The sequence below is a fragment of the Lytechinus variegatus genome, chromosome 1, assembly GCF_018143015.1.
Source record: "Lytechinus variegatus isolate NC3 chromosome 1, Lvar_3.0, whole genome shotgun sequence".
NCBI lineage: Eukaryota > Metazoa > Echinodermata > Echinoidea > Temnopleuroida > Toxopneustidae > Lytechinus > Lytechinus variegatus.
In genome coordinates this window covers 24,182,085-24,312,496 of record NC_054740.1, presented here as the reverse complement: position 1 = coordinate 24,312,496, position 130,412 = coordinate 24,182,085, and the positions used below count along the sequence as shown (strand labels likewise).

General features: G+C 36.6%; 4 protein-coding genes across 4 annotated transcripts; 2 read left to right on the top strand and 2 right to left on the bottom strand.

Moving 5' to 3' along the window:
• Positions 1-900: 900 nt before the first annotated feature.
• Positions 901-7,663, top strand: LOC121406309 (coelenterazine h 2-monooxygenase-like). The gene is made up of 3 exons (XM_041597325.1): positions 901-1,332; positions 1,994-2,069; positions 6,622-7,663. Exons 1-3 carry the CDS (start codon positions 901-903, stop codon positions 7,134-7,136), a joined length of 1,023 nt encoding a protein of 340 aa, XP_041453259.1. The 3' UTR covers positions 7,137-7,663.
• Positions 7,664-15,297: 7,634 nt separating this feature from the next.
• On the top strand, positions 15,298-20,533 carry LOC121409688 (5-hydroxytryptamine receptor 1F-like). The gene is made up of 2 exons (XM_041601598.1): positions 15,298-15,373; positions 18,793-20,533. Exon 2 carries the CDS (start codon positions 18,813-18,815, stop codon positions 20,043-20,045), a length of 1,233 nt encoding a protein of 410 aa, XP_041457532.1. The 5' UTR covers positions 15,298-15,373; positions 18,793-18,812; the 3' UTR covers positions 20,046-20,533.
• Positions 20,534-24,956: 4,423 nt separating this feature from the next.
• On the bottom strand, positions 24,957-50,178 carry LOC121429917 (acid-sensing ion channel 2-like). Its single transcript, XM_041627182.1, has 11 exons — positions 49,966-50,178; positions 38,825-39,048; positions 38,356-38,523; positions 37,215-37,376; positions 35,696-35,820; positions 34,171-34,358; positions 31,897-32,041; positions 30,641-30,697; positions 29,874-30,036; positions 28,815-28,906; positions 24,957-25,174 (listed from the first exon to the last, which is right to left on the bottom strand). The coding sequence occupies exons 1-11, from the start codon at positions 50,176-50,178 to the stop codon at positions 24,957-24,959; spliced, it is 1,755 nt and encodes a 584-aa protein (XP_041483116.1).
• Positions 50,179-63,664: 13,486 nt separating this feature from the next.
• On the bottom strand, positions 63,665-130,082 carry LOC121409677 (cholecystokinin receptor type A-like). Its single transcript, XM_041601589.1, has 7 exons — positions 130,017-130,082; positions 100,625-101,963; positions 81,729-81,985; positions 77,517-77,634; positions 73,729-74,045; positions 73,014-73,226; positions 63,665-65,874 (listed from the first exon to the last, which is right to left on the bottom strand). The coding sequence occupies exons 2-7, from the start codon at positions 100,986-100,988 to the stop codon at positions 65,785-65,787; spliced, it is 1,359 nt and encodes a 452-aa protein (XP_041457523.1). The 5' UTR covers positions 100,989-101,963; positions 130,017-130,082; the 3' UTR covers positions 63,665-65,784.
• Between the last annotated feature and the right edge of the window lie 330 nt (positions 130,083-130,412).

Genomic DNA, 130,412 nt, shown 5'->3' with positions numbered 1-130,412 from the left:
AACAAGAAAACAATATCTTATCAAGAAAAAAAATGTGAAAATAATCCTACGTGCCTTAAGTTTCATGAGTCATGTGAGTGGGGTAGCTATAAGCAGTGACATACTGATGGGGGGGGTTATAGCCCCCTCCCCCGAAAAATATTACGACCCCCCAAAAAAAAACAAAGGAAGAAAAGGAAGGAGAGAAGGGTGAAATACGATATTTTTAAAATTACATTTTCATTTTAAGAATGTCAAAATTTTTGCTCGCTCGCAGCTTCTTTTAATTTTACGTGATATTTCGAAAAGGACACTATCTTAAAAAAAGAAAAAAAAAATGACTTATCTACAATAGTGAACCAAAATTTTGAGGAGGCTAGATGACATCTAGCCTCCTCAAAATTTTGGTTCACTACCGTAGATAAGTCATTTTTTTTTCTTTTTTTAAGATAGTGTCCTTTTCGAAATAAAAAATGCCCTTTTTTCCTCTCTGCCCACCCTCACTTCTAAATTCACTCCGCCGCCCCTTGCTCCCTCCCTAACTAGACGGTAACTAGAACAGGTTATAATTCGATGTTATCAAGCTACCTCCATCCGCCCTCTCACCTAAACACCCTTCTCCTGGTAGCCACCCCCGTAGCCACCTCTCTTGAATACATCGCCCCCACGCGCTATCTCGAGCTCCCTCTCGTAATACTGTCATTGAAATATAAACATGTCATTACATCATTGCCATTTTCCCGATTACCTCAGTTATACCGTTTTATTCTACAATAGATGCAAATATTGATACGGCAACATTCACGCCCCATATGATAATATTTATATATATGGAAACCAAACGTACTAGAAAGGTCTAAAGGTCCCAATACCCTTGACGCCGGGAAATAAGTATGATCTGTTCTAGATTAAATTGCTAAGATGGCGGTCCGTTGTGCAGTAAGTCGTCTGCAAACCTTGTTTGGATACAAGAATGTGGCTACCAGGGTAAAGAGAGTTGCCAGAGTTGTCTCATCACGGTCTCAGTCCACCTTACCACCGCTTGTAACGGCCGACGAGTGGTGGGGAAAATGTCAGACAGCCGAGGTCTTGGGTGAGAAGATGTCGTATTACGACTCGGATGCTGTAAAAACCAGTGGCAATAAACACGCAGTTATATTCCTTCATGGTAACCCGACGTCTTCATACCTGTGGAGGAATATTATACCTCGCGTGGAACCCGTCGCTCGGTGTCTTGCGCCTGATCTTATTGGTCAGGGACGCTCGAACAAGCTCGCCAACCATTCCTACCGTTTTGTTGATCACTACCGATATCTATCTGCTTGGTTTGATACCGTCAACTTACCAGAAAAGGTACTTCACGCGACTTTTTAAAGGGGGTAGATTTAACACCCTGCTATGGCTTTAAGAAATAGGGGTGGGGAAGAAATAGTTTTGTCCTCATAAATTTAAAAAACAAAGGGGACTGTGGGGACAATATTCCATTGCTATTACAAGATTAAAATGTTGTTTTTAACAAATAAGTACATAACCATCTTCCTTTTACTATTTATCTAATTTACTCTATTCATACAGTTGCTAAAATGAACGCATGCGTTTGAACTGTCATTTAAACGAGTAATGAGTTTCCTTATAGGAAGGAAGTACAAAAGGTCAATAGTACATGCACTTCGCTCCCTTCGCTCCCTTTGCACGCTGAATTAAATATAATGGTATAAAAATGCAACTCTTATTTTTCATATTTTCTGCTATGGATGCTACACTAGCATTTAAGCCGATGTTGTAGATTTTCTGTAGATTGTGTGACGGGGAAACTAATTACTATGATTGCTGTTTGTGATGATTTTATTTAAAACATGCAAATAATTATATAACACAACTTTTATGACTAATGAACATGGGGGAAAGTTTTAGCACTCGCCTACGAAAAGTTTATGACACCAATTGTTGGCAATCAGAAAAAAAACGAGAGTAGTTCACCTATATAAAATAATTAATCTCTTTCTTTTTTCAGGTAAGCATAGTGTGCCATGACTGGGGTTCAGGCCTGGGATTTCACTGGTCCAATGAACACAGGAATAGACTAGAAGGTCAGCAAATTACACTTATTTTCAGTTCTATACAATTCAATTTAATTTAAATTCTTTCTTAGTGAATTAATTAAAAATCACTACACAAATACATATTTTAAAATATCTATCATTATAATAAATGATTTGGGTGCCCCGAAATGCAGAGGCATGGGGGGGACCCAACATATAATCATAAAAGTGTAAAGTGCCTAATATATAGCTAAAGCTCTTTTTTATAGCTCTTTTTAAATCCAACGCATATTCATGGAGTCATGGACATTATTTCTAACTTAGGCAACAAGAAAAGCTCTGGAGATGACTATAGTAATAATATTATAGTAAAAGCAATTATTCCATTCATTGTTATTCCCCTAGTTCATATTTTTAATTCATATTTAACTAACGGGCAAGTTCCTGATTCTATGAAAATCGCTAAAGTTATCCCATTGTATAAAAAGGGGGACAGGCTGAGTGTTAATAATTATCGTCCAATCTCTTTTTACTACCGTGTTTTTCAAAAATTTTAGAAAAATCATATATTTTCGAACTTTTACTTTCATATATTATCAAATTTTCAATTCGGCTTTAAAGAAAAACACAGTACCGTTCATGCTCTTTTGTCATTCATTGAAAAGGTAGCTCATGTCTTAGATAAATCTTCTCATATGGTTGGCATATTCCTTGACCTATCCAAGGCCTTTGCTACAATCAACCACGAAATATTACTTAGCAAACTTTTTCATTATGGTATACGTGGCAAGGCTTTGGAGTGGTTCAGGAATTACCTTTCCAATCGAAAACAATTTGTTTCACTGAATGACCATTCTTCCAACTTATAGGACATTAATTGCGGTGTGCCACAAGGAAGCCTTTTGGGACCTATTCTTTTCACAATATATATTAACGATTTTTGCAGATCATCTGATATGTTGTCTTTCATAATCTTTGCTGATGACACCGATTTATTTTTTTCTGATAAAGACCCACACTCTCTTGTTCAAACAATCAATCAAGAACTGCCTAAAATTACTCGAATGAATTAGAAGTAACAAACTTTCTCTTAATGTTGAAGAAAAAAACAAAATACATGTTGTATAGTAACATCTTAAATTCATTACCTAATAGTATTAAGTTTGATAATTTTCAATGGGAATGTGTATCGAATATTGATTTTTTAGGTGTCACTGTAGACAATAAACTTTCTTGGAAGTGTCATATTGACAATATTTGCAAACCAATTTCTCGTAATATTGTGTCATGAATAAATTAAGAATGTTCCTCCCGTCGACTAGCTTCCTTACTCACACTATACTCTTCTTTAGTATTACCATATCTTCTTTACGGTTTTCTTATATTGGGAAGCACTCATCAAACTTTACTTACCAGGATTTTATTGCTGCAAAAGAAAGCACTTCGACTTGTTTTTTCTTCCCATGTATGTTTCCACACTGATCCTATTTTTTACGAAAACAAAATTTTGAAGATCGGTGATCTTTACCTACTCTAGCTTGGACAATTTATGTACCAATACAATAATAATATGCTTCGTCTTATTTTTCATGACATGTTCTTAAAAAACAGCTCCTCACAAAATTACTCTTACTATTAGACGTCGCGATGATCTTTATTTGCCTATGCTTAGCATGCTGTTCGCTCAAAATACATTTATATATATATAGGGGCCCAAAATTTTGGAACTCTCTTCACTCAGATATCAAGTTTTTCCTTCTCTTAATCCATTTAAAAGAAAATTAAATTTCATTTTGTTACAGTCTTACAATACCTCACATTGATTCCTTTACCTCTATAATTTGTTTGTTCATTTAATTTTTACCTGTTTAGAGATTACCCTCGGTGATTGTGTTAGATTGACTACACTTCTCTCATCCTCTCTTCCTCTCTCTCTCTCTCTCTCTCTCTCACTCACTCTCTTTGCCTTTCTCTTTCTCCATTTCTCACTTCTTCTGATTTTAGCAGTTTGTGCAGCAATGTTTGTTTATTTTTACTCTGTTGTTTTGTTTTGTCTTCGTGTCTTTTTTGTCTCTGCTCACCTTTTGATATTAATTTCCTTTACTGTAATAATTTTTTATATCTTTATTTCATTATCTATTTTGTATTGCTGCTTCCTTTGGCCCATATAGATTAAGTGATATACTTTTTTTTCTTCTTGAGTGGTCCACACTTTACAAGCTTTGCTTTTCAGTGGGCCACTCCATTTTCCCAACATATCTTGCATATTGTTATTATAAAATTGGAAATATCATCTTCTGTATCAGAGGTATATTCTTTATATTTGATTCATTTGAATATTTACGTCATTTATATTTCTGATGTTATGTTTTATTTATTGTAATTATTGCATTATAAATTTTGTTGGATAAATGAATAAATAAATAAATAAATGAAATTAATTAAATTGAATAAATGAAATGAATAAAGACACCACCCCAAACGAACATTGTAAGGACTATTTTTTCGGAATTCATGACGAGCATGCGAGTTCATTTTTCACCATAGTCATCTAATGCGAGTGTTAATCGCGTGCGGATATATATATTTTTTAGAATACACATTAACACATGAAGAACTTTTTGTAGCCATGAACATGATACGCATCTCACTAAGACATTGAAGTGAGCTTAACATTTTATTTTGATATTCAAACATGAAGAGATGCATTGTAATGCTTGTTTTTGAAATTCATGAAGACCACACGTATTTTATTAACCGAAATGATGCGAGAGCGAAGCGCGAGCTGAAAATTGTTGATATTCAGACCCGAAAAGGGGACACTTTAAGAACCAGGGGCCGCGGAACGGTTTTCAAATTTCGGGGGGGGGGGGGGCTGACCATGTAAAAATCACAATCATATGGTCATTTATACGTTTTTTGAAAAAAAAATTGAAAGGGGGGGGGGGGTCTGAAGCCAACTCCCCCCCCCCCCCCGCTCCCGCGGCCCCTGAAAACTGTTTTATTCAAGAATTCATGAAGAGCATAAATATCTCAGCAATTCACTGCTGCAAACGTAAGCACGGACTGGAAATGTTTTACATTCATACCTAAAATGGAGGCAACCACTTTACGTGGTCATAAAAAAACATATGCAACTACATTTAATAATAAGCTAGAAGTATGAAAACGGGCTGTTTTAGTGCCATTCTATCCCCTTGAACATGATTATTTATCTCATTTAACAGACAATGCGAGCACCAGGAGTGTAAACACATAAGCCCTATTTTTATTGATTTCAAATCCAAACATAAAGGATTGCAACCAAAAAATGAAATGCACAGTTTTTTTAAAAATAAAGTTATGACATTCTTGGCTGTCTATAATTTCAGCACAGAGTTAGACCATTACCTAAGTTAACCGGGCTTCAAAACACGACCAGTTTGTTCCGCCGGCGATTCTTGGCACTTTATTGGGGAGATAATTCGCAAAAATACACGGCACTCTCTCTAATACAAATATACAACTTCTCAATTGCGGGGAAATCCCTTTTTGCTGAATGGCAATATATAACGTAATATCCTGGTCACATCTCGAACAGGAAAGGGTTAGCCAGTCGCCAGACTGTGGTAGACGTCTGGTTTCCCGGGAGGGGGGGGGGCAGTAGCGGACCGTGACCCGGAGGAGACAAAGCATTGGGGGGCACTGCATTGTGTGTGAACAATGCCGTGCCCCCCCCCAATGCTTTGTCTCCTCGGGGTCACGGTCCGCCACTGGGGGGGGGGGTACACATGGGCTTTTCAAGTTCCATATCAAATTAAAATATCTAAAAGAGGATGTTTATTTCTTGATTCGGTCCTTTTTCTACCTCCGGAGCGTATTAGCAGCAACACAAAAGCCCAATTACATACGCTTATTCTATACTTCTTACGCAACCTCCACACAACTCGTCAAAACTTACTCAGTACTTCATGATTGCATCAATGAGAGCCTTAAATGAATAGCGGCCCTTCGAACGGCGCCGTTGATCTCCGACCTTAGCGGAGGAAGAATACAGAAGAGAGATTCACATAAAAAGATAATTTACTCATGGCCGTATATGCAGATCTTTTTTTAGAGGAGGGGGGGGGGGGAGACGTGTAACTTTTTTTTAAAGAAACTCTAAATTGAGGGAGCGAACAAACTGAGTTTGTCATTGGAACACTTTTTCATTTTTTAAGGGAAGTTGAAGAATTTCGTACACAATTTTGGTGAGATTTGTGAACATTTTTTATTTTAAAAATATAACTTTTCACATTTGTTATGGGTACCAAGTGCGTATATTAACCACCAAGAGTCAAAATATGAATTTACAGCCCGGGTTCACAACCAACTTTATTAACATAAATTTATAATAAATAAAAAATGAAATAAAATAACATGTGAATAACGGACATTTTAATGAAGTTTTTATGGACACTACATTTAGTCAGTTATGTCAGAACATACAGTATTTCTATACCAATTATTCTGATGGACTTTATTATATCCAGGGATCGAGGGGTTGTCTTTGAGCAAAGTCACCGCCAAACTATGAGTAGTAATATCCGATTGTAATTGTGAACATTGTCCTTTCCTTTAGGTCTGGTGCATATGGAGAGTCTCATACAAGCCCTTCCAGGGTGGGAGCTCTTCGACGACAGCTTGCGGGAAACCTTCCAGGGTATCCGCTCCGAGGCCGGTGAAGAGATGGTCCTGAAGCAGAACATGTTTGTGGAACAGCTCCTCCCTTTCGCCGTCATCCGGAAGCTGCGGGTTGAGGAGATGGATGCCTACCGCCAGCCCTTCAAGAACCCCGGGGAGGACCGACGTCCGACCCTGACATGGTTTCGCGAGATCCCCATCTTGGGTGATGGCCCGGACGAAATGATCGTCAGAGCTACGGCCTACAACGCTTTCCTCAAGGACTCGGCGGATCTACCCAAACTCTGCATCCTGGCCACTCCTGGAATCTTCAGTGACTGGATCGAAAGGATCACCGAAGATTGGCCCAACCAGAAGAAGGTCAGGTGCGAGGGCCACCATTTCCTCCAAGAAGACTCTCCCATCCAGATAGGGGATCACATCAAGGAATTCTTATCAGAAATTTATGAATAGACTTATAGCTTGGAAATGAATTAAAGAATGTAGCAAACTTACATACATCCCCCCTAAAAAACTGGGCTATTTTATATCTATGCTTGATAACGCTACCACCATACCAATAATATCGACTCCAGACCGACTATGCTAAATTGCGTAATTTCCAATGGCATGCCATCAGTCGGTTTGGAGTAGGTTCGTCGGTGGGACTGTACATAGCATAAAACAATTTTTGAAGTGTGTTCAATCTAAGAAAGGACTATGTAGATGTCGCCTCATATAGCCTATGAAACTCTTCTTTTTTTCTGAACCATGATTCCAGCTACACTGTTCAAAGAAACCCTGATTTTACAGGAAAAAAAATAAGATTTTGCAGAAAGCAATATTAAACAGAATCATTCTGTAAATTCATAAAACAGGAATCTTTGTGCAATTTACCTGAACAGGTTTGTTAAAAAGTGGGAAAAGAATGTTTTCTTACAGGAAATTTGTAAGTTTCCATACACAAAATACCAATTTCCTTTAAGATTACGCAATCTGGTATGATTACAGGTGTTCTCGAGACACTGCTGCAGGAACTTCTTTTATTTTAAGGATAAATTTTCTACAGTGTATATAAAAATAATTTCCTCTGTATAAAAATGTTCAGCTAGCTAGATGTCATGCAAGCTTCTAATATGTATGCATACTGAGGTGGTATGATTCAAACACATTACCTTTCATTTGATAGATCAATCCCATCCCCTTTTCGTAGTGTCGAAGACGTACTTGAATTTAGATACACCTAGAATAAAACTTTTTACTTGTGGAACGGGATTGATCATATTCCAAGTCAAATTGATAAAGAATCTTAAACACATGCAAAGCAATATCGTGAGAATCTGGTTCACCATGTTGGACTGGCGACTCCTCCTAAGTCGAATCTCTTTGGCACCACAGATTTGTTATTTTATTTTACTTACCAATATAAAAAACAATACATATAAAATCACAACATAATATAATACATGATAAAATAACATTGGATGGATCGCCCTACTCAGCTGAGCCATTGCAGCACAACTGTTCTGCCGAGTGGTCCAGCTTTATATATTTTTTGACACATTTTTTTTAATAATCTAGTCTCAAATATTGCTTAAAGTTCGGCGATTATTCGACTTGTGAAAAACCGACTTCGACGTGTTAGACAGAATCTCTTGTAACTTTAACATAATTATGTGAACTAAACATAATGAATCTGAAGTGGAATTTACGGGGGCATCTTCTAGTAGATATTCCAAAGAACTTTCTTCATTGATGTATTTGATTCCCTATATCTACAAGGTTTAGGTATCTCGTCTTTATTTTCTATTAAGTGCCTAGCACACAAACCGTAACTATGTAAGTTTTGACATATAGGACGAGTCTAGTCATGCACATATATTTTTGATTGGAACAACAAGGGACTGAGGTATTGATGACATTACTTACACGCATTTTATAAGAAATCAATATCGGATGTAAAATCAAAGTTCTCAGTTTAATTTTAAAAGAATGATTTGCAGAAGTCTTGTCGATGCAAGTTTGGCATAAACTGTAATATATTTGCGTTTTTTAATGTTAAAATATGAAATATTATTGTCGATCCCAGATATTTGACTATGCACAGCGTCAGAGATAAGAATCAACTCGATTCTGAGTCAGAGTGATATATTTCCTATTTACTTTGACTGTATATACTCAATTCTCAATTGATCATTTCTAGTCATATTCATGCATTTTTAGCCGGTCATTTTACCTCTGCAAATAAGAGCTGACACGTGCACCAGCTAACGCCATTCCGAGTCATCTCTGACCCACTGACATAAATGTGTGGAATTTATCCCAAGTGCTGTTTTTGTAATTTTTAAATTACTAGCATATGTTTTTGTACATTTTCAGCTTTTTTGAAATACATTTTAATAAGACATAAGCAGTTGCACTTCAACAAATTTTATATCCAAACATAAATATAGGCCTATTAAATAAAAAAAATGTATTCACTGCCAATCAGTCCTAAATGCTCTGTTATACTTATTCGAAATGAAAAGGGATAGAAAAGAGAAACGAGAAAAAGAGACATTTGAAGAAAGGAGAGGGATCGAAAAGACAAGAAAAAAGGAATAAATAAATAAATACAGAAATAAAGAAAGAAAGAAAGAAAGAAAGGAAAGAAAGAAAGACAACGGATCAAAAGAGAGAGAGAGAGAGAGAGAGAGTAATAGGGAAAAAATATCTGTTGCGATTTCTTCTGCAACCTCAATGCCCTAGTCTGCAATAGCACTTCTCTTCTCTCCAGGTACGCATCCTGCTAAGTTTGACACAAAAAAGTTCAATAATTATTGGGAGCTCTGCCAAATTGACTTGAAACCTGACTGTATTATCTCCGTATTTCTGGCTTATAATACATAAGGGTGCATTTGTTTTGCTTGGACTTGATTTGTTTACATAGATTCCACCCGAGGAAAATATATATATATACAGTAGGCATCTTGCCAAGATGTTTATATTCATAAGTGAAATAGATTATTTTAGGCCTACATAATGATAATGATAATGATAATAATAGCTGGATTTATATAGCGCTTTTTGCCCGATGATACAAAGCGTTTGCTAATATTATCCCGGCTTTAGCTCGAGCTACCATCACCGGCGCTCAATGCATGCAAGGAATTAATCCTACCGGGTACCCATTCACCTCACCTGGGTCGAGTGCAGCACAGTGTGGATAACTTTCTTGCTGAAGGAAAACGCGTCATGACTACGATTCGAACCCATGACCCTCTGTTTGACAAAAAGAGTCAGAACCACTAGACCACGTCATGCCCACATGAAGAGATTATTTTTTTAGCAACATACCCCGGTTTCTTAATTGAAATAGAACGGTTTGAAATTCAGGGAGTGAGATTAGTCAGATAATCACTGTGTGATGAAGTTACGAAAAAATAAGCCTTAAGTAATAAGTTCTTTTATAACCTCCTCAAGACCCACCCTTGATCAAAGCCTCAGTTAGGGATTGTGCCTAGAGAGTATGAAAATGGGTTACAATCTTCTGGCAAACACGACACACTTACATTAACGAATCACGGTTTTGTTTTCAATCAAAATAGGCTGTCATATAAAAAAAAGCGAATGATACCATGGTCACATTTGCTCTATGGCTATCGAACGGCAAGTCGAAAACAGCCGTTTCAACATTTTTTCGTACCAACTACATATAGGTGGTTTGAATTGAAACTAATTAAACGGCTGTTTTAGACTCGCCGTACAGCCGCCGTAAAGCAAATGTGACCAAGGTATAGGAAAGAAAATGAACGGAGAGACATAAAAGAGAGAGAAAAGAAGGAGGATGGGAGGTGCGGATAGGAGGAGGGATGGGAATCGGAAATATTGGTGGTGGTGATGGGGGGGGGTGTGAATACATAAAAGTGAATAACAGGTTACCTATATTACCATCAGTGTTGTAGTGCCTTGATGCTCGGCCTTGGCCTTAAGGCGCCTTAAGGCCTATTTTTTCAAAGCCTTGGCCTTGAACATTCAAGCCTTGGCCTTGAGAGGGCCTTGGCCTTGGCCTTGAGGATTTTGAGCCTTGAAATTTCAAGGCATTTTCAAGGCATTTTCAAGGCTTTTTCAAGGCATTTTGTATTTTGTACTTTCATTTGTTTTATAAAAGTAATTATAAATGTTTCAATTGTTCTGTATATCTAATGACACTAAATACTACCAGTCAGCAGCAGCAGAAGCAGTATGTGTACTTAGCAGTGCCATCAATTGCAATTATCATCACATAATTATGTAACAAAGAGAAGTGATGAAAATTAATATTATTTATTGGTAATATGATGTAATCATGACTAATAAGGATAATGACAATATCAATAATAATGATAATAATTATGATAAGGATTATAGTCAGTGGCGTAACTACAGGGGGGGCATGGGGGCACGTGCCCCCCCCCCAATCGGCTGACTAAAAAAAGGAGGAAAAGAGGGAGAAAGGAAGAGAAACGTAGTGGGAAAGAAGACATTAATGTTCATTATAATGTTTATGTTATGTTACATTACATAAGAAACATTTTTTTCATATAAATGAAACATAATTGGCTCAGGGCATATATGTCTTCATTGTTCCTGGTTCTCCCATTATCTGTTTACCGAGATATATAATCCTGTTATACTAAAACCTCCCGTTTTCAAGTCAATATACACCAAACTACCAAATATATTTCCTCGCACTTCGAGTTATTCTTTTACATGTACAATAGTATGCTTCTTTTTCATGAATACTTTAAGTGATTGTCCCATTTTAAGGTCTTAATATAAAACATTTCCTGTCTGTGCTTACGTTCGCAGTAGTGGATTGGTGAAAGATGTCTGCTCTCCATCAATTCCTAGAATGAGTCCTTAAAATGTCCCTTTTTCTGTTTTCTGATCTGAATATCAAAAATTTTCAGCTCGCGCTTCGCGCTCGCATAATTTGGTTAGTGAACTACGTAAGGTCTTCTTGAATTCCTACAACAAGCCTTAAAATGCCCCTCTTCAGGTCTGAATTTCCTAAATTTTCAGCTCGCGCTTCGCGCTCGCATAATTTGATTAGTGAGATGGGTATGTTAATCATGATTACAAGTAATGTAATTCTAACAAAATCAGCAAGCGCTTATTGGCACTCCCATTAAATGACCGGTGGGATGTGTATAATCTTAATAGATAAAAGATTCCTAAAATATAGTCCTTTAAATCTTCCTGTTTGGGGTCAATATTTACAAAAATTTCAGTTCGCGCTTCGCACTCGCATTATTTAGCGAGACAGGTACGTATCATAATTACAAAAGATTGTAATGTCCCTTTTTAGGTTTGAATATCAAAAATTTTAAGCTCGCGCTTCGCGCTCGCATTATTTGACTAGTGAGATACATGTCCATTTATTGGCACTGTCCTTATAAAAATATGTCTATTAGGTCAGTATACCTGGCAACTGGGCGCGCTTCGCGAGCTCACTAGGCAGTTCCAAGTTTTTGCTGGTGCCCCCCAATGCCGTGAACCACGTTACGCCACTGATTATAGTGATTTTATGACAGGAATAAATCTGACAGATCTGACTGCAATTTTGACAACAATTTTCATACTTTAAATATAGCTTACTCTAAAGAATGATAACAAGGTTGATTTCTATTCCATTAGGTTTTCCTTGTATTATTTTCTTTGACCAACGAGAATGTTTTAAGTCTTAATGATATTCTGGAAAGATTCGGTAAACTTGAACACAAACTTCAATTTCGTCATATTTCCAAATGGGCTATGGCATCAATGGCATGATGAGCCAAAAAAAATTTGAGGGACCAAGTATGGCATACAGAGCAAAATTTTAGGTTTCAAAATCAACAAATTTTTTTATTGTGCTTGCATAAATTATTGTTAAGTAAGGTTCGCATTCAATTTACACAAAAAAATGCTTAGAATGTCTACATGTAGTTATTAGGTCGGAATATTACAAATTTTTGAGCTTGCGCTTTGCGCTCGCATTATTTGATTGGTGAGTTATGTATCCTATCTATGAGTCACTAAATGCAGTCCAGAACAGCTTCCTTTTGTGGTCAGTAAAAATTTCAGCTCGTGTTTGTGCTCGCGTTAATTTGTTTAGTAAGATGCACACCTTTTTCATGATTACAAAAACAGCTCGAAATATTTAAATTTCATTTCTCATTACATCTTATTACAACATCTCGCAAGGATGCCCTTTTAACAGTGATTAGCACCATAATTGACCCAAAATCGAGTTTTACAACTTCAAAATTGATCTTTTTTTAAAACCACTTTCTCGCTATGCTTTCTATAGCGGGAAATTAAAGCCTAAATCAAAATATCTGTGTTATCAATTAGAAATCACTTAAAAAGCTTTGCTGAACTGCACCAAAATTCTCATTTTGACTTTGTAAATGCATTTTTGGCTTTGACCTCCTCCCCCCAAAAAAAATACATTCTGCTTCCCCTGTACCAGATAGAGGAGAAAGACATATGTTGAGAATGGGCATGCAAGGATCAGATCACCTTGGTAATAATAATTATTGCAATGTGAATCGCATAGAACAATAATTTTTATGTCTAAATCTACATGATCTATCATGAAATTATTTTCGTTTTAAAATATACAAGGTTCAAAAATTTTGCTCGCTCACACCTTTTATACATTTGGTCCTGCGTGTCATGTATGCCGCCTAAGCATTGTTGTCTATTTTTTTCCCATATATTGTACAATTGAAATGCCTTGGCCTTGGCCTTGGCCTTGAGGTTTTCAGGCCTTGGCCTTGGCCTTGGGTTTCCATGCCTTGGCCTCAGCCTTGGTTATTAGAGCCTTGGCCTTGGGTATTAAAGCCTTGGCCTTGGCCTTGGAGGTTTGAGCCTTGACTACAACACTGATTACCATGCGCATTTTAACATTAATGGAAGGATCCTGATGCGGCCTATGTATGATTTCCGGTGCCTTAATACAAGAGCGATGGCAGCAGCCACGAGAAGCTCGATATTTATCGCTGACATAATAAAGGGGGAACTTTCGCATGAAATACATTCGAGAGGTAAACAAACAGGGATTTTCAGCCAAAAACAAAGTGTTCTGTTAGGCCTGCATAATGAAACCTTGGTGAAATACAGATCCTCGAGATTAACCGAGCTTATGCAGGATTTCAGAGTGAATACAGGAACCTGCGACTTCAAATCAACATTTGAAACGTAAAAAATACTTCCGGAAAAAACCACCGCCATGGCCACTAAGACGAAAGAGGTAGTTTGAAAGGGGAAGAGAAAAAGGGAATATAGATGGGAATATACCAGGAAGGAAAGAGGTCATGATCATGTTTGATTCTAAACTTGTATGTTGCGAGACTATTCGTCAACATGAACGTTTAAATGCATAACTACCCAGGCGTCTAGAATCTGACGCGCTCTAAAGAGGAAATTATTCATCATTTTTGTTTCTTTATCTAGTTTATGCAACATTATCATTATGTTATTGTTCATAATATCATTATTTTTTCTTAAGATAGAATGATGATTTTAGGATCATAACTTCCCCTTTTTGTATTTTATGTTTCATTAAAATTCGGATCGAAATACACTAATTACAGTTTATTCAAGAAGATTAAGGAATTGGATTACATGTGATCACAACATTTTCAAAGATCAGGAACGATTAGGAGAGAAAATGGGGCAGAAAATAAGGTTACAACTTTTCTGGTTGTATTTGGCACTTTGAAGGTAAATATAATTCTATGCAGCGCCGTAATAAACCAAACAATTTTGAGGGGGGCAAATATATTCCTTATGGAGCAAAATTTCTAAGATGCTACGAGCGAGATTTGAATTTTTATACAAAGATCTAATTTTGTGCTAAATTTTTACATGATATTCAGAAAAAAAATAGTTTACCCCTTTTCCTTTCCCTTTCTTCCTTTTTTTCCTTGGTCGCAATGTGGCCGCATTGCGAGACAATATTCTCTCTGCAGCCCACATATTTAACCACACTGCAAAAACTCCGGTGTTGATTTAACACCAACACCAATGCAGTGCATTGGCGGATCCAGGGAGTGAGGCCAGCCCCTCCCCCACCGCCAAAAAATGTAGAAAACAGGAAGGAGGGCGAAGGGGGAGAAAGGGAGGGAAATAAGAAGAAGAAGATAGAAGATGATGATGATGAGAAACAGGAGGAGAAGAATAGGAGGAGGAGGAAGAAGAATTTCAGATACAGGATGGATAAAAAAAAACGATTACCGCCGCGATCATAGTGACGTACCTAATACCAAAGCCTAACATTATCAAAAGTGTGATTTCCTCCCACGCGCTCGACTCGCTCACATCACAATCATGACAATTATGTACGTATAATGACATCAAGACTGTTTTTGATAAACAAGAATGCCAAGTCTACTTTAAAAACTAAAATCAATAAATGTTCATAATAACAAGAAAAATCACCCTCGAAAATGCATCCACCGCTGACTCCCACCCCTTCCCCACTCTTTCCTCCACTCTCTCTCTCTTCTTTTTCCTCTCTCCCCCTCTCTCTCTCTTGTCTCCCCATGTCCGCTTCCTTTTGGCATCCGTTAATCAGCACCCACAAGAAACACAAATGTATAAAGTTCAGCCTCATCTTGTCAGTTCCATTCAATTCAAATTCGGCTTCGGTGTGAATTGCATCTGATTTCGTCCTGGCTAATTTCTTTTTTCTTTTATCTCTGGTATGTATGATTTACCGTTTTCATACGCATTTCTATATTTAATAACAATAGGTGACATGACATTTGCTCCTGATCGAATGCCCCTGGCCTGGCTTTACATGTATTTCGTTTAACTTTTTCACTCTAAAAACAGAGATTAAAAATGTAACCAAAATTGGGTGGAAAGGGAACGTGCATGTTTGCTTGGTATTTTTTCCCCAATATTGGGTAAAATGAATATTTGAAGGGTGGATTTCATCGCATGATTGCGTACAATTTACACAATATTTGGTATCTTTTTACACAACAAACATGCATGTTCCCATTATACACAATATTGGGTAATTTTTTTAGAGTGTATGGTTTTGGTTGCAATAGCGCTTTATGTTGATATTATGGGTAGGGTATATCATTATATCCAATGTTGAAGTTAATTACTCAGTTAGTATGTGAAATTTATTGCGGAGCAATTGTCACCGGAGCACAATGTAATTGAACCTAACAATTACTACTCGACTAGTATTTACACCGGAGACATAATACAAATTTCGATCGAATCTGCTTGTATTCAACTATCATAATTATTTGTCACGACACTATATATCTCTTTTCATTTTTAAAAGTGAGTATAATTTCTTGATGTTTCCAGTCTATGTGTATAGTATCACAGAAGCCTTTTCTTGTTACCTTACCTATAAGTGTAGGTCCGAACGGTAATCTAAAAAAATTCCTTTTCAAGTAATCTTCTACAAATAATGTGATCATGTGTTAATCCAATACTTTTATCTTAATGAAAGGTACAAGATAATTATGAACAATCTTTAAAAGCGCTTGATAAGAAATCCTAATTTTGAATACAATATATTTTGCAATTTAATGTAATTTTATAGTACAAATTTGAAGAGACACATTATCAAGCGGGCACGACCATTGTTTTTAGCTTAATACTGCTAAGAACCGCATGTAAAGAGTATTCATGTTGGATTATACAGACTTTGGCTTAATAGAATAGACTTTAAAAAGTAAGTGACTTATGCCCTAGAAAAAAAATCCTGAAAAGTGGTTTGATTTACTGTTAATTAGTTTCATTTCAAAGTGATGACATCTTCTTCCTAATTGAATGTCTTATTCATTCATTCATTTGTTCATTCATACATTAATTCATTCATTCAATTTCATAAATTCGGAATACAATTATACAAAAAAATATCAAATGTAGTTGCTAGAGATCGTTTTTAATAAGAATCGTCCCATAGAATGGACCCAGATCAATACATGACGTTACATAGCAAAGAAGGCCCATAAATAGCGTACAAGGAAAAGTAGTGTTTGAGAGATGAATATCACAATCATTTAATAGACCTATATTTTAATTAAGGATTAGACGTATCACACGCCAGTTTTGTGAATACAATCTCTATTGTTATGTGTTTAATTCTTTTTCTTTCACCGCTATTTATTAATCAATTAATTTATTCATTCATTTATTTATTTCACATTATCCCAACAGCACAAAACTCTGATTTCATTTGGGCCCTCTGAAAAGAAGAAAAGTAAATATACAGATATATGCAAAGAGAGCAAATTTAAGCCACAATATGTACACAATAGACCGCTTCAAATTCTTACAGAATAAAATAGGCCAATATGTAGATACATTAACATAATAGCCATGTGAAACATAGTTTAAAGTATGTCTTTCCTACTTTTCAATTCATTAATGTTAAAATGAACTCTTCTGCATTTAGTCTCAATTGAATCTCAATCCAAGTTTTACCTAATAGGTTAAGATGAAATATTATGCTTAATGACGCTATAAGTAAAATACACACGTAGGCCTACCATGCTTTTTACGCAATATTTTCCTTGACAAAAAGTATCTGTCAACTTTTTTGTGGAATATGAAGAGGATGTGGCAATCGGATGCCCTTTTCCATATGGTCATTAAGGATGTGTCTCTTTTCATCTTTTACGATGAATCACGATACATATCGGATTTTTTTTAATTTGAAGCAGACAAAATACGTTTTTGAGTAAATATTATGCTGTATTCTCTTTGGAGAGACAGCATCAAAATGATTCCATTCATTACGTAGAAAGGCAATGATTTGGACTGATTGATTGCCTATTACGTGCCTACAGTCTATACACCAAACTCTTTGCCCCTAATATAAACATGCCAAAGGTGTTCTGTTAAATAACTTAATTCACAATATTCAGTGCTAATACAGGTCTATAGATGGGCTCCTTTCGAATTCGCAGGGACCAATCTTGAATACAAAATGGTTTATGTCAAAGGAGATAAATACTAATTAACTAATTTACTACAAAAAAATAACAGAATAGTGAAAAATTGATAGAAATCAAGCAGTTAATGAGAAAGTTAATGCTATTATTAAATTGGTATTAAGTTGAAATATAATGCTTGACTTGTTTATATCAAGCGACATGCATGTGTATATATTATAAAACAAAGTGTTTCACAAATAATATTCTTTAGGTCAACCAAAGCTTGTGTAAAATTGGGCTCCTATTGTGAGAAAAAACCATTAGATTTAATAATACTATAAATCTGAAATTTACTATTTGTGAGTAGAATGTGTCAGAATACATGAACAACGACCCCATTTGTAATGTTGTTAATCATCAGGAGCTTGATGTTTTCTCCTAAACACATTTTCCCCAGAAATATGAGAAAACGAAAGAAAAGAAAACAGAGAAGGGTGAAGTATGATATCGTTTTCTTAATATAATAAGAAAATTTATCACAAAGTTGGATTTTTGTAATGACAATGTCGAAATTCCTGCACGCACGCTCGCTCACTCGCTTGCAACTTTTTTTTCACATTTTAACCCATAAGCCATATCAGGCCACCTCAAATTTTTGGCTCATACACGAAAAATATCATCCTGAGTGAGAAAAAAATATGAAAGCGATGGCAATTTTGTGGGAAAAAATGTGGACAGGTTCATAAATAAAATCTGAAAGACATTACAATGCCACTAATATATAACCCTTATTATTCAACTTTTAAAATGAATAAACTGTTATTGTTCTTTGTCGAATTTTGCTCCTTTTTTATGACTATGCAAATTTCTTCCATTGTGAAAGTCTCCACTAAAAGGGGAGCTGATGATCAGTGACTTTGCCAGAGAAGTTTTTCTAAGCAAACGACGGTTTCCTTATGACATCTCATTCAAACTGCATAGAAATTACTAGAAATGACTAGAAAAGAATACACAATTTAGAACAGTGGAGACAGCCGTTTACCTGGGCAAGCCACTTCGATTTAGCCTCCATTTGTTTGGGTGATAAGTCCAATCATTCTTGAATATTGACGACTTATATTTCCTCAAGTATATCAAGGACATTTCTGAATGAATCGCTTGTTTCAATTCTATCTCAACAATCATCATTTCTCTCTTCTCTTTATTTCCAGAGAAAGAACTATACTAAAGAATGGACACAATGGAAGGCAACAGCTCTACCAAATCGTTCTCGTTTGATAATTACGACCAGCGAATCACCATAGCTACAGCCATGATCATCTTCACAATCATTGGTACTATTGGCAACACACTGGTAATCGTCGCTGTCATCCTATCCCGACGACTCCGCTCCCCAACCAACTGGTTCATCGTCAACTTGGCCTTTGCTGATTTCTTCGCATGCCTCACTTATCCTTTCAATGCCGTTGCAATGCTGAGTCGTACTGGCTGGCCACTCCCGGACTGGATCTGCACCCTCTGCGCCGCAATGTTTTACATCTGCCTTGGTGCCAGCGTCCTGACGTTGGTCGCCATCGCCTTCAATCGTTATTACCTGCTGACGAAACCGATCGCACAGTTCAGGAAATTATTCATACCGAGGAACATTGTCTTCATGATGACTGCTTCTTGGGCGTATCCTTCGATATTGGTCTTGGTGCCATACTCTGCTGGTGTGGTAAAATTGGGCTACTCTGAAAAGTACAAGACCTGCTCGCAAGATAATCTATTTCTTTCCAAGATCCCAGGCTTTCACAGTCTACTCACCGGAGCTGGCGTACTCTTCCCCGCCTCTTTTGTTATTGTTGTCATCTATGCCAGAATTTACTTCTTCGTATCCAAACACGCGTCGGCCATGTCAAAAACCCGTCGAAGTGCAAAGATCAACCTGGAGATGAGTTCCTCCAAGTTTTCTTCTATCAAACCAACCAGTACGACCGATGCCTTGAGCCATTCCACTTGGGAATCTAGTACAAGCCAGGCAATCGAAGCAAGTAATGCCACTGCTGGCGACATCGAAAGTTCTGGAAAGGTCCCAAATGAATCGAAATCTGAGAACGGGTCCAAGATCCCATACAAACCTGGCGCTGATCTACCGAGAGCTCCAAGCAAAATCCCACGAAAAAGTGAAAGAGTCAAGAAAGAAAGCCGCATCGACCGTTACCAAGTAACCGTCATCAACAGACTGGCCGTTGTAATCATAGCCTTCTTCATCTGCGTGCTACCGTGTGCCATCAGTTGCATACTTCCCCATACCGATCCGGCTGCACCTTGGACCTCGCTACTCAAGACTTTCAACAGCTGTATAAATCCACTCATCTACGCCAGGACAATGCCGGAGTTCCGCAGGGTGATGAGAGCCATCGTCCGTTGTCGCTTTCACGAGATTCCAGAGCCAATTTCATGCATTCGTCGTCAGAATTAGGTCGGCGTTACTGCAAATTATGAGACGCGTCACGCCTTCGCAGCGCCGTGAACTCCTTGTATGTTTTGTAAATATGCATCAAACTAATTTGTAACACCTATCAGATGTGTAATAACTTGATTTTGAGAAGCAGAAAGACATAAATAAAATTTACAACGTAACCAAGAAGTATAATTGATGGTTACACTATTATTTTATTGATGGAATACGCATCCCTATTGACAAGATGATTTATGGGGCCAAGATTGAACAGTGGCGTAGCTAGGATTTTTTTCCTGGGGGCACTGGGGGGTCCTTGCATTTTCAGGGGGGCACCATTTTTTTCGGTGTATGTGTATGTGTCACAAGGGCGGGTCCGACTTTCGCCAATAGGGGATGGGGCCCGAAAATATCTTCACCTATGTTTTCCCTGATCAGTCACTTCTTAGTTTTATTCTTATAAAACAACATAAACATGAAATAATCTCATAAGCCTTAAGAAAGTGCGAGCGCGAAGCGCGAGCGATTTTTTTTTTTTACTTTTATGTATTTTGTCCTGAAAATTTAATATTCTGGGCAATGTTATGTGTGATCCTGAACAAGATTTGTATGTAACTAGATGGTTACTGCGAACGCCAAGCGCGAGCAGAAATTTTTATTAACTGTGCTAGCATTATCGAAAAGGGACCTGTTAATGACTGCTTACATTTACCCACGAAGACGGTATATTTCAATAATGCCAGCTCGAAGTGCGAGCAAATTTTTTTGACATTCCGTCCTAAAAAATTGTAATTCTAAGCACTTTTTGTATTAAAAAATGGGATAGGTATGTAACTAAACAATTAATGCGAGTACGAAGCGCGAGAGGAACAAAATTGAGATTTTAGACCTATTAATATTTTGTAAATCATAAATAGGATATAGTTAATTGGGTATCATTAATAATGCGATCGTGAAGCGTGAGCAGACAATTATTGATATTCTGATGTGAAACTTAATAATTTAAGTACATTTTAAATAAAGAACATGCCGGCTATAGCGCATGTTTTAGATTTAGAACTAGAATCTGGGCATTCCGAATACATTTGTTTATTGGAACACTTATTGGAACATTATGGAATACACGTAGACAATAGGAACTTGGCAAATCAAACAATGTGACCACGCAGCGTGAGCTTAAAATGATGATATGTAGACCGTAAAACGGACATTTTACAGAGCACTCAAATTTGTAAGTGAAAAAAAATAGTAAAAGCTCGATGTCCGAGCTAAAATATGTTTTGTATATTGACTTCAAAACTTCAATATCAGCCTATTAAGCAAGATATGAATCTCATCGAACAGGCAAATCTGGCGTGAAGCGCAAGCAAAAATTTTATATAGTAAAATGAAAGATTTGGTTTCTTTTTGGTCTTCGATCCCCTTAGATTTACTTGTCTTCCTCCTCTTATTTTCCTCTTCTTCTTTTTTTCTTCTACTTTTCCTTTTTTTTTCTTTTCTTCTTTCTTCCCTTTCCCCCTTTTTTTTGCTCTGCCAATTTTTTTTCAGGGGGGGGGCACCTGGGGGCACACCAAATCTCAGGGGGGGGGCACGTGCCCCCCATGCCCCCCCCGTAGCTGCGCCACTGAGATTGAAGCATATATATCGAACCGTGACATACTGTTTGTTGATTATGTTTGTAATATATATTTCAAAGCTGATTAATCTTGCGCTGAACATTAAAGTTGCCAAATATGGAGTTCCCGGACTTCCCATTTCCTTTTCTCTTCTAAGCGACCGGAAACAAGTCAGCGTGTTTTATTTTGTAAATGTATTCTGTCATTTACAAGCTTTTTAGAAAGCTTTCTACTGGCAGGTCTTCATGTTTTCATTCATTATTTTTTTAAATCATAATCTGAATTTGCCATGCTTATGTCTTTGATTCATGTTTCTTGTAAATTCATGTATATTTCAGTTATTTATATCATGAATGTACATATTGTTATGTTTTTTAAAGAAAAGATATAAACGAATTAAATTGAATTTGCAGTTCTCTCAATTAATTACTCCTATTACTCACTTAAAAAATACCATTATGTCGTATGACTTTTTAATCAAAAGGTTATTCACATGAACTTGTTAGTAAATCAATCCACCAATTGTCTATATCATCATTCAATATCTGTCTTGAACTGTGTGATTGTACAGGTATATTTTTGTAAATAGTGATGTATTTTATAAACCTGCAATGTAAATGAGTTTAATAAAAATAGATACCCATATAAGACATGTAAATGGTTCCTTTACTCATTTTTCAAATACCACCACCCTGCCACATTTTAGGGTGCTACCTAAAAGGAGTGGTTCTCCGTGTATTTAACATTGAAGGGAACCTAATAATCTTGCTAATAAAGTAACATATTTGTTATTTATAAAATCACATATTTACACATTTATTCTGTTTCCGAGATTCATTTTACAGGGTACTTTATATCCAGTGTATCTAATACTATACATATAATTGTGGTAAAGGAGGTTTATTTTAAAGTTCGTCGAAAGTACCTCTTCTTGATCTCATGCTTTGTTCTGTCTTGAACGTATCAACGGGCCTTGTAATTAAGGATTGAAACTAAGCTTCAATAAAACGTAAGTGTCATGAGCGAAACCGATCTAATTAACTTATTAATCTACAGGCTACTTAACCACCCTGAATAAAAGACCAAAGGATATTCAAGATATAAATGAAGTGATCAATTTAATGTCACAAAATATAATAAGTCATTTACATTGAATCTTTGAGAACATAAGTATAATTGCAAACAGATATTCAATAAATCATTTCATATAGAGAAGGAGTATAATCATCATTGAGTGATAGTCCCAAGATTATGAGAGGAGATTGATCTGAAAATAGGCCTTTAAAATTATGTTACCGAAAGTCTTGGAAAGTTTATCGATTGCTTGATCAAACCTTCAATCGGGTAATGCGGAGTTCGAAAACAGAAGAGATCGACAAACCACGACGACTACGAAGATTGGACGATTATGACGAGGAACAAGTATGCCGATGATCGACGACGACGAAGAACAATGACGAAGAACGATGACGAACGCGACTGACGTCATCAGCGAAGACACATGTCCTTGAAGAACGAAGAACCAGAGTTGAGTTGAAGCTCTAACTATATACGAAGAATTACGATCGAGTCCGACGAACAGTAGCTTCGGCTGACTGAAGTGAGTCATTCCCTTCGAATGACATTGTGACTCATGACCTTGACATAGAGGGTAGGTGCTACCCTGACGTTGACTCTACATTGACCCTGGGCTGACCCTAGGTTGACAGCCGTAATTCGGCATCGAGTAGAAAGGAACCTCCCCGCACTGGGTAGGGTGGCGCATGCCCTTTTCCTTGGTTAGGAAACACCCCAAGTTGGACCTTCTTCTCTAAAATCAAGTGAGAGTGAGCTGGCTTGGCTTTTCTTGCCAGCACACCAAACAGAAATATGTAACACAAAGAGTCTGTTATCCTATACACCTGTTAAACTATAGTCTACTTATTATGACAACCCAGCCTGTTGAAATACCAGGCAACCTATCATGCCTACAGTTTAGTTACTAAGGTATGCAGTCCACATCTGTACATGGACTTTAACAAAAGGGTTATCTAATTTTGAATAAGATCCTACAGTAAGCTTACAATGGATTCTGTATACTTCTGAATAGACCTCCCATTACCATAGTTAATGTTACTTTGCCATGTTTGAAATAATCTATTATACTTGCAAAACTGAGCAATATACAATATGGCAGGAATGAAGAGAAGACCTTATTTTTTAACGTTGGCGTAAAGTACAACGAACCATAGGCGGCGGAAGCGGGGGGACAGGGACGGCTCCCCTAAATTTTTAGTTGATAACTTTTTTTTTTGCTTGTCAAATTTTTTACCTGTTTCCATCACAAAATGTCAGGAAGAAACCCCCTAATTTTTTGGCTTCCGCCGCCAATTAATGCAACGAACTGCTGTTGAGCCTGTACATACGGAAACTGTGAAATTGCACGGGTGCTACGGATGAAACCTGAATAAAAGTCAACTCTTTGTGCGATCGTGACATTAATATATGGGGTCATTATTTCAACTCCAAAGAGGCTGAAACAGTTCCGGAAAGTGTACAATCATTTTTAGTCTGCTAAATACGCGTATTCGAAAAATTTAAAGTAATAATTGAAGAATCACGAAGTAAAGAATTAATTATAATTTCGATTTCTTTTAAAAATAATTTTATTGGTATCTATAGCCTCACATGGCAAAATTGTGAATAATTTAACAATAATGCATACAAAGGGTTGATTCTCATTATATCTTCTGATCCAAATTGATAATAAATTCTGTTTTTGTGCTTTCTTAAACTATCTCTTCCTATTTTTGTAGTTTGTAAGATTGACACTCAAAACGATCGAATGGATGTTGTGACGCATCACGAATACGAATTGTCATGTAAATTGTTATTGACAAATACAGCATAGTTGTCTGCATAATGAGAAATGCCTGAGAGAGAGAGGACGGTGTGCGTGCGTGGATTCGCGTGTGTGTGTGGGGGGGGGGTATCAAATAAATCTAATCGTCAGCATTCGGGGGGGGGGGGGTCCAGGACGTTTGAAAATTGGAAATATCTTATACTTTTGGTGTATGAGGAGATTCAGCAAACTCACTGTCTAAGCAAAATAAATCCTTAGCCATAGTCTCAAGCACTTTCAGCCCTAAAGCGGATGATATATACCTATATAATCATGTTTTCCTGTCATCATTTGCCATAATGACACAGACGATTTGTGAGATATACTGCAGCGCAGTACACCATGTAATGACACTTTTCATGATTGTTTTCTACCCTTTATTCTTGGTGTCGAATATGGTTTCAAACTACCGATAGGAGCTCGAAAAAAATCATTTTAAGGAGACACTTTCGGAACAGCAATGTCGTCATTGGTCCATCCGAAGCGAGCCCGAAGTGTAGAACCGACTACACGATGACCATGACCGTCCGTCGGTTTTCCTCTCCGAGTGATTCTTGTATAAATACATATGGCATGGCCGAAAAGGTCAAAGACCTCGGCAATCGTAAGAACACTGCCTCCGAGCCACAGACCGAGTGAGCCCCCGATGTCACCTGAAAAAACAAAAAACAAAGATGAAATCACTTTGACCTCTGTCCTACTTGAATTAACTCACATGATCAAGTACATTCCATATGAAATTATGTTGCATTAAAGGCCTATGTATAACAACTCGATAAAAATGGGTATTATATCTTCGTACTTTTAAGCAAATATCAGTGGCGCCACCGAGGTTGTTTAAGTGTGAAGGGGGGGGGGGGTAAATATAGAGCAAGATAACATGTGGATCGGAGAAGGGGGAGGATATACTGTGTTATACAACTCCCAAGAATGTTCTGTAATCTGATTGGTCCAAATCGGATCACATGATATTCACCGTATCGCACTATTGCAGCCAAAAATGCACTATCCTGCACTCTGACGTCATACCTAAAGTACTATCCCGCACTCTGACGTCAGAGTGCGGGGTAGTACGAGTTCTGGGGCGGTATTCTGAAAACGTTCTTATCTTAATTTTGTTCTTATCTACGTCACTTTCTTAAATTGGTATTCTGAAAACGTTCTTATCTTTTTCTTATCTTTTGTTCTTATCTTTGTTCTTATCTTGCTCTCCACCCAATGCTGAGCGCGTAAATTTACAACTCGCGCATATAATACCAAATCGCGCTAAAAGATAAGAACAGAATGTAGATAAGTGGTATTCTGAAAACGTTCTTATCTTTTTTCTTTCTTATCTTTCACGATATTTAAGATAATATTTAAGATAGCTAGAGGGTTATCACATCTCACGATGTCCGCGTTTTTCTTGCTAAAAATCGATGGCCTCTAGTAGTAACAAGTACCCACAAGTATTCCTCCCACCATTTATTTCATTCACCCTTTATTTTGCCCGTCTCTTTTTTCTATCCCTTCTTTCTTTTCCATTTTTTATTCCTTTCTATCTGTCTGTCTTTCTTCCTTTCTATCTGTCTGTCTTTTGTCCTTTCTGTCTGTCTTTCTTCCTTTCTATCTGTCTGTCTTTCTCCCTTTCTATCTGTCTGTCTTTCTTCCTATCTGTCTGTCTTTCTTCTTTTCTTTCATTCTTCATTTATATCTTTACTTTTGTTCTGTTTGAATCTTTTAATTTCTTTTTTTTTTCTTTTGCTTTGTTTCATTTATACTTCATCTTTCTTCCTTTTTTATTTTCCCTTTTCGTTTTATCCCTTTCTTTTTTTTCTTTACTGAGTCTTTTTTCTGCTTTCCCCCGTTTCTCTTCTTTTTTCTTTCTTTCTTCCTTCACTTGTTTGTAATCTTTATTTTTCTTCCTTATTTTTCTTCCATTCTTTCGTTTTTATACATGCTTTTCCTTTTTTAATCATTCATTTCATTTTCCCCCTTTTTCTTCATTCTCTTTAATAATTCTTAATTTTTCTTATTTCTTTATTTCTGCTTTCTGACACTTTTGTGTCTTTTTTTACTTTCTTTCTTTTTTTCTTTATTTTGCTCATTCTTTTTTCGTTCGTTCTTTATTTACTCTTTTTCTTTACTTTCTTTCTTCTCTCTGTCTTTCTTCTATTAACTGTTTCTTTATTCTTTCCATTGATTTTTTTTCGTTTTTTTTCCCCAACTTTTTATTTTCCCTTTCGTTTTCTTTTTCTTTCTTTCTTTCTTTCTTTCTTTCTTTCTTTCTTTTTTTTTTCTTTCTTTCCTTATTTCTTTTTTCTATGAATTTACCTTTCTTTCTTTATCTTTTTGTAGTCTTCATATTTGCGTCAAATTTCCTTCAATTTTTTCTCTCATCTTTATTTCTTTGTTTAATTTTTTTTCTCTCTTCCTTCACTTTTTACATTTTTTATTCCCTTTTTTCTCTTTCTTTTTTTTCTTTCTAACTTTCTTTCATTCGTTTTTTTTTTGACTTTTTTTCTTTTTCGGTTCCTTGTTAATTTATTTTATCTTATATTAGTTTGACCTTTTTCTATTTTTGTGTGTATTCCTTTTAGTTAATTTCTTTTTTTTTTCTTCATTTTTGTTCCTTCACTTTATCATGGATAATTGTTCTATTTTTTCTTCCTTTTCCTTCTTTTATTCATTCTATTTTCTTTCTTTTTATTTTTGAATTCTTTTTGCTTGCTTTCTTTCGTTTACTCTTTATTTTTTCATTATTTTCTGCTTTGTCCCTTTCATCTTTTTTTTCTGCTTCATTCTGACCCTTTTCTGTCTTCTTTCTTTCATACCTACTTACTTTCTTTCTTCATATTTTGTTCTTTATTCGTACCTGCTTTATTTACTTTTCTTACTTTTTTTTGCACGTGGACGTCTCGAAATAATCAGTCATTGCGTATAAAATGCCTATTTCGCGCAATGCGCCAGAAACGGTGAACGCGCAGCGCCCATGATATTCTCTTCACATAAGGAACGCTTCTATTGGTTAAACTGCCAATATAAAGCGCATTTTGATTGGTAAAATCTTAAAAATGGGCGTGTTGGAGATAAGAAGGGGGCAGTCCTTACAGAGATAAGAACGCGTTAAGAAGATTTTCAGAATACCGATTTGCAATGATTTTAGCGTCTTCTTATCTCAGTGAGATAAGATAAAAGATAAGAACAAAGATAAGAACGTTTTCAGAATACCACCCCTGGAAGTATCTAGAATTAAAGGGGAAGTTCACCCAGACAAAAAGTTTATTGTAAAAATAGCAGAAAAAATAATAAAAAATATTGCCGAATGTTTGAGAAAAATTCATCAAATAATTAAAAAGTTATTAGAAATTCAATTATTTGATTTGTGACGTCATATGCGAGCAGCATTCCTACATAGCGAATGGTAAAAAATCAATAAAATGTCATTTTCTCAGAAAATTGAAAATGTTTTTCACTGTAACTTTTGTATATCAATAGACAAATCATTTCACACCCGATCATGAAAAGAAAACAAAATTAAGTCATCAGGAACCATACAAAATTTGAAATTCATACATTTTATATTACATAACACATGGGGTAGCTGCTCGTTTATGACGTCACAAATCCAAAATTTTGAACTCTGATAACTTTCTTACCCTTTAACGGATTTTCCTCAAACCTTCACCAATATTTTTTACTATTTTTCTGCTATTTTTACAACAAAGTTTTCTTCAGGGTGAACTTCCCCTTTAACTTGAATTTAAATCAAATATATAATTCGGGGCAACTCTGAAACATGGGTGAGGGGAGGGGTTGTATAAAACAAACAATACACGCATTCTTGTGCATATAGGACCTGTATAAGGGACTCTGTGCTCGACTCGCCAAATAGATATACCGCACTCGGGCCTGCGGCCCTCGGTACAGTATATCCATTAGCTCTTCTCGCACATCGTTCATTATTTGGCCCTGCATGAACGCGCTCACGTGCGTTATTTGTATACTATTTATTTTTCCCTTTTTTCAACATTTCTGGGGGCAACTGGAGGCCGCTGTCCGCGACAGGGGTGTGTCATAAGACCGTATTCACAATAATAAACACAGAAAATTTACTTATATGGGAGTTTTAATTTGTCCACCAAGTGACACGCCTAGTGATTAATACGAGTCAAATTACTTTTAAAAAAATCTAATTTTCGTTATGTTCCGCATGATACATTTTTATATGGACATTTGTGATCACGTCATAGGACACACAATGGCTGTTCAATATGTCATCCGGCTCCTTTTATGTGTGTTTTTAACACTTACACATCAATCCAAAGAAGGTGTAGGCCGGTTGTTCGAAAACTCGCTTAACGGTTAATTCCCTGAAGTAAATATCCAACTGACAGATGTTCTTGCTATATATTATAAAAAAAATACATAAAAATAGCTCATTAATGAAATTCATCAGGGTAAATAGAAAACAACAACAACCTGAATACTACACATCAAAAACTGTGGTGTTAACCGGTGTACAAATAGGAACACACCAGTTATTTTACACCGGTTATCAATTGGCAATGTTAGTTTAACACCTTTAGGTGTTATTAAAACACCTTTGGTTGTTACATTTACACTGTTGGTGTTATGTTCTATCTCTAGTGTGTAATTTTAACACCTCAGGGTGCGGTCCTCTATTTACACACCAACTGTGTCAGTTTTAATACATTTTTTTAATACTGTGTACGTATTAAAGAAAGTTGGCATAAACACGTGTCTTTTTTTAAGACATGTCGACCTGATCAACAAACGGGAAAAAATAGTATTGATGTAGTGTGATATCATTTTAGTTCCCTTCTGGTTTTTTTTCAAACGGACATCAGATCTTAAAGTTTTGGCAAATTCCCAATATTGCATGTCACTATTATCATGTGAGTAAAATTTTAGGTAACTGGATTAAGGTCGAAGGCCATCTCTAGTCAATAATTTGGACTGAAATAAATAATATTTTGCCATTATTCAAAAGTAAATGATCCTGTCCATCAGTTTTCTCATCCCTCAGAACCAATGGCATGGAGTCAAAACAAGCTACCTATGGTCATGAAATTATTACATTTTGTCTTGTTTAAAATTGACGCGAGGCCTTGTAAATAAACATTATCAGGGTGTGTAGCTTATATTCTTCGAAACGCATTCCTTGCGTCGCTATGTTAAGGGAAAAGTCGCTTGCTGGGGCTCGTTTCATACAACTTTTTGTTCAAACAAATTTGCAATTACAGTTTAAAGCTATTAAAATCTGTCGATATGATTGACTGTTGGTAAGCTTGCTATAAAAATTGTGCAGTTGTTATTATAAATGGAGTCAAATTCGGTGTTGCGACTCACCTGAAATAATCATCATCGATTTCGACGCCCCGTAATCGGTACATGTTTTGAAGGTAAGCTGCGTAGAACGGTGAGGGGTGCATTGCTTGTGAGATGGTCGGATGATAGGTCATAGTAGAACAGGGAATAGGGCAGGAACAGTTCTCTCCTTCAAATGTTTTCTCTATAATGAAAAAAAAAACAATTCCACATTCAAAGCCACATGGTGTGAATATTTATTATAAAGCCACAGAACCGCGTGGTTTGTCGCTGAAAGGTAGGCTTATAAGGGGAGGGGTTAAAAAGCCGTTTGTTTCGTGCTTAACGCAGCTCTTAAGAATTGAACACGCGACGTTTTATGTACCCTCTAAATGGCCGTTCCGGTCTTACAACCAAAACAAAAAGGTAACACCAGAACCAAAAAATAAAGTATGATCAGATTTTCACATAACACTAATCCAACCTCTATCACATTATGTGCCTGGTGCCTGTCTTTATTTTACCTATTTATTCTTTTTCATTTTATTTATTCATTCATTCATATATTTATCTATTCATTTATTCATCTTTTGGCTTAACAAAAGAGTAGACCCGCGCAAGCCAATCGGCTTACTTTCTACGCCCTGTCAAATGTAAATACATATAAACATGACAAATACAGAAATATTGTAATGACTGATGATAAATAATGACAGTGACTGTCATACAGGAAATAATTAATGAATTTGAATAAAACATGGACAGTGATACTTTAACACTAAAACGAAAAATGTAGCCTGAATACTTGCCATAGCGGCGAATCGCACAACGGAGGTGTTCCACAGGGTTGCATTCACGAAAGGGACCTGAGGATAAGTAAAATCAAACCAACTTCACTTGTTAATCAGGTGGCGTTAAAGGGAAAGGTTTGAGTATCACAATCATTATAGGTAGTTTGAATCAAGGATGACTAGAACAATATCAAATTAAAACATGGACGTATGATTTTCCAAATATTATTGTCACGTCACATCCGAGCATGTGAAAATAAGGGTAGCTATCAAAATGCCATAACTTTCCTTTTATTTTTATAAAATTTTCAGTGTTATCCTCGCTTGATTTTTTTTCTCTCAATTCAATCAACTCAACTCTTTGTTTAGATAAAACTTTGACTCATCATAAGTCACAGATACACTCATTACTGCTAGGAATAATAAAATGTCCCACACCGTGTTTGCACTGTGTTCACAGTGTGGCACACAATGAAAAATTAACTTGACACAGTTAGAAATGAGAAATTTCTTCAGTTCAAAATATTTTTCACATAGTCCGATTATGTGAACGCCACTGCACTCTCACTTTGGATTGATCAAAAGTAGGAAATTATTTTCACAATGTTAAAGTTTAGATAGGAAGTCATATTTCAGGTAGTCCACTTTATGAGTACACTCTGAAGGTGTCCACAGTGTGAATTTATTTTCACATTGCTATTTTTTGAGCGTTTTAACATAGGAGGGTAAAGTCCACTATATGAGTAAACACTTGCACTGTGGAAGTATCCACAGATTGAACTTCAACGTATTTTCTCATTGTTAAATTAGCGCATTTTACCACAGTGAATCACATCTCTACTCTCTAAATTGACTGTGAACGTCCACACTGTGGAGTTTCGTTTTATTTATTCTCCTTTCGTGGGCTGGATGGCCCTCTTCAGTCACGGCTGTTCTTCTTCTGAGGGATCCACTGTGTGAGCTTAATGTATCTTCACTTTGTTAAATTTCAGATTAGGAATCACATCTTAATATAGTATATTATTTGAATACACTAAACACTTGAACTTTGGAAGTAACCGCGGTGTTGAATTACGCCCACGATGTTAAGATTGAGCATTTTACATAGCGAAACACATCTTTATACAGTCCAGTGTATGCATACACTGTACTGTTAAGACTCTCACTAAGAATACGTCCACAGTATGCATGGTATGTATTCACATTGTTAAATTGGCACGTGTTAACACAGTGTATCACATCTGCGCACAGTCCATTATGTGAACACAACTCACCAGGCATGAACGCCATTTTGCACCCGCACATCTGAACGACGTAGTCGGTGGCGCACTCCATCCGGCATTCGGCGTAACCATACCTCTGAAAATACTTCATAGTGGCATTAGAGCAGTTTCCACGAGGTGGAGGAAGGTTGGTCACCTTGATGCAACCAATCGTGATAAATAGTGATTTAAAGAAATGATCTTTAGATAGTATTGTTGATCATTTGGTTCTTAACATTTTCCTAACCTCAAAGCGTCCAAAGTGACACGAATTTGGTGCGAATAAACACTGTAAAAAAAACGAAGTGCTAAATTAACACTTACAGTGCTTGAATAGTGTCTGCACTACGAGTGCTGTGTTTCAAGTTCAATTTAAAATAGATAATCAAGACTCGTAGTGCAGTCACTATACTAAATTAGCACTTCATTTTGTTACAGTGAATATAAGGGGGTCAAAGGGCCCGTGACTAGGAGTGAAAAAGCCCATTATACTTTGTCATTTCTGCCTAACAATTTATTTTCCCTTTTTTATGTTAATGATAACAATATAATAACGTCTTATTTATCCAGGGTAGCCTCTTCGGAATTTCAAACATTTTCTCTCAATGTGCAAGAACTCCCAAGTTTATATCTCCTTATTGTTTAATGATTAATATATATAAATTGCAATGTACCATGAAATACACAACCAGTCCTCTTTTTATAGAGGTTACGACCCTTATCATGTTTATATTGCTACCTTATGAAATAAGAACCTTATGAACAACGAGCACCTTCTTTTCCCTTTATTTTGAACCTTCTATAAGCGTCTTCATAGAAACAGAAAACGGTTCTATGTAAGAAAAGTTTCCTGGTTCTACAAGGAACTTATACAACCGATACGATTCTTGATGGTGTGGGGAACCCCTGCCAATTTTGTACAAGGGTTTTTTTAGACCACCAAGAACTCCTTGTTGTAATAAAAACCTTTAACGGGTCCTTTGTAAAACCAATAACGACTCTCACAACGGTGCTGCGCACCATCCCGAGTTTGCTCAATCTCGAGATTTTAGCCCGATCAGCCCTCTTCGCGATTAATCTCGAGATTCAAGAAACCCCGTCTCCACCATCGCACGAAGAGCGATTCTTGCTCGAGCGAGGCAACAAGCCGATATTCCGAGCATGCGCACTTTCGATTTTGGAGTTTCAACGGCCCGCGCTTTTGAATAACTTCCCGGCGATATGCAATCAAGTACATGTACTCTTTCGCCGAATTCGACCGTTGTTATGCAACAATCCTCTCAGCTCAGCCGCGCTATAATTATAAGCGAGTGAAGTTTAATATGATGGCGGACTCCGAGGCAACGACAGAGGGAGAGAGAGAGAGGGGGGGGGGGGAGGAAAGAAATGCTATTTGCTCACATTTTGCGAAGGAATAAGACGACTTATTGACTATGACCATCGTCAGATAATGAGCGCCTCCTTCATCGGTCTGGTCTCTCCCAAATCCATTCACGGGGGGGGGGGGTTGACACCATCGTTGCTGATTGGGGAATTGATGAACGCTATGATAAAGTTGACTTTCGCATGCGTTCGGTATAATCGCTGTTTATGTTTTTACCAAGGCGGAAATGGAACGCGAATTGCATTATGGACTGAAGGTCATGAATAAATTAACCCGAGTCCAAACCCGAGTGCGTCTGCACCTACGAATTAGCGCGATAATTCGTAAATAGCGCGCTATTTTGCAAATAAACCCGAGTTGACTTGGGATTGCAATCTCGAGATTAATCCTACGAACTAGCGCGATAATTGCGTCTGCATTACAAACAATCTCGAGATTTTTCAGATCGGGATAATTTGCCGGATCAGAAATAGCGCGCTAATTTGAAAACTCGGAATGGTGCAGACGGCCCTGTTTCGAACCATTCTCTGCTTATTTGAACAAACCCTCAAAGGTCCCCGATACGGGACAAAAAAAAGTTATAAAATTTCTAAATGCCTGGTCCCACTGGCTGACGGACGCAAACCGTATTCATACCGGATACATCGGACAGGCAAAACTTCGGGGTGGCTCTATTATTCGTTTTCATTCGCTCCAGACAATTGACAAAATGGGCGAACAATGAAATTAGAGTGAACGGATCATCGACGGAATCATAGCGTATGAAACACGCACGCAAAGAGGACACAGCGGATACATAACGTTTTCCAACGGATGGCGCAAGATTCTTTTCCCTTTTACATCCTCTCTGCATCCGAAAGTGCAGTGGGACCAAGCCTTTAGAGTGAACAGTGATCGTTTACCTTTCTCACGTCCATGCCGACCTGTGTGGCAAAGCCTGGGGAAATGCTGAATCCAAGATCTCTCACTTGCGGAAAAGTTCCCTTCGAGAAGAGGTATACAAAGAACCCAGCATTGTAGCGGGACCCCTCGCTGTAGTAATAGTTATCCTGATCCACATCCATTGTTACGTGCAACCCAGAAGTGTAACCTTGGTATTTAATGATTTATTATGTGTTTTTTTTACAGTGCTTGCAATCTGATAAAAGGGATTAATTCTTTTTTAAATATACCTTGAAATAAGAGGATAAAGACATGGCGGACCGTGACCCCGAGGGGACAAATTGGAGGGGCACAGCATTGTTCACAAACAATACAGTGCCCCTTCAATGCTTTGTCTCCTCCGGGTCACTGTCCGCCACTCACAGTTCCTTGTCACCTTTACTCTTTCCCTCTTACGCTGAATAGGGCAAACCAGCGTAACCGTCTCCAAACTTACCGATTATTGTAATCCCTTATGCCATTAGAAATAAACCGATCGTTAAAAAGGTGAATCAATATTATATCTGTGATTTTATTTTATTACAACTTTCAAAAAGTTTGTTTCATATTGGCATCGTGAAGAGAGCACTGACTGACAAAGATTACGACACCAAAGTCATTGATTCTACTCCCGTTTAGTATAAATCTGTCGTTTTTAGATTGAAAAAAACTTGTGCGCCAGAGGAAGCAAGAACTGTGAAACCCTTTCTGGTTGTAGCGGACAAGCCTATATTGACTCGTTTAGAAATGAAACGATGGGTATTGATAAAAGGCATGCGGGACAATGATGATAGCTTCATCGGATAATCTAAATCATAATGTGACACCCCCCAAACATGAGTAATCATCCCTAATACGTATTGTGGACATAATTCCTTGCATATCTAAAAACATGAATGAAAAAAAAGCTAAAATGTTTCAGTCATGCCCTCACCCCCCCCCCCCCCCCACCCCAATCAACACGGATTTACGCCAGTGTGCATAGGGCCCACTGCTCAGCTTTTTCTAGGCTATCCGGTTTCGCATGCATAAGCTAATCCCACATTCCTACAATTGAAATCGACACCCAGCCGACTAATGGTATGTCATTACAATAAGGTAGGCCTACTATGCTTTGATCGGTCGTTAATAGGGGGGGGGGGTGGAAATAGGCCGATGGCGTTTCTGACCAGTGGCTGTGGAACGGCTTTGTAAGTGGTGGGGGTGGGGGCTGACCATGTAAAAATAATCAAAATCAGGGGAGAATTTCATCAGTGTTTAGGTCTGACAGGTTGTCGGATCTGACATCTTTCCTTGATTTTGATTAGCTGTGAAACACTGTTGCTATGGCAACTGTCGGATAAAATTAAAGCAGGACTTGGAGGACACTCCCCATATGGTAACTTGTACGTTTATGTACACGGTTTTGAAAAACAAAGAGACAATGGGGCTGGAGCCCACCCAAGCTCCACCCCCTCCCTCCCCCCGTTTCCACGGCCCATGTGACCGAATCCGTTGATATCTGACCTGCACCGTCGATCATCAAATCTCCTTGGTACTGTTCTTTGGTGTTGAATACGAAGCACTGTCCGAAGTCCGTTATAACTCGAGAAAAGTTGTGGTTATTCAGTCTAGTTTGACCAAAGGTCGACCTACAAGTACCAAGAAGCGATCGTAATAGCAGAAACGATTATGACGATGACCTAGTTGTAAAGCTAACCAAGTTAATACTCTTAACTGGTACAAGTATGTATAACTAAAATTATTCCTCATGCAAGCATGAGTAAGTAGAGACACTTTTGAATAAGGATACCAACGAGTCATCTGGTGCAGAGGTGTATACAGATGGAGGGTTTGGGGAGTTTTCAGTTGGCCCCCTTCTCTCAATTTGTCATAACCAAGGGGGAAATGAGAAAGGTGATATATTATTTTCTGAATGTTATGTCAAAATCTATCACAAAATTACATTTTGGTAATAAAATGTGTTGGCTCAGTTAGTAGAGCAACCGTCTCACAACCGGGAGGTTGGGGTTCAAACCCGACCTCGTCAGACTAAAAGACGTTAAAAGATTAGAGTTGCTACCTCCCTGTTTGGCGTTCAACAATGCAAGGGATAGAGCTATGCCGATCTGGCGCTGCACAGTGGTTGCTGGGCTTATACGATCGATTGGGCAAAAAGAATAAATTTACTGAGTATTTCTTTTTCAGATATCATTTCGAGCGATAACATATGGGCTTTCATTTTGAAATTTTGAAATTTTTGCTCGCTTGCTTCGTTTGATCGCAACTTTTTTAAAATAAAGTTTCCTGATACGCCACATCTGGCCTCTGACTTTTTTTTTTTTGGGGGGGGGGGCTCATTACGCCACTGGTTTGGCGGACAGTATTTCTGTTTAAACAAGTTGCATATCCGCTCTCTGATTCGATTCAACAGAATATAGAAAAAAAATCTTTCTTTGAATATAATTCTTGCATTTTCATAATTTCATTCAAATAAGCGTTTTTTTAATTGCATTTGATCTTCAACACAGCGCAGTAATGAGTAAGCCTGATAACTTGTCGGTAAAATGTCTTCTTTTGATAGAATTAATGAATTCAAGTATTACCTTAGAGATACATATTTTGTATTCTTTTGTCATTTTCTATGATTAAAGTACATATGTATCATTGCACAGAGCTGATTTTTAGGGCTTTTCTTTTTGAACTTGAGATACCACCCAACTAATAATTAAGATAATGCCACTGCTAACAATTTGTGTAATATGATATTGCTAATAGTAGCACATAAATAATTTTGACCATGAAAATATTATAATGAAATCAAACAATCGTAACAATAATAATGATTTATAATAATTACAGAAATAAAATGTATTGATAGCAATAACAATGAAAGCGATAAAACTGAACAATTACCATGATAACACCGATGATATATTATTGCAAGAAGCAGAAGTAACATGTTTTAATTGAAATACATTTCGAACCAAACTGATATTGTTTTCTTTACGCAAGCTGATGATGAAAGAGATTAGTCTGAACTTACCATATAAATGAGTCGCCAACCTCGTGCCCCGTTTCCTCAAGTATTGCACTCATGTTTGTGTTGTTGAGGTGGGGCTCATACCTTTCCCACGGAATTGCCGAACGCCTTGCCTGGTATTGCATCAGCAGTCTCTGGAACATGGTTCCGTCTACAGCATCCCTCCTGATAAAAGAAAATGATGTCTCGATTGAGTATTACGTATTAAAATTAAAGAATAAGAATTAATGCTACTTCGAACAAAGAACGTACAATGCGAAACAAAGGGTCATATAATTCAAGAATTATTTGTATTTGTTATGTGGGGGAGGGGACGAGAGACTGCGAGAATATATCCTTATGCACGACAGATTCAAGAACACAGTAAATGTATTGGTAATGCCCGTCAACTGACAAAGGACAGCTAGGAGGTCTTTGTCAAAAATTGGTGAACCGGAAAAGCAGTATCGTCCAAAGTTTCGGAACTGACGCAAACCTGGAAATGTGTTGTTTGTCCAGAGTCAATGACGAGCTTGACGAAACTGCTGTTGTGAATCGTCAAGGCTTCTTAGTTGGTCATTGTCATGAAGGAGGTTTGAAAAAAAATATTTTCTGTGTTCTTGAACCCGCTTTTAATTTCTTCTTGACATGGTAAGCTAAACCTTGACTCTGTTGTAAGGCAACTGAGTCATCAAAATCGTAACCAGCAACCCACAACTCGATTACGATTATTTTCTTATGCAACAATCATACCGACGGCATCAACTCAAAATCTTGTCTTAACACCAATGATATACCATATCGATTTGGAGTCACTTTGCGTTACCCTATTAACATTCAATGCAGTGTCCTATATGAGCCATAAAATGTTGAGGGGCCAGATGATGAGATACGATGGATGGACCCGATGCTCTATAAAGATGTGAGCGAACGAAACGAGCAAGCAAGAATTTTTACTTTTTTAATACCTCCCTTCCCACAAAAAAACTATTTTGGTATCGATTTTGACATGACATTCATGAACCTTTTGGAGGGTCATGTCCTCCCAAAGCTCAGGATTTGTCGGTTTGGATTCATATTCATAGGCATAACTGTAGCATGGAAGTTCAAGGAGCTGTATCGTGTTCATTCTGGATATTGAATCGTCGTTATTACTGACCCTTACTTGTATTGGTTGAAATTACAGATGGCTACCGAAGGGAAGGCGAGTTGGTCGACGTGTTCGATGACGATGTCGACACTCTTTGGATACGATGTATAGTACAAGACTTGCTGTACTATTTGAATGCTGGCGATACTCAGACAAAATGCTATCAAACCGATCCAGATCCACCTGAAAAGTGACAATTGTTTTACTTGCATTCAGACGAGAATATGGATCAATAGGTGGCCTGACATATCACTATTGAAATAAGTAATGATATTTGTTGACTAAAAACTGTAACAGGGCCTAAATATTCAAGCATCCCCTCCCCACTGACGTTCATCTGTGAACGGGTAATAGGTTCAGAATGAAGAATGTTAAAAATTTCTTTTCTTTTATGTGATTATTTTTCATTGAAATACTTCAAAAGCAGGAAAGCAAAGCAATCATATTTATATTTTTTTTTCTAGCGATTGCCCCCACCCCTTACCTTCTTCCTTGGTGTTCCCGGGCACTCACGGCATACTTCAGACCCGACACCCCGATCGATTCCGAAGCCGTCTTCGAGATTATGCCCATCAATGACACGCGGTCGTGGAAGGTCTTCGGCAACGTCTTTGGCGGCATCATCATCGTCGTCGTCGTGTCCGTCATCGGTGGCACCATCATCTTCATGTCTGGATCATTGAGAAGGTGATCCCCAGGACGAACAACCTAAATTTTAAAATGTGTTCAATTTGGAAATTACTATCGGTAAGAAAAAAAAAATGACATGGCTATTTGAATAATATCTCAAATCAGGTGCTAACTATATAAAGGGGGTTTCAGGGGGGGGGGGGGAGGAAGGTGATTTATTATATTTTTTTTTGTAAGTTCGTCATCATTCTACATGTCCAATAATTACAATATTCAACTATCTAAAAGCGAACCCGTTACGGTATAAATCCAACCTCGCATTCCCATTCTTGTCATTATTGGCAACTTTACGTAATTAACATGATAAATAATAATCAAAACACGGAGTGTTACCAATACGTCATGGCTGCCCTCTTTGGTAGGAAGGACATTGAGATCACACTTCGTCCATGTGGCATTTGAAGATTCTTGCGATGGGAGTGATCCAGAAATTATAGAAACGGGATCCGCACTCCGTTCTCGTGCTGGCACAATTTTACTTGGCATTCTGCATGCAGATGGAAATGATGACAAATACTGAATTAAATATACATGAACAACAAAAAGGAATACGGAGTGAAGCAGCGTTTCGCGGGCATGGCGGGTGCTAACGTAAAAAATGGAATCAAACATATCCTTATCATGTCATAATAGTCACAATGATATATTTGCATATTCTTATATATTTTTTATTATGAGCAGTTTGATATGGCAGTACAATAATTAATTCTCTTGCAGGACATAGAGTATGGTCGACTAAGACGAAATTCTACTTTAAAGATAATACATGTTTTTCTTAACATTGTGCTCTAAAATAACCTTTGTCTAAAGTTATGATAAATCAATTCTTCTCAGCTGCAATGCATTTTGATGCACATATCCATGCAATGAGCTCTAAATTTCGAAGACTTCGTAAAATCTTAAGATAACGGGTTTTTTCGGTTAATGGATCGTCCTGTCGGCAGCGCTGGGGTACAATTTTCTTGTAAATTAAGATTATGTTGTATGTACCTATACAATGTTCTGTTTTTATTGAAGTGCAACGATATGTTTTGTATATTTTGATTATTTTTTATGACGAATAAAAACTGCAAAGATAAAAAAAAATAAAGCTAAATATATCTCACTTTTTTTCGTAGCCTCAAACATAGGCGGCGGAAGCGGGCGGGGGGACGGGGACGTGTCCCCCCTAAATCTTAGGTGGGGGACGATCCCCCCTAATATTTTAGTTGATATTTTTTTTTTGCTGGTCAGTTTTTTTTCCTGCGTCTCCCCCTAAATTTTTTGGCTGATAACCTTCTCTTTTTTGGCTTGCTTGCTTCCTTGTCAAAAAAATTTGGTGGTTACTCCTAAATTGTTGGCTTCCGCCGCCAATGGCCTTCAATTAAACACTTTAAAAATAAAAATTAGTAAACAAAAGTATTTAAGAGTAAAACATTACCAGTCAGACTGCTTCTGCCTAAAAACCCGATCATCAAAAAAAAAGTATTCCGTGATAGTGCATAACGTCCTCTCTTGCAAAAGGTCTCCCCACAAGTCATTCATCCTGACATAAAATAAACATTTATATTTAAGAAAAAAAAAAAATCTAAACAAACCTGCATTAAAAAAACCCAGAAATTCACTCTCTCAAAATCTTGAAATAAAGATGATATATTATGAAAAGTACGGCATCTCTCCTAAATGGCAAGTAGTGCATGTTATGGTTTAACTTTAACTCTATTTCGACGACGACAAGCTGATCAATAATCGACACCTTCACGGGAACAGATCAAACTGATCGCCCATTACCATCAGGAGTGGATGTCCATTACTTTATAAACATTCCATGCCGACATGATTGCCGAGCGCACATATTATCTGTATACCTTAATGTATATGTTTGGCATGTTTACCGAATGGATTTGCGGTCAATTATAGAATGAATGTGTATAAAAATATTGATCTCATTGTATTAATCCTTCATTTGACAAACACGAAGTGAGATGAAGTGCATTTCCATCAGGTAATTACGAACTACCAGCTAGGGCGGCTCTACAGGGGTGGGCGCGGCAGGGGACGGGGGCGACCGTCCCCTGATGATGTTTTGTGTAATGAAAATAAAAGAAGGAGACAAGAGAAGTAGAACAAGAGAGAAAGAGAGTTTAGTTCTACAAATAATATAAATCCTATTCATCCAATTAAAGAAGTAACGGACGTCTCCTTTATGTCGCCTTCTCATTCCCACCTCTCCACCAGAATTCCCTGGTATGTTGAAAATCTCAGCATATTTACTCCTCTTATTGCATCTTTCATAAAGCTTGGATAGTCAGAGTTGGTTTTATTTTTATCCAAGATGACTTCCCCTGATAATGATCATATAAGAAATTATCCATTATTCAGCCAACGTTTCAAATCGAGTAAAAACATGCACACTATTACTGGAGGTGGAGATACAATTGTTTTCCAGATACTGTTCACGCCATAGACAATCTCAATGACAATAAATGACTTCCATCCCTGCTCCTTCAAAGTACACTGTTAAAAAACCCTGATTTTACAGAAAAAAACAAGAATTTGCAGAAAGCAATAACAGAATCATTCTGTTTAAAAGGGGAAGTTGGTGTTTTATTTAAGGAAATTTGTAAGGTTCCAAGTAACCCATGCCTGCTTTATATCAATTTTTTTTAACGACAAATCTCTGTAAGTGAGTTTGTTTTGTTTTGTTTTTGTCTTTTTTGTTTCTTGTTTTTTTTTTTTACCTGTTTAATGTTGTCTATGTAATTATGACTATGCATCACATTTTTGTATACGTATCAATGTGCTGCTTGGTCGTGTGGGAAGGATGGCCTATGATATCTTGCCCCATCTGTTTTCCTTTTTCCCTTTTATGTGAGAGTGATTTGTTTTTACCCCAACGCTCCTCTGTTATATCCAGTTATTTGTTTTGTAACTGCAGATCTATGTGCTGTTTTTTGTTGTAGATTATGGAACAGATTAATGCTGCTCAAATGAGCTACGCTCAGTCTGATGATAACACTATTGCAGACCTAAATGTGAATGCTTTACAGTTTGAATATGTCTTAAATGATGAAGATGAAACTACAGTAACTGGTTCCGAATATTATACTGAAAAACTTTTTTTGGATCTTCTGGAAAACTGTTCTGCCAATGAGACAACCTTTTTGCACTTTAATGTGCGCAGTATGAATGCAAATTTTGACAGACTTTCTTTGTTTTTGGACAATTTTCAGGACAATTTCCCTGTAATCGGAATCACTGAAACATGGTTTTCTTGTGATCCAACTGCCATATACAATCTTCCTAGTTATCAATTAGTCTTTAATAATCGACAAAGCAGAACTGGTGGTGGTGTAGCTATGTATATTCCCATGTCATTCGAGTGCCACACAAAAGCTGAATTGTGCGTCATGAATAATTCGTTAGAATCTATTTTTGTTGAGATTATTATTCCTGGAAAAAAAAAATTGCTAGTGGGAGTTGTCTATAGGCCACCTAATGGTGACGTATATGAATTTGTTGAAGAAATGTCTAAAACTCTTTCGAGTGCTTCATTTAATAGCAAAAATATTGTCATCATGGGTGATTTCAATATGAACTTATTTTGTTACGATAGTGATAACCCTGTTAATCACTTTGTTGATACTTTAAGCACATTCTCCTTGATTCCATTGATTAACAGACCAACTAGAGTAGCAGAGAACTCGCAAACTTTAATCGACAATATTTTCACCAACTTGCACCCTATTCCCTCTGCTGGCATTATTGTAACTGATATTTCAGATCATTTCCCTATTTTTGCTAGAACATCTTTAGTATCAAGGAACTCTGGCGATGCACTCAGTAAAAAGCTAACACGCAATTTTACTCAACATAACATTTCACAATTTAAGAGAGAATTGGAAAAAGCTGAATGGAGTGAAGTCCTTAATGAAACAGATGTTGATAAGTCTTTCAATAAATTCATGGACATGTTTATGTTATGTTATGATAGATGTTTTCCTATAGTGCAGAAATGTAGACAAAAATATAATAAAATACCTCGAATGCCATGGGTTACAAAATCTTTACTTAGGTCAATAAATAAGAAAAATCGTTTGTTTTGTAGGTATAAAGCAAAGCAGACCACTGAATCTAAGTCAAAATATACCCAATACAAAAATGTACTGACCTCTGCTCTGCGCCAAGCAAAGAAAGACTACTATCATTCTCAACTGCAGTCTGCATGTAATGATGTTAAAGGAACATGGAAGGTTATTCGTAATGTTTTGAAATCTAATCCTAGACCACAAACTATTACAAAACTTGTCTGGAAAGATGATTGTATTGAAGATAAGAAACTGATGTGTGAAGCATTTAATGATTATTTTTCTAATATTGGTACTACTCTATCTAGCACTATACCTAATATCCAAGAAACCTTTGATAATTATTTGGACAGTCCAAATGAAAAAAACCTATTTTTTGTTCCTGTTGTCAATACTGAGGTTATAGATGTTGTAAGTGGCTTGAAAAGGAAGAAGAGCCCAGGTTTCGATGGTATAACTAATGACTTGATAAAAGATGTAAATTCATTTGTAGTTATACCTCTCACTCACATTTTCAACTTGTCTTTAGTGCATGGAAGTGTTCCTGCAAAAATGAAAATAGCTAAAGTTGTGCCTATATATAAAAAAGGAAACCCTGTAGAAATGGGTAATTATAGACCCATTTCTCTACTCTCTGTATTCTCTAAAATCTTGGAAAAACTTGTATACATTAGATTGATTAAGTTTTTGAAGTCTTGTCAAGTTTTCTCAAGTTCCCAATTTGGTTTTCGTGAGAAGCACACAACTTCTCATGCCATTCTATGCCTGTTAGATAAAATATCTTCTGCACTAGATAAACATCTTCACACGATTGGAATATATTTGGATTATTCCAAAGCTTTTGATACAGTGAACCATGATATTATGTTGCACAAACTCTCCTATTATGGGGTAAGAGGGACTGCACTGGAATGGTTTAGAAGCTATCTTAATAACAGGCAACAATTTGTGCAGCTTAATGAAACATCTTCATCTATGCGACCCGTCACATGCGGAGTACCTCAAGGCTCCCTTCTGGGTCCCTTGCTTTTTATTTTATATGTAAATGATTTTCCTAAATCTTCAGAGATGTTTTCTTTTTTGTTGTTTGCAGATGACACAAGTGTTTTCTGTTCTCACAGAAACTTAGAAACTCTTTTAGGTGTTGTTAATAGAGAGCTTGGTGTGCTGACGAAATGGATTCACGCAAATAAACTGTCCCTTAATTTATTGAAAACGAAATATATGTTATTCAGTAACAGTAAAACAGTTATGCCCGCTAATGTAGTCTTTGATCAGGTAAATATTGAAAAGGTATCATCTATTAAATTTCTAGGTCTTTACATTGATGATAAGTTGTCTTGGAAGGCGCATGCATCCCATTTATGTAAAGTACTCTCCAGAAATGTTGGTGTAATTAACAAGCTGAAGTTTATATTCCCTAGGAGTGTACTTCGCACATTGTACTCTTCCTTAATTTTGCCCTACCTAAATTACGGTGTGCTTGCCTGGGGAACCACAGCCAAATCTTACTTAGAAAAAATCATGCTCATTCAGAAGAGAGCAGTGAGAATTATCTCGGCGGCTGATATGCGCGCTCACACTGATAAGCTTTTTTACGAAAACAAAATGCTGAAGGTCCAAGATATATATCGTCTATATCTCGGATGCCTCATGTATCAGTTGGAGAAAGGTGGTGTACCCATGGCTATAGCATCTATTTTTGTTAAGAATAACCAAATACACAAATACTCTACGAGGCAAGCTGCTTTATACCATGTATCATCAGTAAGAACTCAGCTCAGAATTAATTCACTTGCATATGCTGGACCAAAATATTGGAACTCTCTAGACAATTCTATCACGCAGTGTGTCAGCTTATCTGTTTTTAAACATAAACTAAAATTTTGTATATTGTACACCTACATTGAAACGTGACATTTCGTGCTACATGTCGTGCTGCATTATTGATATTATTTTCCTTTTCTTCTGTTTCTATATCCTACTACAAGTATATGGATTATTTATAGACTTTTTTTTTCTTTTCTTGGATTTATATATGTAATGTAAATAATGTATAATTTTAGACTTATATATATAACCTCTGTAGGCCTAAACTCCTCTTCAACTCTTGATTCTGAGTGTCTAACTAGAAAAATCCTCATAGCGATATTTAAGTATTAATGCTAGATCTGTTATTTATTCATTTATACTTACTACAGACAACTGGATTAGTACCCCCCGCCCCTGTTTTGTCGTGTGTACTTACCTTCCTCTACCCTACTCTAGTTAGTTGTTTTTTTTATGTTATTACTGTATATATATGTATACATACTTTTTTTTCTTGCTTCTTATCTGCTTTTTTTTCAATGCAGACGTTTAATTATATTGTATCATACATATTTTGTTGTTGTATCAAAGGTGATCTGTGCTTAACAAGCGTTGCTTCTATACAGACCACCTCTTTCCCATATTTTCGATATCTTTTTAGCTCATTGTCCATAAGCTTTTATTCCTGTTTCTTTTAACCTTATTGATATCGTACATGTATGCATTGTATTTTGGTTGTGGAAAGAAATAAATGAACTTGAACTTGAACTTAAGGTTCCATACAACAAATACCAATTTCCTGTCATTTTACATGATATAATGTAAGATTACGCAATCTGGTAAGATTACAGGTGTTCTCGAGACTCTGCTGCAGGAACTTCTTTTATTTTAAGGATAAATTTTCTACAGTGTATATAAAAATAATTTCCTCTGTATAAAAATGTTCAGCTAGCTAGATGTCATGCAAGCTTCCAATATGTATGCATACTGAGGTGGTATGATGCAAACAGTATATGCTAACCTCTTTGACTTGTACTTCTTATCAATACAAAAATAATTATACTTCATTAATAACTTGTATAATTTAGGAATCTTTCGACAAAAAGGATTTGATACAAACAAACCTATACAAATTGAAAAGCGTATTTTTTTTTTTTTAGTACATTTATTTTGTAACTCCTAATGTGTAAAAATAATATCGATTCTTCAAATAATGCATGCGTGAGCATGCGTTTATAAAGGGATAGCCCATACAATTTAAGAAATGATGAGAAAATTAAAGTCAAGCGGAAGAATGGCAATGTCACCGAAATTGGATGAAGATAGTTTTGACTTTCTTCAGTGTGTTCTTTTTTGGCGTTATTTTCTATGTATATCATCCCTGGGAAATTTGGCATCGAGTAATTCTGACCACGTTGAACCTTCAAACTTTCGTGAGAAATTTCGATTGTAACAAGTCTGTAAAAATGATATGATGTATAAGATTATCATTGTGTTAAACATTTTATTACAAGGGAGATATTTCATTCTAAATAGTAATCACGAGACATTAATATTTCATAATTAAAAAAGAAAATTGGGTCATGGTATCGTCAGCTGACGCACTTCATATAACACAATATTTAAACAACGGTTCACCACAATATTGTAAACACGAGTTTTTAGTGCTAGCTCTTAAAATAAACGCCTATAGAAAAGTTGTGCTCACCCAACCACGAACGGGGTGATACGGTTCCAATATCGCATGATCGACCGTCACGTAATGCGCCTACATTTTTATGGACTGTAATGATAAGAAAACGTGATTCAAAATCAGACTATATAATGTGTGATTGGTCAACATTCCATCACGTGACCATCGTAACGAGGATGGAAACTTACTAGTATACCGATGTATGATGTTACACAAAGCCTCATCATCGAGCATAGCTGGAGGTGCCGTGGCCGAGTGGTCTAAGGCGCCTGGCTATACATGAAAAAGTCCTGGTTTCGAACCCCGGCCGCGGCAGCTACTGTATGCCCGTGAGCAAGGCTTACAATCTACAATGCTCTTTCTATTTTATCCTGCTTTCAAATAAATGAAATGCTATATGCATTATCAGAGGCGTCGATTATGGGGGGCAGGGGGTGGCGATCGCCCCACCAATGAAAATATTGGGGGGGGGGCAAACATATCGTTTTGCCCCCCCCAATATTTCCGCATATGCTAAAAATAAAATAAGATTGTAATGTTACACAGAAATCAGCAAGCAAGATTGAGATACACAACTCGTTCTTCGTCTAAAATCGTGCTCAAAATGTCCACTTTTCAGATTGGAATATCAACAAATTTCAGCTCGCGCTTCGCGCTCGCATCATTTCTGTAATAAAAACCTATACTCTCCATGATTAAATAAGTGAATATGGTCCCGTTTTCAGTTCTAAACCTCAAAAGAACTCCCACTTCGCCTTGCAATAATCTTTTGTTGGATATACATATCTTGTTCTTTATTAAAAACGTCCGTTAAACTCATTTTTTTTTAGATCGAAATATCAAAATTTTCAGCTCGCGCTTCGCGCTCGCATTAATCTGTGTGTGTGGGTGTGTGTGTGTGTATACATATATATATATGTACACATACACATATACCCACTTTCGCCCTATTTGTTTTTGATTGCAATAGAATTACTGGCACATGAAATAAGAAGGGACAAAATTATTAAAGGGATAAGTTTGGGGGAGCATGAAATAAGACAGGTCTTGTATGCCGATGATATGACAATTTTTTTGAAAGACATGGATTCAATAAAAAGGTTGCATTATATTTTTGAAGAATTTGAAAAAGTCAGTGGCTTAAAGGTAAATATGGACAAGACACATTTTATGTACATGGGTAAGGAAAATGGAAAAACAAATGACCCTGTATATGTATTTGGCAAATATGTTAGGGAAGTTAAAATTTTAGGAGTAATATTTTCAGTTGACTTTAGATTAAAAGATGATCTGAACTATAAAGAAATATTCAGTAAAATAAAAAAGCTTTTAGGTTGGTGGAAACAACGAGACTTGACTATTATGGGAAAAATACATTTATTGAAAACATATGCATTGACAAAGTTAAATTATGTTTCATCCATCCTTGTTGTCCCCTCATGGATGTATATAGAAATCGAGAAATTATCATTTGATTTTATATGGGGAGGGAAAGATCGTATTAAAAGAAAAATTATGTATCAGAATTATAATTGTGGTGGGGTTAAAATTATAAATTTTGAAATATTTGTTAGAACGCAGCGTATAATGTGGGTAAAAAGACTTTTGTATGGAGAAAGAAATCTGGGGTGGAAGTTATTTTTTGATTATTCCCTAAGTTCAGTTGGAGGAAGGTTAATTTTTCTATGTGATTATGAAATGAAAAAAGATAAAAAGTAAGTTGAATATTCCATCTTATTATTTGGAAATGCTAGATGCTTGGCAAAAGATTGATAATTTAAGACATTTCAATGGTTCTAAAAATCCAATCATTTTCAATAATAAGAATATTTGTATAAAAAATAAAATGATATTTGATAAAGATTTATTAGAACGAGGGTTAATTAAGGTTGAACATATCATTGACAATGGACATGTTAAACCAGTCGCATATTTTTTCAACCTTGGTATGGGAAGTGATCTTTTGTTTATAATAAGTGAAATATATCATGCAATTCCAAGTGATTGGAGAAATGATTTAGGTTCGATACAATTTTGTGAGATAGACTTAATTAATTATAATATAAACTTGCTTCTGTTGGGGAGGGAAATTAGCTTTAAGGAGGTATTATCAAGAAAAATATATGAATATTTTATTAAAGAATTGCAAAAATCATATGATTTACAGATAAGAGATGGACAAAATAATTATAATTATACAGAGAAAGAAATTAGTGAATGTTTTTTTAGACCAAGAATAACATTATTAATTGGAAGACAGAGGGAATTTCAATTTAAGCTTCTGCATGGGGCAATTTACACTAAAGTTAATTTGTTTAGATTTGGATTTGTTGAAGATAATCTCTGTTCGTACTGTAAACTGGAAACGGAAACATATTCACATATATTTTTGTCTTGCTTAAAGGTCAAACTGATATGGGAAACTTTGATACAGCGATTTGAATTAGATGAAATAAAGGACTTGAATTGGCGGGATATATTTGTTGGTTTGTCAGGCAATACAAATAGAATAAAAAGTTGTAATACTATTATCTTTATGGTAAAATATATATCATTTATATTTAGAAAGGAGGGGGTTTTACCAACCATTGACGATATACATAAACTTATTTTAGAATATAAGGATCAAGAAAAGAAAATAGCTATTAAAATGGGGAAATTAGGGCGGCACTTGCAAAAATGGGAAACAGTAAAATTGTGACAAGGTTAAGTTGTAAGTCTTTTTTTTACTTTCAATATATGTAATGCTTCTCCCGTGAGCTTGTTATATTCAAAATTTTTCATCGAATTGTTTTGTACTTTTAAACATGATTTATTTATAATGAGTGTGAGCAGATCTTCTGGGCAGTGGTGTGTTGTGTGTGTGTTTGGGTGTGTTTGTGGTGGGGGAGGGGAAAGTTGGTCTTTAAGCATTTTTATAATAACTGATTTCATTGTTGATTTTTTTTAAAGATATATATGACTCAAGATTTTGTTAAGTTAGTGGAAAAAAGTGAAAATATGAAGTGTAAAGTATTATATATGATTTGAAATGTTAAATTGAAATGTTATGTTCATGAAATCAGAATAAAAACATTATTCAAAACAAAAAAAACATATATATACATGTAGGCATATGTGTGTGTGTGAGTTTGTTTTGTGTGATCGAGCGCTTTTGGAAAATTGATTCTTCTTCTTCTTCTTCTTCTTCCAGTAGTGTGCATAAACCTCCACGGAGTATCGTCGCACAACAGTTGGTTGTCTATCGGCTAATTAAACGTGTTGCTCGTAGCAAAGCTCGATAAAAATAAGTCCAAAAACGAACGCATATACACTATATACAAATTGTTCTCATATTTTGAGTTAGTTTAAGACGACATCTCTGACTCGTGTCTTGAAGATGTCGATCGATGGTGAGATGACCACATTTTCAGGTAGACCGTTCCACAAACGGATGGTGTTTGGGAAGAACGTATCCTTCAGTAGTGATGTGCGTGATCGTGGGATTAGAAATCTCTTGCTGTGGCCTCTGGTTGGAGTGTTGAGCGGTACCAACTGGTCGTCGGGGATGTCAATCAGATGGTTGGTGATTCGGTACATCATAGTAAGCTTTGACACTGCTCTACGATTTTGCCCCCCCCCCCCCCATCTGAAAAATGGATCGACGCCCCTGTGCATTATTAGTAAATACACAGAGATATGATCTTACGTACATACGTAAGCTCCCGAAGGGAGCTAGAGAGGCAACTCTTTTTGCGCGTTTTTGATTTTCCATAGGTTTTGTACATAACAAACATGGCTGCCATTTGTCCAATTTGAAGGTTGATTTTGGAAGGTCAATGTTTAATTCATGAGTAATGACGTCAAAATACGCACAATGCACTTGTATGATTGGATAAAACGCTAATGTTTTATTCATGTCCTCATGCATTAAACATTTTTTTCCGTCCCACAATTCCCTACGATATCTGTGCGAAGTGTCGTTCTTTTTTGATTCTGCGAAATTCAACTTTTTGAAATACAATAGCAGGTCTAATTATCTGTTTTTAGAATTGATGTTCGAAATCATGATTTCTGAGTGAACTTCAAAGGAGCAGAAAATCTTGGAGGAAACATTAATATCAATCTAATGACATTCCATAGGAATAAAAGTAAGTTAAGTTCAATTCCTTACTTTGATCTTAGTTGAAATTGTAGTGTGTTTGCTGGGGTTCGGCGTCGCATGCATGGCTTTATGTGCAGTTTACAACGCAAACCACAATTTCCATATTTCCATTTCTTTTTCCTGTCCTGATCCTAAATTAGTCTGAAATCTGACTGACATATTTTCTCAGAAAATAACATAGTTCTTCGTAGAACTAAGTTTGTTAATTGGGATGCTTCTTGTCCTTCCTTATTAAATCTGTATTTCAGTTCTTATTGTCAAATATCAGGGGTAGATGTGGACTTGTTTAACGGCAAAGCTGCATCAAAATTAAGCCAAATACCGTACCATATAGCCAGAGCGGGATGCGGACTTTGATATCGCCGGTGCCAGCCGGCTGCAAAATTGCCGATGTAGGCTAGGTCATTAGGTGTTGGAAATTAATTGTCAAACAAGCTTGAGTTGAAATTTGAAGTTATAGGCCATGGGCCTAGTACTGATTTTTCGACACCGCTATTTCAATATAATTATCTGCATTTAAAATGAAATGAAATTAAATCTAAATGAACTGAATCTGTTTGGAATGATATTGGTAGATTTTGCCATGCTCATGGAATGATTTGAGACAGATATTAACGTTTTTCTTTTTTTAAATAAAAGTAAGGCCCTAGGATAGGTCTAACTTGAACATAGATTTAAAAAAATAAAATTCTAGATCTGTCTGGTTTGACTTTTTTTCTACAAAGATTTAAGTTAACTTTATTTTAGTTCCTGGCTGGACCATTGGACTAAAACATAATTAGCCTAGCAACGGAGTTTAATGATTTTTTTTTCGGGGGGGGGGGGCAACATTTATTTGTCAGGGTTCAAACTGCTCAATTGTTTTTTGGAAGGGTTGAGAAAATTTATAGTGCCCTATTTTGAATTGTTTAAGTATAAGGCTAAGCAGAGAGAGCAGCTGATCCAATTGATTTATCTTTATTGTCCTCACTTGATGTTATTTGTGGTGAAAGGCAAAGGGTCATTTAAACCTGCCAGCAAGTGAGCTAACCCTTTTTTAAAATAAAAATCAAACTTAAAGAGGAACTCACTTAACGTAGAGAGTCAAATCATACATGTTTATAGACGAGTGCAAAAAAATTAATGATTGTCTCGCACTGATGAATGAGCGAGAGCCATATTATTACACAAATGATAATTATCCTACATCTGTCAAAGCTGGCTTGGTGTATATATATATTGAAGATTGACAAAAGACCTCACTAAAGTAGGCTGTGTATGCTTGAACCATTTAGTTTTTGGTCAAGACCTGCTTTTTTTTGTGTGGGGAATTTTGAAAGCTGGAACTCTGAAAAAATTGTTTTAAGAGAGGAATTTTGTTTATCACTTTTGAAATGTTTAACTGTAAGGTATTGTATGTATATTGAATTGCAGATCCAATGGGATCCAGTTCTTAGCAGTCCCAGCCTAGTCAGAAGTACAAAGTCAAATACCATTTGCACATCACCAAGAGGTACAATCTGATGAGTAACAGGATATCTGATCTAAAAGCTTGCCAGGTATGCTTGTTTTCATAAAAATATAAAAAACCTATTTTTTTCTGAATCATGTTATCCCATAAAGTAAAGCTCCATGATGAGATAATGTTCTTTTGGATTCAAATTCACCAGTATTTCCATTATCATCAATGCATACTTCTTGTCCATGTCTCTTAGCTATATTAATCATACATAAATTCACTTTAAAACTCAGTTACTCTGAAGACAGAAATAAAAGGACAAAATATTGAGATTAATCTTTCGATATATATTTGAATGGGTTTTCACACTTAATAAAAAAAAGTTGTATGAATAATGATCTATAATAGTGATCTATGATTTTTATCTGGCAACATAAGTTACTACATGTGCATTTTCTAAATAATATTGCATGGAAGAGTAGGGGCTCATAAAAAGTTTAAAACTTCTAAATAAACTGTACTTGATGAGTAAGAATAATTTATATCAGCAGCTCATTTTGTTCCTTTCTCTTTTTGTTTACTATGCAGGTTTCACAAGCAGTTTGAGTATCACCAGGGCAGATCAAGAAGAAATAATTATGAAGGCCAGGTTCATAACAAGCAGTTTCTTCATTGCAATTACAGATTTAAAAACTTGAATGAATTTAAATAAATGTGTCAATACATATTGAATGCTGCTTAAACTACACATCTGTTGAAAAAAAAAATTAATTGGAGTATAGATATTTAGGTCCATAGGTTTCACACAAGATTAAAATATTTTTCCAAAGGGCACACTCATCCCCCCCCCCTTATCAATGTTCTAATCATCTACATGTAGTACTTATACTGGTAGTGAAAGCACTTTGAATAATATTAGTAGTTTGAAAGGGATAGGTTGTATTCTGGTTATCTAAACAATGCAGAATGGACCTTTACTGAGGTCTGGGCTATGTAACATACATGCCTACAGACATATAAAGGTGATAAGAAATAATGGATTTTCATTGAAAAAATGTGCATAATAAAAACAATGTGACAGAACAAAGGGCGAAGAAATCACTCTCAGTCCGGGACCCCAATTCATTAAAGGGGAAGTTCACCCTGAAGAAAACTTTGTTGTAAAAATAGCAGAAAAATTAGTAAAAAAATATTGGTGAAGGTTTCAGGAAAATCCGTTAAAAAGTAAGAAAGTTCAAAGTTTTGGATTTGTGACGTCATAGTAGACGAGCAGCTGCCCCATGTGTTATGTAATATAACATGCATGAATTTCAAATTTTGTATGGTTCCTGATGACTTAATTTTGTTTTCTATTCATGATTGGGTATGAAATGATTTGTCTATTGATACACAAAAGGTAGAGTGAAAACCATTTTCAATTTTCTGAGAAAATGACATTTATTTGATTTTTTACCATTCGCTATGTATGAATGCTGCTCGCATATGACGTCACAAATCAAATAATTGAAATTCTAATAACTTTTAGTTATTTGATGAATTTTTCTCAAACCTTTGGCAATATTTTTTATTATTTTTTCTACTATTTTTACAATAAACTTTTTGTCAGGGTAAACTTCCCCTTTAAGACTAACTACTATTCTAACTTTGAAATTCTGGTAATTACTATGGAAACATTAAAGCAACAGATCAAAATTGGGGTTCCCATGCTAGTTGCTAGTTACATTTGGGGCCAATTTACCATAATTGAAGTCTTTATGAAACAAGAACCTCTATGTATTGCTGGACATTAAGCTGTTGAATTCATTTTCTGGGGGAAGTGAAAAGTTGTACTATTTTTTTTTCGTTTTTAATCTCTTTGTTTTTGTAACACTGTATTGTCGATGTCCCATATAATGAACTAGATTAGCTCTGAAAATAAAAGAATTTGTTGGAAATAGAACACAGCTCTAGCAGCACTTCACAACAATAGACAATAAGCAACTTTGTTACTGATTTTCTAATGTGCAGATTTGGGAAGGCACTCTTTAGAGAAATGTGGCAATGTGCTCCCTTTTTTTATGAAGTGTCCCCGATTAGATTAGCAGGTTATTTCTTGTCAGCAAATGCTAAAATAATGATTTGATATTTGAGTAACTGACTTTGAGAGAGAGGTATATCGATAATCTTTTTATTAATGGCATCCTTGATGCCCCCCTTATATTGACTATGTAAGGCTTATCAATAACTATGTAAGTGAATATACATACTTATTTTTTTTCAATTTTTTTTCTCTAGATTTTACCCAAAAAATGCATCCCGTCTCTTGTAATATTCTTGCAATTTCTTTTGCACTCATTATAGGCATTTTGCTGATGTAATTTGATGCTTTGGTGAGAAAAACGAGAAAAAATATTTTTATCATGTATTCAAAAATTCATTAATTAATAAACATTTTGATTTGAAATATTACTTTCTAATCTTGATATTCGTGATTTAATTAATCCACCAATTTATATTCCGTGAAAGATATGTGATGATGATGTTATTGCTACCAAACTGTGTTGTGATGAAATGGCACTGAAGATTACTTCTATATGACTGGAATATGATTGTGCTACTGATTGATTGATTGATTCTGTATGTTGGGTATCCATGGGTTTAATACTAGTACAACAGGTATTTAGTATCAAAATAACATGCGTGGCAAGATAGCCCATAAAAGCCATTGCAACATGGCATACTGTGACATTCAGGTGCAGCCGAATTAAAGACATGAATGAGTTTGATTTAAAAGTGGGATAGGAATTAAAATGAAATGAGAATAATTGTTTGCTCGCATGATTATGTGGAATGTGGAAGAGAGAGAGAGGGGGGGGGGGAGGGGGTGGAATCGATAGAGAAATATAGGGGGTGGGCAGGTACAAAATTTTTATTTTATTTGGAAGTGACCTTTAAGATAGCCTTGATGAGAGCAAATACATGGGGGGGGGGGTACTGGGCTCTCTTTTGCTCCCATCCCAAACTCATGAGACTTAAAAAAAAATCTTCATAAGATTTGCACCAGATTGTTCATTTCAATTTCAAAATAAAGACAAAATGACCTGATTGCTCTCTTGCTCAGATTTTTCTCATCATTTTAAGTATTTACCCCACCCCCCCCAAAAAAAATAACCAAATATTTGTGGCTATTCATGATGTGTATGAAAATAATGGGCAGTGATGAACACCAATAGAGCAAGCAGATCCCTAAGTTCAATCCTACTAATGAATCTCTTGTAAGCTTCCAAAATGTCTTCCAGGGAAATATCTAGCAAATAAATGAGGGAATTAATTGATGTAGTAATAAACGCGAAAGAATAAAAAATATGTAAACAAGAAAAGATGAATAAACAACTGAATACCTTGAGGGGGGTGAACGGGGGAATGATCAATGACATGAATTTACCAAAGACGCAGCTCTATGAATAAATTTCATATTCAATCACGTCGCGTAGTATGCTAATTTGTGACAATTTGCTTATTTGCATATTTTTACGCTGTGCGCGCAGGCCAATTTATGACCACGCCTCTGTTTCGCTGGTGTGCCATGAAATTGTGGTGTCCATAGCCTTGTACGCGAAAAATGGGAGCAGTGTGCACTTTTGACCTTCCAAAATTTCCCCATGTCTGACCGGATGCAGAAGCGGAGTTTCCACCCCCTGGGTAAATAGGTGTGAACTTTTTTTAAGTCGATGAGCATCGAGTGCGCACGCGCACAGCGCGAGACAGTGTAGGCTGCTCAGCGAGTCGATTCGCATGGCTGTGAGCTGAAAGAAGTGGGCTACTACAATGCTAGGTTCACACCAACGCCGCTTTGATGGCGCTTTAAAGCGGCGTGCAAAGCGGCGGCAAAGCGTAATAAAGCTTCATTAAAGCGTAAAGACCGTAATAGAGCATGAGAAAGCTTTGAGCAATTCCGGACATTCGGCAAGAGCGCCAAAATTTTTTAAACTGTTTAAAAATTTGAGGCGATCTGTCACGGATTGAGAAAAGCGGGGAGAGCGTATTAAAGCTTATCAAAGCGTCACAAAGCTTAACAAAGTCGTAGGAAAGCTTAACAGAGTTTAAGAGAGCTTGGTTCAAAGCGGTGACCCCACTTTTGATACTTTGCCCATAGGCTCTACAGTTAAGGATTCGTTCAGCCTGATTTTTATCGCTTACAGACCTTTGCAAGAAGTACTTATAACACAAAAACCACTGAATGTGATTTTGGTAGTTTTGGATCAGTTACTAATGAAGAGTTGGTCTTTTCAATGAAAAAAAAAAACATTAGAAGTGTACCGGGCATTTTTTAATGGAACACCTTGTATAAAACATAATAAAATAGAAAAGGCAATAGAATAAAAACTAAATAAAGTTTTCCACAAAGTTTTTTTTTCTATTTTTTTAATTATATTTCATTTTTTAATTCTATAATGTTTTATATTTTATTTCCTTTGTTTTATTTTCTCTTTTACAATAAGGGTTATTTATGTCACATGTAAAATTGATTTTCTATTTTCTTACTATTTTTTAATTAGTAAGAAATTCAATTTGTAATAATTAAAAAAATGCGTATTTTAACAATTTTTAATCGAACATATCTAAATTTCGAATTCGCAACTTGATTCCTTTAAATTTCACTCCTGATTTACAATATATAGTAGTATCTGATTTTTCATGGGTAAGAAATCAATAAAGTATGTGTTTATATTTTTACAAGCAGATGGAATACATAAAAAATAACATCAATAATGATAATTGCCTCTTCACAAGTACGCACAATACAAAATTATTTGAAACTTGTATTAAAAATAAACGAAGTTTGCATATGGGAGTATGTTCTTATTTCCAGACACAAAAGTCTTTATCTTCATCATTTGCTTCTAACGATATCTGAGCTACTCCTTTCTTAACTCAATCAGGAAGTACCACGCCAGCCATTCATTTGTTGCCAGTCAACAGCACCCACTGGAGAGTATTCTCTGAGATTATCTCTCTGATGTCTGGCATCCACATTGGCGAGGTTTCCCCTTGCAGGTGGTTGCGGAACATCTTCCCAGTGAGGTCCACCTTTCCTGGCCCCTAGTGCGAAGCTGTGCTCTTCATCTTCGTGGTCCACCGCATTGGCTGCCAGCGCCACCCTCTTCCTCAGCAGGTTGTGGAGCACCACAGCAGTCTCCACCAACTCTGTGACGTTATCTACCTTCCGTTCCAGTATTCCCAACCTGTTGGTCATGATGCCAAAGGCATTCTCCAGACCACTCTTTTCCCTCTTGAGATCCTGTAGTTGCAGATCCTCTATTCATCTGTCATCCCTCTTCTGCTGTATGGCTTCATCATGGAGCTCTTCGGGGCAAAAGCATCGTCACCCAGGATGAAGTAGGGAATATCAAGATGATTTTCTCCAGGGAGGGGGCATGATGGGGGCAGCCCTATGGACCCATCTTCTAGGCATTCGAAAAGCTCAGAGTCAGACATGTGTCATTTACCTCCCAGCTCAATCCAGATGAACTTGTACTCTGCATCTACCAATGCCAGCAGTGGTATAGAGAAGAAGCCCTTATAGTTGTAGTAGAGACTGTCTGTGATTGCTGGCTTCTTAATGGCTGTCTGCTTTCAATCCAAGGTACCAATTGCATGGGGGATATTCCATCTCTGTTCAAACTGCTGGGCAAGGGTGCTCCATGCTTCAGGGATGGTAGGTATGTTGGAGACCTCATCTTTATACGCCTCTACAATGGCCCTGCACACTCCTGGAATCAACTCTGGAAATATGGAGTAGTGTGTGTGCAGCGCTTTGTAACCGAAAGGAAAAGGCGCTATATCAAATGACTTTTGGATTGGATTGGAACTCTGATATGGTTGAGATACCACATCTGAAACCATATGCCAGTGATCTGTATTTGTCCCCAGTGGCCAGATGTCTCAAGGTGATTGCCAGGCCAGCGGACAAAGGGTGCCTGTAGTTAGTCTCTTGCTTCTGGATGACTGGTGCAACTCTCGCAGGGATATCATCGAACACCTCAGGGGTTACTCTGGTGAACATTGTGTAGGCAACAGGGTCCTCTAACCGCGGTTGTGTGTCTAAGAGAATATTGTACTTGCCATACTGCTGTCTTCTTTCTTCAGTGAGCCATGGCCTGGTCCAGCAGCACCTGATGAATGGTCTTCTTCCTCCTGCTGGTAGTTCAATCTCCTCTTGTCTTTGCTGTTCTTTCTCTCTGCCCCGAGGGCTATGATTTAGTTATTAGCAGGGAGACGAAGGTCATGTCTACATCATAAGATGGTTCATAGTCTGGTTCATATTGAACTTTCATATCTTGTTCTTCTGCCAAAGATGTAATGATTTCGTGTATCGATCTGCTGCATCTTTATAGACTCTGGATCAGAGGCGGAATGTAATCAGATTCTCGAATTTTTTCATTGCGTAACAGAGCTTGACAGACCCTATCAATGCACAAGAGATCTTGATAATCGTATCAAAGCGTCATTTAAAGCGTGATAAGCGCATCAAAGCTTATTAAAGAGTAATAAAGCATATCAAAGCGTGATTTAAAGCGTAATAAATCCTGATCAATCGGCATCATAGCGTGAGAAGCCGTAGCGATTCGGGATATAATTTTGTCGCACAAAGCGGGAACGAACTTCGTATCAGAGCGTATCAGAGCTTATCAGAGCATAACATATCTGATACGCTCGTGAGATTTTTTTTAAAAGTAAAAAAATGACGCCGAATTGATCGCCGATCTAAAGCGCGGCATTCTCCGTTGGTGTGAACTTAGCATATAAGGGTCCGTTTTTCACTACATAGCGTAGCAAAGGGTGTGCTGAAAGCTTGCAGTTAACTCAGAGGATTTCAAATTCCAGAAACAATTATGCTTCGATCTCCGCAGCAACTGAATGGACCGCGGTTTACTAATGTAGTCAAATTTAAGGATGTTTCTTCCCTCGGGGCCTAGTAACGAGTTATTCCATTAACCTGTACCTGACAATGACAATTTCAATACTTGGAATCCACTTTGCATACATTAGTTGTAGCTATGTCGGGCAAACTTCGGGCAAGCTTTCCGGTTATTAGAGGCAACCTTTGTTAAACTGGTATGCATAAAATTTGAATAAAATAGTAAACCGGCTGTTGAGTAAGTATCTTTGATCATTTTATCGGGAGATCTGTCAGATGAAATGGGGGAAATGTAACGATACAGTTTCCTGTTTGAGCTCTAACGATAATGCTGCGATGTGGATTGTATAGAGATGTGTCAACAAAATTCGGATTTGACATTAACCCAGAATTTGAAGAAATACATGACATGTTTCACGCTGTTTAGTATGTGATGATCGCTAAACTTAGGGAGATGAACATTGAAAGTGACAAGAAAGTCCTCTGGACCGGGTCCAGGCCAGGGCCAGCACCGAGTACTGCTACATGTATTACTAGACCTAGATCTACTGCTCTTGTGCCTGGGACTAGGAAAGAACCTAGCGCATTTGGAATGTTTTGCATCGTCACAAAACTCACTCTGAGTCAGTCATCACCTCAAATTGTCTATCCCTTGGGAGATTGGCGGGTTACAACACAATATAATAGTGAAACTTCAAATGCAATGAAATGGTAAGTCAACAGATTTTTCTAGTTTCATAAAAGTTGCTATAACGAATTTGAAATAACGGTTAAAAGCTACTAAAATACTTCAATCTGATTGGTTGACAATAAATTTGTTATAGAAACTGTTTTATATGGATTTTCTAATTTACAGAAAATATGACTTGCTCCTCCGGGGAAAATAAGATAAAACACATTTTGTATTAAGGATACTGTATTATGCATCATCAATAGAAATATAACTTCTGGGGTTATATGTACATGAAACTCTCCCCACTCTCAGTTAAGATTATTATATTTCGTAAAGTTTGTTAAAAACTTAGGGCTTTACTTTCTTGTTACAATACCTTCCATGCAGGGGCGGATTTTCCAAAAAAGGAGGGGGCACATTTTTCGGGGGAAAATTTTGAGAAGCAAAAAAAGTTACAAATTTTAATTTTGCTTCCCAAGGTGAGGGGGGGGGACACGGGCCGGCTGTGCCCCCCCCCCCCTGGATCAGCAAGTGCTTCCATTACTATTTTCTTTAACATATTGCTGCAATCGCGGCTATTTCATTTCACAACTCATAATCCGATCATTTTCTTCTTAGCATGCAAAGAAGGATCATGATTAGTCTTTAATATAAGAAAGCAAATTGGACAAAACTCGAAAAAGAGTGAAATTCTGTAATTCCATCAAAACAATTTTTTTATTAAGAACTGATTTGTCGAAGTTGCGTTAAGAGGCATTACATTAAGTCCTATGGTGTTCTCAAATTGATAAAAAAGTGCCCTCTGCCCCCCCCCCACCAAGATTTCCGGCACTTTATTTTGCCTTTATAGTTTTTATGAAATTATAAAAACAATTACAAAAAGGAGACCCTTTAAAAAGCAGGAAAACAATATATTTTGTGGGTTATCCCCAATGACTGGTTGTCTAATTGTAAATTTCCTTTGAAAACTTGTCATGTTTTAATATAATGTTGTAGGTCAATGTTCCACTGAATTTAATAAACATACATGAAGCGGTAGCTTGTTTAAAGCCCCTATAAAGCTTATTCTCGAGGGCCATTTAAATCTTACACAAGTGAATCTCTACTCTTGGAATGAGCGTCATCTTCTGATGGGTTAGCATGTTGCATATTTTATATCTAGCGCCCTCTATAGATGATGTTTTCATTTTAATCCAAGTGGGCGTTGTGGCTTCCTTTATTTCAGTGGTTGTGGCGTGCGCCTGTAATGTAAGCTAATGTTGGGAAGTTACAACTTAATGCAGAGGTTCGAGCCCTGGTCAAGTATTTCGGATGGTAACGCCAAAGGTCGGTCTCAAACGAAAATAATCATATCTGATTGATACACGTCTGACAAAACTCAAATATACACACCCACACCCCCACACACACTCGAAAATAGCCTTGGCTTTGAAAACCTACTTTACATATTTAGTACTATTGGATGCATGTAAGTAAGTTACAGACAAGAATTCTCCTGAATTATTAGCCCATATCGGTGCTTGAGAAGGGGCTTCACACAAACAAACGATCATTGTGTTTTTTTTTTTTTTACTTTTCACGGGGGAGGGGATAGGCATTTAGCCTGTCTTCTTGCTCTTGTAATTTTCATAATTAACATGACAACTGCATGCAGTCCTTCTTCTTCTTTTCAAAAATATCTTTATCTTCTTCCCTCCCTTCATATTTCCCTTCTTGTTCATCTTCACCCCCCTTTTAATTGTTCTTCTTTTTCTTCTCATTCTTACTGTTCCCTTTTTTACTCTTTTATTATTCTTTTCTTCTTATTCACCCCCTCCTTTTTTCCATCTTCATCTTCTGTTTTTTTGTCTCACCTGCATAGCAGAGTGAGACTATAGGCGCCGCTTTTCCGACGGCGGCGGCGGCGGCGTCAACATCAAATCTTAACCTGAGGTTAAGTTTTTGAAATTACATCATAACTTAGAAAGTATATGGACCTAGTTCATGAAACTTGGCCATAAGGTTAATCAAGTATTACTGAACATCCTATTAGAATTTCATGTCACATGACCAAGGTCAAAGGTCATTTAGGGTCAATGAACTTAGACCATGTTGGAGGAACCAACATCGAAATCTTAACCTGAGGTTAAGTTTTTGAAATGTCATCATAACTTAGAAAATATATGGACCTAGTTCATGAAACTTGGACATAAGCTTAATCAAGTATCACTGAACATCCTGCATGAGTTTCACGTCACATGACCAAGGTCAAAGGTCATTTAGGGTCAATGAACTTTGGCCGAATTGGGGGTATCTGTTGAATTGCCATCATAACTTTGAAAGTTTATGGATCTGATTTATGAAACTTGGATATAATAGTAATCAAGCATCACTGAACATTTTGTGCAAGTTTCAGGTCTCATGATTAAGGTCAAAGGTCATTTAGGGTCAATGAACTTTGGCCGAATCGGGGGTATCTGTTGAATTACCATCATAACTTTGAAAGTTTATTGGTCTAGTTCGTTAAACTTGGACATAATAGTAATCAAGCATCACTGAACATCCTGTGCGAGTTTCAGGTCACATGATCGAGGTCAAAGGTCATGTAAGGTCAATGAACTTTGGCCATGTTGGGGTTTTTTGTTGAATAACCATCATATCTCTGTAAGTTTATTGGTCTAGTTCATAAAAAGTGGACATAAGAGTAACCATGTATCACTGAACATCTTGTGCGAGTTTCAGGTCACATGATCAAGGTCAAAGGTCATGTAAGGTCAATGAACTTTGGCCATGTTGGGGTTTTTTGTTGAATAACCATCATATCTCTGTAAGTTTATTGGTCTAGTTCATAAAAAGTGGACATAAGAGTAACCATGTATCACTGAACATCTTGTGCGAGTTAGAGTAGTTTTCAAAGTCAGGACGGCTGCTATATTGAACCGCGTGATGCAGGTGAGACGGCCAGAGGCATTCCACTTGTTTTATTCTCTCCCTCCTTTTTCAGTTCCAATTTCTTCTTTTTCTTCTTCTTCTTTTTTCTCCTCCTCCTCCTCTTCTTCTTTTCCTTCCTCTTCTGTTTCATCGTCATCATCACCACCACCATCATCATCCTCTTCTATTATTCCTTATACTGGTTTCACTAACTTTTCTTTTTCTCTCTCATGGTCCCCTTTTACCTGGCAATATTTTCCCCTCTCTATTCATTCTTGTCCTACACACACTCCCACACACACTTCCACTTTTCCCCCTTTATTTGATTTAACCATTCTGCGCATCCCCACGCGATTCTCGATGATTTCTAATATATCCATCTGATACAGCTTACTGTCATGCTGTATAAGCTGCATATATGAGGACCCCTTGTGCCAGCCTCCCGTTTTCAGTTGTCAATTTCACATTGTATTATTTGATGTCTTGTTATTTGTTTTCAATGGAAATAGATTCAGCTCAATTCAATTCAATCTACCCTCACTTTTCATACATTATTGTCCCACTTGCACTCTTAAAATAGCAAATAGCAAAACGTCCCCAATTCTTAATCAACCCTAGGCAACATACTGTCCATACAACTATTGGTTAAAATCTGTCCAGATTGGGTAATAGAAATTATTAATTTGGTAACAAAATTTGTTGTTGCCCAACATTTTAAGTCTGTACACAGTTTATGACCTGTGAATAGTTGTGTTTTTATTGACTTTATGGTACATAATGTGAGACAGTGGACACCTTCCTCTTATACTGAAATTACGGCCACATTTGAATGATTCGGAACCTGATTTCGCATCTATAAATAAAATCACCAAAAACTTGTGTAAATAGGACAAAATTATGTCCGGCATATGAGGGGATATCATTTGGCTTGACTGAAGGTTTCCAAATACAATAACAACAAAACTAAACTGTAACACAATATTGAGATAGGTAGCTTTTATTACAAAACGTTCAGTGAAGCATCATAGTCATGTCAAGTACACGCTCTGGAATATGAAGTCACAAAAAAAAACATCAAAAACGAAGGAAGAAGAAAGGATGCGTTGCAAGAAAATCAAATTTTAGTATGTAAACCTGACCGAAATTATAAAAACAAGTGTATAGCATTTTTAGCTGCTGAAGTAATTATGTGCCCTTACTATGAAAAGTTAGTTAGTGCCTGGTGAATAATTGGCCATGTTCTATTTGAGATAATTAATTTATTCAGTGTTAATTTCATTATTTCATCATACAACACCAAACAAAGCTTTCCATTTGCTTTTTTTGCCTTGATCTGTCAAAAGAGATGCTTGTTTTCCTTCGTACTTTGGGCTCCTCAGTCTTCTATGTATTGAGTATGATGAAAATGGGAACTTAAACTTACTTTTAACTGTTATTTATCACAATAATTTTTCTTCAATTAATATAAATATAGATGAATGTAGATCTTAAACAAATTATCTATAGTGCTGTACTTGATATTGCGGCTTCAAACAAGTTGGTAGCTTTTTATGCAAACAAGTGTTGACAGTCATATTTTGTTCACCTTTGTATGAAGTGAATTAGAATCATCGCTTAAATTGAATTGTGACAAAATGAAATGTATAAAAAAAAGAAAAAGCCAGATTTTCGACGATATTGAGAGGACACAACCATGACAAAAATTTACTTCAGAACCACCCTTGTAACCACTACTTTCCATACATTTTTCCACTTCAAAAGCTTTAGGACACTCAACACGTTAATCTAATAAGACATCCACTTAAAGAGCTTAAAGAATCAAGATTTTCTCCCTCGACAATAACATTTTCATTTAAGAAAATAAATTCATAAAGCAACCGATACTCTGCAAATCACGCTTTTATTACGACTAAATATCGAGCAATATTTTTTTGTAAGTTATAACGTACTTGTCAGTCAAACATGTGTAATGTCAACGAATTTGCGTTATTATTTTAATACTCGGTCAAGATTTGAAATAAAAAATAATCAACTTATAAAAGAATATAAATTTCTTTGCCTTTCAACAACACACACGTTTATCAAATTGCAGCGGAGTGGAGTGAAAAGAATGGAGTTCTAGCTTTCGTATGATAGTTTTTATGCGAAAATTTGCTATTACGTGACGCATGTTTGGTTGATAACAAATAGATATAATTGAAGATGAAATAGTATATCTGTCTATCATTCATTATTATAAAAAATACTGCTTTCAACCAGTCCCATCATCACTTGTAATCGTTATCATAACGAGTACTAATTTAAGGCAGGTCATTGTATTTAAGAGTAAAATTAATTTGCGTGAAATAATGAATTAGCATCAACCCCATGCCAGACTGATTGTTCTTCCTTACACTTTGCTTTTCGCTTGTATCAATCGACAACATTCAGCTATACAAATACTTTCTAACGCATTTTTAAAAGACTTAAGTAAATTCACTGCTATCACAATTTTCTAAGAACAGCTGCAAAAACTTATGAATTACATAAACCATACACTGCGGTTTAATAAGATATGATGTGACATCATCTTCTTCAGGTTTTTTGTTCAAATATTTTAATCAATTTATCTTTAACTCCAATTATAGACAATTCAACATCAGTACAAGTAAATACATTGTAATTATCTCGAAGTGTGAAGAAGTTGGAAAATACAGCCTAGTTAATCCAAAAAATGGCATTATAAAACCACATTTTGATAACTTGCTATATACGTTCCATATAATTTTACATGTATATTCAATTCATTTCAATCTATTTTACAGACAATATTTCATCATGATATTCTCATTGCACCCTGTTGTTAAAATGGATGGACAAAGATAATATATTCCTGTCAGAATTTCAGATCTCCATACAAAAGCTGGGTTTCATTTACACATTTTATTTATTTTTTTTTTTTTCTTATGATTTTCAGCTATTAATAACACGGCGTTTCATATTACAGTTTTGGTTGATTGTAATCGATGTCACTAATCGATACTTTGATCACCTGAGTGAGCTTGTATAATATCTTCAAGTAATAAAAAAAAGACAAATCAACAAACGCCTGGGGATCAATGTTTATCCTACTCAAATCGTTATACTGCCCTCACCAGGCCCGGAGTGGTAATTTTGTTGAACTGTTGCGAATGAACGATTAGTCGTAGAGCAGATCTCCCCGGCCATCTCTGTATGTGTATTGGTCAGGGAAAGTAATATTTACACAAGTTTGACTGCTCTTTTTCTAATTTTTAATTGCTTTTGGGGGCCAAAATTAAAGGTGCGAAAATAGTTAATTTACAAAAGAAAATTTACCAATTTAGGATAGGGAAAATCAAGAAGCTTCTAGATGTAAGGAATTTACAAAGAAAAGATTGAGGCCATCGCTTCGGTTGTGTTATAATATTTTGTCCTTTTATATCATTTCCGTTTTGTGGGTTTTTATGTTCTTTTTAAATTATAAAACATGGACATTTTTCTCAGATAATGATATGTCGTATCTTTTAATAGGATTTTATTTGAGAATAAACAGAAATCACTCCGACCCGGTCAAAGGCCCGATCACGACCCGTTGCGCATTGGTTTTGACCAATCCTTAAAGACAACGTCCAATCTAGATCATTGTTGCATGGGCATTTTGTTTAAAACACTGATCAGGAGCCAATCAGAATCGGCCTTTTATATATTTGCAACCAATCGCAATGTTTTGAACTGCGGGGCTCATATTTATTCCTCAACTCCTAAAGCAGAAGCCAAATTGGCGATCTGAAACTTCTGAAAGGAAAATAATCGCTAGAAGTTGATCAAATAAATGAAAAGAAAGTAAGCATAAATAATATGTGCAGCATGCAACGGTGCCTTATATCAACTTAAATTTATAAAATGGGTAATACAATGATACAAATAAATAAGATTATTGTTGAAGTCACGCGAAAATTATATGTTCATCAACAAATCGTTTTACTAACAATTATGGCGCTCTAAAAGCATTCACATTTTTCTTACTGTCTCCTTTCAAAGTTAATCAAACTAAACATCAATTAACAAACACGAACCATGCATACATTGAAATTTTTGATAAAAATCTAGCCCCTTTCTCTCTCTTTTCTAAACAATTTAAAATTATATAATTACTTTGACGATGATAAAGACTATTTTGTACAAAGATTATATACAATAAAACGTAAATAACTTCTCTGAATATATTAAATACAAAGATGTACAGGCATGCACTTTATATTATCTTTGTACAGAATGATACACAATTCGATTATGCGATAATTGAGAAAAATAAGAAAATAAACAGAAATCGATGTAGTCCGCACTCAGGAATGAATTCATGTCTTTTATCTTTGTAAATGGGCTTAGAGTCCAAATATTGTAATTGTCCACTTTAGTTTCATTGTTTTTTTTCGTATCATGTTTTACACAACATTGAGTCGAGTCAATGGAAGAGACAAAATAGGCACTTTTACCCCCTCTTATAAAACCTTGAAAGGGATATACGTCAACGTCGGTCACTTGTAGGGGTATTCCGTTTATTTGTCACCATGGTTACGTCGTAATTACAACATAAAGGTTCAAATAGGTCCTGTAATATGGGATGCAAATATATCCGACGGGCTTGTTTGTATTGCATTATATGAGTCGCCTTCGGTGGAAGAAACTGCATGTAATGTGTCATAATTATTGGCGATAACATTATGGTCCCGTTTACAGGAATGGTGGTTAAGTAAATTTTATTTTATTTTGGGGGTCTTCAAAAATCATTTACGATATGTAGTTAATCGACATATGGGGGAAATATAGAAATATTTAGTCAATGATTTTCACTAATTTGCCCCCTGCCAATCAGATGCAATATATTCCCGGTGGCTTATAGTAAAAGTCACTTAATATTGTTTTGTTTAATGAAACGATCCCTACGGCACACCCGATCTTCAAGTTTGTCTAGTAATGTTTTATCAGCCGGTCACTCCAAAAGAACATGGAACTGATCATGAAAAAGTAGAAGAGAGAAAAAAACCTTTATTCTACGTTCACATGTTATTAAATGTGTTACCGGTATCGTGGCTACTGGGCCAGCATGCCACCGCAAGTCCAAAGGTAAAAGTCATGTCAAAGACACTGGGTGAAGAAAGAGGTTTTTCTCTGACTCCCATTAAAAGCGCCACTACCTAAACCGCCATTGTGGACGATTCGAGGTGAGAGTGAAACATACTTAATGCTGACTGGAATGGTTAGTTAATGGGCCTCATAAACGTCCGCTCCGTCCGTATAGGCTTACCCCTCTACGATCAGTTGAATACAGATAGGGTTTTAGGATAAAATCCTACGGAAAAAACAAGTCGTTGGTGAAACAACACGTTATTTACCAGTCCGAGTGGATTATCCCTGTGGTAAGTTCGCATCATATTCAGTTGCCAAAGGGTAGAATCTATTCAGTAAATTTTGAATAGTGCGTTGGTCTACATATAACAAACGCTTCCTTCAACGATTTACGTCATAAGTTTACTAGTTTAACAGGATATGGTAGCATTGTTCAGGTCGTAATAAGAACTAGCCTGATGCCCTGGAAAAAGGTATCCCCCGTGTCCAAGTCAGTATTGCCTTAACAGATACTGCGCCTTACTTGTTCAGGCAGTTTTGAGTCCGTCTTTGAATAATTCATCAGCTCGTATAGTGAAAATTAGTTTGAGAAACGAATGCAATAATGTCATGAAACTATTAACATGGGGTGTGCTAAAGAAGTATTAGGTTCTTTTTTTACTGTTTTCACTGATCTTTAGAAAAAAAGGCTTCACCCTTGGGAATTTATTCCAGACCGAACAAAAGAATTGAAATTATTTCTCACTATCAATCTGCATCCCTTAGTCACGTTAACAGCAATATTGTTGCGGCAATGATAAATCCATCTGATCGGTCAGGAATTCAAATAGTTCTTAGACCACTTTCCCCAAGTTGTTCGTCTCAAAATCAAATGCTTAAGAAGTCATACATCAGTTCGCGTGGAATTTACGAAACCGGGAATCGTCAGACATATCAAAAGTCACGATGAAAGCTGTTGTCAACATGATTTTTTCATACTAGTCTTATCCTTGATTTCCCATTGGTCCAACTGTCAATCTACATGTAAAGTCATTTTACGGAGTCATCGATATTTTTCTCAAGGTTTTTGCCTTTGGAACAGGAATTTATCAAATGCACGTTCAGTCTTTGGTCAGTTGCCGGTCTTTTGTCCGTTTCTGTTAGGTCTCTTTGAGTTAAAAGAATAACAAAAAAGTAACATGTCGTGGTCCAGTCCCGTCTTCTTTTTCGTCTGTACCCGAGAGTAAAATAAAATTTGTTTTGGCGTGTTGTGTATGAAAGTTTCATTCACGTTTATCAAGGTTTATCATTGGTCTATCATTGTTCTTCTCATTGTCTGAATTTGGTTGCCAGGATGTGCCCGTCCGCGAATAGAGCTTCCCAGTCCCGTCTGCGAATAGAGCTTCCCAGTCCGAAACAAACTTCATGCTAACAAACAGAATGTTGAATGAGGATACCTAGTAGTTTAACCCTATACAGAGTCAATTTGATTAGTCGATTGGCATATCTTTCTCGTCAAGGCCATGCAATCATTTTCTTGTCTGAGACCAAGTTTGGAAAAAGGTTGGACGGAAACGACCACCTTATCCTATGAAAATTGTCGCTACCTCTGAGTCGGTGCCATATCTTACGTATAATGATGTTTATTTGTTGAATACAAACTATAGTATCAGCTAAATTGAAACTAATTATGAAAACATATAGACTTCGAGATCAAGATGCATTGTCTGAAAGTAACAGTTTTTTTTTTTCAATACACAGAGATTTCGTCTTCTTATTCATACAGTATCTCTTAGTTTGCAAATCATAACTGGCCGTCAATTCCATCTATGTCAACCATACCATGGTCGATGTTTTATCATTTGGAAGATCGAAATCAAATCGTCGGACAAAAAGAAAAAATGATCTCTGCAAATATTCAAGAGACAGGATAATTTTTATGAATCTATCACAGATTCTTCGTCTTAATTAATAGGTCAAAAATAATTCGGGAATTTCAGGATTTACAATATCAAGGCATGCACCTTCTGTCGTTCATATTTCATTATGTTTATACCAACATTTGTGGCATAAACCGCTTATATCATCTGTAATATTTGACGTCAGTAGATTGCATTGCCATGGTAACTGGATCAATCCCTGGTACGGTTTTTTTTCTAAGTGGATTTTTTATATATAAATCGCACTCCCGAATAAATGATTACTGTGAATTTCAGTGTCAGGTTCATTACAGCTCTGGGGAGGATTTCACAAATAATCTTGTCACTGGGTTTCACTGACAAGATTTGCTCACAGCCAATCAGATCGATGCAATGATTTCTGGTAGCTTACATCACTTGCCAATAAAATCACAGATAATTCACTTGATGAAACAATGCGTGGATGAATATCATGTAATACGGAAAGCAATTCTAAATTTTCGTGTCTTTCCATCCATCAAGATACACCGAGGATCCGAGGTTGAGATATAGGTAATCTCCAAAATCCCCTTTGTTATATAAAACAAATTGTATAACGCAGTCTGTTTTGCATTTTCGTGAAGTATACAAAATCGGGTACCTGGACGAAATGGTCATTATTAGCTCTGAACTCTTGAAATTGATAGATGAAGGATTCCGAGGTTGAATTCGTAAATGAATTATATGAAGTAAAAGAGGCGAGGTTCTACACGTGCATATCGCAAGGTGGCGAGTCTTTTTGGTTTCTGATATCGCATAGATAATGGCGATTTGAGTTAACCCGTCAAAGTTGTGGGCGTATAGTGTGTATGTTAACTGACGTTTCGAGGGGTTTTAAAGGTACCAGCTAGTATGTGATCAGTGACTGTCCAAGAAAAGTTTGTAATGTGTACAGACATGTCGTCATTGGTAGGTAGTTGTAATTGATTTATTTCATAAGTGTGTTGGCAATTTTACTGCCCCCTTGCACAGTCAGTTTCTTCTAGTCTCAGTTTAGTCCCCTTTGTCACTATTTGGCCAAGTACCTATCTGAATCGAATGGTCCATGTACAAGGTATTTACTGAATTTGATAAAAAATCCATATTTTTATCTTATTGTTCGAAATAGACACCAGAAATGAAACACTCCGAAAATTTGTTTTGCCCAATTGATCGTGGGCCCAGCAGCCGCTGTGCAGCGCCAGATCGACGAGGCTCTATCCCTTTAATTGTTGAACGCCAAACAGGGTAGCAGCAACTCCCATCTTTTAACGTCTTTTGGTCTGACGCGGCCGGGGTTTGATTACTTGACCTCCCGGTTGTGAGACGAACGCTCTACCAACTGAGCCAACACACCGCATTCACAAGTATTAACATTGAGTAACATGACCAGAAAAGTTAACCTTCACAACGGCCAACGGCCATGTCAACGCATTGTGACCCTGATTTCCCCTATTCTGCCAGTAAAATCTACCAGGGTCATGCTGTAACCATGGACCTATTAAGAATAGGTCCATGCTGTAACTAACAGCACTGTACAACAGTCTTCGGGTATTGATGGTCTACAGTGGTGTCGCGTCTACATCAGTTTGAATTCGAATCTAGTTAGCTACCAATTCGAATTTCATTGTCATGATAAGTTATGTATCTATTAGCATCGGTTGTTTCTCTGGTGCTTCCGACTTATCCGCACCCAGTTAAAGTCCGGGTGTAGTATTCGCGTAGGCACAATGATTGGGACAGTTGGTGTCCTTGGCTTGATAGGTGTGTCTATCAATCATACTTATGGTTAAGGTCTTCCTTTCATTGCTCGGGATGTCTGTCTATATGTCAACGTCTTCAAGAACTTCCTAACAGAATAATAAGTTTTTATGGTACTTTTGCCCCTTATTTATATCAAAGAATAGGGAAGACGGGCGGTTGATAAAAATAAAGAAAAATCCATAAAAAAATTGAATGACCAAGCAAGCCTATAATGTTTTTCAGTGAATCCGGTGTCAAATAAATGCAGTCCTTTGTTATGGTAGATTAGAAGTCCAAGTGGCCGAAGAAAGGTGATTATAAGTAACGTGATCAACGGTCGTGAGAATCAGCTATTCGTTTGTTAATCTATTTTATTCGTTTCGAACTATCACCGTTAAACTGCAAAAACCTCTAAATTTCCCATTAATTTAGCCCATTTTTTGACCGATTTGAATTTTTTGTCTCGTCTGCAGCCCCCGAATTTAACGAATTTGTTCTCTCCTTTTCTTCCCACTCAAATTGATGTTAGGGCAGTGATTACAGAACCCGCTGCTTTAATATTTATTGCTCCGTCCTAAATCATCAGTCTTATCATTTGGTCATTGGAAATGACTAAAATTCATTAACATCCCGTGTTCCCAATGGCACTGAGAGTCCCCACATCAGGTCATTTTTTTAAACAAGAAAGAGGAGGGTCAAAGTTGTCTTGCATGACAAAGAAAGTGCCGTATCGCTGAGTATAGAAACATCCTCTAAAAAGCGTCTGGTGCATTTGGTCTGGCCAAGACAACTATGAAAGTGGACGTCGACTTATCAAAAAAAGCTGGTAAAGAAAGACTAGTCATGTCAGTCTTCATGTTGTATTTTCAAATTCGAATTCAGATTGCATGGTCGAGGTGTTTGTCTCACAAGTCAATTGATCTGGGAAGATCAAGGTCTGTGGGGGTAAATAATCTATAAAAAAAAAGGTCAAGATGTTTAACGTAGAGCTGTCTAATCGATCCGACCTTGGGAACGTCGATTTGGTTTTGTCAGCTACCGGTATCTTAGACAAGTCACGTGGTTTGGATATAAGAGAATGAGTTCCAACTCCCCCGCTACCTTGAAAGTGAAATCGGTCAGTTTAGAAAATGTTAGAATCAGTTTAGTTGGTGTGACTAGAGCATGATTGTCCAGACTAGTAAATCGAGGCCTGACGAGTACAACCTACATAATTTAGGAATTTTAGGCATGGTCCTATTGGAGGAGTAGGTCACGTGGTCCGGTTATGTCCGGCATGATAGAAGATTAAACGCCCATTCTTCAATCCTGAATGCGTTTGCATCTTGGCTATTCAAGTCCTACTTTTGTCTCCTTACTCCTTACAAATATTATCGTTGGGTTTCCTATAAAAAGTTCGCAATTGCCATTGCGAAAGCTTAGCGGTAGTTCCCCACAAGAAGTTCACAATCGCTAAACTTTCGGATTGGCAATTCCGACCGTCTTGTGCGAACCCGTCATCATTATACAATCAGACTTTTACAAACAGACTTATACTACACAGATGAATCTGAGGATACATTAGTATAGTTCGTCGAATGAGGGCGTGTTATGGGATGCCGTCTGACGCTCGTCTGGCTGGGTAATGACGTGGTGTCTGTCTTCTTGCCCACGAAGCAGCAGCAACAACCAAATGCCTCGATGAAGCCCTGACGGAATTTCTTGTTCATAAAGCAATAGACAATAGGGTTCACACAGGCCGAAGTGTACATCAGTAGACGTATCAGAGTAATCTGAGGAGGGAATTCAAAGAAGAAATCAGATTGAAAATGTAACAGATATAAACAAAGTCCATTGATATTATGTTTTAAAGAATTTTTTCAATGGCATTCGCGGTACAGTTAGTCCTAAAAATCCCAAAATAACTATTTCTCGCATCTTACATGTACTTAGCACAACAATACAAACCAAAGCAGCCAAGATTCAATTGTTTTTGTTCAGACTCTCAATCATTTTTATCAACATAAGGATAGATTTAAATAATTCTCTTTTGTAGTACATTTTTGGGGCGTTGAAATGTTGGAATGAAGAGTTTCATATTTTAATATGTAAAATATATATATAGTTCAAATGGCGATAACGGAACTAAGTCGATATAGCAAGATAAAAAATATCCCTCACCAAGTTATCTTACAATATATTAAATCAAATCGACTCCTCATTGAAAGTCGGCATTATTTTGACCAGTTCGCACACATGCGCAGTGCCTCATCGATGATAAAGAACGTGACGTACCTGGAGAGTTGTAACAGATGAGTAGGCCGTTTTGGGGTCATAGGTCGCCCAGATGTTCATACTCCACGTTGGTGTCCAGCACACAAAGAAGAGTATGACGAGGACGAGGAGCATCTTAACAACGCGTTTCTTCGCCGTGTTTGATGACGTACTCCTAGGCGTTGCGTGAGCGCTCTCCCCTCGTTTTGAAGACGCGCCCGTACCACGGGATTTCCGCAGGAAGCTCTCCGTGGCGCTACTGTCGTCTATTGATGACCTTCGACCTTTGTTCTTCTTGGAGCTTAGGTCATTGAGGGGTGTTCCGTTTTCTTCCTTTTCTGTGGGAACGAAATTATCGTGAAAATTTTGAAATTATTTAACTTTTTATTGTTGTTATTATAATAGGCACGACTGAAATTGATTTATTTACTATTTTTCAATATACTTAGTTCCTGCCGTGCCGGAAAGAATACCTTGTAACACTATCCAATTGTATCACGACTTAAACTATAATTGGGATTCTTTTTTTTTCTCGTTGAGGGTGGATGCGTAGGTTACTGATGAGGTGATTTGATGATCTACTTTTTAAAGGTTACCAACACTCACACCATAAGTTCTTCTTTACTCCTCTTTTAATTGGAATGAATCTATAGCGCCCACACGCAGGGATTACATGCATACACTTCGTGTTATATGCCATGTTTTCAATAAGAGTCTGTATTCCACAATGTCATTTTCATTGTGGTTTCCTTGTGAAGGTACGCATTTTATTCCATCTTAGTAAAACACGTTTGCTCTTGTAATGACAATTTTTCTTATACCAAAATCAAGTATTCAAATGGTGAAATGATAAAGCTACCTATCCAAGCAAAGGTGCTGTATGTAGAAAAATGCTGAGAAAATTGTTTAGTCTTTTTAAGCCTTAAAATGCAACAAATATCGAAAAAGGCATTATGCACCATTAAAAAGGTAGTGAGCAGGCGCGGATCCAGGAGGGGGCCCAGCCGGCCCCGCCCCCCTATTTTTTGACAACCTGCAGGAAAAGTGTACTCTTTATTTTGATAGAAACTACAAAAACAGAAAGAAAAGTAAAAAGGAGGTATTATACCCATGTGTAATTTACATCCTCTTAACGGCCGGCCCGACCCCGAAAGGAAACAGGAAAAAGGTGAGGGGAAGAATTGGAAAATAGACTTTATATAAAAATTAAATGGCACTTCATATCCAGTTCTAAAATCAATTTGCAAACAATATTTTAGCTGGCACATCAAGCTTTCATTATTTTGTTTGATTTATATAAACTGTTATATCAAAATTTTCAACTCGCTCTGCCCGCTCGCATATTTGATTTGTGAGATATCTATCTTCTTTGCAAATTCTTTCCAAAATTTGTCAAAATGCTCCTTTATCATGTAAGTATATAAAGAAAATAAGCTCATGCTTCGCACTCACATTAATTGTTTGAGACACACAGCTTGTTCTTTATCTAAATAAAAACGCGCTTGTACTGTCCAGTTTTCTGGTCGGAATATCATTCTTTTTAGCTCACGCTTCTCACTCTCATTATTTAATTGGTGATACTTGTATCCTCTTTTTTAATCACTAAAAACAGTCGTAATTGAGTCCATTTTTACATTATTATAATAAATTTTCGGCTCGCGCTTCGCGCTCGCATTTTTTTAGTTGGATACTAATTTTTGTTCATGATTAGAAAAAACTGCTCAGAATCTTCAGTTCCAAGGACATAAAATATCAAAGAATGTAGCTTGCGCTTCGCGCTCACATTATATATTAAGACCATATGAGATACCTTATCGTGTTATAACTAACATATGCTTAAAACTTCAGTCTTTAGTTAGGACTACCCCTTGAAAAACCAATAAAAAAAATTATAGCGGCCAAGCGAGAAAAATGTTGATGAAAATATTTTTCGCCCCCCCCCCCTAATGGCGAAAGCTGGATCCGCCCCTGGTAAGCCTCAAATTTGTGCACCCTTATAATGTGCAAAATACAGTATGTACAATTTGGCACCATTTAAAGATCTGCGATATATAAGTGCAACCCAAGAATAAGGGTTGAATTTTACACCCTTCAAAAGCAACCCTGTGGGCGCCTTTTGAGTACAACTTTTTATTTAAGAAGTTTAGTGCATCTTCAAGAGTGATTTTAGCTACATTTTATACCCCTTCGAAATGAAAAGTTGTAATCTTTAGGAAGGTGCAAATTTTCATTTCTAAACGCAAACGAAAATGCATTTCAAAGGTGTAAAGTGGCACCATCGAGAAAGAAGGCCACATTCTGTGCACTATTGCACCCTACTGCACCCCAAAGTAGCTGTCAATGTAGCATTAATGGTGCAAAATTGTACTTTTTTTTAGGTCTGTGCAACTCGATTGCGCCATCACGTATTCAAGTCCAGTATCTGGCGCCATCAGTTAACAAATGTTGACTCTTTTTTACCTCCCAGTGAGCTTCACAATTTTAAAGGTGTCTTATTTCATGGAAGCATTGTGGCATCCATGTTTATGGCTTTTCCTTTGTTTTCGCTCCATACATTGGACAGGATACATGCCAAGATTGCTCATCTTCGATTCTGATACTGCAGCAGTCTCACAAGTACCTGATTGCAGGTTGACATGATGCGAGTGCTCTCAATGATTTTCTTTAATACTTAATTCCCACTTTCACGATTTGTGCAACGGTTCAAACAGCGCATTTAATCGTACAGTAATCGTATTGATCATATCAGATCGTATCAGATCGTGGTAAGCGTAGTGATCGTTTAATGGTTCAAAAATTTGTTGCGATTCTTTACGAAAGGCCAATCGTGGCTTGCGTAAAGAATCGCATGATAGTCATGATTGTGGGAACGAGCCTCAAACATCTGAATGAAGTTCTTCTACTGTTACGATAATTGAAACCTCATGAAATAGTAAGACGCAGGGCAATGACTGCTGTTGTGGAGGCGAGGAGAGGCAGAGGAGTTAAAAAACAAGTAATTAAGTGACAAGTAAGAGTATAATTGAGTGTGCTATAAATATGTGGCTGATTTGGGGGCTAAGATTTAGAGTATACTGCTAAAATAACGATAATTAGGTGCTGCTTCTGCTACTATCCCTGATGTTTGTTTGTTTTTCCTTAGGAGTGCCAATTTATCTTTTACCATTACCTCCCCAGTTCTTCTCTTTCTTATTCCTCTTTTTACTCTTCTTCATCTGTTCTTCTTCCTTTTCCTTCTTCTTCTTCTTCTCATTATTATTTTCTTGTTTTTCTTCTTCCTGTACTTGTCCGGTCATGAATCCACGCAGCATTTCATGAAATTTTCGAAATTTCGGCTGCCACTGAGGTGTCAAAATTTTTCAAAGCGATTTCGGTGACGAACGTACACGCATGGGCAAAATATTAAAGTCGCTGTTTTTGTGAAGCGCATGACAATATTTTTGCATTCTCTAAAAATAAATGCGTCTTAGACGGTAAATAGCAAATCGAAAGCGGCCCAACGTCACCAATGCTGACAGTAGGGACTCGAGCTATGAAAATGCACGTCGGAAGTCAACAGTACGGGAGATTCCGGTAAAACTCGATTTGCGCATGTCCCTTTTATTATTATTATGAGCATGCGCAGCTCAATTTTCGTCACACCACCCGTCTGTCATTTTCTTTCAAAAGCAACTAGTAATTTAAAGGCATATTATTCTTTTCGAAACAGACTCTTCTCTGGCAACAAACCATTCTCTGAAAAATAATATTCCTTTGATTTGTATGTTGGTATCTACCTTCTCTCTATCTTATTCTTTTTGGTTTCTTACCTCGTCTTGTATTTCTCTTTTCATAGTGCATGCCACGCCATAGTTCTCTGATGATTAAAGCATAGGCGATACACATCATAAACAGTGGTATAAACATCAAGGCCATGAAGATGCATGTCTGAGGAGATAAAAGAAAATGAGAAGCTCATTAGGGCAATACATGAAGGGTGATAGATGGAAAACAAAGATCGGAATGTCTCGTCTTGGCGTTTTTATCACCCCAGTTTGCACACCTGGGAGCACCGCAAAGTTACCCACGAATGAGACGTGACTAATGCAAGGCTGGAAGTCGTCAGGGTCCCTCAACCATTGTAACATGTATACAACATTCTTCTAAAGCTGAAAAAAGACCTAAAAAGGTAGCATTTGTTCATTAAGTGTTTTAGAGAAGAAAAAAAGAGGCCGTAAAAGGGTTCACACCAAATTCACCAAAGTACAACACGATGAGCTCACATTTTCGTATTTTATTTTTGTTCACCTTGTCCTTATTTTTTTCTATTTAAGAAAAACACTTTACAATGACTTTGTTTATCCCTTATTTACAACTGTAGGTTAATTTACAATCATTAATTACCGAGACATAAATATATATTTCTACTTTGGAATCGTTAAGAGGGGTATATTCAATACCTTAGTGGTATAAATGGACCATAGCAGAAGATTCGAAAGGAAGTGACGATGTTCATTAATATTTAATCACTATTTACTAAACTGCGCCTTATACTGAGTCATCACATTTTACTGCTCCCCTTTTCCAAGTAAAACATGATTAATATAATTATGGTTGATATCATTTCGATGGTCGATAGATTCTCCCCTTGTGATCACTTTTAATGAGAAGCCTGGAAATTATATTTGGACTTGTGACCTCTAAATTAAGAATTCGTGGCTTTCTTTTCAGATAACACAAACGCGATTGCTGGTACGAGTAGAGAATAGAACGTGAGAGTTATGCTTATAATGTTCAAAAATCATATTGATAATGAGCCAACAATATTCATTTTTTTTGCGTTTTGCTTCTCCCTTCGTAAAAGTAACATTTATGAATATTTGTCGTTGCTATTGTCACAGTTGCTTTAATTTTCCTGTTTTCACTATACATGCCACTGTACCATGTATACATTTTAATGAAACATCGAAATGTAAAGTAGAGTCAGTGAAAAAAAGCACAAAGTTATGGCAATTGATGTCATTTGTAAGTAATATTTCTATTTTATCGGATGCAATATACAGGTACGAAAGTCAAAGGCTTCGGCTGAACTGTACACTGCATGATCGTAACACCAATTTCCAGGATATTGCTACGGTTCTTTCCATGTAGTAAAGAGTACAAGAACCCCACTCGATCGGTTGAACATTCTTGATAATTGGAGCATAAAAAACGAATAGCAATTGAAGTCATTTAAAGTTCTCTGAGATAAGAGAGGTTACATCAAGAAATTGGTCTATTAAAAAGGATCCTTGCCCTAAATCACCAAAGGCCATGCCAAATGCGAAAGAAGTATGAGATATATATGAAGAGCATACAGAAATTGGCAATTTGCTGTCTTTTATTTATACAACTCTTTTTATGTGTAGAGTATACGCCAATAAACTAATAGGTCTATATATCATACCACTACAATTCATTTAGTCCATTTTGGCTTAATGTCTGACGCTGGGTCAAGGTCATTTGAATGAGATAATTCTCTCTTCTTTTTCATGGCCATTCATTTCATGAACGACTTTATCGAATCTGTTATAATTTAAAGTAGAAATATAATAGCTTCGCCTCAGTCTAGTGGAACATTAGGCGAAAGGACTTGTAAGATGTCTTATACAATATTTTAGAAGTCTGTCTAATCAGACGGCTACCATCGTAACATTGCTTTTAAGCCAATCAAATTTAGGAAAAGTTGTCGAAAATTTTCTGAACTAAACGTTCTGAGAACACAACACAATAAAAAAGAAGTGAAAAAATCCACCATTTTCTTGCCGTTTCATGTACTAATGCTTATGGGTATTTGCATAGACAATATTTGCCGTTTTGTAGCGTTTTTAGAAATGGTCACAAAACGGCAAAATGTTCACCTTACAAAGAGCAGAAATAAGAGAGGGGAAACAAAAATATGCCCAGGAGTGCGGCTCTTTCCACCATTTTTAAAAGGCTAGATTGTAAAAAAAATGAAGTGCTAATTTGGCACTTACAGTGGTTGTATATATTGTGACTGCATTTTACGAGTGCTGATTTTCGAGTTCAAATTTAAACTAGAAAACCAGCACTCGTAGTGCAGTCACTATACAAGCACTGTAAGTGCTAAATTAGCACTTCATTTTTTACAGTGTATCACTGGTCAGCCATTTTATCAAAAGACGTGATTTACCCTTTTTTCACTGTAATTTATTTCCCAGAATGCACTATGACCATCAACCCTAAGCCCACAAAAATATCCAGCGTCCTGCTACGCCACGTGCAAACATCGAATACGGGAAGCTGTAGGTGTCTGCACACGTCAAATTGTGCAGATGTGGCGCCAGCGTGAACGCCGAAAGCGGTCATGGGAAACATAAACTCCATCGGCACATCGCGCAGAAGATAGCCCCATGGTGCGCGAGATGGAATAACGATTGGCTGAAATGGTCTGCTGCTTCTGACTTAATTAGTCATATATTTCAGATGTGAAGCATCATGAAAGTGCAAGTAAGTCACCAATCTCTCTTTCTTTCTTACTTTTCCTTTTGCACACCCTTTCTAAGCCCAATATTTTCTCATAATTTTTGTCTTCGTACTTTTTGTGCCTTTATTGAAATTTAGGTAATAATAGATGAAATACATTTTCAATAGTTTTTAACCCCCCCCCTTCTCTCTCCCTCTCTATCACTGCTGCCACTGTATTGTCAGTTGCCGATTGGACTCTGGTAATAGTTGCTTTAATTCAAAGTTAGCACTTTACACTTACCATGCTTACATCTTATTTCCCTTGGTCGAATATGATTATTACGGACACTTCTACGAAATCGTCTCCCAATTGAGCGATTGTATGGCATATAGGAAATTATGTTTGGTAGGTGTGGGGAGTGCTTCATGAAGGGGCATTTTTCCGAAAGATTCGAGAGTAACAAGGAAATTTGTCATATCTGATAACATGTCGGATGAAAGCGTTAACGAAACGCCAAGGAGCCAGTTCCACTGATGTGTCCTGCATGTGGCATTGAAAGAGCGCTCATTCTTTTGTCTAGCATTATGACGTCACACACCGGCCAAATTGTACTCAAACCGATTTGGCCGGCGATTTGGTCAAACTTCGTTTAATCACTGCGTCTGATTTCAAGAGGTTACTTCTCATCTATTCGAGATTTGACAGTGGGGATCCGATTCTCACCGGATCGACACGACCCCGGATACCGAGATCGTTAAAAGGGATTCGCTCAAGGGAAATAAAAAAAGAAACTTGATCCGAACCGAATACGATAATCGAGAATTCCTCGATCGATGATCGGTCAAATCATGGTGTGCATTTCAAATGCCCCCTTAGCAGGTGTTCAGGGAAAGATTGTACTTGGGTGTGAATCTCTCAAGATAACGAGACTACATGATGATCTTATTAAATGTTTCCTGTTTAAAGAACGAATCCACGGCAGTTTTTTGATTATAAAGTTTTCGATTATAAATTCGTATATTGATTTTTAAAACACCATTCCTATTTTCCACCTCTCTTGCTATTTAGTATACCTGCCAGATTTCCAGGGATGCTGCCTATGTTGAATAATACTCGCATCATCCCCCCCCCCGGGAAATCTTATGGTGCTTCAGCACCCCCGCGCTTCCCAGGACCTGTTCCGGCTTAGGTGATACCTTAAATGAAGAATTAGTTTCAATGATTTACGGGTTCCTTGAGAATCATTACAGACACTGATGCCCGACATAGCAACACACTAATTCAATTTTGTCATAGGCTTATTAAAAGCTCTTTCAGTTATCACTGATTATGGTAGGTAATGCTACAGTCACACTGTCGAAACCATCTCCAAATCGATCGATGATATCACCTTTGATCGGCCTGGAATCGCTTTCATTGGTATTGACTGGAACATAGGCTTTCACAATTGCCCGTGCCATCATTTGGTTACAATATGTGTTGCACAGAATCGCAACGGCTGTAAGCAGTCGCACCACCAATTGTGAAAAAAGGGCCTTAGACATTCAACATGTTCAATCGGATCTATACTTACGATGTAAAGTTTATGAAAGAGGGCAGAGGGGAACCTTTCTCGGCACTTGTAGTACTCGGACTGGCCTATCTGCTCGTGTTCCGTGTAGATGGCGAATGGGAGTAAGACTAAGAACGACATGAGCCACACAGCTACAATAATCTTGCATGCCCTAGTCTTGGTCTGCCAGGCCCGGGAAGCCAGCGGGTTACAGATAGCGTGGTATCGCTCCAGCGAGATGGCACACATAGTCCATACCGAGACTGCAACTGATGCACCTGTTGCGTGGAACAGAAAGAAAAAAGTTTATTTTTGCATAATCTGAAGAGGAGGCACTAGCGTACCTAAGGGTGTTTTTTTGCTGGTAAGAAATCCCGTATTTTGAAGACCTTTTTTTTTGGGGGGGGGGGGGGTTGTCTATTTTTTCGCGGACGAAATAATCCTTCAAAAAATTTGCCCCCCCCCCCCTTTGGAAAATCCTAGGTACGCCAGTCAGAAGAGGAAAAAAAGCTCGAAAGAAGAAAAAAAAGAAAAAAAAACGTGCAGACGCTTTCAAGATAATATGTGCCCCCAACAAAAATCATCAATGACTTAAATTTAATGATATTTATATAAAACATGTGAGTATATTGCATGAAATTAAGATGGCGTTTTATAGGTCACTTTATAATTCACTTGAGTTCCCAAATAATGGATTTGCGGGCGTAATTTTTTCTGGGCTTCATTTTTACAACACACTGACACAGAAAACAAATGAGACTTTGCAACTCAGATTTATTTTTTAAAGTCATATCGAGGTTAACCCATGCATTTTTATGTCATCATCTGGAAAGCAATTATTGAACCATATAATTAAAAATCTATTTATTTTTTCAAGATATAATGAATAATTACCGTATACATTGCTTTGCAAACGGAAATTAACTCACAGAAATTTAACTATTTGATAGTTAAACTAAATATCTAACCACCCTTTCCTCAAGATGATCTAAAACATGCAAATGGAAATTTATTCTAGTAGGCCTATATTTATTTAACAACTTCAAGATGCTGTGATTTAAGGGTAATTAGCTGTAATGACACTGATCTATTTCCCTGTATTCGACGACAGTCTAGTTTACGGAATCAAAATTTATAAATACATATGTTAGAATGAAATTTACAGATGATGACAAACGTGGGTGAAATTGCAAACAGTGAGTATTTCATAAAACAGACCTCAGTGACTTTCATTGACAACTGTTACAACCTTTCATCTGATTGATTTAGAGCGAATTCGCTGTGAAAGAACTGACAAGATGTTTTTAACGAAACAATTCTCATCACTTCCTAAGGGAATAATGCGGTGGTAATTTAAAGGACAAGTCCACCCCAACAAAAACTTGATTTGAATATAAAGAGGAAAATTCAACAAGCATAACATTGAAAATTTCAACAAAATAGGATTTAAAATAAGAAAGTTATGGCATTTTAAAGTTTCGCTTCATTTCACAAAACAGTTATATGCTGTATGCACATCTTGGTCGGTATGCAAATGAGGAACTGATGACATCACTCACTCACTATTTCTTTTGTATTTTATTATATGAAATATGAAATATTTTTACTTTCTCGTCATTGTCATGTGAAATGAAGTTTCATTCCTCCCTGAACACGTGGAATTCCATTATTTTAACATTTTGTGCTTCAGGCAAGGAGGTCCTAATCGTCAAATTCGTAAAAATTGAAATATTGTATAAATCAAACAATAAAAAACAAAAGAAATAGTGAGTGAGTGACATCATCGACTCTCTCATTTGGATGTTACTGGCTCGTTCATATAACTATTTTGTTTAAAAAAATAAGCGAAACTTTGAAATGTCATAACTTTCTTATTTTACATCCGATTTTGATGAAATTTTCAGCATTGTGCTTGTCTGATTTTTCTCTATTGATTAAAATCAACATTTTTCTGAGGTGGACTTGACTTTAAAAAAAATGGTTTAAAAGAAAATGGATGACGCAAATAGGAACGGATCCGGAGGAAGATGATTACGGTGATTACAATGGTAGCATTGATTAGTATAATTAATAGTGGGGAGCATGTTCGAATAATTCTATATTTGGTAAAATCACGGGCACAAATGGAGATCACATTAAAAGAGGGAAAGGGTAGCAAAGCCGAAGCGAATAAGTAAGGGGCACACATATTTTGAGATAGGTTTTAAAAGTGGGACATAATCATCATTGCATACGAAATTCTACTTTTGGTTCATCATAATCATCAATGGGTCCGCACCCGATTACAACAAGTCTCTTATACACCACTATCAACCTGCACTCACACTACGATCATCCCAATCTAGTTTCTTGCATATCCCACTATATCTAAAGAAATCCTGGGGCGATCGAGCCTTTGCTCATGCCGGACCAGCCCTGTGGAATTCACTACAACAGGAGCTAAAGAACTCAAACTCTGCAACATCCTTTAAGGGCTACCTAAAATTGCTTTTGTTCACCAGCAGGTACAGACAGGTACAGACAGTCATTTTTCCTCATTTTTAAAATATGCCCTTTTTGTACTTCTCTTGGTTCTCTTTACTTTTATGTCTTACTCCCTTCAAAGCACCTTGAGCATTTAATCAAAATGGAAAAGACGCTATATAAATCATATGTATTATTATTATAAATGGACAGTAAAAGGTGTATAATTTATTGGTTAAAATGCTAACACGGCGCCATAAAGTTTCCATGCAGTATTCGATCATTTTTATTTATCTTGAATGCGTAATCAGATTGCAGGTGCTAATACTTTTCCTAGCAGTTAAAATCTTATCTTTGGAGATTTAATTCCCTTATTTAACAAACGTACAGATGGAACATTCACTCTTTTCAAAGGAAAGTTTGATAAGGAGTAAAGGAAATGCTCCCCCGTTATGTTAAAATTTGAACAACCTCGGGCAGGACTTTGTTCCGATTAGCGCAAAATGGGTCACTAATCGTGCGTAACTAACGAACAGGTTATGAAGCCTCCCCCCCCCTCCTCGTTTAAAAGATAGAGAACCCTTTAAATTTTCAACACCTTCTTCTTGGTCGCAATGCACTCTATTAGGCAATGATTGATACACATTCGTCTTGCTTTACGTCTGAAAAAAATCCGTAAATACCCCCATGAGACATCCTGAAGCTAGCAGTGGGAAGATGGTCCGTTGTTGCTTCTAAATATAAAATGAGTGCTGCCACAATATGTGTAAAACCATGAATAACGAGGCATGGATGTCACGTTGTTAGCCCATTTGCATTGTAAAAAATGGAACAAGGGATAGAGCGGAGTTTATGAAAGACTTCCAAGGATATCAATACTTGTTTCTTAGATAGGTCGGAGGTTCGAAACAATGTCAATGCGCTGTAGCTTTTTTGGGGGCATTATCCACTTTGTTGGATAGTTAGAAATATGCATCCATATAACCACTGGTACAGAAAATTAAAAACAAATCACTGTCCACATTATGTTTTGTTTAATGAACTAACTCAAAGTATTCCTATCACTAATCGACATGTTTACCGATATACATGTTATTTAAAAAAGATATATAGCAATGTTTTTTAATCTTGATCACTTCTTAATGACTTTGATATTGATTTATCCGTATCACGCAATATTAACAGAATGTGGCAAACTTGCTGACGATTAAAAACAGTTCCGTAATTAGCAAAACGTGTCTTGAGGCGGCAAACATTGCAGGTTGGGGTAATATTTCTTTTTTTTTTTAAGTCGAAGGCGAGTGAAAGGATTTGACATTTTTTTATACTAATTTTATTTTTATAATAGATATTTTATATAGAATTCAGAATATGATATCATATTTCATTCCTCTATTTTTGACTTTACATTTGGAGGGGCGAGGTCAAGAGTATGTAGCCCACCCCACCGATCTATGGTTAGTTTTTTTATTCCGCATCCAGACAGGATCACCATCTATAATGTTTGAATTTCAGTTAGGAGTAGACTAATGAAGACATTCAATGAAAAGACTGGATATAAGCCGTGGAGCAATGCAATTCAATGGTTGGTGAAAAAAAGATTATCTGCTTCTGAGACGACATCTTGAAAAATCATTACAATAATTGAAAGTGACACCGTACACAGCTGTACGGCAGCACAAACTGAAATCTGCCAGACGATTCTATTTCCACTTATGGTGGCGGTAAGAAGAAAAAGAAAAAAAACAATGTGCTGCTTACAGTTTTCTGTCCACACGTTTCCATATTTTTTTTAACGAATTCTACTAAGAATAAACTGATGTTGACGCAGATTATGGGCTGAAGAACAGGGGCCCGTAGCATGAAACTTAGATATCATTGTAGAACCATTTTCTACGATTGAATGCACTGTCCAAATTTTACAATCAGTTGTGGGAATCAAGCGTATGATCAATCGCAAACATTTGTGTTACAGGACCCGGATGAAACCGCATTGAAATCGGGGCACCATTTCTGGCCTCGTGTCTATATCATGTATCGTCCAAACCGACACGTGATACTAGTTAGTGGAGCAATTTGGTCAGAGGTGTACGTCTACATTATTTATGTTCGCAAATCAACATTCAAAGGAATAAATATGGCATGTTATTGCTGAGAAATGGACCGTCCTATCTAGCTGCATCATAATAATGATAAAGAGATCGCATAATACTGTTGATATTTTTGCGTAGAGGGATTAGTTATCCTATCAAAAAAAGTATCACATTCGTCATTAAATATTATTCAAAGAATTTTTGTTTTTTGAAATCTTTTGAGTCTGCCGATTTCCAGGGAAGAACAATTTTTCCTTCTATCTCTGGCAAAGTACCTGGATCATTTGTTCCTCCATTTTATTGTCAAATAAACATGATTTATATAATTACAAAGATCTAATGTTAAAGGACAAGTCTAATCCAACAAAAAATGATTTGAATTAAAAGAAAATATCCGACAAACATACCACTGAAAATTTCATCAAAATCGGATGTAAAATAAATAAACAGGTTATGACATTTTAAAGTTTTGCTTAATTTCACAAACAGTTGTGTGCACATCCTGTTGGGTATGCAAATGAGGAGACTGATGATGTCATCCACTCATTATTTCTTCTGTATCTTTTTTATGAAATGGGAATATCCTATTTTTATTCTCCTTGTCAAGTGAAACAACGATGAATTCATCCCTGAACATGTGGAATGAGCATTGTTTAATACTACATGATTCAGTCTAGTTGGTCCATATTGTCAAATCTATAAAAAATGAAATATTGTATAAATTAAACAATGAAAAAACAAAAGAAATAGTGAGCGAAGGACATTACCGACTGTCTCATTTGAGTTGTGCATATCACTGATTTGTGAAAAAAAGGAAAACTTTAAAATGTCCTAACTTTCTTATTTTACATCCGATTTTGATGAAATTTTCAGCGTTTTGCTAGTTTTGTTTTTGCCTATTTATTCAAATCAACATTTTTGTGGGCTGTAGTCGACCTTGAAAGTCATTCCACTTGTCCAATATCATCCGTATTCATTCTAAGAATATCAGAAGTTTGTTTTAATTCAGTTGGAAATTGCCACTAAAAGTGACTTGTGATGCCATGTTAAATGAACAAACATGTATCCAACCATTCCATGTTCCTCTCTAAGGAATAAAAGTCAATTTGGCTAATTTCATATGTTTTCATTTTTTTCTAGAATCCGATTAAGTGCTAATATCCGCGATAACTTACAGTTGACCCATGGGATGTATTCTTACAAGAAAGTACAAAAAACGATAAGTAATTACATTGACTGAAAATGGCAATATTTTTAAAGTAATTCATATCAGTCGATTTTGAGACATGTTTCTGGCATGGAGTGCCGAATATAGGGAAAAACATCATTTAAGTGGATTAAAAATTAGAATTACTATTGGGGATACACATCACTGTATTATCAGGGGTAAACGAAAAAGTGACAAGAGTTCTTAGATCGTTTTATGAAGTCTGAAAACGAAGGGTACTAGTTAGTGATTGTGATTGGCATGAATACCACGAAATTTAAGTCATTTTCAAGAAACGCATTCGTGAAAATGTTAGCAAATTTCCATAGAAATACATTTTGTACAAAATGCTTTTTTAAACCCTCTTAGGTGTTTTGTTGCTGATTTGACGATGTTATGAATTATTAATAACCACATGTAATTTTTATGACAAAAATACGAAAAATGAAATTTAAATTCAGTTTCAACTTTCATGTGGCAAGATGGGAGTAGCACTCAAAGTGATTTGCAAATCATGCTCACCCCTTCTCATCTCTAAATGCAGGGGTGCTTATTATCCTCACGATGTATTCTCAGATAAGAGTTGAATTTCACTCTTTGAAAATAAAGCAGATTAATACCTTGACGGAATACAGAATCTTGAATACACTGTACATATTTTCTTTCAAGGTACACTATTAAGATATTACTGTTGCATTTCCATTCCAATCATAGCATTCTTAACAAACGAGACATCGCGTAATTATATCAGTTTAATCTGGGAAAACAGTATTAGTCACATACCGATTCTTATTTTCTAAGTCTCCTTCACACTCCCTTTCAAAAAGGGGGAGGAAAATGCTTCATTCGACACGTCTTATCTTTCCATCCTTGCCAAAATTGTTATAAAAATACATTAACCTAGAAAAGCTTCTCTTACTATGCCAGATTAATCTCTGTATAAATGTTTCCCCATGAGAACTTCAATCGCTTTGATATTCACTTGCCAAGGCATTATCGTTATAAGCTCAATTTAACAGCATTGATTTGAAGACACTAAATTTATTTCATCTCGCAGTAATCAATTTTATGAAACATTATAACACCAAGTGAAAACAGAACGTAAAGATATATGAAATATTTTTTTTGTCGTCATGTTTGATAAATGGCGCCATAAAGTATGAATGTTCCCTAATCAGTGCCCTGCGGCACACCACTTAACGCATACGTGTCTATGTGACTATGTGCTTGGAAACCAGAGGCGAGAATGCTCCGTGCATAAACCTACATCTTTTTTCGTTAAACATCATTTAAGTCAAGGGGAAGAAATAATGAAATTACAGAAGGCCGCAGCTCTCATCTTCTGAAAATGAAATTCCCTTTTAGAAAAAGATTTTTCTTGGCTTGTTTGCTGAGATTTTTTTTCTTCAAAAGTTAACGTGGTTAATGTTTAAATGCACGTACGCACCGAGATTAGTCATTTCAATAATACAAGATTGTAAAAGATATGATTAGGGAGTTGGGAAAAGATGGTTGTCGCCTGGGCATATGCTGTCATTTTTTGTGTCAATTTATATGATAAATGTATTACTATGGACCCCAAGATATCGGTACCAAATAACGCATTCATTCTGTATTCTTGCAAGTAAAATATTTCGAAAAAAAAAAACATTTTCTGAAACAAAATATTTTCAAACAATTTTTGTTATTTCATTTGTAATAAACATGCTGTAACATAGCGTCTTGAAATGCCAAACGCTTGTCGTGTTTTTTCATGACGGTTTTACTCGTTATTTTGGGCGAAAGATTTTAAGATCATTGAATAAATCACGTGTTACTTCGCATCACAGGGAAATGATTTATTTCATATTTTGAAATATACTTTAATTAGAGCTCATCGAAGCCAAGATATGCGTTTGGCGATAGACACCATTATACACGACAGAGGACAAAAACCTATACTGCTGAGCACGCGGGTATTTAATCTTTATTTCAATATTATATAAGATTTAACCATGAGTGGATATCGGGCAGTTTTCTGTAATCAATACATCTTTATCCTCAATTAAATCTGCTTCATCGAATGCATTGTCAATATCTACGTTGTATCCACTGTCATTATCCAGTAAAATTGATTTAATTTACTGCAACTGATACCTCAGTCATTATCCTGAGAATATTTATATCAATAGCTATTTCATATACCCTTTCCTAATTCCTCTCGAGGCTTATAGGCATGGTAAGTGAGGTTTATAAGCTGTTTCGTATCGTTTTTTTACGCACTAAACAAAATATTAGCAAATAAATTGTAAAAAAAACACATGATATTGATATCATAACAACGTTTTGGTAATTGCAAACATGTAAACAGGAAAAAAGCTAAACATTGTTGTAACGGGGAACATTCGTTATTTATCGTGAAGCATTTGTATTTGCTCATCCAATATGCGTTATCATTCTTAACTATTAAAAAATGCTGACTTCGTACTTAAATCATGCAATAATTCTTGTAAACATTGTGATTTCCTTTTTATTTTTCAATAAAAACAGAATTATAAAAAAAGATTGAAAATGCCATCAGAATTATATGCTTTGATAGCAAAGAATATTTTCAACTATTGTTTCTATTTTATCAAGCATACCCATGTGAATATTAATTGGTGTATTTTATTGGAACGCGTAATAAAAGGGAAATTAAACGAAGAATAAATAACATGCGTTTGATTTGCAGGGAAAAATAATTTAAAAAATTGTCATTCGTGTCTCAGCTCTGCCTATCGTTCTACCATGTCAAGGCCTCCCTATGCTAATGACGTCATAAACTTTCCCTGGCAATTTAATAAAATAAAACTATTGATAAAGGGGGGGGGGAATTTTCAATGCTAACGACCGTCCTCGTAGATTTGTCCATGAAAATAATTTTAATCCTTGAACGTGCTTCGTGCGTTAATCTCAACTGTATGTAACATTTTTTTTCGGTGGGAATGCTATATATGACGGTATTCTTTCATTTCTAACTCGTGGTTTGCTAACAATTGTATTAAAGCTTTCCATTTTTTGTGTTAAAAATAGGTAGCCTAACTTGAGCAGTGGCTGGGAATGGTGGATTAATTTTATTTTGTCTAAAAAAAATTTCCAATTCATTAATAATTAACGGAACTTTGTTGCCCTTGAATAAGAATGAAATCTATATCTAGAACTTGCTACTTCAGTATCCGTACCATTCTGTATCATTTGTTTTGGGGTTGTCTAATGAGATTATTAACTTTTAAAAACTTTATATAATTAGAACTGTTAACCAGTGCAAAATGTACCTTGATGTTACTAATAAGAGTTAAAATCTGTATATGTATATAAAAAAAATGAATCATTCTAAGAAGACAACTTGGCGTGACTATTGTTCCGCAGTTTTGTGATCATGATACTATGTCACTAGGAAGGTTGGGACTCCGAGATAAATTATTTGCACTTGATAGACGTTTTATCACTCTTAATTATTAATAGAGACAAATCAATACGTTTGTGATTAATCCTAACTAAATATAGCGAACTTGAACTTTTCAGACGCTTTGGATTCTTTGATATGGTAATGAATGACGTACGAGCAAGGGCCTTGATAGAACAATGAAATGGTGAAGAACAAAAAACATTAATTTGTCGCACTGTCTCATTTGGAGATAGTGATTTGCCTCCGATATTGATTTTTTGTCATTGACGCGCAAGATGGATCAAAATGTTTGATTGACATGGACGCATCTTTCTTTCCGTTTTACCCCCACCCTACATGTACCTTGTCTACGCTATTCCCACCTCCTCTGTCCTTTCTCTCCTTTCATTGTCTCCCCCCCAACCGTGACATAATGAGCAAAAGAAAAATTGAGGGGCAAAAATGGCAAATGGCAGATAGAGCAATTTTTTTTAAAGAGTCGAGCAAGCAAAAAAGATCTTTTTAAAACAAAATCTATTTTTTGTTAGGTTTTGACCTATTATTAAAAAACAAGTAAATAGATAAATAATATATTTCTATTTCACTCTTTCCTTTTCTTAGTTTATCTTTCTATTTCTCTTATGTCGTTTGTGAAACATTGAGGGAAATCCCCCCCCCTCCCATCTTAGACATTTTCCACCGTCATCGAGTTGTTCATTCAAACTTTGTCCTGTTTATTTTGTCCAATATATTCTATATTAATTTCTCTATAATGTTTAAATCTGATAAGTACGCATCGTTTATCCACGACTCTTTTATTCTAATCCATATCCCAATGCCTTCACCCCCTCAGTCCTACCCCACACTCTCATCTTCACATCTTAGGGTTGTAGATCGTATTCACTAATACAAATTCGGTTGAAGCAAATTTTCTTTCGATTTTAGTTTCATTATTATCTTAGGAGTTTCGATCGTATTCTTCTCTAATACAAAATTGGTTGATCAAAATCCCCTTTGATTATTTAAAAAGTCAGGTCTTTTATTAGTGAAAACAGCGAGAAGGAAAACCAGTAAGCGCGTGCTCACTATACTGAAGAAATCTTAGGACAGAGCATGGTCACGAATAAAGAAATCTAAGACCGAGCATGCGCAGATCATTGTTGTCTGAATTTTCCATCTTCTCTTCTTTTTTTCGTAGGGTCCCCCGAATCTTTCCAATAATTGCGTGTCGTAAAAGAAATTTCGTTCTTGTTTCGTTACCCCCTTTTGATTGGCCTCTTCTTTATTTGATATTTCTTCTGTTATCACAGACTGACAAACTTTGTGACTAAATTATTTTTTGGTTGCCGCTACCCTTCTCCTTTTCGGTATTGAAAATCATCGCATTCAATTAGAATGTACAATTCATATCCACGTAAATCACGAATAATCCTTTCTCATCTCCATACCTTGTAATTACCGAGACTCAGCGTGATTATTTACCCCAACACGAGCAGAATACATTACAAAATCATCTTTTTGCTTGCATGCCTGGCTTTGAGAACATCACGCACTATATATATATATATATATATATATATATATATATATATACGTTTTCTTTCTATTCTTCAATCCCTTCCTATCAATTCTTTGCATGGAAATATAAAGCGAACAAAACTTGATAAGATTTATTTTAATTTCTTCATTTTTTTAGACTACATTACGCCTACGAATGGATATCTTATTGAGCCCTTCACGATAATGACTTCTTTTCCTAAAAAAAAGATATCTTGATGAAACGGAAATTACTTGTAGATAAGCACATGAACGCGCGATGGATTATACATCTTTCAAACAATCTGATAATTAACCCCTAAAAAATTGAATCTTTATCCATCCATTTTGAAGGACATTTTCCCCCGATAACCAGATGCCATGCAACTGTATACTATAGTGGAGTAAAAACTGACACGAATCCCCGCGAATGGTATACCTTTTTGATAGAAAAAGTAAGAAAAAAATTGATTATCCAAACATAAGTTATGAGAGTTTCGCTTAAAATACTATTCCAATAGTGAAATTCGATTGCTATGTCTTTTCTCTCTCAACAGATCGACAGTGAAACTGAAAGATGAAGGATGACACATGATTATTTCACAATGTACACTCTAAAAAAAATGTTAACTTAATATTTGAAAGGTTGGAGGAGTGCGTGACGACAATTTCTAAATGTTGCATTTACCACTTTAAATGGTTCTACCCAACACTCAAAATGTTGGATTCAGCCTTATACAAGGGTGGATGTAACATTTGGAAAAAGTTGTTTTTACTCCTCCAACCTTTCAAATGTTGATTTCACATTCGAATTTTTAGAGTGTAAAACGAAACTATTTGATGCCAGCCCCCTCCCCTTCTCGATCTTTCTCCTCCCATATACATCTTATATCAATATATTAGGGTGATTTTATCACGCTTTACACTCTAAAGAAGGGTTTATCAAATATTGGGTAAAATGGGAACATGCATGTTGGTTGGGTAAAAAGATACCCAATATGTTGTAAATTTTACACAATGTTGCGTTGAAATAGCCCAATATGGGGTAACAAAAATACCTAGCAAACATGCATGTTCCCTTTCTAACCAATATTGGGTAAAGTTTTACTCAGTGTTTTAGCGTGTACGTACCTTCACCATTCTATCATTTCTAAGACTCTGCACCTTTCAAAATAATAGCACACACATCATTAAAATGATAAAGAAATTTGAGAGATTTGTGTATTGATTTTTAGAATACGACGTCGCATCTGCTATACACAGAGCCTAGTACTACCATAAAAGTAAGTTAGCATTTTCTTTTTAAGTGTATAATTTTGGAGTGTTTTTCATTATGATCCAATTAGATATGTTAGAGCTCGCTCTTCCCACCCTTGGAAAAAACCCGGATCTACCAATAACTTCTCCTATGCATATATGCATTTATTTACTTATTTGAACATGTTATTTGTGGGATCATTCCCTTCTCCATACGGAGATGATAATAATAATAATTGTAATAATGATAATAATATTAATAATAGTGATGTTTTATTGAGCGCACACACCGTCCAGAGACGCTCATAATATGGCGCTAGCGCGGCAACAGTTCCTTTGGATACAAATATTTTATACACGTATATATTTATAAACAACTACAGCTACAAACTACAATTACCTATATGTTTCGTTGCATTTTGTTTTTCTCAATTGAATTTACATAGGCTTACGTGGCCAAGACCACTCATATATACTCTTTCCTCTTCCTTTATCTTTTTATTCTCATTTTAATAATATGGTGGCAGGGGGCGCCCTATAGGTCTCGTACAACACTGTGAATCTGTCAAAGGTAACCACTAGCTTCGTCATCCAATTCTGTGTTTAGATGCGCCACTCACTGGCATCCAGCGCCCCCTGTATTCCGGTGATGATGATGGGCATCCAGACAGGCCTGGGGAGGGGACGATGCGTTGGCCTGATGATGGAGAAGTTGGAACGTCCCCCGGAACGTCCGACATGTTTGTTTCATGGTACTTCAACTATTTCCCTGCTACTAGTATGTATATGGAGATTCTGGAATGTCAATTGTTATTAGCATACAATCAGATTTCCCGTTTTCATTAGGCAGCTGCTACCGCTCACCCACACGCAAACTTAGAATACGTTAAGCCAACGTTCCGTACGTAGGTTATACTTTTAAGAGAGGGTGTATTGGGTAAGAATACTAACGCAAATGGTGGTAAACATTGACGCTTCATTTGGCCGAGATCCACCCATTTGCCCATGAAACGTTACCCTTACCAATAATTCCTTACCCAAGAGACGTACAAAAGTTACATTTTTATCATCTATTGTGTAATTTCTTAATCAGCACTTTAAAGAGCGTATCGGCAATTACGCACTACTTTTTCCTTTACATATCCCTTTTCTACGACCATAACCCATCCCATCCCTCGAGTGTACATACTGCGTCATACATTTTTTTACCCCTATTAGCTATTGAGCTAGTGTAAAATTGCGTTTAGCCATCGTAGGTATACTCTATATTTTGTATTTTTGAATATCCACTTCAGTCTATAACAATTTTCCGTCCAAGTATGATAGAAGGAACATAGCACCTGCTAATAACCAGAAGAGTTTCCCCTTGGTATTCTATTGGGTGTCCCTTTTTTACAAAACCAATTCCAGTAGTGTCGCGTGGGCACGGTGGAGGCTATAAAGAATAATAAATTTCTATAAACAACCAAAAGGGCGCTTCGTGTATGCTTCCATCACTAATATCCGTGCCTACACTTGCATTGTGTTTACTTAGTCCACGGCTCCGCGTCGAAATTAAAATATCTTAAGGTTACTCCTGAATTGCTTGACGCTCTCTCGGAAAAAAACGCACCCAAAGCCTTTAAGACTGTAAAACGATACAGGAAATATATTGGAATTATGCTGCAAGAAGCTCTGAAGAAAGTAGTTTAAAATGACATTACGTTGCCGGAAATCGGTTCTTTTTCAAACAACAATATTTAACTGAAAAGGCAATAATTTCCTCTCTTGTTGGCTAATCATGCAGGAATGATGGCGTCCCTGGATTCCTCTACATGTATAGGGAAGAAACCCGATACAACTTCCCGCTTATCCAATGGACATCAATAAACTTGACTCTAGCGGCCAGTAGTGCCAAGGTTTCAAATGTATTCCTTCATCTCTTGGCCAACGCATAAAGGAAATCTAGTTCCAATGCCTAATAAAGCCCATCTCCTCAAGCTGTCAGGGACAACTCATGCCATATTTGCTTCAAATATTTTCTTTAATCCATATAGTTAATCTCATGTGGAGTATCCTAAAGCTTAATCCGTCAGAATGTCAGAGTGTGTAATTCCAATTTAACGCCTTATTATTTTGTTTAGAAATGCCAAGAGGGTATATGATCTTCTGACAGTAAAATGAAGCTGTTCAAAATTTTGCACAACGCAATTTTACTACATGAACCTCAATACCGTAGTTGTTAAACAGTTATGGGTTTAAACGACAATGCTTAATCTACACAGTGAAAAGAATCACATTTAAGCATATCACTATAACAAGTTGCTTCATTTTTTATAATTATTTAAAAAGTATAAACGATTGTTTAAAAAGTTTAGACAATAGGTGTTAGAGTGACTGACCTAAATAACTTGCTTAAAATTTTAAACAGCATTTTTACAGTGTATTGGGAATTGAATATTAGGAATTAAATTTTGCTGATTAATATTTCAAACACTTGTATAAACTGTTTTAACAAATGCTGTAATGTTCATATCTTAAACAGCCTTGTTTAATAATTTTAATCAGCATTTTATTTGGCAGGCAGCTGACCATAGACATTATAGATTAGCGTTCAAATTTATTTAACCAACGTGACCGATAAGAACAAAACTACAATAATAGACTCTGGTGGGCCGAATAGAATGTGCGCACTTTTATGTATCATCCCATCATCGTTTTTGGACGAAACTTATAAAACTATTGTTTACTGAGTCAATAAAAGCCCATTTGATATTAGCAGCAATGTCTAATGCATATGCATTAATAAAATATATTCTCGTATCGCGATTTTATTTGCAAATATGCGTTGAAACTTTTAAAAAAAAATAAATTTGCGACGCTCCTCATAAATTAGACCAAGGTATCACATCATGTAATGAAGAAATAATGAGACCCAAAAATAAAAATAAACGAGAAACATTTACGAGGTGACAATTGTACTTTTACTCCTTGTATAACCATTTCCATCATCCTATAACCCCTGACCTTATGAATTTAATTCATAATTTAATTCATGTAGCAAAAGTCATTTCTTTATGAATGATATATTCTACACAGTAGCACGTTGCTTAAGCCTGTCACTCTAAGAACAAGTTGTTCAAACTTTTTTTAAAAATCAATTGCTTTTTTTGCATTGTTTAAACTTTCTTTAAACAACTTGCTTGAAATTTTAAACAATAGTTGATAGAGTGACAGTCTTTACGTGCTAATTTGTTTAAAAGGCGTGTTTTTTTTTGTGTTTTTTATTACAATGTAATATAGGTCAACTTGTTTACTATATCATTTCGCCAGCCACGCAAACTGAGACAGAAGGGTTTAAAAATGTAGATAGAAGGGAGGCTAGGAAAAGAAAGCATCTGGGCTCCGTAACACAGGGGTCTGAGATGAATTGCGAATATGAAATAGCCGCACTGATTGGTTTCCGGTCAACATTTTAATCAGAGTGTGCATGCAACGATGATCTTGATTGGTCATTGGTATATAGCCCGGTATTTAGCAATTGATTGCAAACCTTTGTGTAACGGAGCCCTAGACATGGACATGTTTCTTAAACTTCCCCTCAATGCTGCTCCCAAACCATTTGAAAAAAAAATACATCACCCATTTACAAACTGCTTTAGGCAATGCATCACGTCTTTGTTTCGTAATTCTAACGAAATTAGAATCCTGCCCAACAAACGTTAGGTAACTATTGCATAAATTTCGACGAGGCGTTGGATCTTTTTATGCACTTATATCCGTCTTGTCTTTTGACAACATGTTGAGCGACTTACCCTCCACTGTGTTGGGTAATATTCAAGGTAATTCTAGGCAATTCTTGGCAATTATTATCCAATTGAGCAAATTTATTACCCAATTATTAGTTTTTATTACCAAGTTTGGACAAATTCTAATAGTTGTGTGGACGGTATGTTGCCCAGGCCAGGGTTGGTTAAAAGTAGGGCATTTTTTGTCCCACCGTTTTAAGAGTGTAGGTCAATTAATATCGGTGTCCCTGTTTTAAGACTGTTTGCTTATACTGTATAGTCAATCTACATGTAGAGTAATCATCGAAATATACAATTTCAATGATTGCATTGTTAATTCAACATTGGATAATTTTTTTTATAAGGAAAGCTACAAACTTAACGAAATCAGTCTAAGATATCCAACGGTATTAACTATCGGAAGTACTATCTCCCATGTTTTTAATCATGATAATAGATCCTGTTTAAAGCGATATGCATTTCCCCCTTTTTTACATTTCTGAGGATGATTTTTTTTCCTTTTTTTTCTACCGTGTTGAAAATTTTCGTGTGCCAATAGATGGCTATGAATCAATTTTGAGCAAAAAACAAAAGGAGGATTACGATTATATGAAAATTTGTACGAATATTGTTCATATACATTCTTAAGTTATTTCGCTTATATCTTGCTCTACCTTTTAACTGTTATGTCTTGAAAGCTCGACAAATTAAAGATATCAATCAACTTGATCAATAAGGAAAAAAATGCAAATATTCCTTCCATCTCTCTTAAACATTACATGCCAGGATAAGCAACGGATGTGTATTTTGAGCATTTCATCATCATGAAGTATAGATTCCAGAATTGCTCGATTTGAGTAAACTTACACAAATCAATAATGACTGAAATACTGTTATCACTATAGTGATAAACATGCATTAGCAGTAATAGACGTGGCTGCTTCAGAATTACCATTGCAATTGCATCCAAACCTACTACTCGAGTGGCTTCGATTTCAGCGGTACAAACAGAGGAATGATTAATTTACAATTTCTCCTTTATAATCAAACATCACGGTACAAACCTCCCCTTCACACGGTAAAAAAAACTCGTTATTTAAATGATTCCATGCACTGAAAAATAAGGCTAATGGCGAATTTTAGCAGGTACACAGCAAAAACTGTGGTGTTAACCGGTGTACATAGAGGACCACACCAGTTATTTTACACCGGTGTTAAATTGGTGGTGTTAGTTTTACACCTATAGATGTTATTATGACACATATGGTAGTTACATTTACACTCTTTGGTGTTATGTTCAATCTCTAGGGTGTTATTTTAACACCTCAGGATGTGGTTCTCTATTAACACCAATTAGTGTCAGTTTTAACACCACAGTTTTTACAGTGTATGAAACCAAACTAGAATCACGAACGCTAATCACAAGCATGAATTCAAATTCTACTCCGGAGATTATTCCAGTTAAGTGTAGCTCAAGCTATATACGGTATTAATTTTTCGTGTGACAGGACTGGTCCGATGATTCTAAAGACGAATTGCAATTATCGTTACAATGGTGATTCACGATTCACGTGTGAAAAAGCCCAAAGTCACTGGAAACACGAGTACCATTATACCAAAGGATGCATAATTTTCGATTAATGTACATGGATGTATCAAATTAAGTATTGCTTGTAGCAAATTTCATCAATAACTGAAATTATCTTTATGAAATCATAGAACGCATTGTGTCACCATATTCCCTGTATTCAAGAGTTAACAATCAAGAAATACCAGTTACGCCATCCTGAAATTGCACAAGGTGGACGTATTTTATTCATGGATATTAATCTTTGCATGCATTTATGAAATTAACTTTCATGAATCTACGGTAGCGGCTCCTATAATTGCATATTAAATTTTACATGTAGCAAATCATCGATCGTAATTGGGTTCCGTTGAGAACGCTGTAAATGAAGTAGATTCTGAATACTTCTAAGCTTTCTTCATATATATGTTACTGATGTAGCGTGCACCTGTAAGCGGAGGTATAAGTTAGAATCAAATTACACTTTATTCGGCGGATGGTTGCAATTATTCAAATTGGGAGAAGTTGAGAGAATGCAATTTGCCAAGCTGCAAAATGAGACAATGTCTGAATAATTGCTGAATACGAGCATTGAATGCGCCCCCCCCCCCCCCATCAACATTTGTATTGCAAATATTTTGTCATGAAAATTTTGATTGGCTGGTGAAGAGATGAGTGGCCAACTTAACGTTATTTAAGTATTAATTTCGATTTCGTCGATACTCGCATTATGAGGGATGAATTCGTGTCGATATAAAAATGCACACAGTCAAATAAGTTTTAAGCAACGCTTAAATTATTGTTTAAGTTAAGTAATATTTTAATGATTTATAAAGCCGGTCATGTGGCGTGAAATAGGTACGCGTCTATCAAGAATTTTGAAAAATTGAAAAGATTATTTAAAAATAATTATTGTTTGCAATGTTTGTTTAAATACAAGGCAGTATTTTAAGCAATATTGCCCAAAATGTAAACGACATTAGTTGTTTTACAGTTTTTACATCCGATTTTGATTAAATTTTCATTATGCTTGTTTGGTTTTCTCTTTTTATTCAAATAAGCTTTTTTGTTGGGGTGGACTTGTTCTTTAAAATATATTTTATTCATGAAATGTTCATAATCAACCAAAGATATATATGTTCAAAATTTTAGACAGTTCATGTACATCAGATAATCAAATTCAAGATTTAGACTCTTGTAGTTCAAATCTTTAAATTCATGTTTTTGTGTACATTAATAACGAAACTGATACATTCTATTATCATAATTATGTAGTTTCCGAGACAGAAAGATTGATACAGACGATAGAATAATTATCAAAATCCGATGTGATGTTACGACTTACGACAACAACAAAAAAATCACTCTCTATTTCTAAAGACCAAAAATTGAATAAAGTGAAATTACGATATCTGTAAATCAAACCCATCCGAGTCAAAAGGCTTCTCTGTTTATTTTTACTCGAAATGAGCTTATTAATCATTGATTACACACCATCCTGCTTAACAGTGATACAAATATAATAGTGATTTTGACTCGAAATACGGTTGACTCCGATCTCATGATGTATACCAAGCGAATTCGATTCGGCAGAATGAGTTTAATTTTAACAGTGACTTACCTTGAAAATAGGGTATGATCTTGCAAATTCCTTCCCCGAATATAAACCGCTGCAGAATGTTCCCAACGAGAGTGAACGGCATGCAAAGAATCGCGAATAAAAGGTCACTGACCGAGAGGCTCAACAAGAATATGTTTGTCACAGTGCGCATGCGTTTGTTCTGGACGAGCGTGACGATGACGAGGATGTTGCCGATGACGGCGAGTAGGAAGATGATCACGTATATACAGATGAGGAGATACATGTTCACCGACTGGTTCTTGGGAACGTTATCGAAAGGTTTCTGGGTCGTCGACGCCAAACTTCCCCCGTCCCAGTCCGTCGCCATGCCCCCAGTGGACAGGTCCGCTGTGTCATTAACCATGATTGGTATCAAATCCTCTCTCGTTGATGTATCACTTTCCCAACAAGAATGGAACTGTTTTATCCTCAAATAGCTTCAGAAGTAGCTCACAGCTCAGCAAGACAAAAAGAAGTAAAAACTTAGGGTTCCGGGCGAGTCCCGCGGTCACGGGGGATCGCTGTCTCTTTAGATTCTCTGGTCGATAACAAATTGAAATTATATTGACTCGCTACTGGAGAAGTTGTTCAATTTCCAGATAATTCAAATTTCATTTGTTCGAGTGATCCACAGTGGAGATATTCACCATAGCTTCCAAATAAATAGAGAGCCGGGAGAGAACGGTGCATCCAGGTTGATAACGTTTTCACTTATAAAATCCGTTCCGAGATTTTGCCCCACCGGGCAGCTTCTTCAGTAGCGGTGATAAATGATTAAAGCAAACAAGCTCCGGAGACTGCTCCCGGTAAAGAAACGACACAAAAGAAGGGCCATCAACATGAGCTTTGATGAAACGTGACGTATTAATGACGCAACTATGGATCAATAGTATCAAATCACTACGAACGCTGGGAGAAGTTCACCGCCAATCTGACAGGGTGATATTCAACCCAAAGTCCGTTCCAATACAAGCAAACGAGTGGCCCCCTTAAACGCTAAGGGAGACAACTGCACTTCCAGTCGTGTACCGCTCGCTCATCAAAGTATAAAATACCACTCATCCACCACGTACCTCAACCAAAGACAATCTCCCCGAGTCGTTCTGAAGTTTGACGGTGAATGGGTTTACGCGGGCTTTCACAATCGCATTTTATTCCAGAGCAGACGACCACGTCAACGTTGCTATCGACCACTAGCGATACTCTCGGCGGTGCGCATGCGCTAGACGTACCTTGGACGACAGGAACGCAGAGTGGTGGATTGTTATTATGCTGATCTCACGTCCTTCGATTGGTTATAATGATGCTAGGCGGGCATCAGTAGCAGTCATTCGTTGGCCTGTAAGAAAGAAGAGATGATATTCAATCATAGTCTCATCAATGCAATCATTACTTCACAAATATTCATGAATGGGTTTCACAACATTGCGCTTCACCTGTAATCTTTTGGATATCAAGCCATTACGATGGTGCATGAATCGATGGGAATATAATCATAATTCTTTGCTGTGGATTAATATAGTTTTTGCTGTTATATTAATAGAGCACTTTGAGTATTCTGATAAATGAAGTATTGAGTCGATTAAGGCAAGCACGATTATTAAATTGCACAACCACACAAGAATTCATTGAGCTCGATTGTTAAGAATCGATGTAGTTCAGCACCCCAAAATCCCACCATGAACAACCGGCTGGGTGTTTCATAAAGCTGTTCTTAAGAGCGACTTTAAGAACAACCGCTGACCCTTTTTGTGGTAAATTGTATACACCAAAATGTTCATTGGCGATGGTTTAGCGCGCAAGAAAGGATCATTGGTCGTTCTTAAATTCGCTCTCGACTTACGAACAGCTTTATGAAATGTCCCCTTGTGCTTAAAAGTCATTCTTACTTTGGCATATAATGGCATCTTTCATGAAATCATTGATTTTGATTAGCTTTCGAACACTGTATCCTACAGTCTCCATGGTATTTTCTATTCGATGACAACGTTATCATAGTTATTACTAGTTACTTTAATGGAAAGGGATTCTGGAAACGATATACACGCCATGCACTAGGTCGTTGCAATCTTCTCTTCGGAGGGGGGGGGGGTCTACTCTGTGAACAGAGTATGGTGTTTTCATGGACTCATGTCAATCATAGCGTGTTTCATGACGTCATGTATAATTTTGCACGCAAAGCAATGGTGTTAGAATACACCAGTGACCATTCGATGTTCTGAGGGAACCCCATCAAGCTTTTTTTCACCAGTTTTAAACTCACAGCGTTCCTACAACACCCATGTTGTTATCATAACACATTCTGCTTGCTATCTTAACACCACTACGTGTCACGGTGTAGGCCTAATGATAAAGAAAAGACACCTTTGATCTTAGGTAGATCTGAACAGAGTCAGTTTTCATAGACTATTGTTAATCGGAGGGTGTTTTATAAAGTTATGTATAACTTTGTACTCTGCAACAATGCAGAGGTGTTCAGTGATCATTCAGCGTTTTAAGGGGACTATATCAAGCATTTTACACCAGTGTTTTAAGAATACCATGATTTAAAATTTCATGGTAGTCGTTATAAACCCACGGTGTTATAATAGCATTTATTGTTGCTATTTTATTGCCATCGGGTGTTAAAAATCTACGATGTAGATAGGTCTATTTATGAAACAAAACAAGGCACATGGGCACATGTGATCTTCAGTAGATATGAACAGAGTCAGTTGTTTTCATTGAATCATATTATTCAAACGGTGTTTAATAAAATTGTTCATAAAGTAATGCACGAATTTGTACTGTAAAACAGCGGTGTAAAAATACACCAGTGACCATTCAGTGTCCTGAGGGGAGCACATCAAGGATTTTACACTATTTTTATGGTCATGTCATTCGTTCTACCCATTGATGATATTAAAACAGATTCTATTTGTTATCTTAACACCACCATGTGTCACGGTGAAGGCATATTTATAAAAAAAATAAGAACACCTTTGTTCTTCGGTAGATAAATAGAGTCAGTTTTCACGGAGTCGTGTTAATCGGAGGGTGTTTTAAAGAGTTTTTTAGAGAGTGCTCTGCAAAGTAATGGTTTTAAAATATACACCAGTGTTAAATTCATGGTTGTCGTTCTACACTTATTTTGTTAATAGAACACATTCTGATTCCTGTATTAACAGCATAGTTGTATTCTCTTCAAACCCAACAGTGTAGGCGTATTTGTGGCATGATGTTGTTGGCCCCTTCGAACGCATATTCGAGTTGTTTTTAACACCGCGATCTTTACACTTTCTAAATCAGTGTTACCATCTGAAATACGTTTGTGACAAGAGGATGGGTTACTTGCCACAAAGCGTAGCTAAGTGGGGTTTTTTTTTGTTCCTCGAGGTGTTTCATAAATCTACCTGCAGTTAATCATGACTTTAAGGAATAATTACTATCATGATTACCATGCTAAGTGTCAAATGGTGATCAGAATCCCTTTTGTCGACTTTATTTTCATCAAGTAAATGTTCGTGGTAAATAAAATACTTTCCACGTACATGTCTGAATGATTCGTTGATTAATAACACCAGCATAAACGTTATTAAGCTAAACGAGACGTAGAGTACTTGAGAAACCCAAAGGACTTCCTACGTTCATTTGTTAAGCCGAATCTAGCTTAACAGCTCTTTGAAACTGGCTCCAGGGCGAAATTTCATCTCCTTTTATAATACGTGCATGTACAAAAACTTGGCAATTTTTAACGATTTCGTCTTGACATCGGTTCTTAGCGTGAATGATAATCGACTTTATATCGAGTCACCTCAGAAGAGAAATTACCTGAAAATGCGCACGTCTACTCAGTCAAAAGATTACGTTCCCATGGCAACACATCACGATGAATACTGTAAATACACGCAAGAAATGGACTTTGCAAAGAGAGAAAATATGAAATTTCCCCTGGCTTTCTTCGCGCTATACAGAGGCGAATACAATGCTATTCATTTTCCCGAAACACACTTTATTCAGCGAGAGAAAGGCTATGTTCACTTCCAAATCAAATGAAGGTTATTTTTTCACCGGGGATTATTCCATCCATTCACCACTATCAGGGCGTGAGCGGGTCCATCAAAATTGTTGATTTTGTTTTTTGTTACAAGTGGTGAGAATGTTATAGAGGAGTCCACTAAAAGTCTTTATGCGTTCAAAGTGGGAAAAAATATGAGTACCCGGGGTGGGGGAATTATTTTAATTCTTTCTTTAAAGCGATGGAATTTTTAAGAAAAGTAAATTAACCATTAAAACCGAGACTATATCAATATGCTTTTACTGTAAAAACTAAAGAAAAAATAAATGCATACAGCAATCACTTGTCGCTAAAATAGGAAGAGAGAAGGGGAATTTTGTTCATTTTTTATTCGACTTATCACGCAAATCAAGGGTTTGAATTTACTTATTTACACGAGAGAGTATGTAGTGACGTAATGGTATTGTTATATTTATATTTCTTTCAGAATCTACTGGGTTCAAATTACATTGCATATCGTTATCACATTTTTTTTCGAAGAACAATAGCGTGATTTATAAATAGTAAGTGTGATAAAGATTGGAGAATATAAAAACAAATTTCAATTTAATTCATGCAATGTTATTCATTTCATATTCCACTTATCACGTGAATCAAGGGTTTGAATTTACCAATGCTTAGTAGAGAGAGTTGTTACTAACGTACTGATATTGTTATATTTCGATTTCATTTAGAATCTGGTGGACTCAAATTAAATCGCATAATGTTATCACATTTATTTTTTTAAGTACATCAGCATGTAATGTGAAAAGAAATTGGAGGGATGTAAAAACAAATGTCATTTTAAGGGATACATTCATGTTGTTTCAAAGTAGCATGTTATTGCACTGTTTAGATTTGTAGTCGTCATTAAATGCATTGATCTTAATAAAATAAGAAACGCATATACATTTAGGCATATTTTCACATTTTGTGTCTAAACTGAAGATAGCAACGAAATGTTTTCACTACACAATAAAATGTGGTTAAATTTCAACACGGATAGTGAACACGTGATCAATTTGTAGTTTTACGATCGGGTTAATCTGTTTGCTGTACATTGAAATTCTGATTATGCGTTGCTAGAAATATCTGTAACGATTAGGCAGTGGATCAATAAGTCGAAAAAAGGCGACAACAACATGATATATGGGACACAAGAATTAAGCGCGAGAGAGCTTATCGAGAGCAAGCAAAAAATGACCTTTTGAATGTCAAAATTCAGTTTTGAGATAGATTTGTACGCAGTTTTTAGTAAATAATTTTGTATTTAAATCATTTTATGTTTTATTTCCTCTTTCTTTATTTTCCCCCTTTCACTTTTTTATTTGCGAAAAAAAGAAATGTTTCCTAATCAAAGGTATGGCTTTCTGCATGTTTTGCCACACTTCTACCTTTTTACCCGTCCAAGTCGTATACACAGCTTGATACCCAACTAATCAATATCTTCGCAATCAGAAATGGTCAATTTACAATCCTTTTTGGTCTGGTCTCACTGCAAATATGCTAACAGTCATTCCTCTTCTCCTCCCCTTAAATCTCCCATCTTTCTCATCACCATTACCGCTACATCCTGCCTTTCCATCCCCTTTGTTTGTCGATTACAGGGATGGGGAACTTGGCTAAACATTGGTAGCAATAACAAACCCCGTCTCGGATTTTTAGCTCTTTATGTCACTGCGCTCAACATGAATGTCGTCCTGTTTGTGTTTCCCTGTCGTCAATCATAATCTTTCCCCCATCTTGCACGGCCCATGACTGATGTGTATATATGAGTACTTGAGCTCCAAAAGGAATTGAGTACCATTTTGAGATCTTTAAAAATTGGTTTCAGGCTTTCAGTTGTCGATCGGTGTAATCTTCATACATCTTCATCGGGAATTACACTTAACGTTTAACTACACACATATTAACTTTAAAAAGTATATGGAAAGTATATACATGGGGTACTATAACACAAACAATTCACTCTTCGTTAGCATGTTCAGTGTGTTGTGTAAGAGGCATGGAAACATATCTCCAAAGACATATTCTTAACAATATTTACCATCATTGGTAAAAGCCCCCTCACACCTGATCGAATGTAGGCGGACGAAGGGTGACGAATGAAAAAATGAACGAATTGCGCGCGAATACAAATGAAATTTCCGTCAAATCGTGCGATCAGTAACTATTGCCAAATTTTATCAACGATCGGTAAGTAAAAGATAAATATGACATGCAAAGGATATCGATTTTTCGGTTCACCTCTTTGAGAAAATTGCTGCCGAAGGCGAGCGAAGGGTTGATTTAACCCAATAAGACCAAGGAACAGTGAGCAATGGTTTGATATGGCGTGCGATTAGAAACGAAGACGAGGGAATAAATCAGGCAATCTCGTTCGTTGTGTCATCGTGTTCCTTCGTTATGGATTCTTTCGAGATCGGTCCAGATTGCCAAAAGCGCGAAGAGGGACTATGCGCTACAAAAACACACGAACGATTGCCGCAGACTAAATAAGAGATGCGAATTTGAATAATCGCAGCTGTTCGTTCAGAAGATATACGAACCCAAACACGAAGGGTAAATGTGATTTACCATTAGTTACCATTGATAACGATTTTCTCTTTAAATGCCTTTCGCCAGCCATCGCAAGGCATATTTCAGGCAATTCGGTTAGGTGTGAGGGGGCCTTTACTCAACACTTCTCATACTTTTGAAAGAAACGTACCGTGCACTTGTGCTTGGTATACATATTCTATCTGAAACGATGTCTGGCACAGATAAGGACTTACTGCCTTTTAAAAGACAAGGTCGCTATACTTATACATTTGCTTCCTCAGCGGTAGAACACAGAGCGAGGGAAGAAAAACATTTTCCTTTCAGATTGAGATCTGCCTGTCATCGCAGCAAGCCAATATTTGTGCCGCAGCGTGTTTTCTTGTTGAACGAACGCGAAACGAGAGAGAAACGCAGGAGGAACGCGAGTGAGGATTACGAAAAATGGGAAAGCTCTCCAAACACGTTGAAACATTACATTGCTGATTTGTCTACCCCCTTTTCGGTCTCATCCAACGTGGTCTAATCTTACTTCGTATACCACAAGTTCCTAACCATTTTGTCGAATTTCTAGTTTGGCTTTACGCATTTCGCCACCACTTGGTATACATGATTAGATGAAATGTTTATGATCCAAACTTCATTTCATAAAATGAAATAATGATAAGTATATGAATTGGCAACCAAACAATCTAGCCATTCACCTATAATGGGAATAAAACTAAGGGGGTATTGGACAAATTGTAGTGTCGACAAAATGACAATTGGACTAAATATTGATTGTAGATCAAAAAGGACTATCTAAAAAGTAGATCAAATGCATGCTCGTTAACCAAGAGAAGCAAAAACAGTTCATACAGGCAATAAATGAGCAATTCTTATTAAATGTACTGGACTTTCGCGGCTAGTATATAAGGTATATGAAATCTCCATCCAGTGAATTGAAGTATCCCTTTAGCAGGGAAATCATTAAACGCGGAAAAGGGGAGGCGGATGTCGAAAACCCCAGATAACTTCCCTTGTTATTTCTCCTATTTTCTTCTTCTTTTTTTCTTTTTTACATAAGTTGCCCGCTAGTCGGGCTTTTTCGTGCTGCAATATCGCTCTAAAATTTGACAAATGGTTACCTGTCTTTAGTTGGATCATTCCCAAGTTTATTGAAGTCTATGTCACTTTTCTCCTCTTTAAAACGTAGAGTTACGTTTTTAAAGCCCTATTATCATATGAAGTATATAAATATGCAATATCATGCGTCTATAGGACTTTGAAGTTTACCCAATGGATAAGTAAAAAATGACGAGCATTGAAGTGTTTTGTATTCACAGAGGAGCAATTGTAGCCGGATCAAATATCATGGTACGGGTACCGTATACATGTGGTATATACAAAGTGGTCTCTACATTAGCATTTACATTGCCACTCCTCCTTCGAAAGCTGAGTACATTTTCATAAAATTTTTCAGTTATACGAAAGGTGACGAAAGTACTTATACTTGATTACCGGGGTCACTGTGCTCTTTAAAAAGCATACCTCTCATAATACATGTACCTTAGAAATAGTGCTAACGATCACAATGAAATATCAACAAGTTTATAATTATTTCTTAAAGTACAACAAATGCTGTACTTTTGCAAAGTGGCCCCCCCCCAAAAAAAAAAAAAAAAAAAAAACGCCAAAGACGTTATGCAATATGAGATTGGATGAATGCAAAAATCCATGTCATATGATTTTAAGAATTTCAATAAGGGGAGATCCCCAGAATCTCGTCGGCACCAACAATCATACCTGGTGGGGGTTTCATTAAGATGTTTGCAAGTTACGAATGACTTAATACAGGACGAGTGACTCTTTTTTGCGCTAACAGATTTAGCCCCATGTACCACAGAATTGGTAACTGAGAGCAAGTTCGAGTAATCCGTGGAGTCGCTCGTAACTTCAAAAAAATATCTCAATGAAACAAAACCCATTTGGTTCGTTTTGTTTGTTTCAAGATAATAAACGTAGGTGATTCGAAAAAAAATACAGAAAGCAGCAGTGTTGCAATCATATCCCATTAATACGAGTCCATATTTCTTTCTTATATTTGCTCATCGATTTCATTCACTGACCTCAGTGATACTACCCTGAAAAAGCTATTCACGATAATTTAAATTGCTATAAATGAGACCACTGATAAAGCCAATCAAATCGATGCAAGGTCGCCCTTTTGATTAACGAAACACTCTCGTTTTCTGTACTCTTTTAAGCTTGTTCTTCTGTCGGTTATTTTTTTCGCTCCCTCCACCCCTCTCCATCTCTTTTGCATCCAAGGCTCTCAGTTTTTTCATTACGAGGAAACAAAGCCAGCCCGCCTCCGCATCTCATCATTAAACTCTCCCGTTTCCACTGCTCTTGTTGGAGCACGGATACAAGATCCTCATCCCGAAACAGAAGATATTTCGAGCGGTCAGTGGTGGAATTCGGAAGAACAAGCGATCAACCTGTGTTACTCTACACTGCAAAAACTCTGGCGTTGATTTAACACCAGCCCGGAATCTATATAAGTCCACACCAGAGAAGTGTTAAACAACACCAGTTTCGTTTTGGTCTAACGCCAGATAGGTGTTTGTACAACACCAATTAGTATTAAAAGAGCATCGGTTTGATTCCAAACTGGTGTTGTTTCAATACTTCTTTGATGTGGACATATAATTATAGATTCCGGGCTGGTGTTAAATCAACACCGGAGTATGGCCTCAGTCTCATCAATAAGAAACCGAATCCAGGCCGATCAAACCGATTACATTAATTCCAATGGTATATTTTTATGTGGGGTTGAGCCGGTTTCGACGGGAAAACTGTTTAGGTGGCCGGTCAGATATAACGGGACGCCCGTGGCCGAATTATTTCATTCTTCTGACAAAAACATCTGCATCATTCGATACGAGGAGCCTTCTCCAGCCAAGCGCGTGTTTAGGAGACCGCTTAAAGCTTTATTTTATCACACACAGTCCTGTCCTTATGTATAATGCAAAAAGTGGATAAAGTGTGTTCATAGTGGAACAATAGGAGGGTTTGGTGTGGGTAAAAGGATAAAATCTGAAGAACATTGGAAAGATTAAAGATCTGCATCATCCGATACTAGGAGGTCAAGCCATTTCCAGGCGCGCGCCTGCTAATGAGACAATCTAAAGTTTTGTTTACTCCACTGTCGCTTGCCTACGAATCAGTATTCAGTATACTTTCTCCAAAGAAATTGAGTGAATAAATTACTCATCAGAGAGGGAATGAATGACATTTACGAGATGAAGAGTGGCTGACAATTCTTGAGTGGATTCCACTCTTTCAAAAGTAAAATTTCTGTGAAATGCACGTACATTTTCATATTCACTCTAGGAGGGGAGTAGAAAAGCTAGTAAAAATTCACCTTTTTTTAAATTTTTTTTTAGAAACTAAGCTTTTCATCTTTGGCAAATGAGAAACTCATTGGCTATTTCTATTAAGTATGAATGTCTGATACGCTTCAATCTTTTGTTTTCCTTTTTTGGGGGGGAGGGGAGGCATTTCTAGAATGATTAGTCTCTCATTTCTACTTGATTTTGTTACGTTCTCGAACTATCATCTGCATTTTCGCAAAACAGATAATATGCAAATGAGACAGTTGCATATTACAGATGTCACACACTCGCCATTTCGATTTTTGTCTTTTATTTTATAAAATACAGAATCTTTTATTTAATGAAATACAGAGCATATCAAATTTTGCACAGTTTGAGAGCAAGAAAGCTCTTCATTGAATCGCAAGATGTTGCATCAATAGTAGTTAAATTTCAGTATGGAAACAAAACTTTCATTTTAACGAGGAAAATATTTCATACAATAAAATACAAAGTAAACAGTAGGTGGGCTTGGTCATCGGTATCATCCTTATAAAAATAATCTTCATGTTGATTTCATGTTTTCTATTTGTATATTTTTTCAGCTGCAAATAATCGAATCTGACCTTCCGTCATCCGAGAGAAAATGTTTCAGTGTTTTGCTGTACGATTCTATTCCTTTCACCTAATCACTTCACAACGGATTTTTCTGCGATCACAAGTTTTCATCGTTATGTTTGCTAATTTTTATGCCTCTAAAATGTACAAAGCAACTTTTTCTTGGGCATCGCTATGATCAATGAAAGTATCATCATTTCTCGTTGCTTTCATGGTTTTGTTGCTGCTTTTCTTTCATCTGCTTATAATCGGATCTTGCCTTTCTTCATCCATAAGGAAGCGAAGTCTATTCCTCTCGTATAATCGTTTTACATCCGATTTTGATGATATTAATTTTAAGCGTCACGTTTGCTAAATTCTTTATCCAAAGCAACTTTTTGTTGGCACGGACTGAACCCTGAAGGATCTTGAATCCTTCTCACAAAGTCCTTAAGCTCAACACCATCTCTTGTGCTTTTATGATTTTGCTTTTAATATTCTCTATCGGCTTGTAATCAGCTATAAACTTTCTTCTTTCCTTATTCTTAAAAAATGTGTGTTTTGCTGTTCAATATTCCTCTCATCTAAATCAGCAAATTCAATGCAACGGGATCCGGTAGATAAAGCATGAAGGCCCATTTGAGATCGCATTACAGAAACCAAAGAGTGATCAATACGTTTCAATCAAGGCCTATAGCAATATCACTCAAGGAGTGGAGAAACGTAAACATCGCTTCAAAGACCTTGAAATAACTTCAGAAAGAAAAAATGATAGCTCATGCAAGGTTGAACATCATGATATGCTGTAAGAAAAGGAGTTTCTGAGTAGCTATCTTAATTTCGAAAACTTAAATGGCGGCTTATTGAAAGTACAACGTTAATTTCGATGAACTAAAGGCATGCAAAGTCCATGTGGTCAAACGTTATTAGACGCAATTAGGAAGAATAGCAACTGTTTTCAGTAGAACTGGTATGTCCAGTAATGTATATTTGGGATTCAATGCGTGTAATTACCAGCATGATGCTAAGGTTAATCTAAAATTTAATCAAGTTTTGAAAAAGTAACATCATAACGACCATGCTGTCTTCGTAGAAAGAAACAGACGCAATATCATAACAGGACCTGGCAGGGGGGTCGGTATAATATTACGATCATCATGATCCTGCTGGTGTCGGTTGGACACTGCAGTAATTCCAGGAGCGCATAGTCCGCCACCGCTTGAGGGTTAAGATGTTGCAGTGGCGCTCTGATTGGTTCGAGGTAAACTGGCGCCGTTTGTGAGAGAGGGGAAGGATGGCAAAAATAATCAAATGAGATCTACTTGGTCAAGGGCGGCCGAGCTCTAAAACCTCGCCATTTTGGTCCATCTGTTGTCAACGGAATTGGTTCCAAAGTGATGATCATCGAGGGAAGGCTATTCATTTGGAGAGAGACAAAAAGAGATAGAGGGAGATGGAGAGAGAGACGACAACGGCAAGGTTAAAAAGAGCCGTATATAACGACATAATACCCCAATCACGCAATTGTGCCATTCTATGGTACCGCAGAGAAGGCAAATTAGTTTTGACATTGGGGAGCGAAGGGGTGAAACCGAGAATACAATCTGCTTGATCTGACCGCATTTCAGTATACGTGGATAGCATTCAGACGCCATGGAATAAATGGCTACTTCCGAACCAAAAAAAAAAAAATCATATTTCCTTTCGCTAGTTAAGATGACCATCAATTTAATGATTACAAATCTTGAATTTTGTTCTTCTCCTTCTGAGTATTGAGCTTTTCTCTCCCAAAATATCAAAATATTGAATTGTAGAGCCCTCAAGAGTAGAATCATTGAAATTCTCTTTCTCTCTCTCTTATCTAACGCTCCAATCGCCAGACCACACGACGTATGTTAATATCAAGTGTTCTTTTAATTATTTCGGAAACTACGCGAATGTTACAATGACGTAAGACGTTATACAAAAACTCCGAGTGTCATCGCCTTTGTGTAATCGTCACCCATTTCGACAATTTACTAAACCCACTGCTGGAAGCAATTATCGGTAGTCATTAACACGTGCTTTGCAAATTAAAAAGGGTGATAAACAAACAAAGCCAAACTCTAAGACTTCTCTCACGCAAAGCTACACATACGAGGTTGTTGAACGTGCTAAAGGGCGAAATGATTTGCGCATCAACGTGACGCCACGAGAGTGAGAAGTCGCGATGAAATTACATCACGCTGAACGAGTCTTAAAATGAATGCTCTAATGAGCTCCAAAGTAATGTGGTTCGAAGTAGAAGTTTACGAAAATAAACAACCTTATCCAGCGATAATTGCTTAGTTTAATGGCAAACCCCCTGAGGGGCGCAAACGATTCTTCTTTTACCCCTTCATCATGCTTTGATATATCGGTTTTATCTAATCAAAGTAAAATATGGCGTCAAGCGTGCCTTACATTGCAGACGATACAACGTCACGATTTTTACTCTCACTCACCACGTCCCCTTTCCCGCTGGCGCCAAAGCTCGACCGGGGGCAGAAAATCACGTCCGCGTTGCGTGAAAAACAAGAAATATGAAAATGGAGAGGTATTACGAGCCGAGTTTGATCAGCCTGTCACATGACTTTCGACTGACAACCTGTGATCATAAGAGTATCACGGATCGGTGGCGGGAAACCTAATATCTCATCAATCACGAGTGAGATTTGATCCGCATGGCACGAATGGAAAAAAAGGAGGAAAATGTAAAGTTTGTTATGAAGAAAGGATTTTTCAGTGTACCCAACGTAATGGGGAATATTGAGCAGTTAGTACCTGGGCTGGCGTTGTTCATTTTCGTTGTTGTCCTTTTGGTGACGCATGTAGAGATCATCGTTGTCCGAAGAGTTTCAGGGTAAATCTTGCGATTAACTGTTTCTGGTAGAAGTGAATCTTGTTCAAATATTTTTTTTATTGATTTTGGGGGAATATATAAATAGTTTTGTAGAACATGGGGAAAAGTCTCAAATGAAAACAGTTACCACTAGATTGTTGACATGTTAATCACGAACCTGGGATGAGAATGTATCCCCTTCCCACCCCTCATTGCTCTCTCTCTCTAACCCTCTCCCCAAAACTCACCCTATTAATATTTCAATTTCGAGTTAAGCTAAAAAACCTTCTCCATATCGCATAGTGAGCAGGAATGAAATCAAATAAAAAGAAAACTACGAAGCTGATAAAATCCATCAAACATTTGTGGGTTTGTAGGCTGTTGAAAAAATACAATATTCTTCAGCACACATGCAATCGAGATACTTGCCCAGGGTATGCAGAAATAATCAATGTACAGGTACAAGCCTCATGTAGGATCCTATAATGAAAAAGAAAGATTTAGAGCGGAACGTAAAAGGGGGCACCTGCTGTCATGTGATCGTCTACGATAAAGGGAACATGCTGGCTATAAAACAAAAGGTGCGGCTGCCGATGTTTAAAACATTAAAAAAAAATATGATTATAGGAAAGTTAAGGGCGGTGATCAAGTGGTGTGAGCGTCCGCCTCACAGCAGCTGAAAGGTTATGGATACAAGCCCGGAGTCGGATCATACCAACTGCTTTGAAATAATCCCATCAAATGACAGAATATCAATTTCATCGGAGCTGACGAAAAATTGCAAATATGTCGTTTGTCCAGAGTCCAGGACGAATTGCTGTTTTGATTTTCGCCAATTGTTGACAAACACTTCTCTGTTGACCTTTGTCTTAAAGGACATCTGACAATGCATTTTCTATGTCCTTGAATCCATTCTGCGTCGTAGTGCGTAGGTAAACTCATGAGGAAGCAAGGCGGACCATTATCTGTTTACAAGAAATTCAACACTTTTCTTTTCCTCCAATACAGATGTGGCGCTAAAGGAAATATAATGAAATGTTGGACCAATCATTAATCACATTGTGATATTCACAGAACAAAAAAAAATCAAATGTGTGTGTGTTTTTTTTTTCATGTGTTATCACAATGCATTTTTGGTTAAATGCTTGAACATTTTAACGACTAAACTTCAAATCAATACAAAACAGAGTCTTTTCACTCCAATTAACGGGCAAATTTTATTCCAGTTTTAGGGTTCATCAAAATGAATGGTGATAGGTAAAATAGTGTAATTCTTTCTATAGGCTGATTCCAAAGAAAAGTGTGTTACTAGTTTTCCATTTTTTTCATATATTTGAAAATATTTCATGGAATAGACCCGGGACAGATCACCACAAAAACCGAAATAGTGGTACTGTTACTGAATATAACACGTTGCGGTGCCAACACGAATAGGCTAATGATGCAACAAAATGCATGTAGAGACTTCTAACTCCTTTCTACCTCTAATTCTCTTGCTCTAGTTTATATCTAAATTTTCATCTATGATATAACATAATCATTCTATCAACTTTTCCATATATTTCATTGGCAATAATTATTGTTAATACCATGTTCATATCACCATCATACAACAGAAGACGACTTAATTCTCTGGAAACGGAAATAAACGAAATGAATGAATTTATATTTTCTTTAAAAAAAAAGAGAAATAAGAGATAACTTTGTTTTCTCCATAATGCCAAAGTTTAAAAACTAATCACCAAAGCTTTGGCACAAAACTTTGAACGTATAGCAATCAAATATATCAAATTGATTTGTCCTTTGTATTGGTCCCTTGATGAGGTAATATAGTCCCGATGGTATGTACTGGTAAAGACATTAATTCTTTTCGCTGGTTCATTGGCTGTAAACTTATGTCTGATTGCTTAAAAAAGATGAATTATTAAAAACATCCCTATCCTCCAGTTGCTTATTCAGCTTGACACAAGCGACCAATAAAACCCATTTCCTAAACTCCCACTTTCATATATTTTTCTTACCACTGCTCAGTGTTGACTCTATCGATCGTGGGTGATGCTTTCACCCCCGTGGAATGGCGCTCCCGCCCGCGCGATCACTTCTCGCAAATGAGGAAAAAATGTAATTTGAAGACCCACATTGAATGTCGAACAAATATCATATTCAGGCCAGGCGCAATAAAACAGTCAAATAGTTTCCTTTTTCAACTATTTACAATTACCCTTGCCCTTACGAGCCAGGAACCTATATCGCTTTAGACATGAAACCTGTTCAAAGAAAAGGGAAAGATAATAGCAAGGAAATTACATACATCTTTATGGGATGTCATTAAGGCTGTCCTCTTTTTTTTTACCAAGGGTCATTTTATTGCAAACCTCTGGAGAATCAGAAGGCGTCCCGATAGGAAACAGGGTGCGTAATCGGGGGTTTCAGTTTTCAATAAATGTTTTCCTTTTTACTATGTCATTTCATACCTTATGAGTTCCGGTACGTGTACTTCTCCAAGTCCTGACGGTTCCCTGGAGGTAAATTATGTTAACAATCCTCGACACTCGTATGTTACTTCCCTCCCCTGTACCTCTCGAACAACTTTTCTATCATTCTCTGACGTGGCCGCTATCTAGAAATCTACTTTTAAAAAATACCGTATTTTATGGGGAAATTACAGTGATATTGTAGTTCTTCGTCCAGTTTTACCGTGGAAGTTGCTTCAAATCTACGGAAGATGAAATGTAGCATTGAAAAATACCTAAGATGCCCCAATGTTTTACTGTAAAAAGTGTCGCAGCAAGTTGCAAAAAACGGCTTACCGTAAAATTTGTGGGTTTTTATATCGCAATATTTAGGAGTATTTACAGAATTTTCCCTCTTAATTTGGTATTTACTATATTTTCAATATACAATTGGGTCTGGAAATTGTCCTCGTAAAATGTACTGTAAAACATACTCTAATGTTTTACAGTGTATAAAATAAAAGGAAATATCTTAATACATCGTGGGTCACAACCCTTTTCGAAATTGGCCGTGATACTGGCCGCATAATTAAGGCAGTTATTGCTCTTGTGGTCAGCAGCAATCGCGGTGACTTTCAAAACAATATTGTTCACCATCAATATTAAAAGGATGCTATAGATTTATGATAAGGAAGGAAAAAGAACGAAAAAATACTTTATATGCACAGCTTTATAGTGTAAATATGTAGGCGAGGCACCTTTTCCAAGAAATAAATCAATTATGATTGCAATCAAACTGATCAAACTGAAGCACCCTTCATGCCCTCGTGGAAGACAACATTCCATTTTGGTAAGCTGCCTGCGTGACTGGAGAGGAGAGTGGGTGTAGGTATCGAGAAAGATGGTAAGAGAGAGTGAGGGGAGGGGGGGATGAAGACATGCAGAGAGAGAGAGGGAGAGGGAGGAAGGGGTGGGGAAAGAGAGAGAGAGAGGAGAGGGGAGCTATACACAGTAAAAAAAATAGCACGTTGTTTAAGCGTGTCACTCTAACAACAAGTTGTTTAAACTTGTTTGTAATTGTTTAAACTTTTTAAATAACTTGTATAAAAAGTTTAAGCAGTTGTTTAAAAAGTTTTAAAAGTTTAAACAGTAGTTGTTAGAGTGACGGGCTTGAACAACGTGCTCAAAATTTTAAACATCGTGTTTACAGTGTAGGGAGAATAGAGCATAACGAATTGGATTTAAAAAGAGAAAAGGATTGGGGATGTTGGAGGAGAGGAAAGGAGGTGTTATGATAAAACTATGAAGAATAAAGGAAGAGAGAGAGAGAGTGAGAGACTGACAAAAGGGAGAGGCACATACATAGGGTGATCGGTAAATGATAATATAAATGCAAAAAACCTAACAGATCATACCTCCACCCCTTCTCACACCTTTTTTCCCCAATACTGTAACTGCGCATCGAATATTTTCTCAAGGAAATAAGCAAATAAAGCAGAAATGAAGACATGAAATTAGATTGTAATCCGATAGAAATCATGAGAAAGATCAATCGATCAATGGCATTACCTACAAAGCTTGGAAATATTCATTATAGAAAACACTAAGCCAGGTAAATTGATGACGAAATATCAAACTTCAAATTGCACGCATATAAATATCTGATTATCCCTCCATAATCATGTCCATAGCAATATCGAATCGAGATTTACCAAGTCATGATGAATGTCAAGTGTATTTGAAAAGAAATTGCATCTCATAAGATTCTGTGAGCTACGATGCACGACAAAATTTTGCTTGTATGAAATAATTTTAGAACTTGAATCACATGGGATGTTGACGAATTCATAAAACAACTTCAAGCATGTTGAGTTAATACGAGCACTGGCATGGGAAAATCATGGTGTGCGCTTTTAAACCAAATGCAGATCTACACTGCCCGTCGTAGAGTTTTACGCAAGACTTCCAGACCAACTGGAACCAGATTTTCTTGTGCTATTAGGGAAATACTTCGAATTTTCTCATTTTCGTTGATTGTTTAACTCGAAGGAATTAAATCTGTTATAATCCTACACTGTAAAAACTGTGGTGTTAAAACACAAATTGGTGTTAATAGAGGACCACACCCTGAGGTGTTAAAATTACACCCTAGAGATCGGACATAACACCAAAGAGTGTAAATATAACAACCAAAGGTGTTGTAATAACACCTATAGTTGTAAAACTAACACCACCAATTTAACACCGGTGTAAAATAACTGATGTGGTCCTCTATGTACACCGGTTAACACCACAGTCTTTGCTGTGTAACAAGGTTTTAACATGTCAAACTTTACGTGGAATCCCTTGCTAACAACATGTAATTTAATCTATGAAAAAAATCATGATCCAACTGTATAAACAGATGGGAAAATTAAATCTCTGAGGTCGTATGGTCTGGTGGCTAGAGCATTGGACTCATAATTGTGAAGTGGTAAGTTCGCATCTTCGATCGGTCATTATCTCCATGGTTTTAACTGAATAGACTCGAAAGTAGTTCCTTTCGTCTAAAATGTCATCCACGATGACTGATTAACCTAAACATGAAACGTTTCCTTTTTCAATTGCTTATATAAAAATGCTTGGCGTTGATGCGGTGAAAAGCTTCTTTGCCGAGGTCCAACGGGAATTTCTTCAAGAAAAACAGAATCTAATTGACCCCCTAAAAATTTGATAGATGTAGTTGTTAGTCAATTTTGTGTTACATGAGGAACAGCTCTGGAAAACTGTCTTCTTGTTTTGAATATCGCTTCGAACACGTTCAACGTTTTGTGTCTTAATTTAAATCAATCGATTTTTAAGAGAATTTACGACGCTTGTCTTGCTGCATTTGAGACAAAAAAGACCTTGTTAAAATCTTATGATTGCCCTCGCTGATGACCGAAGGCTGGCAGTAGATCCTAATTTATTATATTTTCTTTTACCTTTAAAATACAGACAAGTAAAGAATTTAAATGAAATACAGTTGTTGATCGTCAACAGCCGACATAATAAAGAATCATTCTCATTCTCTTATTAAGGATTAACAAAAGGGGACTTGGATGATTGTTGGGCAAATAAATGTCAATGTAAATCTTACACAAATATTTTCCCAAGAAACCTAATTTTGATTACTATTTTAGGCAAAAAAAAATGCATGTTAATTTTTTTTACACAGTATTCGGTAATCATCATTCGAACATCATATATTTTATTCATCTTTCGTTTTCCAACCGACCCCCCCCCCCCCTCCGGTCCATTCCCATAACTTACTATAAAGTGAAAGTTGGGATGCGAGATGAAAGATTCACTTATATTCACTTCGCGAACTTCACGCGCACAAAATAGAAATGAAACCCTTGGAGTAATACCCTAAGGATCTCGGGTTATTTCGAGTTTGCTGACAAATTTTCCTATCCATAACAGACTGTCTTACACTGTCTTAGGACTTGTTCTGCTAAATGAAAATTAGATTTGAACTGGCTCACATAAATTACCATGGCAACGGCAATCGACGTCACGTTATCTTGTTCCGGGGAAACAATCCCGCGTACAATCCCGCGTAAACAAAGAAAAATGACCATTTCCTTCTCAAGGTTTTCATGGCATCTTTATAAGTCTATTGATAGAAACCGATTCTCCAGTTTCATTCGATAAACAGTCAATTTCCATTTTTCTACCGCTGCTAAAAAAAAACATCATATCTGCTGAATCGGAGAAAGACTTCTTTGAATTGTCAGGTGCAATTAGGTAGAGATACACAACCAACCCGAGACCTTGGGCATGATGGGACACACTTGTGACCTATGGATGAAAATGAGCCCTCTGATGTAACCCTTTAAAGGGAAATTCCAGTAGTTGCAGTAAACACCGATTTCATGAGAAAGTCTGTAAACAAGGCTTAATTGTCACTATATCATAAATCTGGTACAGTTACATAAACTGAAGTTTGTGAAATCTTGAAATCTACGCTAAAAAATGTGTAGACTGAAGATCCCCAACACAGATAAGCGCACGTGGGACAGTGTATAATTATTACTTTGAATGTCGGGCCGACGTTCTACCCGAATCCTGTGCTTATTTGCTGATTTCTCAGCAATTACACAATTTCCTCCAGAATCCTTTGGCACATACATTTTATTTATACAAACAGACACTTTGGTGGTCATTTCATGTGATTCTGTACGAACTCATTTTGATATCGTTACCAAAACTAGCATTTACATTTAATGGTCATCACTACACTTTTTTGGCTTTAATCTTGAATTGCTAGACAGAGGTTTTCGCCTTTCTAAATAAATTAGAAAATTGCAAGCGTGCACTGCAAAAACTCTGGTGTTGATTTAACACCAACTCGGAATCTATGTCCACACCAGAGAAGTGTTAAACAACACCAATTTCGTTTTGGTCTAACACCGGATAGGTGTTTATGCAACGCCAATTAGTATTAAAACAGCATCGATTTGATTTTAAACTGGTGTGGTTTCAAAAGGGTGTGGACATATATATAGATTCCGGGCTGGTGTTAAATCAACACCGGAGTTTTTGCAGTGTTGTAAATCTGGTGAGCGTTTCATGAAATGATTTGTCAGGCATTTTATCTGACAAGTCTTGTTTTATTCGACAGCCACCATTCTCAGCCAATCAAAAACCAGGACAGTTTTCCAATTTAACAGTTTGTTAGATGAAAATGTTGATGATACATTCCCCTGAAGACACAAGCTCGAGAATGAAGAAGAGGGGTCTACATGTCAGGAATTAACGTATCCTTCCCCTTTTTTTCATAATTTACTTGCTTAAGAAAAATATAAATTTCTATTCAAAATCGACTATTTAAACATTAAATAAAAAATATCCATGTATTATTTGATAAATTATGCAAGATGATAATGATAACTTTATAACAATAATATCTACACTGTTAAAAAATCCCTGATTTTACAGAAAAATAAAAGATTTGCAGAAAGCAATAACAGAATCACACAACAGGATTTTTTTCTGCAATTTAACAGAACAGGTCTGTTTAAAAAGGGAAATTTTGTAAAGTTCCATACACCAAATACCAATTTCCCTGTAATTTTACATCATATAATGTAAGACTACAGGTGTTCTCGAGACTCTGCTGCAGGAACTTCTTTTGCTTTAAGGGTAAATTTTCCAACAGTGTAGGGAATGTCGCGGTCTAGCGGTTGTGACTCACACCTTGCGATCAGAGGGTCGTATGTTCGAAATTCCTGTCACGGCGTTAATTTTCGTATTAGCAAGAAATTCATCCACATCGTGCTGCACTCCACTCGGGTTAAGTAAATGCGCACGGACGGGAAACAACTCGGGTCGTAAATTGGTATTTCAAGTATCTGATCTGAATGCCAAGAGAGTTTCGTGAAATTATGCCAGTATTTAGTTTGTGTTTGAAAATGGGAGAGAGTCCCAGCGAGTAAGATCTCAAGTCAAATACTTGCCAGGGTGTATATATGATGCTACTAGACAACTTCTCTGGAGGCGTCAAGTGGCATACTCAGACATCATCGTCCGCTTCAACACCGAGATGTTAAAACCATCGCACTCGATAATCCTTCTATTTATATCATCAGAATCACAGGTTTTTAGGACCATTAGGCACGTCATGATGACGTGGTTACACTCTTCTGGACTCTAAGAATGGATACATTGGATAGCGATAAGAAAAAAAAAGGTGGTCGGTGTTTCGTTTCTTGAAGGTACTCCGTTTCGTTTGCTATTCCATCATTACCTTCAACCCATCATTATATATTAGTCCTGCATTCAATTCTTCAGCACAGTGCACACTACTATGCGATCCGGTGAGATGTGATGTTTAATAAATCGAATTTTGCATTAAATGAAAAAGCGCCAAGAAATAAAATTATTAGTTCAGCAGAATGTTGGGAATAATACAATTATAATTTTGCTTTGCTTGTAGTCGGAGTAAAGTCTAACTCGGCTTCAAGTCGTAGCCGATGATGACGAATCATTACGATTTGGATTTGAATTTGTTTTTGTTTTTATTCCTACAAGGAGATTCGAACTAGAATTTCGATTTCAGTAGTCCTACCACTATTCTGAACTCTGATCGCTAAGGGTTTTTTTTATTAGAAAAACCATATCATATGTTATTACATTTTTTCGAGATTCGGATCGCAACGAATCGCAAAGTGTGCGCCGGGGCTTAACAGGTTAGCTTGTTGTGTAAACGAAGCAATCAGAGTAACAAAAACCAACACAAAAATAATATAACACTGTTAGAGAATGTATCCTTAAAATGTAAGAAGTTCCTGCAACAGAGTCTCGAGAACAGCAGTAATCTTACCAGATTGCGTAATCTTACATTATATCATGTAAAATTACAGGAAATCGGTATTTGGTGTATGGAACCTTACAAATTTTCTTAAATAAAACACCATTTTCACCTTTTTAAACAGAACTGTTCTGTTAAATTGTAGTAAAATCCCTGTTTTATGAAATTACTGAATGATTCTGTTATTGCTTTCTGCAAAATCTTTTTTTCCCTGTAAAATCAAGGGTTTTTTTAACAGTGAACGTTATAAGCATTTAGAACGTGGACATCCTCCCATTGGCAGAGTTTTAAAACTCTTGATTTGCTTTTCTTTCCAAAAAAAAACACATTTTTACCATTTTATAAGGAGGAATGGCGATCGACATCCGATTGTTATTGTAAGCACAGTCGCATGGTCACAAACATATTCTTTTCTTCTACTCAGTAATGCTAATGCAATACTGTCAAATATGACGACTGACATATTTATTGCAAGATAACGCCTTGATATTGCATGTATAGTATACGTCCAGCCCTCCTGTCGGAAAATTATTGAAAATATCGTGCATAGACGGATTCATTATGACTTACGCCCATAAAGAAAAAGCTTCCTTCATTAAGTTGCGGTCATTTATATGCAATATGGGCCTATGCGAAGAGCTATCCAATATCTAGAAATGACTCTGCTGATGGTTGAATTTCCATTTATATTTCTCCCAAATTACAGCTGCTCCCCCCCCCCCCCATTGCCGGCAGAGGCCCAGAGATATTTTTGGGGGGTCCACCTGAAATTTTGGGATGGACACAGGTAAAAAAAATTGACGAGCAAAAAATAAAAAAAGGTTATCAACAAAAAATTTAGGGGGGACAGGACCCCCCCCCCCGACAGTGTGAATTGGAAGCGGAAAGAATAGAAATACACAATGTCAGACCAACGCGTTGGCTTGATGACCTCCCAAGTGAAAGGCTACTGGATAGATAAATGATTTTGAAAGATTACTTATTTTTTCTATGAGGATGCCCTTTTCTATAGCAGTAAAATCCGCTTTAGTCTTTGTGTACGGTTCCTTTACAAGCAAGAGTTATATCGTTCTTTCCATGGTTGTGGAATTACAAGATACCATGAAACTGACATAATATAGCTTCCTCTACTCTCAACAAAGTTTGAGACGCAGATATAGCAGTCTTACAAATTGACATAAAGACACCAATATATTTCTTACACCTTCTCGCATTGATTTTCGCGATAAGGAAATGACTACTTACTTGTATGTTGACATGTCTGTTAGATTATTGATTAATCAATTTTTTCCCACTTGGACGTGCCTACAGAAAACAATATCAACTTACACGATCGTGCACTGAAAAATTATTTCCATTTTAATGTCATTTTGTTTGTCTGAATTCATCTCTCCAACCCAACAAGGATTTCAGAGATTGATATGACATTATGCCGCGCTTGTTTCGGTGGATTTTTTTCTTCAATCAATTTTGCACGATTCTTATAACTTCAAATTTGAAATAGAGAAAAAAGCCTCCGACATAAATTTGCCTGAGGGAGGCAAAATCATAAGTAAAGACATCAAACCGACCAAAGGATAATGTAAAAAGTTAACGGTGATGCCTTTGAAATGTTAAGAGTGAAAGGGGAGGAATGACATCAAAAACAAAAACGTCATCATGAAGGTAATGGTGGATGATATTTCGACCTGACATATGATTTTTTTTTTTAAAATACAATAATTAGAATCAGTATTCTTGGTTATATTATGAAGTTCATACACGGGGGCATTGGGGAGATAATAATAGTGGCTTGTGTAATTCTTAGTACCCAATACAAAAGTAAAAAAAAAATGAGGACCACATAATGGGGAAGAATGATCCAAGCCGACAACACTCATTCTGTTCATGCCCAAACGCTATCACTCTCTCTTCCTTGTTTCACAGGCCCTTATTTTGAACTCTGGTTTAATGTGAACCCTGGTGTGGTTAAACTATGGATAGCCAATCGCGATACAAATCTCTAACAATATAAATTACATTCTACAGAACAATTTGTGTTCAGCTTTATTGATAACTGTCTGGGAATAATAGCTAAAATACATGTTTCCTCCATTAAAACATGTGTAAAGAACACAATAAAGAAAGGAAACATACAATGCAAACAAACTTTTTGACTATTTCTGTATTCCATAATTGGGGCTTCGGACCTGTAATCCCTGTGCTTGGCCTCGTCTCGACGAATGTCTCTTTCTGAAATAGTAGATATTTCAGAAAGAGAGTACGTCATTGCTGAAATAACTTCTATTAAATCTGGTATAAATTTGGCGCAAAAAAATATTCCATGTTGATGATTTTTAAGAACAACTTTGAGAGTAGACCGCTGAATTTCATCGAGCACGGCGTTTATATCTGACTTCAACTTCCTGTGATCAAAGTAGGCCAACTAAGAAAAAAAAAACGCTCGTTTCTTGGAAAAAAAAACACGGTCATCAACACCCCATCCTCAGTCGAGAATATAGTCGTACCATAGAATATAAATTTCCTTGCACGCTTCGGAAGAGGAACTCCTGATTAGGTGTATAAGGTTCCCTTCTTTCTAGATACCATTTCACTTCCAGTGAAAGTCACGCATTTATTTTGTCTGTCTATTTTCCGTCTGAATTATCACAGCCGGAAGGGCTTTTTTGCACTGTCTGAAACTGCTTCCGGGTTAAACAAATTTTCATGGATTCACTGAAATTGAAACTCAATTAACGTGCTGTATTGAATTAATTTGACAAGACTATCCTTCCGGTCTATAATGAATCGATTAAATGTATAAAGGTAAGTCAAACTGCTGCTGATTATTTAGCACCGATCTGAGATTGCAATATCGAAACAAAGTTTTAGCTCTGTTGCTCTGTTTCTCTCTTCACAAATGTTAGCATTAGGTTTAATCAACTTAGACATTAGTCTAGTTGAGAATGTTTTCAGTGTATTATAGGCACAACGAGTAAATTGCGGGTATCACTGTAATTTGATAAACTTATGTACACCGTTATTACTTGGTAAACAAATTAATTCAAGCAATCCGATATAAGAAATATTTTCTTTTATCCCTTTGGTATTTTATTTGTCGCTTCTCTTGAACTGTAACTGGTTTTTGAAGTATTTTTGTTATTGTTAATTTCTGCCGTAATCAATGAACTTTATTCTCCGAAAAGCCACTGGCTTATAATGTTATAACCCACGTTACATTTCATTTTTTGTGTGTACAAATCATGCTACTTCAACGTCCTCTTATTTTGTATTCAATTTCTTTTGAGATAATTCATTATGCTTTAACCATGACTTCGTTTCCTACAACTATCATTATTACCATCAACACAATGTTTCTTTAGAATCATTATCAAGCATACCGAGAACAATCCCAACCCAGATTACTATTTTATTTAGAAATCTTTTGTATAGAATACATGTTTTCCTCCTTCAATTTGACAATAATTAATAGCTTTCGTTTGTTTAAAAAAAAACAAGTGTTATTTTAAAAAATCCACTCCTTAATTTACTGTTATTCATTGGGTTGAATATATGTTTATGTTAAAATGATCATTATGTTAAAGATATATAACTTTAGTCTACTCCTAATCTATCCCCATTCCTTCTTTTGACATTACTTCTTCCTCTGAATTCATTTCTCTCTGAATCACCTTTCCTATAGCACACATTGGTATACGTTTTATTTTTTTGATACTCCTTGTTTGTTTACTGAAATTTTACTCCCTACAAGTTCATGTAATTCAGCCTTTGGCTGTTAATTGAATTTTTATCGCAATAAATATCATTTATCTATCTATTCATTCTTTTTTTCTAGAATCATATGGCTACACTGTCGTCATACTCTAGGGGTTAGGATGACAATTCTTCATTCGACGCTCACTGACAAAAATAAATAATCTTGAGAGCTCGAGATAAATTAACATAATACGGAATATAAACCAATAAAGCCAAACGTGCGAGTTCTTAAATGTAAAACCCCCGTGCACTTTTACAGAAAACATACCTGTCTCTCAGTACAAAGTGTCCTGCCCTGGTTTTAATATTTTGTTAGTTATTAATGAGATCGTGGGTTATTTACATTGGATCCCTCGTTCCGATTGCTTTCCGTTGCTATGGTAATTTGAAATTATGTGTCTTTTCTCGATTCAATTTTTTTTATTATGTCGTTACAGTGACCTTACATAGTTGACAATTCCTGATTTATTGGTTAAACAATGATATAGGATTTGTATAGCGCACGTATGCATCTTGGTACTCCAGGCACTCCTATATTACCCCGGCCAACCGCGTCTACCAATTCTGGTGCTCACAGCTTTTTGAGGAATTATTTTCTGCCGCTTCCCATTTTATCTCACCTGATGAGTGCGCACGATCAGTGGCGTACCTAGGTTTTTTCACTGGGGGGAGGGCAAATTCGTCCGCCCAAAAATTGAACAAGCAAAAAAGAAAGAAAAAAGGTCTTCAAGCTCGTCAGGGGGTAGGGATAGGTCCCTTGCATGGTTTGTGACTCGTCAGAGGGGGCAGACTGCCCCCTGCCCCCCCCCCCCCCCGTAGTGAGCACGATGTGGGTAATATCTTGAAGAAGGAAAACACGCAATGGTTTGAAATCGAACCCGCGTCTCTCAAATTAAAAGACAAGATTTTTTTCATTAAACTTCTTGATCTAAAGCTCTTTCAGAAGTATGATTGTTCAGATTTCCGAAATCTCTTCGTTTGCCTTTTCATTATTGCTTTTCATAGTGTGGTAGCAGCGTCTTTCCTTGTGGTAACAAAAGGCGCTTCACGATCTGCTCCACATGATATGCTGGCCACTCAACAGTAATAGCATTTCAAAAGAGACATGAGCGATAAGCATTCGAGGTTCATGAACAAAACAAATTGGCCTTCTAGAATTTCTTGAAGTACGGATGTCGCCGTCTTCAGGAAAGCTGTGCATGCCATTATGTTTATATGTTGGGAAAATCACACAAACACCTACACTTTCTCCTATCTCGAATATTTGGATTGTTTTGTCTCGTCGCGTCAATCGTTATCTTCTGACCTGGAAGACTGCGTGTACAAAAACACCACTTGACAACAAAATGGAGCCCCTCAGAAAGTGTCTCAATCCAAATGAACACCGTCGAGCAGGGGCTCTCGATACACTTATGCATTCTAGTTTACTATCGACTACTCTAATTGGTATCGATCTTTGCGTACACTGATACGAACCATGGACCGTTACGAAGCCAAGGCTTGGATCGAGTTTCTCTTGCGATCTTCAGGCGAGGTAAAGGTTTCAAGGTTTCAAGCTATATACACTGACTGCCTCCTTCAATCCTGAAAATTCTTGCAGTATTGTACTACCGGGGACTGGTAGGTGCAATACACCGGGTGAACACCCTACTCTTTGACGAATAGTGTATTGGTTATAACGTGCATCTGACTCTCCTTTACACGGGACCAACATTTGCTTCCTTTCCGATGGACGGAGTGTTTTCCAACTGCATTCGCACCTGCACTGAATACAGTGGTGAGGCACGCTTACACACAACGCTATAGCATCAGATTTTTTGTTAGACGCGTTTCGGCATGAGCGGGACTCGAACCCCTCACGTTGAGATCTACGTTCTTATCCGAAACATGCGCACTAACCGACTGAGCTACGCTGCCTCCAGGGGCAAGCAGGGTCGCTAGCCCCCGGCCTCCCCACTTGCGTCCCCGTGATACAAAATAATGCAACTTTAATCACGTGGTTGCATTCACGTCAAATGAAAAAAAAAATGCGAGAAATAAGGCTTAAAACTACGAAACCCCCCAAAATGATAAACGTTTGAAGGTCGGCCTACGAGTATTTCACTAGTACTGCAATAAAAAAAACTGTGACGGCGATTTGTAATGTCGTTTATTCGAACGGCGAGGGGGGGGGGGGGGTTGTAGATATACTTCATATCACCCCCCCCCTCGCCACTCGATTTATTGAAGTGATAAAATTGAGTATTGTGATTTTCAACATTTTTTGTCTAGTTTCTTTTTGACTACTGAGAATTTCCACAGATCCTGCTGCACGTCATCTTGACTTCAAATGTCTGAACAGCATTTCAATATTATTTCTTGTCTCAAATTTGACAACTTTTCTTGACTTTGATTTGCAAAATGAATCCTCTCAAATAATTTTGAACGGGCTTTAGAACTTTGTTAACGAAATTATAGAAATAGTTATGTTATAAAAATGTCCCCCCCCCCGCCCCCCGATAGGTCTACGTCAGGAAGATGGAACGACACAAATTGTCCACTTTTGGGTAGATGTTTAGTCGGCAAATTTTAATTATTTTACATTCATTCTAGCTGTGCTTTCGTCTGCAAAGCTGAATACTAGTACGTGATCACGTGGCAAAATGCATACAGGATGCACAAGGTGAGGTCACGTGACGCTACCGGCGCCAGCTGCGGTTTCACATGGGCAGGCAGCGCCAAGTCTTAATCAATTGCGACAACGGTATGATAGGAAGTTAAGTGTACTTTGATATCGTGATTATCATCGGCATAGTAGCAGAAAGTCACGCGGCTTCCTCCCTAATATCGCGGTAATGACAAGGGACGAACAGCCGACGGCGGCTAGCGGGACCTCGCGGCTAATGACACGTAAAATTAAGATGTAGTATGACATGCTCTTTTGCACGCATAACGGTGAGTTTCCCCAGGAATTTGTTAGCACACCATTCCAATTAACTGTTTGCGATGAAAAGCCGTTGTTGAGTTTCATGTCACACACAAACAAGAGCAAATTTTGTGTTTCTGTTTGCTATCAATAAAGCGGGTTTTTTAGGATTACATGTTGATGCATAGACAGAACCAAATGTAATTATTCCCAATCAATCAATGGTTTCCTACATAAGCGAAGATCATCGTTTATAGGAAAATAATAGAATAGAAATAGGGGATCACTCTTTATATTCTTTTAAAAGATTGATCAAACTACTTAATGTGTTGATGAATGCATTGTTTTACCCACCAAAAAAAAATCAAAGAGAAAAAAAAGGAAAAAATAAAAATAAATAGTATAGTAAAAATTCCACCCCCTCCCCCAAAAAAATAATAATAATGTAAAAATATTCCGGTTGGTTTTGGCAACTATTTTGTTATATTTTTTTTGATCGGACATGATCATATTAAAAGAAATATCTTCTTTTTACCGAATTTATGTATTACACTTACCAAATACTTATGACTTTCGAAGAAGAGGATGGATACTTTAGATTGGATTCCAGTAGAACATAACAGATAGATGATAACCTGTCCAGGAAGAAACAAAATATTACTTTGATAAAACCTTACGTGTATATCCGTTTGCATGGTTTATGTAAATTCATGATTTTCATTGTGTTGATAAAAGATTCACTGATATTTGAGTTTAGTTATGCTATAAGCCGACTTCAATTTTGACTACTTCGTACAGCCTTACCTAGAGTACTTTGAAAGAGATGATATAATGTCAAAAGCATTTTGACAATTTTGACGAAATGGGATTAAAATCGCATCTAAATCGAATTAATCAACAATACTTGAAAGGTATTTACAAAATGGAAGTTATTGGCTAAAAAAAAAGCCAAT

Bases quoted from the DNA above. Each gene is read 5' to 3' on its own strand.
- LOC121406309 (XM_041597325.1), top strand. From the start codon at position 901: ATGGCGGTCCGTTGTGCAGTAAGTCGTCTGCAAACCTTGTTTGGATAC. The intron at 1,333-1,993 runs GTACTTCACGCG...TTCTTTTTTCAG, and splicing joins CCGTCAACTTACCAGAAAAG to GTAAGCATAGTGTGCCATGA. The intron at 2,070-6,621 runs GTCAGCAAATTA...CCTTTCCTTTAG, and splicing joins ACACAGGAATAGACTAGAAG to GTCTGGTGCATATGGAGAGT.
- LOC121409688 (XM_041601598.1), top strand. From the start codon at position 18,813: ATGGACACAATGGAAGGCAACAGCTCTACCAAATCGTTCTCGTTTGAT.
- LOC121429917 (XM_041627182.1), bottom strand. From the start codon at position 50,178: ATGTACCGAATCACCAACCATCTGATTGACATCCCCGACGACCAGTTG. The intron at 39,049-49,965 runs GTCAGAGATGTC...TTTAAAATTTAG, and splicing joins TCGACATCTTCAAGACACGA to GTTGTTCGTCCTGGGGATCA. The intron at 35,821-37,214 runs GTAAGTTCAGAC...TGGTACTTGTAG, and splicing joins GTTGGCGACTCATTTATATG to GTCGACCTTTGGTCAAACTA.
- LOC121409677 (XM_041601589.1), bottom strand. From the start codon at position 100,988: ATGGTTAATGACACAGCGGACCTGTCCACTGGGGGCATGGCGACGGAC. The intron at 74,046-77,516 runs GTAAGAAACCAA...TCGTTCCCACAG, and splicing joins AAAGAGAAATACAAGACGAG to AAAAGGAAGAAAACGGAACA. The intron at 73,227-73,728 runs GTACGTCACGTT...TTCCCTCCTCAG, and splicing joins CATCTGTTACAACTCTCCAG to ATTACTCTGATACGTCTACT.